Here is a 144,179-nt window from a genome sequence, read left to right on the forward strand (position 1 = left end):
GGGTGAGAGAAGAGGGAGAAAAGGCGTTAGATAAGGTGAGGACATGCTTTCTTGCTTTTGGTAGAATGGCTTTGAGAGTAAGTATGAGCGGAAATAAGGAGCCGAGAGAGATATCTGTGTAATCTTTATCATCACAGTAATGCGAAACCGGGTTGGCAGCAGTAGTCATAGCTGCCTGGAAGAAGAGAAGATACATTTTAGTGAAACTTAGTGAAAACAGAAGAGAAACAAACAGTAACACTGGAAAATTAACATTTTACTTTCTTTGATATTTGTGAATCTACCCACATCAACACATTTTATCATTATGTCCTCGTCTCACGCGTGAGTTTCACTGCCTTGACAAGCACAATTTAAGATTTCCTCTTTGTTTGTTTGTTTCAAAGAGTTTCAGCTGTAAGACCAAATGTTAATTTGAGTTCAAACTTCGGGCGATTGCTGTTGTTTTGGTTCTCACGGTGGGGAGCTGAACAGAACTGAGATGATGAAGTGCTGTAGACTGAGATGGAAAGAGTCTACCACGGCATATTTTCAGCCTCTCTGAATTAATTACAAAGAGTATGGTTATGTTGTTTGATTAAGTACGGGAAGGAGATAATGAGATATTAACTTTAATTTTTCTTATGTGATTCACTCACATAATGATACCATGTGTTGTATTATTATGTATGATACACATATGTACACATCCTGTAAACTCATGGAAGAGACACTATCGAACAGGTAAAACAATGGAAAAGGTTGAATTAAGAAAAAGGCACAGAAGAGTTAGGAATCAATTTGGGCCGCTTACATCAGATTTGGTTCTCGGAGGAGTTGCATGGCATAGCCATGATCACTGAAGACATCTTTTAAATGCAGGCATATTGTCAAATCTAAAACAATTCTTTTTTTTTTTTTTTTCTTCTCTCCTTCCCCTTTAAAAGAAAAAAAGCCCCAAAAGATCTTATTTTCTTAAAAAGGCTTAATCTTGTGGCCTGAAATACTTTGTCCTGTTAGTCTTCAAGGTTATTCATAATGCAAAACAATTTATTTGGTCTCAAGTTGAAATTTAGTGGTGCACTCAGTCTATATGAGATGAGAATTTTGCATTAGCTGAGATTTATGTGCATTTGTATTTATTTTGGGTTTGTTTCTAACTTGTGTCAGATATAACTAAAGTGCCAGGTCAGCAAACTTCTAATTGCCTCACGGAACCAAAGAATTAGGTTATAATATAATAATCATCATCCTTTGCAGATTAGTGAAGGAATATGAAAAGAGGAAGAAGGGACTTGAGAAGTTTGAAGTGGTGTAAAATCAAATCAAAACAAAGTCAAGAAGTCCCCTAAATCATGAACTGTGCTTCTGGACTTTGGGCGAAAGTCCTAGAAGCTAAGAGCACCATAACTCACTCTTAGGTGAGTTATGTTCATGTGTTTGGCTCAGCATCTGGCCACTAACGTTCCTTATCAGCAAAAACATGCTTTTCTTGAAGTTAAGGTAGTTTGGCAATCGTTTTCTATGGGGTCGGTGTCCCATCTTTTCACCTCAGAGATATTCATAGCTTGCATAATGTCTGACAGCAACTTTTCCTCCTTCAAGGTGTGGAGAAAAGAGGGTTAGTGATTATGGAAGATAAATATAGGCAGTAATGATGAGTGAAAATGACTGATAAATGGGGTGGGGAATGCGAACAAATTGGAGACACAAAAAGGCAGAAACAAATGTTTAAATTTAGAGTTCTGTCCTCAGAAAGTCCCTGCCTGTCAAATATGCGGAAATAAATTATGAAAATCTTGGCATTTGATATTTCACAACGACAGCTATGACATTCATGAGATGTATGCCGCTAAGTCATTGCCCACGGCAGGTTTATACAGCGTGTACGGCTTCTGCAGGAAACGGGCAGCACACTTGATATTTTAGAGACTACAGAATACCCCGATGGTCCCATCTGTTTTTGAGGACAGTCAGAAATCTTAGCTGGTCACACTGTGTAGCACAGAGGTACCCTTTTTGTAATGCACATGGTTCAAGTGCCAGTTGTGTCACTCGGGTACATCCGGACAAAATAGTTTTAGGTAGGTGAATATTTATCTCAGAAGGTCAACAGTTTAAATTCAGCAATTTACGTCGGGCACTCTCAAAAATTGGATCTGCCTCGTTTGACATCAGTGACAAAAGTCCTGTTGATTTCAGTAGAGCTGCGTTTCACCCGCATGCTCCTGGTACCTCACCATTCCCTTCTGTGTTTGAGCTGAGTTTTCAGAAAATGCATCAAATACTGCATTTTTTTCTCCTTTAAAGCTTTTCTTTTCATAATTAATATAAAAGCAGTATGAAGACAAGTTGGCTACTGATGGACTCACACCCTAACTCATCATGCTAATAATTTTCATTCATTATTTCCTGTATTTATTTGTCTATCTACCTCCTTTTTATTTTCTGTGTAGACTGAAAGCTTTGTTTGTTCTGTTTGTACAGCGTCTGGCACAATTGATTCCTTTCCCTAGAGAAGAGCTGCTAGATGCTGTGATAGTTAAAAAAAAAACCACAAACAAACCCGCAAAACCTTAGTTACCTTTTGCAGACAGAAGTAGAGAACACTATAATAAAAAAAAAAATACCTTTAACAAGATTAACATGTATGTGTGTATGATTTTTCATTAAGACCTTTGAATTTGGAAATAACCGATGAACTAAAATAGTATAATCCTTTGTTATAGGGATTTATTTTTTCTCATTAATTTATAGAAGAAAATAACTAAAAGGTGAGAGAAATTTCAAATGTCCTAAGACGATATTAGATGGATGCTGTATTTATTTTTTGTTACAATATTTAAATGTCAAGCATCCCCAGGAGAAATAAATTATTAATTATAATTAGAAAATATAATTTTTTAAAAATCATTTATTGGTGACCAAGCAGCATATTCAGTGAGAATGTTTCTTCTTTTGTACAATAGCTGTGTACTTTGAGATAATGTTCTAATTAACCTAATTGCAGCTACTGTATTGAACTGTAGGTTGAGATCCAAAGTGTCATGGCAACTAGCAGAAAAGCTCTGCAAGCCTCTGCTTTCCCAGTGTAGTCTCAAAAATAGCTCTTTATTATAGGAAATAAGGAGGTAAATCTTCTTAACAAGATAAAGCTTGAACCAAGAAAGAATTTTCCCCTTTGCACTTGATGGTAAAGCATAAATTAAGCATTTCTGCTTCAATTTAATTAGCATAAGCCATCATAATAATGTACCCCATAAGTGTTTGCTTTTCCTGTCTAGAGCAAACCTCCTTTGCTCAGGAGATTTACTGTAAATCATTGAATATTAATTTCTTGGATTTTATTGAAGAGCATTTTACACAGTCAGCTTAGGAGAGAGAACAATCATTTTCTTTCCCTTGCAGGAAAGATCTTATTTAATACTGTGATATTAACTAAAAGGAACTCTATGAAATGCTGCTTCAGTTTTATGATCTTGATAAACTCTGGAGACTGCTGGAAGTGGGAATTTCAGAAAATAGGAAGTGTATATTTTAAATATGTCTGACTCAAATGCCTGATAGTATTATGTCTCTCTGTTCACTGCAACTCATGTAATCTTTCATTTCATTAACAATTGTAATGGTAATTAGAAAATTGCTTCTCAGTTTAATTCATAGAAATATACGATTCCATACAGGCTGAGTAATGATTGCAAAACTGCCATCAATTCAGAAGAGAGCTTTGCTTGAATAAAGATCACAGGACGAGTCTAATAAATTATGTAAGTGTAAAACATAATGGATTGGAGTCTACTTACATCCTGGTGCTCTGGTAATATCATCAAAAAAAGTAAAGATTTTTACTGTATGTGCTATTTCCCATAAATTAGCAATCTTGTCTAATATATACAGCTTTTCTTCCACATTATTTTTTTTTTCCCTGAGAAGTAAAGTTCATCTATATTGGATTTCGTTTCAACTGACTACTTATGTCTGCGCTTTTTGGAGATCTCAAAATAATGTCGCAACAAATTATAATTTCATGAGCTTTTTATACTCTCTGTCATTAACTAACTGATTTTGGAAACAAATATTTACAAGTTCCATGTGGTTTTCATATGCTTGCCTGGGAAATGGGGCAGCTGGGAGCAGGCTGCTGCCAGGACCACTCGTGATGTCCAGGAACTGTCCCCTTCTGCTCCACACCACAGCCCTGATAGGATGTGGGGCTTGACCTTAACTAATTACCGGAATTTTCTGTTTCCAACCCTCACTTTCCCATGTATCCCACTTCCCAACGTATCTAACATTCTTCCTTTCACAGAGAAAAGCTTTCATAAAAATATGTCCCTAACCCATGAGTTTGTGTTGAGTAGCTGGAAAGTACAGACCTGAAAAAGACATGCTAAAATCTAGAATATTTTCTTGCCTCCCCTAAAATCCAGCCCAAATAGCAATTTATAAGAAAAGGAAAACAATAGTCTATAGTTAACACTGATATTGGCTTCCTAGGAAACACAGGATGGGATAAACCATAAGTGATTGTCCCTTGAATTCTGGAAATATCAATAGGTTCCTAACCAGAAGGAGGTAATTCCCGTTGTTGTGGCAGATTTTGGCAAAGTAAGGGGCAAATATTTATCTTGGTATTCCAACGGTTGTTCACGAAACACATATTTGCAAGGCTTTTGGTAATGGCATTTCATATCCAAGCATCTGATGTGCAGAAACAAGTACTTACGTAAATGAATTGGAATCGTAGATTTCCAGCTCTGCCATTCGTACGCACAAATGTAACTTGTCTGCATAATTTTGTAGTCATAAACATTTATATTTGCAAATTAAAGCTGGTCAGGAGGTAAATCCGACTGAAATACAAGTGCAGAAGTGGTGCCCAATGCAACACACTGTCTGGTCGACTGCACTTAATTTCCTTCGTGAGACTTTAGGCAGTTAAGGCAAATCCCACACTGAAAAGTCACTTCTGTGCTCTGACTGGTGGAAAGCCGGAACACTAGTTCCAGCTTTTATGAGGCCTGATATAAGTCTCAACGAATCCGCCATGAATGAAATGAATTGTGGTCTCCAAAGTTCTCTTATTTGGCTTTAAATTAAACCAGTACATATTGCTAAACTTTTTTTTTTTTCTTTTATACCTAAGCATAAATGTTTTCTCTAAACAGTTTTAAGTACTTAAAAGAATATGTAATTTTATACCTCCTAAACCCCTTTCTGTAAGGAAAAGAACATAAGAGGGCTACAGAGATTAAGGACTCAATTTAAAAGTAATCAAATACTCATTTTTCCATGAATATTTAGACTAGTGACTTGCCAAAAGTCACACCTGAATCCGACAGATTCCAGGCTTATTTTGCTTCAGCCAAAGACCATCATTTTCTGAGCTCCTGCACAGGATTTTTATTTTTTTTTTCCTGCGCTCTGACTGCCCAGTATAATCTAGAAACATGTCGGTTGCTGCTACTGCTCTGAGCATGAGCAGAAACAAAACTCTCCGATTCAAGAGCAGCAGGATAACTGACCACACCACTGAACTTATCTGCGTCGCTCCGCAGCCCTCAGGAGCAAACACGAATTCAGGGAGAGGGATTCACTGAAACAGCATTTTATATCTAGCAAAAGGCTGTAGAGTTTTGAAACTAAGTCGTATTGCAAAGCTGATTTTGCAGTTTGTCAAATACAATGTCCTTAAGCAATATTCAGCTTGTTCTAGTTTACAACTGGAGGTTTTCCTTCTTTTTATCCTAAGACACTGTTTTAAGGAACAATAGATCGCACAATGTAACTGGGTGAAATTTGAAATTTACATATTTTTTAATGCAATGAAAACTTCTTTTTAAAAAAAAAAAATACATTCTCGCCTTCTTTGCCAATGGGGGTTATTAGATCTTCATTTTCCGTGGAGTTCCTACATGTGTCGAAGTATTGCATTGTCTCCAGCTGCTGGGAGCTCTTTTCTTCCTAACGAATGTCAAGAGCTGCTTTGCTAATTCTTCTCCTACATGTCATCCTTCCTCATTTATTCTCCCAATGACAATAACATCTTTCCCAGAGACACTTCCCCCCAAGCTGTCACCTTATTTATTTCTTCCTCTGTCTTGCCTTGAGGAACACGATAAGCATGAGGAGAGTGCAGAGGGTTTCTCACATTTGTTTAATCCACTTGGAAAAGCTGTGTAGATCTCGCCAAAGCAGATATAAATCTCTCTATTTATTTGATTTTTTAAAAATAAAGCTATTTTTCCTAAACATACATGTAACATTATAATGATTGAATAAAATTATTTTGTGACTGTAGGGTCCTTTACAATGTTCCAGTCTGACCTCTAAATAGCACAACCAAAAGTTTTCACCAGTTCCACCACCATGTCCATCACGTCGTTGAGCTACACCTGGTCTTTGTTGAAAGAGCCTGACGTTGATTTAGGGAATTCAGGTAATGAGAAACCTTTAACATCCCCAAACAAATTAACAACTAACTAATGCTGCTGTTGAGATTGCATACCTTTAAATTCCCCTCTTGCAAAATGTTTTCAGCTTCTTGTAGAGTTTTCTAGAAATATAGGCTTTTGTCAGATTTTTCCACAAATTTTGTGTTAGGGTGAACGCCTATTCTCTTTCTAGATTTCTTCCTGTAATAATTTCTACTGTTATGAGAGTTTCTGCTGCTGATGTTTTTAATCTTTTTTATTCCTATGTTCTCTCTCAGGAGGAAACATCCTTGTTCTCTGGCCTGCTGCTCCCTTGCACGCTCACCTTTCTTTAAATAAACATTTGCTAATCACTTCTTCTCTCATTGGTGTCTGAGATGGCTATTATAAAAATAATGGATACCCTAAATGCAAGAAAATAAAAATTAATGCACACTTAGTTTTCGTCAAATGTCGTGAAGGATCCAGTGAAAGTTGATGGGAGACGGGTGTATAATTTAACTACCTTAAAAATCCTGGCCACAGGTAACATTATTATCTCTTAAGATACAGTAGCATGAGTCAGACTCTTTCAACCCCACAGGAAGATTTCTTTTTACTAACGGAAAGAACACACTAAAAAAAGCAACCATTAAAGGGGAAAAACAGAAGAAAGGATCTCAAATCTTATCTTGGTGTATATGAGCTCAGAGACAACAAAAGCTCTGAAGATATAATGATTTATACTAGATGAGAAATTACTCAGGTTAACGAAACATCAAAAAAAAAAAGGAAGAAGATATGGCCTTCACAATATTCAAATAGATGATGCTTTTACAAGAAATAAAATGTATCTAGTACAAGGAAAGGATATGAATACAATTAGGAGGACACGGCGGTTGGAGGAACAGAAAGAGAATGGCAAAAGGAAAATACGACGAAGGGTGAGAATAAATATCTGGATGTATTCTACGCTGATGTGCACAGGTTTATCGTATGTTCTTATCTCCTCCATTAGTACTAGAAATACTGCCAAATCTCCAAAAATGTAATTAAATAATTGTTCACTCAAAATGTTGCCTTCTAAGAAAGATGTCGTTTTGCACATGTTGGAAGCAGTTTTTTGTCATTAAGTTTTTAAATTTTTCACGTGCAAAATTTTTTTTTTCAAGAAGCGTTTGCCACTGTGTCATGCAATCAAAGATCATACCAGGCAACAAAGTGTTCCTTTAAACCCTTGGCGCGTGTTTTGTATGCTAAGTGATGATTCAGCTTGAACGTGCCGGTGATGCCGACATTGCAGCAGTGCCATTAACTGCCTCAGAGTGTCCCTCTGAAGTTTTTGTTTGGCTTCATCAGGTAAATGAGAGGGCTGAACTGTTTGGTATCAGCTTCACTGCACCTCTTCTTTTATGTTGCTGCCTCAAGAAGTCTCAAGACAGTAGAATGCCTTGAGATGCACATTATCTAAACTCGTTCCTCTGAAGCATTAATTCATATTTCTCACAGAGGTGCTGAACAGGTGGGCTTTTTCCCTGTAAAATAAATAGTGTGCCATGAAAAGGTATTTTCACGCTGCATGGAAAAATCACCTAATGTTGTGAAGTGCTACTGCAAGGACTGAGAAGGCATTACAAAGTCTATCTCACTTGTGAAAACATAAGGAAAATTAATCTGCTGAGTACTACAGATCAACCTTTAAAAGGGAATTCATGATGTTTCTGCTTACAGATCAAGTTGTCCTAAACAGAGATCCAAGATTCAAAACCTGTTCCCCAGCGTTGCATCCTACCTCCACATGCTGTCTAAGGTCTTAAATGGAGTTCTGGCTTATGGAAAAAAAAATAATCTAGATGTTTTCTATTTGTTTGAAAAACATTTTCCATGGCGACTGTGAAAAATATGTATTTGTAGTTATAATGGGTTTACATTTGTTATATACAGATAGTTTTATTTCTCTTATTCAAGGAAGCAAGATCTGTTTCAATTTGCAGGAAGAGTCTAACTGCTTGAATACATCTAGCAAAAACTTGAAAGAGAAGATCAGTATTTCATTCATTCTCCCCAAAATAGTACCCGAGTCCTGTCTAACCAGTCTAGAAGATAGGTTTCAAAGTCAAGGACCCTTCAAGGACATCCTGAAACTAACTTTATGTGATCGAAAGGGTTTACTTAGTTGCCCAGCTGGTTCACGATCACTGTCTTTCAAGGACTGTCATTCCATGAAGGTTCAGCAATAAAAGATTTCCTTCTCTAGGACTCCAAAATGTTTTGTTCTGGTCCACACCAAGAAAGAATCTGTGGACACCTAAGCTTTTTCTTAAAGAAAAAGAAAAAAAATTCCAACCACAAACCCACATGTACAGACACATAAACAAGCCACTCTCTATTTAATAAAAAACATAAATCCATTTTTCCTTTACAGTTAAGTTGAAAACAGTCAGTTACCTATATTCAGCTACAGAATTCAAACAGATTTGGGATTCCGCATCTGTTTTGCTTATCTATCCTTTTACCAATGTTTAACAATTGACATCTATTTGGAAAAAAAAAAAAAAGCCTTAAAATTGGGATGGTCTGTAAGTACTTCAGCAGAACAGTCAATGACATCATTATAGCAATATTTGAAACGTGCCCTTATCCATATAGGAATTTCCCCAAAACAACATTTTGTGGGGAAATTTCAAGTCACTGCTGCAATTTCCAGCAATGGGTGAATTACCCCGTACCTCGGGATAGAGGTTTGCCTTGCGCAGGTCGTCAGCCTGCAGATTTTGTGAGGGCAATTCTAATGTCACTTTTACAAAGTAAAGTCAACACAATCTTCACATTTTGAGGTAAGGAGAGGGATTTTTAGTGCCTTTTAAACAACTGGGGAAGGTGAGAAACGGCCGCAATCACAGGAATATGAAGTGCTGAAATACACAATTAGAAGAGGTGTCTAAAAACTTAATTGAACACTGACATGCTGTCACCAGCAGCTTAAATGCAATCCCGTAATGGCATTTGCTATAAACCATGTCAAAATGAAAAATAGGTGTAAGCTGACGTGTGGAATGTCTGAGATTTCTGTGCTGCTGATGGATATTCCTACAGAAGCAAAACAACTGACAGGAACATAAACTTCAGCGGTGATTACTCTGTAATTAAATGGAAGCAATAAAAGATCAAGGTAGTAAAACGTGGAACAGGACCTATGAAATATGAACAAATGTTGACTCAGTAATTCTGCTGAAAGAGTCCAAGGTTTAGGCATAACAATAATAGTCGGCTGGTTGTCTCTGGTGCCGGATTAGTGTGCATTCTGTAAAACAAAGCAGTCAATTCCTATTTCCCCCATTTTTTTCCCCCCTTACTGTGTCTCATCACATACAGGTTTATAGCTCCTTGGTAATGGTGAAGGACCTTGGTAGTGCTTTTCCTAACATCACACAACGGATCTCACCATCCCCACTGTACTTTCCTGGACTTTCTCTGATTGTCACTGGGAACAGATATGTGCTTTTCCCCCGGCTGTCAGACTCCAGCCTAATTTTCAGTTTAATAGACCGCACATTATTTTAGGAGAGCACTCTTGGGTCTATTTCAGTGCAATCAACACGGTCGACCAAATGCTGAGTTCTTAGCTCAGGAGCCCAGGACAAAAAGTATTTCTTCTCTCCCACACCCTTTGTGTTGCATGAGTTTTCTTTCAAACCGATCTGAATGGAGATATAAAAAAATTTGATGACGAAACCCAAAATACGATCCCGTCTGGTTCAAATGCTTCAAGGTTTGAACATGAGCTATTGAATGTTTCCTCCTGTTTATTAATAGATAATAGTAAATGGAATTTGTTAAATAACTTCAAGTAACAGTCTTAGAAAAAAATTAGCATTTCTTTCCTCAAACACATTTTCTATTATTTACCAGCTTGTAGAGTTAATTTTAATAAGCTGAAAGCAAGTAATACTAACAGTAAATAATTTGCCCTAAATTCTGTATTGAAGGCAGCAGACCCTTACTAATCCATATTTTGCTAATCCTCACACTTTACAACTCACACAAAAGAGTCTCTCCCTTCACCCCCTGTCTCTTTGCAAAGATTTAATATAACGTTTTGGTGACTTCTCAGACTGTTAGAATCTCATTATTTATACAGCATAAATAATTAAACTAGACCCTCTTTTTGAAATTAAATGAGCCGTGTATTTCTGAACTAGTTACCTTAGTTATAAACTGCGCCAAAAGCTGATCGTCTCTTACATGCAATTAAAGCGGTCGCTGACCTCTTGCAGTGAGGCTCCAAAATTAGGAAAGTCGCCCGGGCAAGGACAGACTGTATGAGGTGCAACATGGACAGCTTATCTGTCAGCAGTATGGTGCTTAGACTTTTTTCCCCCCTGTTTTCTTGGAAGCTAAAAGTCACCGTTTTTGGTGCCTATGTGTCCAGGTAGTTCTGATGCTCACTCAGCCCCTCACCGTCACACACATTGGGACCACTGTCACATGCCTGCACCCACTGGTACTTGTGGAAACCTCAAATTTATTAGTAAGAAAATACTTTTCCCCTTCCTCTTACTCCCCAGTTGCGAGCCCACAAACGAACAGTGGGTTGAGCCAAAGCTGACGTGGAGATTGGTCCCTCCTCGCGTGGCCCAGGAGACACAAACCCCTTTTCAAGGGCTGGCTGCTATGAAGACATCTCAGAAAGAGGAGTCTCCCTGTGATCGCCAGTCTCTCAGGCAATTCGCTAAAATAATAGTTTTAATTTATCAGTAACGCCATTTCCATGTATATTTTTAAAAGGTTAAAAAGATGAGGATATAATATAATGAAGCCCTTTGGCCAAAAGGGCAGTACACGTGGCACTACACAAGCAGAGTGTTTTGTTATGCAGGGAAAGTTCGATAATTTAGATGCATGACTTGTTTTAAACCTCATAGGGTAATATTTGTTCTGAGTTACCTGAATAAATCTCTGTTTAATCCCTTGGTGATGACAGTCAGAATTTCTCAACTCTAAGCTTTATGCGTTAACACTTAACATTTGGAAATCCTGATTAGCAACACAGACAGTTGGAGGGGCAGAACCAAACCCTAGACCGGGCTTGCGGAAAGCTGTTTGTAGCAAAGACAGCTAAATAAATAAAACATGCTTCCTTCACCACTCTTAGTGCAGCCACTTGGGCTGGGTATTTGGTGCCAAAAAATGCTTATAAAATAAAAATATCTGTCCTAAAGGTGTTTAATGTCTCACAGCCAACACTCATCAGTATACAGGATTGGGCTTTAGCTGTGAATATTGAAGGTAGGAATATGCTTTACTTGTGCGGACAAAACTCTAAATGAATTCAGTTTGTGTTACGTGCATGTAATTACAACGGCTTGGTCTCTTTATGTATGTGTTAGCTGAAGACAAATGAGATTTGTTTGATGTTTCCCATTGCACCATGGATAAAAGATCTGTAGCAAATAGGAAACCTATTGCTTTGATCCTGTGTTGAAACACAGGAATGTGGACGAAGGTCTCAATCCGATTCTCAGACGCAAGAAAACACTTCTGATCATAGCACTGGCTGAAGGAGGGGTATATATCTTGGGTTTTTAATTAAAAAAAAAAAAAGACTGAGAAGAATCCGTTTTTTCTTGTCTTAAGTAATTACTTTCTTGCATCATGATCAGCAGGGCACATTCTGCTGTCAAGAAAGCAACCCTATAAACAACCACACAAAACTCAAACTCAGAATAACACAGCACAGTGGCTGCTCCATGTAGAGGCTAGGGAAAAAAAAACACCCCACCTGTCCTCTGTTGTGGATGAGGCATTGCAATTAATCAGATAAACAGTGATACATTTCAGATTCAACAGAACCAAAATATAGATTGAGGTTTTAATTAACCATTTGGATGGAATCCTTGGTCTTTGCAGTAATAGCTGCACACCTTAGAAAGCAGAGACTGTAACAAAAATCAGTTTATAAAAAGTGTAGAAACTTTAGCACAGTGAAGAGTATAGATAGAAAAAAAAACCCAAACAAACAAATGCAAAAGTCCTGGTAACTTTTTTTTTCAGTTAAAACAGGATTAAGCTTGAGAGTGCTTAAATTGTCACTTATCGAGAAGTGGGAAAAACATGCTAAAGAGCAAAAAGGAGATCAGAAAAAGATTGCCGGACTACTACAATATAGCTTTAGAAATAATATCTCAGTTAAATGTATAAAGCAATTAGCAAATAAATGTTTTCATTACCTTCAATTTATTTCAGCACTCATATAAGATACCAAAATACATCCAAGATAGAATAATCCAATTATTCTGGGAGATCGATGGAAACTTTCTCCACGAGAGAGCTCATTGTTTTAGCCACCTTTGCCTTCTGGATACTCAAATTAAGTCCAAGAAATTTAACACCAAAATAGATGTTTTTGATTTTAAAGATCCCTGGTGAAAGGGAGAAAGTTTTAGAGAAATTAACAGACTGTATTAATCTTTAAGTTCAAATGAGACTGCTAGTCATAAGGGCTGGAAATCAGACTCCTATGGAGGTGTGTCATGAATAACATCTACAGAGATTTCAATTTATCTTCATTTAGCTTCTCTTTTGTCTTACTCCATTCCTAAGGAAGTACGCTTCGTATTACCTGAAGAAGCAAGAAGTATCAATATAGTGAAACAATAATATTTTTTCTTGGCTGGACTAGTTATGTATGTGAAAATATGACATTTAACTGTTAGAACAATTGTCATGTTCAGGACAGTACCGTACAAATGAAGATTACAGTTATTCAAAAGTGTATTTCGAGACTAATGGCAGAGGAGAGTGTTTATACATGAGCATCACATAATGCTGAAACAAATGCCGAATTTTCTTCAGGAAGGTCTGGGACTGTGGTTCCAAATTCATACTGAAATGAGCAAAACCTTCAGTTCACTCAGAGGGGACTTGAGGAAGCTCTTCAGCTTTCCTTCTCGGTGTGTACTTTTGTGCACCTTCGGTTTCCTGAAAAGTGCTTCATTCTGTTATTCTCTACCTCTATATATAGCCAATGAATAGCAATTAAAAAGAGTGTGAGACTGTGAGGGTCTGATTGTCTTTTAAAATGAGCACAATCATTTTTATATCGATATTGTCTTCTGAGTCTCATACTTATACCTATCTGCCTCATAAACTAAGAAATAAATTCACATGAGCAAATACTTCCCGATCTATCATGAAGTCACAGAGTACAGGATTATGGAGAACAATATAAAAAATATAAAAAAGAAAATATGAGCATTTATATAAGCACATTCCAGCACTTTGGGATCTCCAATACACTGTATTTTGCCTTTCCTTGATAACGTCTCTGTGCAGTGTTTCAACAGATCCATTCTCCAATGGAACAGGCCAAGTCATCAGGCAGTGTGAAAAAGTACGAATTCCAATTTTACTGAAATGAAAATGCAACATACACCATATGCAAAGGCTGCTTTAGGATCGAGTGCATCTGGAGTAGAAACATTTGTTCAGGATTCTCCAGGAATACTTTATAACAGCAAAGGATCAACTTATTCTTTATGACAGAATTTACTCAGCTGTTCCATCGGTCATTTATAGGCACATTTTTTTCAATTATTTGGTCACTGAAAACATAGAAATATTTTCTCTTTGCAGTGCCGTGCTGGTTCATGTTTATTCCTTCTGATATTTTATTTTCAAAAAAAACCCTTCAAAGCTCTCATTAAAAAAGTCAAAATGCTTGATTAATTACAAATCAAGAGTATTTTGAAAGCAGGAAACAAAGTAAACAGCTCTGGTAAAGTGAACAGATGGGATTACAAACTAAATTGCCATCATTAGCATTATGAGTCCTATAATTAGTTATTAGAATAACAATACATATCTAATATTAATATGAGATAACACAAGTGTTATTACAGGGACAGGAAAAGAAAGGAAACTTGGAAAAGTTGTAGTTAAGGATAATTGAAGTCTGGCTTCCTGCTAATATCTAGGTTTGACTTGCAAGACTCCTGTGGAGACAAATTCTGAATTTTGTGGACGTAATTCCGATTTACCAGGTTTTGAAGCAGAAACGGATGTCAGCGATGTCTCCATGTTACAGCGCTCTGTATTATGAAGAGGATCTTCCACTTCCATAGTTACCTTTCGCACAGTCTTAAGAGTGTTGCTGATGCTGAAGTATTCTGTGCCTGATCTAATTCCCATTGAAACCAACAGAAGGCTTACGAGGCTTATTTGCTCACTTTGCTTTAATTAACTGAAATTAATGAGGATGAATCATCTGTATCTTATTGCCTATGACAACTGATAGCTTCTGCATGCCATTTTCCCTGTGCTGGCTGTGCTGTAGAGACGTACTAATGTCAGATCTCTCAACAGGATTCTGCCACCAAAGAACAGTCCTAACTCATCAGCACACCTACAGCTACCAGAAAACAGGTGTACAGAAGACCCCAAGAGAAATTTTGGATGCGTTGAAGCCTTCTAACGCAGCTGCCCCTGTACAATTTCAGATACCTTGTGTTTTCTGTGTTCACAGAGTGAGAAATCTCTCCTGTCTCACAACACATGATTTTCTGGTTTATCTGATGAGTCCAAACCAGGCTTTATGGTGGGATTTGGGCTCGAAAATCTTCCTGCATATAAAGAGAAGAAGATTTTTAGAATGATGTGTGTACTGAAGACTGGCATAACTGTCTCTGAATAAGACTATGAGCAAGTGGAATGGCCATTTATTATTGAAAATGGCATTGATCTCCTTAATTCCCAGTAAGTATAATGCAGGTGGGTGCTCAAGTGATAAATAAACCTGTATACAAGGTAAAACAGTGCTTTTCCACAGTTCTTCTAATAAGTTATGGCTTATACAAGCATAAGATCTGTTACCACACACACGCTACATAGGACTCAGCAACTGTAAGTCAAATCATGAAATTATGGTGAACTGTTAGGTTACACAAAGCCAAAACTAAGCCCGAAAAAGAAACATTGATATAACTAATAGAAAACCAAATTCCCTAGTAAGAACTGTTGGTTTTTTCCCCTCTTAACTGTAAGAGTTAACTCTAAAATGTAATTGAAACAATTGTATGGTTATTTCCATTTAAATGGCAGTTATACAGTCAAATATACATTAAGAAGAAAAATGTTAATTGCTGTTGTGCTGAATATACTGTGTGGGTAACATTTAATTGCAAAAAGATATAATTTTGAATGATTGCTATTTTTCTACCTTCCTAAAACGAGTCTACCAACAGAATAATAGATGGTGTAAGCAAAACTGGAGTTCAAAGACCTAATTTCTAATGCAGGGAGGCATTAAGCATATGCTTAACTTTGACCAAATGTGTAAAGCTATTAACTTCTAGGACCATAAAGAAGTGCTTAAAGTTAAATGGGTGCTTAGGTTATTATTCACACAGGGTTGCCTTCTTGAATCTTACTCCCCTACCAGTATTAGCACTCCCTTTAGCAGCCAGTCCCATTGAGATCAGTGGTACTGATCACCAAAAAAAACCCCCAAAACTGTTATTACACATATTCTGATGTGTATCTATGGGTTTGTTATTGCAGTGAACCTTTTTTTTTTAGCCACTAATAAAAGTAAGCAGTGAAAAACAAGGGTTAGCTATGTATTTACTGTGCCATATAGTTAAAGGCAGGCAGGCAGCTAGCTGAATATTTGTGCCTGTAATTAATTGTGAATGCAAATGAGAAGCTGCCTTTAAAAAATCAGGACTCATGTTTCTGGGGGCTCCCAGAAAGTGAGTAGCCTGGGCAGTAAGCTGATGTAAAATGGCTTTATTTTTTTCACAAGAGTAAACATATGGGAAATCCAGCCTGAAAAGAATAATTTTCAGCATAAAAACTTCTCTATCGACATGGTGAGAACACTAGAAAATCTCCATGTCATATGCAACAGACATAGCGCAGCTACTCATGATGGTTTATAAACGGGCTACTCCTCTAAACCAGCTTTGAAAGAATAATGAAGAAAATATGCTTGTTATTTTCACTTATTCTTTACTCATTGAAGGAGGTGGTTTATTTGTGTTAATTATGTACTGTCTAAGCATCTCAAAATCAGCCCTTGAATTTTGTGTTATGCCATACTTTGATTACCCCTACACCGCAGACCAAAGTCTTCCCATCGACTTTCACTTGTTTTGCACAAGGCCAGAATCAATTCCAGCTTATCAGTATCAGACAAACCACGTCTTGTCGGGCGAACTAACAGATCAAGATAAAGCGTAACAACTTCAGCAAGTTTTGAGACATGTAGTGATTTTAATCAATACACTGTATTGATATTAAATTATTCTTTAGCACTTTTGAATTTTAGTGAAAAATTCCCCGTAGAGGTACTAATTATGTAGGGTTCCCCTTCTTTGTTTTCAAAACCAAACCATACTACAGCCATAGGACTTCCTAACACCAAAGACTCCTCTTTAAAAATATGCGCCCTCCCTCCCCGCCTCCATGCAAAATAAGGACGTTGCCTGGATTTCATGCATTTCGTGTTCTCTGTAATTGTTTCAGTGATTGCTTCAGTCTGTGCTTGGAGAATGGGTAAACAGCTCAAAAGATGAAAAGAAGGAGTACAACTGTAAAATGCTATCTTAAATTTTGCATTACATACATCACCCTACTTGGATTTATTGCTAACTACTTAAGTACACAACCACAAAATCTCCAACCCCGTATTAAAAGTCAGTAGAGATGCGATTGCCCTGATTCTCCCCTCTCTCTCTCTCGAGCTCAGTCTCATTTGCCAGCTGGCCAGCCTTCCCTTCCTCCTTGTTTTTCCAATGAACAAAGTGTTTAAAAACCCCAAACCAAACAAACCAAAGAGGCATTGACATAAAAATGACAAACACTCGGGATCATAGCAAGAGCGATGCGAAGCAACAGCTGTCCTGCTCAGCCTGGCTCTCCCACGTCCATCTGCGACCTCAACCATCTGCAGAGGGGAAAGACACCGCAGAAAACAAAACTGCAGAAGCAAGGGCTGCGCTGCTGTTTGTAAAGGAGAAACGCCCCAATTTCCCAGCATAAAAACCAGGTTTTGAAAGTCATCACCCACCGAGAGGAGGAGTATTTCCCTTTCAGACCACTCTTGTGCCATAGGGTGTTTTCTATATACTGTAGGGTGAGCAAACTTCTAGCGAGGACTGAGCCGCCTCATCCTAGGTCAACACACCAGGCACTAATGTAACCCGGGGATTACCAAAATCAATTAAAAGATTCTATAGGGTGAAAGTCCTTTAAAACAAGTTCTCTTGAAGGGAAAACTAACCCTGAAACCCTCAGCAAATTGGGCAAGTTCGGAAATTGAATTTTTAGGTGATGGCATGCAAATAATCTTCCCTGGCCTTTTGCATTTCCAAACTCCTATGAAATGTGTAGCCAAGGCTGCAACCTGATATAATATAGAACTTTTTTTTCAAGAATAAATATTTGCTTGGAGTCCAGGAAAACCTGCATAATCGAGCTCAGGATAATTTGCTTGGGCGCCTGGCAAACCAGCCTGAATTCAAGTCTCTCATCCATTTTGGGAAGGGCTTCTGAAAAGAACAGGAAAAAACCACATTTTGCCTCAAACAAATCTTCATATAGATTGTCTAGTTATCTGGAAATATACTTAGCACTTGAACCCTCCTGTGAAGTATTTGGTACTATTCGTTTTCACTGAAGTCTTTATTATAGCAGACATTCACGGTTTTAACAGAATTGACTTTAACTGAGATTTATTGGCCATTCTTCCTCTACACAAACACTTTTTAATTTAAAAGAACATGTTTCTTACAGTTAGGTTTCAATTCAACTGCTCTTACTTAGCGAAAACCCCTTGAAATGCAGTTGTACTACTCACTTAAGGAGAAGTTATTCATGTGAGTAATGGCAGTAGGTCTAAGTCCATAATCCTAAATAAAAGGTTAACTCTTGCAACGAATTACAGAGTGGCTGTTTGGCTAGTTTTGTTTTTCTAAAGCAATTTCCCGGGATATATTTACTTTGAATATGCATTACTCCCCAGGATATAACTTTTCTTTTATTGGAAGTTTTATTTAAATAAGAGTGAGACGTGAATACTTGGAAGGCACATGTTTCTGAGATATTTCTCTTGCAGGTTGGAGATGATTCACCGGAAAGAAATTTTTTGATGTCTTGCCAGAATACAAAATGCTAGGTCCTTACATGGTGCAAATGAAAGGAGCTCCATTTTCTTCTGTACACGTTTATAGCAGCGGTCTGGCTTCCATTTGCTTTTGTAGATATCTCTCACCCAGCTGTCTTCGTTTTGAACAGTCTTTGCACAAAGAACAAAAATAGCAGCTGTAACACCTGACACTGGACAGAGAAAATTTTTGAATTACGGAAATGTAGGTGGGAAAAAATGCTGATGATGTTTGAACTAATTGCGTGACTGAGGTCTTTATATAAATGGACCATAATGTGAATACTTTAGATACGGCCTTGGGTTCAAAATGGTTTTTCTTCAGCGAAGTTTACTTTTAAACACCATTTTGGGGAGATAGACTATTTTGTTGGCTTGCATTGTAACACTTTTGTGATATACATTTTATGTGATCCAGGTGCTACAAACATGATTTAAATATTATGACATTTATTATTAAAACATACTGTCATTTGCTACCTAATAAAGTGATGCTAACTCATGAATAAAGTATCCTGGCGAGCTATGGAAAAGACATCACCAAAATGATAACTAATTCCTATGCAATGAGCTCTTAAAAAGTAGTACTAAATAGTAACATGTTATTAAGCATATATTTTATTCCTTACAGATGGCATTAAATGTTTATTTCCCAACTAAAACATAAGGCAAATAAGTATTCCAATTACAGATGAAAAGCGAAGGCATGCATCCCTTCGCATCTCTACAGCAACGGGTTTGCCCATGCTTATAACAAACAAATGGTTTTTATCTCAAGGAATTGAAGATTAAATCTGATATATAACGGTGAAATAAATAATACAAGCATCTTATGACTGCCTTCAGGATAAGGTCTTAACTGTTGTCTGCATAGGATTAATAGCAAGGAGTTATTTAGACTATCAGTGGATAAGAAGAGAAGATTATACATTCAAACTGTAAAACTGCAATTTAGCATTATTTTTTTTTCAGTAGCAAAACTTCAGCAAGCACAATGGAATATATCTGTATTTTCACTTTAATCTTAAGGAAAGATATGTTCAAATGTATCTGGGTATGTATGTATCTTCCATGCATCTTCTTAATGTATTCTCTTCAGTGGTAAAAAGTATATGGAGTATTCAGCCTCAACAGCACGTATTCTTCCAGAAATGATTCTACTGAGATTAGGTTCCTCCATCTCCATGTTTATCTACATATTTTGTTATTGAGTATTTTCTTTTTCCCCTTTGTGACTTTTTGTCTGAAAGTAATTACTGAATTTTCTCATCAGAAATGTGTATGTCCCTCTAAAAGGAATCAAGTGCCTTTCTACCGTACACCAAGGCCATTGACAGTCTTATCTGTAATCTGAAATGGTTTGGTTTACTTCTTTGTCACTGGATATCTTGTTTTACAGCCTGAATTTCTCTTTTTGAATAAATTCTCAGATACAGAAGGAAGACAAGATCGTCCTGTTGTACGTGGCAACAAATGCCTTAAAATTTTTCCATTGTGAGAACAAATAATCAATTTAGGATTTGCCTAGAATATTAATTCAATCCAGGAAGCATGTCATATCCATCCCACTGCTGAACAACAGCCATATTTATTTATGGTAGTTTGTTAGATATGGATTCAGGCTTGCAGGTTAACATTCAAAGAATAGAACAATTCTTATTTCTACAGCTCGAATTTTTAAAATTAGACTAGTCCTGTGAGTGATGTACGACAAGAACTCAATTGTCAGGAGTGCACAAGAGAATAACTTTGCGTCATTATCAGTTATTTTTACACCACTTGATTTCTTTACATAAAGTATAAAAATTTGGTACTTCGTGCATTCATGTTTCTATATTTAGTGCTAGAAAGGGTAAAAGAGGAAAAAAAAAAGAAAAAGAAAAACCGACAGAGTACTGAGCAGTGGGCTGTTTCACTCCCAACTAAATGGCCATTTCCATAGAAAGATTAATTTAGGAGATATTTCGTAATTTCTGCCAAGTGTGCTCTTGGCATTGGTTTGTCTAAGGCCCAGAAGCTCACCTCCCAAGTTCTTTGGAAAGACTCAAAGAACCAGTGCTCTTTGCTGGTTTAAAACAAACCCCCAAACCAACACGAGCCTCCTTGTACCTCTTGAGCTGTGTTTCCTGCCTATATCCTAATACCAAAATTAGCGTTATTATTGCCTATTTATGCTTATAGGCATATAAGCTTAGACAATACGTACCCAGAGATAAATTTGGCTGCGTATTGCCTAATGCTGTAAGACCTGCAATATGGAGGCTGAAGAATAATTGAAGATAAAATCCTCAGGGGTGAAATACCTTATGATGTTGCAGGTGCACCGAGTATAATAATATGGTCTGGAGAGGAATTTACAGTATGGGAAATTAGATGCCACCTGAATTTTGACTGCATACCTGTGTGTAGTAAATAATCGTGAATGCTGAAATATTGGGTACGCTTTGTGAATACATAAATATGCATTAGCACTTGGTATGCAGGAAGGGTATGTGTCAATGGAGGAAGGCTTACTCAGAGATGGGCTATGAATATGCAGCAGCTGAACTTTACTCCTTTACTGAAGTTTGTAGTTCAGCATTTTTATTTTTATTTTTACATTTTCTGTTGTGAAAAAGCAGCTGGCGACAGTATCAGCAGTTACCTTCAAAGCCTCTTGCCCTAGATTTCATAGCAGGGCATAGATGAGGCTGGATCTTTTCCCTACTTAACAGACCAGGGCTGAGAGACTTTGGTGTATCACAGTGCTGCTGGTGTGACATGCTGTGCACTGCGCTCCTTCCTTAGTGGCCTGGAGCTCTTCTCTATGCCAGAATTTACTATATGAGAAGCATTTTATAGTCCCTTCTTTTGCTGTCCCTGCCGGCACAGCTGCCTGTACTCCTCTACCCTGCATCACGCAGCAGGGGTCATAAATATTTCATTCTACACAAAATAGCCACTTGCTACTACCAACTACTACCATTGGGGCCATCCCAAGCACAAACACAGGTTGGGTGGCGAATGGATTGAGAGAAGCACTGAGGAGGACTCGGGGGTGTTGGTGGCTGAGAAGCTCAACATGAGCCAGCAACGTGCGCTCACAGCCCAGAAAGCCAACTGCGTCCTGGGCTGCATCCCCAGCAGCGTGACCAGCAGGGCGAGGGAGGGGATCCTGCCCCTCTGCTCCGCTCTGGTGAGACCCCCCTGCAGTGCTGCCTCCAGCTCTGTGGCACCAACATCAGAAGGACCTGTTGGAGCAAGTCCAGAGGAGGGACACGATGATCCGAGGGCTGGAGCCCCTCTGCTGTGAGGACAGGCTGAGAGACCTGGGGGTGTTCAGCCTGGAGAAGAGAAGGCTCCGGGGAGACCTTAGAACCCCTTCCAGTCCCTAAAGGGGCTACAGGAGGGATGGGGAGGGACTCTGGATCAGGGAGGGGAGCGATAGAATGAGGGGTAACGATTTCAAACCTAAAGAGGGGAGATTTAGATCAGATATTAGGAAGAAATTCTTGACTGTGAGGGTGGTGAGCCCCTGGCCCAGGTTGCCCAGAGAAGCTGTGGCTGCCCCATCCCTGGAGGTGTTCAAGGCCAGGCTGGATGGGGCTTGGAGCAGCCTGGTCTGGTGGGAGGTGTCCCTGCCCAGGGCAGGGGGGTGGAACTGGACGGTCTTTAAGGTCCCTTCCAACTGTAACCATTCTATGATTCTACGATCTATATAAAAAGCATGGCTATATTGCATGATCATACAAAGATAAGCAGAAGGAAAACAAATTAGGAAAGGAGACATCCATAACTATGGATTTACTTTGGGGATTTCATTTCAGTGATTTTTTCAGGGGTTGGAACTGCAGCCATCAGGAGCCTGACAGCATCCATCCAGCTCCGGTGCGGGGACGGGGATTCTGCCATTGACTGTGACGGGAGCAGATCAGGGCTTGGCTTTGCAGTTATTGCTGGGTAAGTGACAGAATCCAGTGGAGAGTCCCAATATTTTCTCTTTATTTCTCAACTGTGTGTGAATAAGAAAACCGGAATCTGCATGACAGAAATTGATGGAAGAGAAAGATCATGGTTTATAGGGTACTAATTGTTCAAGGTTTACAGAAGCCCAGTTCTTACACTATCTCAGGAGTGAATTTCTACTCACAGAGATACAAATCACGCCATCTTCACATCCCTTTCCTATCAGTAGGGGCAAGGGAACTTCATTTTCATTGTCTTTGGTGTGACACCACCACTTAATCTCTCTCCTGCTAGCCAAGAAGAGACATGCACTTGTAACGTTCAAAATAAATCAGTGCTTACTTAAAAAAAATCCAATTGAAAAAAGTATTTAAATGCTAAGTAGACACCTAATGGCACATAAACAGCATTATTTTACGTTGTAGACATTACTTTTATCTGGTGTGCACATCATCAGAGAATTTAATATAATATAAATAATGCAATTATTTGGTAAGCAGCTGAGAGAAAAAAAAATAGTGTTAAGTTGCACCAAGAGCTTTCTATGTATTCTGGCTCAACAAAAATGTGAAAAATACTTTTTGCCTTATGTTTTCTTCAAGATGACTTTTTAATCAGCATCATTCATAATTGTAAGATTTAAATAGGTGAAGTTTTTGTCATGTTTTTTTTCTGTGGCTTATACAAATAAACACTTTACAATGTGTAAAAAGTAAAGGGCCATATGCTCAAATAAATATTTCTTTGCCAGGCAACAGTCATATCTGGAGTAGATGTCCCGTTTTGCCTCACTGTCACTTATGCAGGTGTCTTATAAGTGCCATTTAAAATGAAATACAAAATGGATATTTGCTCCCATGTGCTCCATTGTCTGAGAAAACAACTAAGTAAAATCATTAAAACTTTTTAAAGGTATTTATGAACTCACTATTATTGAGAACTTTGTGTTACACTGTAGAAATTCTAATGGCATGCTATGCTTAAATCACTTTAATTTACCATTTTAAAAATTATAAAAGATACTGGCCATAAACTAAAGTCATTTTAGATATACAAAGGAGTGTATAAAATTTTGTTCTCTCCTTCTGCATAACTAATGAAAATTTATTTTCTGATTTGGGGTTTCGAATAAATAGTTATAAAATAAAAGCCTATAAAGTATAGGCATATAACTTAATTTAGGAAAGACAATGAAGTTCAGTCTTGCTCCTTTACACGAGCAATGATAGAATATAAACCACTTGGGTTTACAATTAGATATTTATTTTAATATAAACATATTAATATCAACAGAAAGAATTGCAAAGCCTTAAATTACAGAAACAGCACAAGATTTCCATTTCTCACATACGTGTGGTCTTTCGTATTTGAGATGCCGAAGTTTAGTAAACCTTCAAAAAGAACAAGGCTTTTCATTAAAGATCTGTCCCAACGTCTCCCTGTATATGCTATTTCTAAGAAGAACTTTTCTAAGGAGGAGAGCCTTTGAGCTGGCTGTAGACCGCTGGTCGTGCTACACCGGGAGATGGGAGATGACTATCTGATTGATTGATTTAAATGGTGAAGAGTGACTAAAAAAGGAGTGACCTGAAAGAACCGATGGGTTGAACGAGCTCATTAAACTGAGCCAGTTGGACAAGTCGCTTCATCTAAAAGTTTTAAACATGTGTGTGTGAATCTTTGTTTAGCCACATAAGTCAAATGTTCTCATTTCCAAACCTGTTTCAAGGGAAATTAAGCATTCAGTATTTCTCACAATTTTGTCAATCTGGAGACAGATATGAATTACCTAATATCCTTACATTTTAATAGGCTTTGAAAATAGCCTTTCGTTTTAATATAAACCTAACTCAAATTTCATTCTGGGGATTAATTAAATCAGCATGAAGATTTAAAAAAAAAAATCATAAGTGATTATATTTAATAAATTGCAACTACTATAGAAATAAGGTATAAAATAAGTAATCCTATGCTTTACACTTGCTTAATTTATATGAAATAGTGGCCTAAATTTACCTAAAATAACCAGGATTTAGGAAATGTTAATATTATTTTGATTTAGCTTTTCTATTTGCTTCTTTTGTTAGCAATTTTTCCTCACTTTAACAACCGCCTCGACACAGAAAAAAGTCTGTTAGTCATCAAATAGGAAAAATACGAGGAACCTTGATCTCCTGGAATAAATTGTGGCTATGTGTGACATTTAGATATTTTTATTATTGAAATTACCTCCAAAAATACCTATTGCAGATAGCAACAATTAGTGATAATGATTATGCAGTTTGAATCTCAGCATTTCTTTCTATCCCCAACTTTTTTTTTTTCTCGGTGAACACTCATTACTGGATAAGTAGCCCATTTCTGTTGCTGGGACTTTTTATATAAGGAATTGCAGGTGATGACTCAGAATTACCTGTTAGCATTAATTCTATTAGGAATATATTTCTTGATTTATTCTAAAGTAGTAATTTATCACATTTGAGTATAATATATCGACAATTCTCCAAGTAATGACAAAACAGCTTTCTGAGATACATTTACGTGTGTTTGAACAGACCAATTTATATTTCCTGCATATTCTGGGATTCAGAGAAATAATGGTCTGGCTGATGTAGGAAGGCAGACACCGAAGTCTGAAAAAGCTTGCTGTATAATTAAGTGATAATAGTACTATCGCGCTGTTTTATGAGGCAGTAACACAGTCCCCAAGTGAATAAACCATGAAGCCGCGGGCTGCACAGTTTATTCCAACGAGGGAACTGGATCATTGCCAAGAGCGTTGCTACAACAGCACCGTTAAATTAGAATGCTATAAATGTTTAATTAAATAGAATTTGGTGTGGATTCTTGCACATGGTAGGGAAAATAATGTTGTAGTTTGAGAATTAAGAGAAAGAGCGAGCAGGGACATTTGTGGGGTCACTGCTTTTGAGGCATGCCCGGTGATGCCGTCAGGTGAAATGGTCTCCTATGCAATACACCATCCTGTGAAATCAGGGGGGATTTTCGAGGTGCAAAGGGTACTAAAATGAGAAACACCGTATACAGTGTCAGTGCAGTGGGATACCGACGTTATCCTCACTGCTACTATCTCATCCGAATTTTAAAGCTACGGGATTAAGGCTCAAAAAAGCCAAATGAGTTGTACAGCAAGAAGTTGATGCTTTGGTCCCTGGCCCAGCGTGAGGGCTGTGATCATTATCATACCTTTATCTGTAAAAGACAGATGGAAACATTTTTGGAAGATGTGCAGCCCACATCTTAGAAATCCTTGGAAAAGTTATCCATGAAGCCCACCAAGACCTAACAGGGCACTGGCATGGTTCCTGAGACGAATCTCCATGACATTCAAACCTGACAGCCCTGCTGAGACTTCCAGATAAAGGTACTAATTTAATCTGAATATTTGGATGCAGTTGCCTACTTGCACTAGCAACTGGATGGAGGCCACCAATTCAGTTGGTATAAATGACCAAACAGCTGTCAAACTGTCATGGGTTTTGTCAAAAGCCAGCTTTCGAACAACGATCTAGAGATGCAAGTCGGCGGGTGGGGGTTATTGATCCCCTCAGACCTCTTGCTGTACCTCACCTCCATTGAAACACACTCAGGGAATAAGTGTGGCATAATGACACCTACTTCTTTGGCAGATTAAATAAACTAATAAAAATGCAACTCCTGCCACAGAAACCAGTTTGGACTTTCATTTCCAATGCAAGTGCCAATAAGCACTTGCAAGCTAGTTGCATCAAATGTCTTGCATCGCATCGGCCAGAAATGCTGCAGAAACGAAAGATTAAGGTATGAAACGAAATCAATAACGTCCAATAAAAAAGTGTGGAAAATAAAATTTAAATAAAAGTAGAAACATAGGTGCTTGAGAATTAAACAAGAATAACCTTTCACTTCTGTGTTCCTTTAACCGTGTTCTTCAGAAGACCAGGCTACCTGTTCTGCTAGGAAGCTCCAAGGCTGCGAAAGATTTGCAAGGGGAACACAAAATTAGCAATCAACGCAACTGATTAAGATGATTGGTTGGAATATTTCAGTATAAAACCCAGCATTTTTTACCTGGAGAGTTAATGTGAAGCTACTGTTTTAAGATGTTAATTGAAAACAGAACAAACTATTTCTTAACTTGTCCTATTAACAACTTCTCTCATTGGGCTCCAGTAAACTTAATGAAGAAATGCCCTTAACATCTTTTGAATTTATATATGCAGTAGACACTTTTTGATAAAGCTGGTCTGAAACTGGTACTCGGGAAGGTCTAATCCACAAAAGGGTGAGATTAAGATCAAGATTTGGTCAAGTTCTTGGAGTAAAATTGAAAATAATTATAGGTTTCCCTGCAAAGAACACTTTGTTCAGTGGGTAAACAGTGACAGAAAGGAGCTAGATATTGCTGTCGTGATAGTATATGTATCTGCTTATAACTTATTTTTATGCTTGTTTTTGTTTGTTTTTTTTTTTTTATTGCACACACTGTGATACAACATACCGTGGCTGAACGCTAACCCATATTCCCAAATTGTCAATAAGAAAAAAAAAAAAAGATCGATACAAAAACAAACTGCAAAAAGCAAGCACAGAGAGGGATCAGCTTTTTCAATGGCAGTCCTCTTTTAGTTCCTTTAGGCAGGATATTTGCACTAAATCCAATTTCCATAGTAGGTAACAGGAGTGTAATATTCATGGCAGCTGGATGAGGATCATCTTGAAATAGCACTAGCTAATTCCTAACAAAATGTGGGATTTTTCAGATGTGCTCTAGAGAGCCTGATTGATAGATCCTGCTAGATGTTCCTTCACTTTTGTTTCCCTTTTTCCTTCAAAAGGCCCATTGAGGCTAAAGGAGCAGCGAGACCACATCTTGAGTCACATCTTCTCTTCCTGGAGGCCTCGTGCCACTTTCCGTTGGGTAATAACTGCATCAATGAAGTGAAGAGCAAACAAAAAAGACATTCAGTACTGAAGAGGATTAGGCTGTTCTAACATGACAGAATATCTTGGGTGGCTATTGCCAGACTTCTTCAGCAAGATACTCAGAGGGATTTGTAATACAGGCCAATTTCCTCATTTACACTGCATTTTAACTTGCGGTTCCATCGCTCTCTTGGCACAGTGAATCAGCTCATACAATGAAGGCATAAAAGAACACTTGCTCCATCTTATAAAATGATTATATAGTTTCTCAATGGAGAAAATGAGAGATCGAAGGCCAAGGTTGGGGTTTTTTTTTGTGTTTTGGGGTTTTTTTCCTATAAAGGGACTAAATAATTGACAAGTAAAATGGAACCTCTAGCTGGTAATCTTTCCTAGACTTCACAATCAAAACATTTTAAGTTAAGATAGAACAGTGAAAACCAAAATAAACATAACCACCTCTTATTTTATTCCATAGTTCTTGTGATTTCCAAATATAGGTTCAACTTTCAATTCTGCCCTTGTGTAGTTGAGCCTTTTCATCCTGGCGTTTTTAGTTGAGCTAATCAGCATTTTTTGTCAATGTTTTTTTGTCCAATTTTCTACATTTTTTCTTTTGCTTAATTGGAACCAAAATAGTTTGGATTGCTGAACTGAATGGAAATAATTTTTGTCAATTCAGCATTATGCTATTGCCGTGCTGCCACACTGAGAGATGTTAGAGTTCAAGCATCTCAATCTTCCAGTTTTCTCTCTTAGCCAAGAAAATCTTTATCATTTTGTAGCTTCCCAAAAGATTTTTGCTTAGTTGTTGTTTTGAGATGATATGTGTAATCTAGAAGCTGATAGAATAAGCTGATAGAACAAGCAAAGATGTAAACATTTTCCCGTTGGCTGATTCATTGAAATGGAAATTATTTATGCAAGAGCTTTGCATTTTTACCATTATTTGTGTCAGGAACGAGGAGCAAAAGTAATTTAAAAGCAGGTACTATATGTTTATTTGTTTTACAATGTCTTTTTATCATTAGGCTTATTTATATTCTGTATAACATTTCTGTCAAACAGAATATAAAAGTGCAATACAACAGATAACACCTCCCCCCCGCTAACTTTAAACATATCAGCTCCACAGAACTAAAATAATCCCCTCCATGGGGAGGGGGATGGGAATTGAAATTCACTCTTCTAAGCCTGTTTAGCACAGAAAAAAACCCAAAAGTCATTTTGATACTTCAGGTCCGAAAACTTTAAATATCTAGCAAGTTCTATATCTCATACCCTAAAATTGGGTTGCTCCCACGCTGAGCTTTCACGTCTCAGCAGCCACACAATGCAACGAGGGCTACAGGATCCAGGTGCTGCATCCCAGCTGCACCAGGGTTCCTGTGCATCCTCACCCCTGGTGTCTCCACATGACCTGGACATTTTGGAGTCTACCACCTCCTTCTCGAGCATCTGCATTTCCCTATGGGCAAACATGGCTGAGCCTGGACAAAACGTGTGGATAATGGAGAAACGAGGATAATTTTTGCCTGTGTTAGATACGGTAACAAAAATATATATTACTGTGTTGAGAGGAAGACGATGGACAGAAGTCAGGAGCGTATGTGGGTAGTCTTAACTTTTAGCTATTAAGATACAGCACAGAAATTCCAAGCAGTGATTGAAAAAAAACAAAAAAAAAACCAAAAAAAAACCCCCTGTAAGAACTAGTCCTGTTGTGCTGGTACTGAGTCATGGGAGCGGAGAGAGTTTTGCGCTCTCGAGTGGTCCTTTTGCAGAGGAGCGATCATACGCCGCATTTTGCCGTGTTGAGGGCCTGAATTCGCACTGCAGTGCTGCGCGGCGTAGCCTGATCCTCGGCAGAGAGGCATTCAGCTGAACCTGTTACAAATCACTCGAGTGGCTTTTCCAGCACGCGCACGAGAGATGCAGCGGAGTGAGCAAGTGCTGTACAAGGTAACACGCGGCTGTAAACAAAAACTTCATCTCAGCGGGAAGCCGAGCCAAGGCAGCATCCTTCTGGAGTCAGGCGTATTTCAGTCGGTGGGTTGTGTGAAGTGGAATTCGGACCAAAATAAGAATAGCTGAAGAGATGTAGGTAGAAGATTGTGAAAAAGCACTTAAAGCTGTTGTCACAGCACTGTCATCTGTTGGAAAACTTCAGCCTGGAACAAGCATTTTCAGCGCAAAAGGGGCCAAACATTAACGCAGTCGCTTTTTGGGGACACGAACACAATTTTTCATAATAGTAACATTATTTCAATGTATTACAAGAAAGTATAATGTTTTTTACAATTTAGAAGCTTCAGTACCACTATACTGCAGGTAACAAAACCAGTCGCGCGATTCCTTATATTTTAGAGCAACTCTGCCTTAAAGTGTAGTTATTCATCCAGGCTTCTGGTTTTAAATAAGAAAAATATATGTACCCTTAAATTACGGTGGTAAAATAAATTGAAGATACTTCTTGTCTTGCAGGTTTTAAAGTGAAGTTGTGAAGTAATAGGAGCGATGCTCCTTCCCAAAATTGTTCATAGAGTGTGCATTTTTAATTCCCAGAGCGTATCTCTAGATGCTGCTGTAGCTATATAGAGATATACGTACAGCGATGTCTAACTAGAAGAGATGCTGTGTTTGAGTAGGATTGAGAAAGAGATGGATGGCGGAGATTAAAAAGCCTGAACGTCTCTTTGGCATTACCATACGAGACGCTCAAAGTTATGTGCGGGGCAGGCGTCAGTTCAGAAATGGCAGATGGCATTTTCGGTGCATCAGCATCATTAGTTTAGCAGGAGAGCTTCAAAAGTAGAAATTTGGGGATGGGAGGCGCCCTGCGAAATCAGCTCTCCTTCGAAATAACTGTGCCAGGAACACGTACACTTCTGCGACTGAGGGACCCACAGGACAGAAACGATGCAAGAAAATATGGCTGTTACCTTCTGCAGGTGCTACTTTGCAAGGCTCCTTTTTGAACTCCTCTGACAGGTCACCTTGGCCTGAATATTTGTTGAGGTTAATTGGTATGGAGCTGGAGCTACCGCGCTGTCAATACATCGCTGCAGAGCGAGGAGCCAGCTCTGCCTTCTCTGCGCTTCTGCCCAAGTAACAAAAGAGAGACAGAAATGTTTAGCTACTTCAGTGGAATTAAGAACAACATGTGCAAAATGCTTTGAAAATGAATAATATTATTAACGATTATTGTTGCGGTAGAAGCATATACTTCAGTTAATTCAGAGAAACCCGTGAAGAGGCAGAAGGGCTAATCTCGTTTCATATTCTTTTTCTATTAGAGGTGTGGAAAAACTGTGCTCCAGGTACTTGGTCTCAGCCTCTCGGGTCTCTTTGTTGTAAGTGTGATCTCTTTAGAGCATGGAGGATAAGATTCAGCTGGAGATGAAAACATACGTACCACCATGCTGCAGCTTACCCTTTGGCCGTTTTGCTCCTTCGCCCCTCACCCCACACAACAAAGTAAAGAGAGATCTTAAAAACTGGAAAAAAAAAAAAGCTGATTTTGTTTACATTAAAATTCATGAACACATGGCTTGGCCTTTAATCTCAAAAAGTCACAGTGTTTGCTTGAAAGGACACACAGACCAGGCCGGTTTAAAAAATTCATCAATTACGAAGGCAACAAAGCCCTTTTTTGGAGCAAGTAAGAGGCACTGGGGAGGTATGTTTGTACAGCTCTGAGTCCCCATCTTTTCTTCTCTTCCCGTCTCCTCGGCAGCTTTTTATTTCTTTCCCCGTCACTATAAGTCAGTCTTCCAAAAAAATATTAACAAGAACATATCCGGGCAATGATGCTGATGACATTTTCGTGTTCATCTTCGTACATTACTGCCATCATACAGTATATTCTCAGCTTTGTCTACAGGCTTATTTCCTAATTTATCTTTGGGAACAGAAAACCTACAAGTATTAAAGCTAAAATTAAAAAAAAAAAAAAAAATGACAACTAGGCTGGAAGATGCTATATTTGACTTGATGGTGATGGTAGATAGACAAGACAAAATGCCAGATGAATAATTCTATACTTCAAAGGAAGCGATGTCCGGTTCTTTCTCATACTTTGTGGGAAAAATATCAGATTTACTGGGATTACGTGTAGCATTTTTCCACGTTGCCTGGGGAACAGACACCCGCAGAGGGCATTGCTCCATGCAGCCACGGGTCCAAGGCATTCTGCAGAGGTCTGGTTTTAAAGGGAGATAACAACACACTTTAGGTGTTACGAAATAAAAGGCTCAATTGCAGCCAGGAGCGGGTGGTCAACACCTCTCAAAATAGCACCACTTCAGTGTCGAGTTTCACGTCCGAAACAACTGGCTCACTGTGCTAATAAATGGATAAACTGGTGTGATTGCAAAAGCTGCATCCCCAGGACACATTTAGTACGAGGCCAAGGCCTTTTATTTTCATTGCGGCAGCACAGCATTTTAGTTACTAGTCCTAATGGGGAAAGACTGGCAGCATTAATGATCAAACAACATTCCAAACTGAGCTCATGACTTGCAATAACTGAATACCATTCATGGGATAGCTCTGGGAATCGTCACTGTGAACAGAAGAAGTCCTGCAGTTTTCTCATTTAATTAAATTTAAATCTATGGGGACTGACAGTGCGTGTCTTGGGCTTATGGGTTGTTTTTTTTTTTTTTTTGACTTGTTCTTTGCAGCTTAATGTCATTGTAAAGTAGTCTTTAATCAACAGAGTGTCTTAACTGGAAATGAAGCTGACACCTCGTTACCTTTATATAAGGATTTTTATTAATTGCAACGCTAAGTACAGGAAAAATATCTAAGGCGACACGCAGTAATAAACCACCGGATGGTAGCACAGAGTTCAAAAGCATTTTATCATTTTCCCCCATGGGTCACTTGCAGTTGTGGTTGCCTGGAATTTTTTACTGGAAAGGGCTCACTGTCATCTGGTTTTAATGTTGCAAACCAAATCATTAAGGGGGATTTTCTAAGTGAGGTTGAAACTTGGAGGTCAGGGTGGGAGCATCTTGTTTCTAAAATACCTCAAACATTTTTTGAGTTTAAAGGGGAAACTGTTTCCAGTGCTGTTTTATGAAGAAACACCACTTTTATGCATTGGAATGAGTTGTAAATATAGATATGGATACAGATACAAGTATATAGATAAAAAGATACCCACACCACGTGATTCAGTACTTCTTAGAGCCAATTTCAGCTGAGCTACGTTCCTGACCAGATGCAATGTAGCAGTACGATGCAGGAAACCAAATTAGTCACGTTGCATTAATGCAACATTAGTCAGGAATGGTGCCAACTGCTAATTCTAGGACCTTTTAAGTTAGTATTCCCAGGCACGGGAAGATAAGATGGGATTCTTTAATGTAATACTGTTCCTTTTTAATGTAAGAAAACCCCTCAGAAAAATATCTCCCAAATCCAAATTTTGCTCCATAACAAGCTTCAAAAGTCCCCGTGTGCACACAGATGCTTGTCCGTAACCTAGACAAGACGCTAATGCATCTGACAGTTCATTTCCACTCTCCATGCTGTCCCCTCTCTCACCTCCTATTTACTAATTACACTGCTCAGGATCCAAACGAGCACTCTACTGCAGCACTCGATCGGGATTTTTCCTGCAACAGTAATTTCTTGTTGGCAGGCCCACTGCCCTAAGAGGCACGAAACAAAACAAGGGGCTCTCCCCGGCCCTCCCGCTCACCTGAGAAGCGTGGGAAATTCCTGATGGGAGTTAAAGGGAGATACAGGAATAGCAAAACTGGGAGGGATTGGGGATAAAGGTGGTGAACAGGAACAGAGAGCGGCAAAAACTGGGAAGAGCAGGAGTAAATGGAACGGAGAAGTGGAAGTTAGCAGCTGTTGAAAGGAGGGAAGGGTGGTGGAGGTAAAGACAGAAAGGAGAGCGGGAGCAGGGAGGCAGCAACCCTGTGCTTCGCAGAGGTATTACTACCAAAACTTCAGAGACACTAAAAAAAAAACACAGAAGAAAAATATCCGTAGAGATACAAGGTGAAACAAACCTTTGCAAAGTGACAGAAAGGGCTAATTAGGGGCAACTGGAGTAGAGAACTAGAAGATATTTAGCCACTGCAACAAGCATCTCTACGAAAACTACAACCAGGCAACTTATTCCTGAGTTTTAGCGCTCTTATTTGTTTAGCAAATAGCAGAGATCCGTCTGCCACTTCACGTCACCCATCACAGCAGGTTCACAGGCAAGATAACAGTTTTCCACTTCGGTTTTCTAATGTTAACTTGTCAGCAAAGCACACATCCTTCCCTCTTTCCAGCCTCCCGTCAAGTCACGCATTACTTTGTTCTTTCCACCCCCCTCCATCTCCTGCAAGTTATAGGCTGGTAGCTGAGTATTAAACAGGGAAAAAGGTATCTGGTTATAAACAAGATAAAGGGAAGGATGAGTTTTATTTTTTTTTCCTTATCCCAGGTGCTTCTTTAAATTGTAAAGGAGACATTGAACTCCCCGTTTCCTTGTCCGTGTTCTGCACGGAGCCTTATCCAGTAGAGACCCTACGGCTGCTTGCGAGGTTATATTGCTTGCGGGCTGAGACACAGAAACATCCAATTTGTAGTTCCTCCTATGTCTAGCCACCCCAAGCTGGCTGTGTTCGGGCAGCTCTGCACGTACCACTAAGGAGGTGCGCAAGTGCCCCAGGTTAGTAAACTGTTCTCTGTGTCTGTGTGTCTATATGTGCACACGTGTGTGAAAGAGCACGTATTTTATGCTGACAAAAAAACCTCTCAAAGATGTTTCTCTTTTGCCTGAGGGACAAACTTAAATTTGCGTTGTGGATGCTCACACAGGCGTGCTACAAGCCAACAGAGCTCTTTTTTGGGCAACGGATGGGCCATGACACCTCAAGCGCAGCAACTAGTGTTAGCTCATGTAATGACTAATTCCTTTCCCCCCCCCCCCCATCTACTTAGGAATAACCACCTCATTTTGAAGAATATGCATCAAATAATGGTAATTTATGCACTAAAAATCAAGAATGAGATGCAATATTTAATGCCTATTTCTTAGAGAGCCGTGAGAACCGTATCAATTGAAGGTGTCAGGATATGGGGGAAAAAAATAGTAAGTTATATCGTAATGAAAGGTAACGTCAAAGAGCAAAAAAAAAAAAAAAATCATGTGAGGCAATTTAAAATCCCATGAGTAACTTTACAAGCTAAGGAATGCTTGAACTGAGTGGTTTTGTGTGCAATGTTGCACACAACAGACTTTCTATTTTTGGCATAATATATAAATCAATGTCACAACAGAAAGATGAAATGATGCACGCCTAAAGTAAAACATAAAATTACCTCTTTATGGACCAACTGCTTCTTAGATATTATTTAGAAAGCAACAAATAAAACAGCACAGGAATTTTATAGCTGCTTACAACATAGAAGTGAAGGAGACAAACTTCACAGGGATTCACCACCTCTCTGCACTCCCATTTGATTAACAGCCAGGTGTAAACTCAGCATCACCTGTGTACCTTCTGCTACCATGGAAATGTAGAATTCTCCTTCCTGGGGACTATGGAGGCCAAATCTACTTCAGCATTTACCTCCCATTGTGCAGAGAGATCAGAAAATACTTTGCCTCGAGCTGAAGTCCAGAAAGAGGGAAAATTCTGATTTTCCCACAGTCCACCTTCCAATCTAGGGTCATCCAAAACTTGGAAATTAACTTCCGATAGCTCAAGAATGAGCTTTAATATAGTATCTGAATCTCTAGGAATTCCTGTTGTGTTAGGGACAAATAGATAGGAATCATCATTTTACAAACAGAGATTCCCACATTTGTTATATTCATTTAATCTCTCGTGAAATCTACATCTGAATAATACTCCTAAGTATAATCTTATTCTCCCTCACACAAGCTTTGCGAAAAATGCCTGTCTTGTGGCAAGCGTGGGATGATACAGCATTGCCTAGCCAGGTTTTTTTCTGCAAGTAAAACCTTACTTCCCCTGCATTCTGTCCATTTCATCCAGCCAAGATTAGATAACAACATATATTTGATACCTGATTATCACAAAGATATGAGGACATCTATCTAGTGAAATTCCCAACAAAGACAAAAGGTCAGACTAACAATATATTCCACCCTGTTGTTGTCATCTTCTAGACGAGTGGAGTGTGCAAACAGTTTGTTCTGTGGGAACACGTTTTTCTACAATGCATCCAGTATCAAGGAAAAATCATTCCAATATTGAAAAAAAAAAATAAATCACAAAACCAGGTGGTATATTTAGAGTCTGATCTTTAGGTATCTTACCTCCTCACCCTTTCTCTCCTGTATCCCTTGTCTTTTGCAAGGTTGATAAAAGCTGCACCTGCCACAGCAACTTCCACTTCAGATCCAGCCTTGGGGTTCAAAGCATTGTAGGTCTACTTCCTCCGTCTTTTCTAGAGGAGAGTCCAAGAGAGAATCCGGTTATTAATAGTATCTCAAGATTTTCAGTCTTGTTGGGAATAATTTTTTGAACAGTATTAATATCAGGGACAACCAAGTTTTCTTTGCAGAGCAAATTATAGTTTTAAAAGTGTAGATTAAAAAAACCCATCAGGCCCTGCTTAGAAATCAGCTGATTGCATTCAGCAGCCTTGACTGCCTTCTCATTTCTATCGTATAGGCCACTTCAGAAAACGGCAAACGTTGGAGCTGACAAAAACAAAAGTAAATACCCAGGAAGAATGGCTGGAGATTCCTTGGAAAAATACACAAAGTGATACGTAATACTATGAATAATGTACATACCTAATTCCACCCACTGGGTTCAAATTGCAGTTGATTTCAAAGGACTGAAGTGCAGTTGCTTAAAAATCCGGATAGTAATCTGAACATTTTATTGTAAATTTAACATTGACTTTAAAACTAGCTACTAGTCTGGATATATGGAAATTATGTTTGCTACCACAAAAAAATATAATAAGTTTCGACTGCATCCAGATTTCGCTGTGTTTTCTGAACTGAACAGGATGATAGACATGTTTGTCAGTTTTTTTCTAAGGCAAGAAAACAGCAATAAAGAAAACCACCATTTTTCCCATTATAACAAATCCAAAGTTTCATAACATCAGTTGGAACTAAGATAAATAGAAATCTAGTACCCAAACACTACAATCAAATAAGAACATGCTATGTTACTTTCAAAATTATTCTCTTTATAAACCACTGCCAATTAAACCTCAATATATTTGCTAATTTCACAAACAAGACGAAGTGGTTTGACATTGCATCTTACCTCCAAATTGCTATAAAACTCCCAATAATTACAAATTAACTTTTAAGAGAAGAAATGTGTACACGCACAAATAAGCAGAGGCAGCTTTGTACATCTTGTAAATACCTTTTTTCAGCCGCAGCATCTGTCGCTGTAGCTAAGCTCTAAATACATAACTATTTTCTTTCAGGTAGTGTTTTCTCATCCATAGCAAGTCTTAATTCGTTTTCATGTTTCAGATCTCTCATATTATTTGAAATATCAGATGATTGCATTGCTAATCTTGCAGTTAACAACTGGCCTTCCTACCCTTTGTGAATGCCAAGGCTAATGGGTACATTGCTATTCTTGCAAATAGCCTCCCGCTAACCTCACCCAAACTTCTCAAAGATAATGCTGTAGAAGTTGTGCTGTTCATCTTGCTCTCACACACTGCATATCTTAAAATAAATATAAAAAAAAAGTAATAGGACCTTACAATCTGATCATTAACACTTAATAGCCTCAAAATGTTTTGGTTTTTTTTTTTTTTTCCTTCCTACATACAATGTAGGAGTCTATTTTGTAATGAACAAAGGAAGCGTAATGAAGGTACAAGCAAGGAAGGAGTTTCCAGAGACAGTTGGTATCTACATCAGAGGTCTACTCGATTCGATATCTAATTGCCAATTCAATGTCTAATTGCTCAGTATCACATTATGTACTTGCCTGCGAAATACAGCAGTTGGTTCAAATGGCTTTCGCAAGGGCTTCTTAATGGCACAGTTGCCTTCCTAGCCATCTCAGTAAATGTAATTATTACAGCTGCCATCTGGAATATTGAACAGATACGAGCAGCCTCCCACCACCTGCAAAGCGTTCAGCTGCTTTCCGAGCAGTCCCGGGACCTTTCTCCAGACACTGCCACAGCTCCCGCTGGGTGTCTGTGAGGCCACCACACCTCCAGCATGCCAAATATATCAACCTCTTATTACCTGTCCAAGACTGTATGAAGCAAGGCCACCCTTTAGTCCCTCCTTTGCGGCGTCTGGAGAGCACATCACCTCTGTGACACGGTACATGACCCACCGCTGCTCTCAAATGAAAGTTTAATAAGTACTATTTTCTCCCCATTATTGTGGGTAGAACATTATGTCCTCATAAAAAATTGCAGTGTAAGATCCAGGTTCACGCTGGTCAGCCAATTTATAATATAAATTAGTTATGCTAAAACATTTTAAAACTTTAGGACAGCCCAGATAGATAGTTTTGATTCTGTTTCGAGGAGAATTATGCAACCCTCTACAAGTAGGAAACGTTTTCAAGGTGCACGTTATACCTTCCAAACATTAGAAAGCACTTAAAAGAAGCACAAACTATAAGCATTGCAGGTAAAGCAAGGCAAAAAAATGTTCACAATTTGCTGAGCATCAGTATGTTTAGATATATCTGGTAGTCTCTGTGTGGCAATTTATGCTACAGCAGCTGCAGCGTAGAAACTGCTTTTGTATCCAATTTAAAAACATGAATGTTCCATCCTTACCCTAGAGCTTCAAGACAATTTACAGAAGTAGGGCAGTATGAAGTATTGCTACAATAAACTGTTGTTTTACTTCCCTTTTATAGCAAAAATTAGGGGAACGCTGCAACTATTGTCAAGTCTTAAAATATGTTTGCAATAAAATAAAAGCCATTGGGTTTCTTTAATTTCAATGGTTTTCCTCATTATTCAAAGGCCTCTTTAAATCTTTCATAGATTCGGATGTGATTTTTTTTAAAAAGAAACATATAATCCTTCAGCAATTAATCTAAGTCTCTGGCTACCACAAAATTGGGCATTGATGGTCCTTCTATATTTTTCCCATGGAAGGAGAAGGCATTGTCATCTTTCAAAAGCTTGCTTATTGGTTCTGCTACATTGGCAGAAGTCTGACTAGATTATAAAATGGGTTTTTTGGTAATATTCTTCTAAAATCAGGAACAAACACCTTACAATTAGTCACTGCGAATTCATTTGAAAACCATCCTAGTGGATGGAGATTTACTTTTACTGGTGGCTTAGGTATGAATGACACGTTCTGGTTCGTAGAAAGCTGACGGATCTTTCATCACATGCAGCTTCCTCTGTAATGAGTGAGGATCCAGGATACAGTGAGTTAATATAGCCAAGAACAATTACTTTCATGACCGTTTTCAGTGAATGAAAGGAATTAACTAAATGTTAAATAATATGTAAATACATCTTTTCCTTACTTCCCCTCAATGACAGAAACACAGAGGAGGTCTAAAGTGTCCAGGCTAGACTTTTTTCAATTAACAACGAGCAGCTCTTCACTGCATGATTAGTCCCTCTGAAAGCAATAGAAATACCAGCGGATTAACGTACAGGAATGACGTTGTCAAAATTCAAATCCTTAGACACTTTGGGGATCACCCTGGATTTAAGGAGCCCGCATTTGCTGGCTTCGGCAGACCGTGGACACCAAATGATGACTGTAGGCGGATAGAAATTTCCCTCATTGGTATAAAAATCAGTGAATGCAATTACAAGTTTATTTGCTGCTTTCTGTATGATAAGGAAGGGACAGAAGATATTTTCAAGGTGTATAAACTAAAATCATGGAGGGACTGATGAGTCTGAGGATGGATTTAGTTAGAACAACCCTGTAACACCTTCAGCTTACACCAGAGTCACCCTGCAAAGAGCCAAGGAGAGAGACGTCTTTTCCATGGTCTGCAAACCCTGAGCCAAATGGTCTTTAGACAGATTCAGGTCTACGCGTTGGCAAGCACATTTGTAACAGCTCCACCATGGAACAGCTGTTGATGTCCTTGTGTGAAGCACTTGAAGGAATGAGTTTTAAACAGAAGGGGCAGAGGGAAGAAAAAACAATTCAGTAAAGGCATTGACAGATATTTGGATTTCAGTGAAGCATTTGACACTGTCTCATGAAATCTGAATTGAAAAATTAATTCAAGTCAGCTTGGATGAAGACAATTGTGTGTGGATTGAATATTGGCTAAAAGACAATTGAAAAAAATTGCAATAAACAGCTGTGTAACAAGATGGTAGGAAGTGCCCAGTGGGGTAACCTGTACTGATTGTTAGTCTGAGTTTGCTTTCTATCTTCATTAATGATTTAGAAAAAAGTAATATCTTAATGAAACGCACAGATTATGCTCATTCTAGAAGATTTGAAATGTCAGTTAGGAGAGCGAATAAAAAGGGACTGATACGAAGCACGGCCAAAATAGATTCAAAGGAGTAAAAATATTTTACTGAATCCAACATAAAACATATAGCCAACTGGAAGATGAACGATTAGAATAAGCACTGTAGGAAATGCAACAGCAGTAACGAATAAGAGAGTTGGAGGATATTACAAGAATTATAAAGAGTAAAATGCCAGTTTAGAATCCAGTGCCCTTTGCACCCAGTGGAAGTTCAGCCACAGACTTCAAAGGATTTTGGACACAGATGGCAGTCACAAAGCAAGGATTTTCTGCAACCTTGTCGTGGCTATTGCATGCATTATAAGAAACGCCCTCTCAGAAAGATGTGAAGTTGGAAGGAAATCAGAGAAGAGAGAGAATAAAGAATCAGAGGTTTTTGTGAGGAATGAAGTGGCAAGAAAAATGAAGAGAATTAAGTGGTTATAATTTTGCCAAATAAAGAACAAGCAAGAACACAATAACAGCTTTCAAGTGTCTGAGGACATAAGCTTATAGAAAGGGTAATAATTATTCACTTCATTACATGGAAGTACAATTTTAACAGGGAAGGGGAATATATTTTAAGGGGTGAAAGACATCTGATGTAAATATCAGGAAATGCAGCATATTAAACTGTTGAATAATAGAAGAGATGGAAGTTGTATGGTTTGGGACTTCTAAAAATCGGATTGAATGCTAGCTATTGAAATGCAGAGAGTAATCTTTTCTATTCCCCACGACGCTATGAAATATATCTATCTTAAGAAGACTAGTATCTTCTTTCCAGCCTCTTGCTGTGCAAGTTCCGTATGTTTTAAAGCCTGCATCAGGAGACGCGGAAATAGCATAGGATAAATTGCTCTTAAAAATGAATAAACACTCTTCGTATCTTTTGATAATGTAATCTTCTCTCCACTGTCACCCCTCTCTGATTAAGATTACAGCCCTTTCTCAAATCTAGTATTCATGTCAACGTCTTCAAACTGTTTTGCTCTGCTTAGAGGCAAACAAGGTTTTACTGTAATGGAAATGGGAATATTTGTAACAGTAACCCAAAGATTTGTTAGCAGAGGAATTTTTTTTACCATGATTTGTTTTAGGTTACTCTTTCTTCTGCTAGAAATACTATCTATAGGTGATATAAGGCTTCTTTTCAGAGGTTTTTCTGCTGTGACCTACATTCTTTTCTTAAGGCTTTAGTTTCTAAAACTACTGATGATACCAAAGACCATTAATAAATTTTATTTGCATGGGCCCACTCATTCACATGCGAAGAGTTCAACTCAAAAATATTAAGCAAACAGAAAGTGTAAAAGGCTGACTTTTATTCCATAACAGTTCATGGTAGGGGAGGCAGCTATTTCTATTGAGCAACTTCTGCCATTTCCCACCCTCTCTATTTTGGTTCCAAGCTCTCTATCAAACCTAGGAAGCAAGGAGAAATTTCACACTACAAATAAGGAAGTTTTTTCTTTCAGTGTGAGAGAGGCAATTTAAAATACAGATAAATATTTGTAAACTTAGGGAATACTGATTCTTACTTGACATAATGATCACAAGTTCGTTCATTTTGATGTCAGCATGATTATTAACACCAGTGGAGGTTCTATACCATGTCAGATCTCAGTATGCGTTAAAGTATAGGACTTCACTCACCATTTTTCCGTTTTTCATGATCAGCAGTAGACTTAGGCAACATTAAACCGCTATTTTTAGACTTTACACACTACTACAGTCTATGGTAAAACACACCGAAACCTAGTTTCTGGCTGTTTCTGACAGGAGTCCGTCTTGATTTGATAACAACGCAAAATGAATCATGGGTTAAAGAAATACTGGGGAAGGCTTGCCATGTCTAGGTGTAAATCAGGTATATTTTAACATAGACAAACATGTTTTCTACATCTGCAATGTTATATATATATATGCTTAGAAAAATCAACATATGCTGCACTGCAGAAACAAGGATCATAGATAACAAGCTGAATATAAAGTATTAGCATAACACTGCAAGAAAGAGCAAGGACACAACACCTGAAGGCATAAACAGGTCAGGGAGAAGGAAAAACAGGGAAGTGGTGGCATGTGTCCATGCAGCATTGGCAAGAATTATTGGAACAATCTGTTTAATCCTGCAGTCTGATTTCCAAACTGATAATGAAAGTTGGAAGTGTTCAGAAAAAGGATGGTAGGATGTCAGGAAAACCTTTCTTATAGAGAGAAAGTTAAGAAACTGAATGTGTTTGCTTTATTCAGGTGTAGTTTAGGAGATGACTTTCTCGACTTGAAGTCAAGGAAGCACTGACGTGAAAAATCATCTAATAGTAAGTTATTAAAACCACTAAATTTTCTGATCCTTACACAAACTATGATAGTATCATTGATATAAATGGAGTCTTGCTATTACGCAAGTCAGATTAAGTTAGTAGTGGGGTGTTTCTGTGCTTTTAGGTTATCCTGGGGTAAATTCAGTCAGCAACTGCTCTGATTTGCACTTGTCTGAAAAGGCATTCAGAGTCAGTCCCAACTCAGACTCAAATAAAATTCAGGCTTGCATACATGCACAGATTATAAATCCCTAAAATTAACCTGATTAAGCCTGGTTAAAATGAAGAATTAACTCAAAATGAAAGGGAAAAATACATAAACTGTAGACTGTAAAGTGTTCTGACACTCTTCAAAACTGAAATTCTGTGTTTCTGCACGCTTGTATTATGCGCTTAAAAGCATGAGTATGTTTTATTTCTTGCCAGGTTTGTTCTTCTACTTGGAAAACATTTATTCTATTTCTTGTTTACACTGAATTTAGAGTTAATATTGCTGTTTTGGTTGAGCGAAAACAACCTTGACTTGTTATAGGCATCGTTTTATCCTGCCAAAATAGCTTGTGTAAAAACGTAATGTGAACACAGTTCTCAGAATTAAGCTAGTTAATAATTACTATATAAACAGGTCAAGGATCAAGACTGCCAATAAAGTCTTCTGAAGTGTGTGTAGATTATACTTCCAAATTAAAATACTGAAAGCCAGGCTATCTTAATGTATATAAAATAAGTCTAATATGCATAGGTGAAATATTATGGTCTCAGTGTCCACAGAGTAATAATTGGAATAAGTGACCCCAGCAGCCTGCTTCTAAAAAAAATAATACACTCTTGACATCAGTGAAGCATTTCCTAGGTGCAAGAATATTTATTTACAAATTGCATAAGCCAAGCCATATTTTCTTAAGTACTGTAGAAATGAACAGAAACCCCAACTCTGAGAGCGTGTTCATCTCTCTGCTTGGCAGTCACACGCCTGCTGCACTCGTCAGCTTCACCCAGCACTCTGCTCACGGGAGACTCCTTTGGCGTCCCTTTAGCTCTTTTCACCGCTGTATCACCGAAAGCTAAAAACGCATCTGTATTTTTACATCTTAAATATACATACCTTTAAATAAAAAGTCCTGATGGGATGTGCTGGTACTGAACTGGATCATTCTTGAGGAGAAAAATACCGTGGGTGCACCCAGTCAGAGTCTGAGCAGAGAAACACCACGTTTAGGACGCCCCTCTGCTTGCTACAGCAAGGCACCAGCTTGCAATTGGGGGGAAAGACCTGTCTGCTTGAAAGGTCCCAGGAACAACAGTCATCAACAAAGACCTGCCAACACAGATCTAAAACTGGAAAACCAGCTGGTAGCACCTAGAAGACCCACCTAGGCTCTAGCCCCCTCCTGCAAAAGGCTTATAGTCTGTGCCACCCACGATTTCTGGTGTTACTGGTTAATCAGCGTTAGCCTAATTAGCTAAACATGGTGCTGGTGTGGCTGTGCCTACGTCTGCTGCAAACACCCATTTGTAATTTGCCATTGAAGGAAGCGTGGCTCCAGCCTCCCTCTGCAGCTTCAGACGTGGTCACATTTGAACTCTTTAAGATGTTTATGTTTCACTTAATGGAATCATGACCATGGTAGCAACATGCTCTTTAACCGTAGAATGATCATGTGAGCAGCTGGAGTGAGTCAAATGTTATCTCCAGCTTAACTTCCTTGTGTTGTTTGTGCCAAAACTCAGGATGAAAACGGCTCAAACTTAAGAGTTTATAATGCAGATGGCAAATATATCCAGGACTGAGGATACAATCAAGTGACAACGTGATGAGTGACCACGTTGCAGATTCACTGAGAACTGAACAGTGGAGTCCCTTCAACTTGAATTATTTTTCAGACATTCTATTTCCGGAGTAAAATTTGGGGATTCTTATTCAATTAAAATACTCACTTAAAATACTAATTTAAAAACAAAACAAAACAAAACAAAAAACCAACCAACCAACCAAAAAAAAAAATAAAACAAACACACCAAAACCAAATAATTGTTTTCTTTTTCATCGGAAAACGGGAAGTGGAAAGGAACGTAGTTCAATGCCACAACAGCGAGCTGACCAGAAGGCAGAGCCTCGACCCTTTCTCAGTCCCGAGCACGGAATTGACACCCCGCGCTCCTTCAGCCGTGCAATACCGGAGATGAAAATTGAATAAATGAGTTGGATGGCTACCCCAGCATTACGTTAGGTTTTAATGCTTCTTTATCTCTAATAAAAGCAATGTGGAATCTAGCACATTCCACTCAAATGACAAATCGACCCTGTGAATTAAAACTGCAGAAAGTTAAAAAGAATTAAATCTACGTATACTTGTTTTGGTTCTTGGGAAGAACTTCAAAACAAATAAAAAACTCCCGTCCTATCAGCAGCTATAAAAATACGCTATAATAGGCAAAGGTCTCAGCAAAGTGGGAAATGCACAGAAGTGTAAACAAAGCTGCGCAGAAATGTGTGCGTTTCCTTCAGTTGTTTGCCAAACTGTCATTACTTCAGTACATTATTTACATATAAAAAGTAGCATATCTTTTGAGTCATGTGATGTTCCTGGCTCCTTAACCTGATACTTATCTGACAGCAGGTAAACCAGCAATTGCGGATATAAGTAGTTTGGCTACTTGGTAGTCGTGTTCTTGGCCTAAGAAAGCTCTTTTATTCAAAGAAAGAAGCAGCAAGACGGGAAAAGCAGCTTTTGAGGTTGGTCTTTTCTGTTTCCTTTTCAGGTAAAAGAGTAGTAAAAGCGGGAGAGGTGGAAGTGTTGATTTGGTCAGACAGGGAGATTAGAGTAAATAAACAAATACGTGCTATTTCCCTCCTCCTCCCCCCGCTCCATTTCTGGGGTAATTTGTTTCTAATGCCACGAGTCTAATATTTTAATGGGCAAAGGATGAGAGCAGCGCCAGCCGGACCCGTCGGCTCCAGGGCGGGGGGCTCCGGATGCTTTGGTGTCCTCTACCCCTGAACTCTGGACCGTCCCCTCCCTCGGCAGCTGCCGGTCCTGCAGAGATTGCCGCTGGCACCGGAGCCAAAGAGCTGCCGGGTGTTCAGGGCTGCAGTCAGCCATGCTCGTCCCAAAGCACCCGGCTGGGCAAACGAACTGAATTGCAGCCAAAGGCTGGCAGAGGCTGCTAGACCTATCTTGCCCTGTGCTTTGTGCTGCGCACAGAGGACGGGCAAACGATGTTAAGCAGGAAACTGGGGGTCTTGCTCGGTGGGAACCCCAAAAGAGTATTAGCTAATTGCTGATGCCTAAAAATGGCACGTTGCTCATCCTTTCTATGTTCTTTACTGTTGAAAATGCAGAATGTGCTGTAGGAGAATGAACAGGCAGTTAAATGTATTGCAATACTTTACTATTATATTTTGCTACTAAATAATCTCGCCTTGGACAACCACAAAAGGTGCCTATAGACACGTCTGTGTCACAGGGTGGGGGGGAGGGCACCGAGTGGCTCTGCAACACCTACAGACACGTGGAAAGGCAAAAGCAAGGAGGTGGTTCGTACCCAGCTTATGTGGGGTCACCCCTGTGCAAAGGGGACTGGTGTAGGAATTAGCAGCGCTGCAGAGGAGGAAAAGACATCATCTAAATCTATCGCGGTCAAAGACATAAATGTCAGCCTTAAAATTGCACAGTAATATTGGAGGGACAATTAGCATTAGGTTGAGTAAACTGAATGAGATAAAATTATGCATCCGTGTGGAATGAAACCGCATGTATTTTTTTCTCTTTAGAATGTTAGCGGGACATCAAGGTGGAATTAAAATGCTTTAAATGTCAGTTTCTTGCATCTCCTAGATGCCACCGGGAATTTCCCAATCACCAAAAATCCAGCCATAATAAATGCACATAAAATTATTCCGCAGTTTGCTGCTATTTCTCTCTAGCTGATAGTGCTGTCGGATGTCTTTTGTGCGACGCGTGTTATGAACAGAAGAAATAGAGTAAACACTTCTCAGCCGATTTCCTGCTACTCCACGGGCACGTAACTGTTGGCAATACGGCTGACACTTCAACCGTATTTTCCTTTGCACTGCAGCCGTGCCACAAGATTAGCAAAACTCAGAGGCTGAAGTTTACCATCGCTTGATGGTGCCTCTCTAAAGTGCTGCTCGCTTTTGCTGGGGAGGCTGTGTGCTTCCTGGGCTGGGGAAGCTCCTCCTGCGCGAGGAGGCTGTTGGCAGCTAATCCTTGGTCACAGCTCATCAAGGCACTGCTGATATCCCGGAGGTTTCGCAGTTACAAATTACAGTTATTAATGTAACGTGCCTGACAGCTCGCTGCTTGAAGCCGAGCACTGAGGAGTGGCTCTTCCTTCTTCTTCAGCTTCCTCGTGACGCATGAGTTGAGCGCAGCTCCTTCCCTTCTCCCCTCCCTTTTCTGCCAGCTGACCCCAAGGCCATCTGCAGCAGCAGGAGACGGGCCGCGGCACTGGGGAAGTTAATCATTAGCTGGTACAGCAGTGAGGTCGATGCTGTAGGTAACTAATCTGATTAACACGTGTGATCCTGCAGTGGTGGTTAGTTAAATCTTTGCATTCTTCCTCCTGGGATTAATCTCATTATATACATTTGCTTTTGGAGAGTCCGTGTTTGTGTGGAGGTCTTTGGATCCTGGAGAAGTCAGACCGGTCTGGCAGACTGCTCCAGCCTCCTGGGGCTCCTCGTCTTTCCAATCTTTGCATAAACATCTCTGCACTTCTACCATAACCAACATTCTTGTTTTAGTGAGCAATAGCAGTAAATCATTGCATTTCTAAGAATTCTGAAAAACAACGTTCCCGGGCTTTCCCAGTTGTAAAACTCTTAGAAAGGCTTTTCTTCCCTTTCTACGCCTGTTTTTCCCTGGCAGAAGTATGACTGTTATACAGCAGTTTTCCTTCCATGTTTTTAAAATGACTGATTTTAATTTGGATGTATTTTCCCCTGAAAATCCTTTCAGTCGATACGTAATTGCACAAAGCACCTTTCTGAAGAGAAAAAATACCTGAAGAGGTTTCCATTGCAGGGTGTGTGTGTATTTGTGCGTGTGTGCTGTGGGCAGGGAACACAGTTGCCTCCCACCTCGAGCCAACGCAGTTTGCCTCATACCTAGCGGAGGGGAATACCGGTGCAAAGCTGCAGGGAGAAGGAAATCAGACAGAAGTGTGGAAAAAAGGTCTGGGTACCCAATTCCTCCTGTCTCAGTGCCATGCAAAGAGGCTGCATTAGTAGACCACCTGGTGATGGTGCTGAATTACCACTTCACTTAAAAAAATGGACAAATTAGATCTTAGAATCACAGAATCACAGAATCATTTAGGTTGGAAGAGACCTTAAAGATCATCAAGTCCACCCATTAACCCAGCACTGACAAGTTACCATTAAACCATGTCCCTCAGCACTACATCTACATGTCTTTTAAATACCTCCAGGGATGGTGACTTAACCACTTCCCTGGGCAACCTGTTCCAATGCTTGACGACCCTTTCAGTGAAGAAATTTTTTCTAATATCCAATCTAAACCTCTCTTGGCACAACTTGAGGCCATTGCCTCTTGTCCTGTCGCCTGTTACTTGGGAGAAGAGACCGACCCCCACCTTGCTTGATACTCACTCAAGTCAATACTCTCTCCAGGTCATCCCAACCCTACTTTGCACCACCTGCCCTGTTTTTATTTCCTTTGCTTGTTTATCCTTGTTCCCAGAGTTCCTCTGGTTAAGAAATGGTCTTCCCTCATGTCTCTCACCCGAAACAGGGCTGTATCGATGAGCCCAGAGGGAAGAAAAGGCACTGGGGTTCCTGTAAACCAAGTGAGGTAGGCAGAAGGAATGACTCTGGACAGTCCAGTGGCCCATCGTTTCTGTGTAGAATAATTACTTTTCAAAAAGTATTTGAAGAGCTCTATCATTTTTGATATACTGCTTTCTAGTAGCTTGACCTCAAAGAAACAAGATGAAGTTTTAGAATGGCTGATAGGCTGGGGAAGAAAAAGTATGGATTCTATTTTCAAATAAGTACATCATTCTGTAGTGCTGAAAACATTGTGGATTCGGTTTCTTTTTCAAGTGAGACTATAATAACACAGTTACCAGCACACAGCTTGCTGCTGTTGTTGATGGCTTCCAAACCCGAGATAGTGAGCCCTGTACCCATTCAGAGCAGCCAAGGAAATGTGGCAGAGAAGTCAGAAAGCAGAACTTACGTCTCAGAGGGCTTCCCGGTATTCCTACTTTTTTGTTCATCTCAAACTATCATGCGAGCTTATTCGGTTTTGTAATGTCAAATCAAACCAAGTCATGCATTCAGGGACAAAGAATAGAATTTGACAGCTCTGGTTAATCTAGAATAGTTTAATTGGAATAGCTGTATAGAAATTAGACATGAAGCATAAGATATTGACGTACTTTCCAATAATGGTGGACGTATTTCTGATCCCTCTGTGTCAAGAGTGATGCTTTCAAACAGGGACAGGGTGGATAAGGTTTCCTTGGATGACGAGGGGAAAGTAAATTCTTTCTATCCCCCAAAATTCTGATAGACTGAAGCAGGTTGGAGTAGCTTAGAAAAATGATGCAGCTGTTGCAGATGTTTCCTTACAAATTTAACCACAAAGAAATATCCAAGAGGGGAAAACGTAATAGGAAGTTTTAACGCTCATAATAAAAATAGTTTTGTATGTATTTATTCTGGAAATGGGAGTAAGATTTCTAATCCCAAGTGAGTGAGATTGTCAAATGCTCTTCCATTAGGAGTCAAGTGGGCAAGAAACTACAAGATTATGCTTAATCAAGCAATGAGTGAAAGAACACAATGATTTCTTGTAGCAGTAGAAGTCTGGACATGATGAGCAGGAAGTCTTAAGGAATTTTGCTGTGAAAAAAAAATCAATTTTTTTTTAAAAAGCACGTTCAGAAGCAAAAAAAAAAAAGTGAGCGGAAGCTGCCAGCCGGCCCCAGCAATCAGATGCTTTTGAGATTATTATGGTTAGTAGGCCTTCTAGCTTAATTAAACTGTGTTCTTATCAGCTAAGTGACACTGAGCAAACTGCGATGCTATGTTTCTAACAAAACAAACCAGTAATGTCAGCCTTACCTTAATCCATGTATTTGAGAACAAGAGAAAGGAAAAGGAGATACTGAAAAATACATATTTTTAACATATTGTGGACATATTTTTTTAAATTTCATAGATACTCTTACCAATACCAATAAAGAAAAAGGATACTTACCGAATTCCTCTCTAGGTGGATATCAACTCTTGATTTCCATCAGTTCCTCTACAGGGACCATCAAGGCTTCCCAACTGCTAATCTTGCATTGTGGATAAAAGGTGAATGTTTGCATGTGCTACACATAACTTGAAATAAAGTACAATTATTGACTTCCATTCTACATTATTCTCAAAAGGGCAAATGTACCGTGCAAGCTGGGAAGGCTTCCAATCACATTTTTAGAAAAATGAGATTTTTTAGGTGGTCTACACTAGGCAGCATTATTCATAACACAAATGAAAATATTCCATAGTCACATATATCAAAACCCATTGGCATAAGGCAACTGATTTTCTGAGATCATTGTTTCATCAGCTGACAATAGAAATTAAATGTTCAACTTTAGTTTCTGCCAATTCCCCCTGCCATGATGCCTAACTGTGAAATACACCACGAAGACAACTTTTTGGCTGAACTGGCTGTTAATCAATTTATGTTCTGAATCATGACTTTTCATTGTACTCAGTATTTTTATCTTGATATATATGTGCACTGGATAATTGAGTCAGATTTCTCTAATCAGTGTGACCATGGCAGCTTTTTCAGCTTTTGAGACACTGCACAGTTGAAAGACTTTTGCTGGGTTTGCTGGTCAAAAGAGGAGCAGAACCGTGTGTAAAACTGCTTTTCCACTTTTCAGAGCTCTTGTTGCCTAGAAGACATTTCTGTTGTGCTTCTTCTGAATGTTTTCTGTGATGTGATTGAAACTGAATTCAAAATCAAGACGATGTGAAATAACAGCAGACTTTTTAATTGGACTTTATGTTTTTGCTATCAGTCGCTTGCAACACATTAACCAGCAGACATTTTTACTGAGTTGTTTTGATTATTTTTATCTTTTTTTTTTTTTTGGAGAGTGAACAGCCACCTCTGAATCCATTAGTATCCCTATTGGTAGATTCACGAATCTTCATCTGCGTGAAACTTCCTCTACTATTTTCTCCAGTTGGTGACGTTTACTGAAAAATGAATTGTATACCATTTACTACCATGCTAAATATCTGCATACATGCATGATATTTCTTAAACCTTTAGGACGGAGTTTACTTGCGATTTAAGGAATCTTTTTGATGCTGCATGCCGTTCATTCAGACGTAATAGCAATGTTTTCCACAGTAGCAGCATGGTTGCCACATTTTTTCAATATACAAGGGAAAAAATATGTTTTATCTGCCTTGCAGAGCTTCAGACTAACGGCATGGTTTAAAAGAAAAATTGTCTTTGTTCTGATTTATGAGCAATCGCAAGTAACACAGATTCTCCCCTTGGGACATTTCTACTGAAGTGTAACCACATCGAGATTAAGCTTCCTCTTTGTGTGCCCTGATAGTCTTGTGGGTGCTATCACAAGTTAAGGCATACAGACCCAGGAGCCTGATCTAAAGCAAGCAAGCACAAGTATTTATTGCCAACAGAGAAGCGCAGAATATTTGCTGAGTAAGCTAGTACTTTTTGCATTATGCTGGTGATTTAAAGTGACAAAAATCAGTCCCAGCAGCAAGTCTTGGGGCACTCCATATTAACCTCTCTGTGTGTCAAAAATTAGATCTTTTTTCTTCTCCTTTGTTTTCTCTATCTCGTGAATACTTTTTAATTCATGGCAGAAATTTACCTTTTACCCTGTAGTTTTCAAATTTCCATAATAGGCTTTGGTGATGGATTGTGTCGTAAGCCTTCTAAAACTACAACTGAATGATTTCCTTAGGTTTGCTTCTGTTGTCGGTTAACGTTGTGTTGCTGGCATGGAACAGATCTGTTGGGCAAGATTTTTAACCTTTCCAAACAGGGGGATTTTTCCCTGTTGCGTGACTTTGTAAATGTTCTGGAGTTTTATATTCACATTTATCACCTCATCTAAAACACTGGACTTCACATAGTATTAGTTGCTTCTCAATGATTTAGACAGAAGGAAATCTGAAAATGTCCAACATACAATTACCTTCTTTCTGAAGGGACAGATTCATATCTCGGCTAAATAGATGCACAGAAGCAGGCTATAGTAGTACTACTGGGATTTTTGGTAGCTAAAAATCTGGTTGTATTCTTTGGGAGAGTAATTCAGCAGAGAAAGTAACTGTGCAGCATGACATCTGCAACGAAAGTATGATCCACAAGCCAGGACGGTGCCAGCTCCCCAGTGGGAGCGTTGCATTTCTTTGTGTTAGAACAATTCCTGATCTGGTACATTCCCACTGAGGTGCACGGAAGAAGAGGGGCCTTTTCCCCTCTTCTTTTTAAGCAGAGCTAAAAGCTGTTTTTCTTGGAGTACTTTGAGGGAAGATGAAAGACAGTATGTGTTGCATCAACAGAGGAGGAAAGCACACGGAGTGAAAAAGCTACTCCAGCACCAAGCAAAAAGTTGAAGGGTAGCAGAGGAATTGTCCTGAAAAGTTCAGGAATAGTGAGAAGAGAATACATAGTCAAACTTTTAGTGGTGTGAAAAATAAAATTCAACTTAATCATCTCCAAATGTAACTCTGAGTTATTTTGTCTGGGTTGAAAGATTTGGGGTCCTGATTTTGGTTTTGTGTTGTGGGGTGGTCTTGTCTCTGGTGTCACAAACACCTAAAACCGATCTTATCTAATTATCTAGTTTTATGAGGGAAAGTATGAGGACCCAGCCTTGAATCTAAGCCCAGTTTTCTTTGTACTACCCTGTGTACAACTAGCAGGTGGTGCGTTCAAAAGCAATCTGAAAGGAACAGTTTTTCATGGCTCATGTACTCATGCAATGGATCTTGTTGCCAGATGCACCAGATACCAAATATTTACAACAAGGTCTCAAAAAGTGCTTGGACAAATTCAAGGAAGAAAAATCTCTGGGTGGAAATAAGACAAAAAAAATTCACTTCTTATTAAGACTCAATTTTTTGCTGGCTGGGAAGTTTTACTTGTAACATTACATGTTTAGCCTGCTATTCTACTTTACTTTTGCAAACTTCACTGGCATTTGTTGATTTACCTTTGGTCAGAGTCAGCATGGCCATTCTTACGTATTCTTCTTATATAAAATTTCCGTTATTTAATGGAGGAAGTTATTATTTCTCTGCAGTTAATATTTCTTTAGTCATACATCATGGAAAAGTAATTTTGAGTCACACCGCTGTCTGAGGTGATTAGTCCTGTAGGAAAAAAAAAATCTGCTCAGTTTAGTGGTTGCTTACTTAGAAGCTGTGTAATGGTGAACCTGAAAGAATTAAATTTATTTGGAGCTTAGCAAGAGAAGAAAAATCTCAGGTATAAACTATCAAAAAGGGAAATCTGGCCAGGTGGTCAAGGGAGGTGATTCTGCCCCTCTACTCCGCTCTGGTGAGACCCCACCCGGAGTACTGCGTCCAGCTCTGGAGTCCTCAGCACAGGAAAGACCACAGAGGAGGTCCACAAAAACGATCAGAGGTTGGATCACCTCTCCCATGAGGACAGGCTGAGAGAGTTGGAGTTGTTCGGCCTGGAGAAGAGAAGGCTCCAGCAAGACCTTATCGCGGTCTTTCAGTACTTAAAGGGGGCTTATAAGAAAGATGGGGACAAACCTTTTAGCAGGCCCTGTTGGATAGGACAAGGGAAAATGACTTTAAACTAAAAGAGGGTAGATTTAGACTAGATATAAAGAAGACATTTCTTACAATGAGGGTGGTGAAACCCTGGCCCAGGTTGCCCAGAGAGGTGGTCAATGTCCCATCCCTGAAGACATTCCAGGTCAGGTTGGATGAGGCTCTGAGCAACCTGATCTAGTTGAAGATGTCCCTGCTCACTGCAGGGGGGCTGTACCAGGTGACATTTAAAGGTCTCTTCCAACCCAAACTATTCTATGAAAGATATTCTGAAAAAATTATGGGTTAGTCCAGCCTGCCAGAGGCACTTGTAAGACTTAGAGGGTTAGTCAAGTGCAAGCAGCATTTGGTTCCAGCTGCAAATGGACATGGTGTCCAGCATTTTGCCCAATCTCTGCTCTCTCAATGTGTCCTCCGAGCTCTCTCCACAGTACACTCCTAATTTTTGAAATAGTCTATAGTTTTGAAAAACTGAAATAGTCTGTGTGGGTCGGGGGGGGAATGCAGCAGCGAAAGTAAGCTGCAGGGATGAGCATTATGGATGGTTTGTTGGAAATTGCACCGAGTGTAACATCAATTCTCAGATCAGCTTTGCAGTGTTTGCATCCTAAGCCTGTGCAGATGGAGTATTTATTTTGGTACCTGAATTTCATCACTGGCAAACACTGCCAGTGGTTTACAAAGTGAGCCAAAAGTCCTATGAAAAATACTGAGCTGTATAATCAAGAGGAAAATGAGTCTGAGGGACCTTTTTTTTTTTTTTTCTGGTTTTCTAGGATTTTAGGGTCTTCCCAGATGAATAACAGCCATCCGATGAGCACAGTAGCATAGCTCTGTGGTGATGCATATTGCTTAAGGGCAACAGCACAACCTGGTGGTTTATGGTTGTTCTAATGCATCGGATCAAGTAGCTGCACAAGAAAACACAGGACTTTCCCTTCCCCAGAAACCGACTCATTGCCTGTACAGAACGGAAGCTGGTTTTCATTAATTCGTTTGTAAGATACCATTTTACCGGAGGTTTTCAGAATAAATAGAAAAAAACCCTAGGCTGCAAGGGCATATGCAAAAAGATAAATTAATAGGTCTCTTTCTTCCCAACATCTATGATTCTGAAACCTCGAGGCGCCGTTGTGACGAGCCATTTCATGTGGTTTTGTGCTGGATATGTCTGAATTTTTCTTCCAAGATAATAGCTAGAGGCGTATAACTAAAAAGAAAAGCTTGCAATATGCACTATGCAAAATTTGAAAAAAAAAAGACAAAAGGAAAATGTGTGCAGAAAAAAATACAAGTTTGCCTTGCTTGCTTTTTCTATTACGATGAAGCCAAGCAAAGTATATAATACGTTTACATAGACTGAATATTCAAACACCAATAATAATATTTATTCTCTTTCTTCTGTGTCTTCAGGGTATGTGACATTGGTCAGAGTGTATCTACTGATGTGGCAGAGAAATGAAGTGGGTGCCCAATGTCCTCAGACAGAATTTTCAAATAAAATTAATTACATTTTCTGTTTTGCTTTATTCGGAAGAACGGGCTATGTTATTACTAGCAGTGCAGCTGGCACTGCTGTGGTTGCTGAACAAAATTCTTGCAAACTACGCATTCAGTTCATTTACTGATCACGTAGAATGGGACAAAAGCCACTAGCTGTAACTAGAAAGGCGATGGCAGTCCAATGGTGGGGCTGGTCCTGAGACCGCGCAAACCATTTTCATCTTCAGGTTGTGTCCAAAACAGAGACTCCTCAGTCCTGCCTAACTTGATAGGAAGAACCTTTGATTTCAGCCTGTGTGGGTTTGGACCTGAGGGAAAAGGTATGTTAAGAGAGACTTATCAAGACTCTGAAAGACTCCATAGCCATAAAGTAGCATTATTTTCATGCAGTGAAAATTCCTATACGACTGTCACCACAAGTAAATGCTAAGGTTTCTCATTGCTTCATATTTGTACTTTAGTCCTGTTGGTGGCTAAAGTATGACTTACAATCTTGGTCCACGAAAGTACTTTAGCCACATGGAAGTATGAATAATGCATTCAAACTTACACTTAAGCTCACACTTGAATTTCATTTATTGGATTATAATTGAATATACATGAAATGTAAAGTGTGCTGAAATTTATGAAAATGCTTATTATTCTGCTTTAGTTTCTTATAGAGGAAATACTTTATTACATAAATAGCACAAAATACTCTGAAGACCTGTGGAGATATTTTTGAGAAACTCTACAAAGAGCTTTGGAAAAGGGTAGAATGGAAAAAAAAATAAAAAGAAAGAAGAGAGATAATTATTTTCTTTTCCTTGAGTGCTGAACTGGAGGACAAGATGGTCAAAGAACAAATCCTGTTGTTCACAACCTTTCCCTAAAGTTCACTGAAGCACAGGGAGTTGACGTGGTTCCTGCGTCCCTGCATCCCGCTGGAGCAGATGCTGGAAGCATGTTCAGTTCTGCCGCAGCTAGCCATAACTGTGAACAGAAAACAAACATATCTGAGATGAAATGTCTTTGTGCCAGCTTCCCACACAGGCTGCTTCACAGTGGAGAAGCTCCAGAATATTTTTCATCTTGCTAAAAATTATTGGTGAGCACAGGGATGGCAGGTCTACCTGCTTAATATGTTTTCGTCACCAACTAATTATTACCCATCAGTTCAGACATTGTTTTTTGCTTTGCTCATGAAGGAGGTGACAGCACTGATTACTGGATGGAAAGTCTCAAAGCTCTCCATCAAAGCTTGAGGTGACATGTCTCCATCAGCCCCTCCTGCCATAACTGCTGTGTAGTGCTTGGGGCAACATGGACACACACCACTGCTGATAGGCTCAGTCCTCCGCTCTCCTTCCCCTACTATTTGTTAAAGCTATTCCATATTTTCATGTTAGGAAAAAGAATTTGTCACCAACAGCTTAATATACTGCTTGGGGACATCTGACAATCCTGACAATTGAGTATCAAACACCCACTCAGAGAATAAGCACGTACCCATTTTTCATGCTTGGGTAAGGGAAAGCTCTGCTTTTCCCATGTTACATGGAGGGGACATAGAGAGGGTCTCTATTGTTTTCACGATTCCACAATGCCATTCGTGCCACCAAAGTGAATGCTGTATCAGCATTTACAGTACATTTAGAGGGTGAATCGTCTTTTACCCAGAGGAGTAACAATTCTGCAGTACAAATTCAATGTGTTCCCATATGTGTCCACCAAATTCTGTTCTCATTGCTACAAATTTTGCATTAAATTATTTAGGTCAGCTTAAATTTGGAAAGCAACAAAACAAACACAATTTTTGGCTCATTTACATGTCTGTGATTATTGTAAAATGGTTTGCTTCCTAAATTAAAGTGATGCAAGCAGACTGCCAGGAAGATGAGCAGCAATATTTTTTTTGTTATATTTTTGAAAACTGGTTGTAACATGCAGTCATTAACCCAAGAATAGGTGGACACCTGGAAAATAAAAATTCAGATTACTTTTAGCATACGCTGGACCTGTGGAGGCTCCGGTTTGAAAATTCGTAATTTTCCTTTGAACTAAATAATGTTTGGAGTCTTTGCCTAATAGTTTTACTATATACTGTTGCAGATGCGGGTAGCACACTTTGGCACCGTACATCTTTAGAGCTGTTTGGGTTGGTATATCAATATCCGTGGTCCGGTGATTAAGGACCGCCTAATAGCATGCATTGTCAGGATACAGAGTATCGCATTGAAAGTCATTAATAGCTCTATCCTGTGCACTGACATGATGTAATATAGCAGCTGTCCCATGGAGAAGCTCTTAAGGCATCCTGTCAAAGGTAGACAGGCTAATAACTGCAGTAGGCACTGGCATATTGCATCGTGACGGTGCCAGAGTCCTTCCTACTAACAGCGCTACAGTAATGCCAGACAGATCGTATAGAGCGCTAAAAATCCATGCGTTAACAGCTCCATTTTTACTGACATTCTCTTGCATGCCATGCCAAAGATTTATAGTAAATGAGTTAATGTGAGCCAAGACCAGGCTTATTTCATGCAACTTTGAGGCAACATGGGGACAACAGGAGCTAGCAGGCAGATGCTTGACCTCCAAGTCCGAACAACTTGTCCTCACTGCCTGCCCTCAACCCACCTCTTGCTTTTACAGCTGATGAGATGCCAGATACTGCCAAAACCTCCAGATTTCATTTCTGGCTGACCCTATCTCAGACAAACACCTCTGTTCTTCAGTGCATGGGAAGGAGCTTCCCATAAGCACTTCCCCACAACTTTGTCACCTTCTATCGCCTTACGTTTGTGTGGGTATATAGTGTATGTGCTGACAAATGTTGCGTTGTGGTTCTCAGTGTGTGTGTCCCATCTTTCTGCTTCCACCAGATGCCACTTATCCTAAATTGAAAGTTTTTTTTTCACTTAGACTGTTCTTAGCTGATCTCCTTGCACATCCCATTACCTGAAACTCCAGTCATGGAGTGAAGACCCAGTACAGCTTTCTGTCTGAGAGAAAGCTTTGCTCTGTATAAACGTACACTAAAATTTCCCTACAATAAATTCAAAGAGGTCTTAGTAAAGATCTTTAGCCCAGTAATGAGGCAGAGGGAACACCGTTTCTAAAGTGCTACCAATCAGTAAATAAAAGTTGCTCTTTGCACGTTTGCTGTGTCAAATGCTGGTTATCATCGCTGGATTGGGCATTCCCTCCAGTGTCACTACCATCTCCGGCAGATATTTGCAGTTTACTGTGCTTGGAGAATCTCACACCCATTATTCAAGTGAGGTTTTTGAATTTAGCAGAGTGTGTTACTCCCCCTCAAGATCTTTGGGTGAGGAGGAGGAGGGAATATGTCTGTCTTTCAGTCACTTAATTGATTAAATGTCCATTGGGACCCAGGAAGCACTTCTGTAGCCTCTTCTGCTGAATCTGCATATGGAATGGAAATGTCTAAACTGGAAAATCTCCACTTAATACCCATAAGCCCTTGGGTTCCTGGCTCATATTTTGGCTCAAACGTAGCATACTAGACGGACAGTAACACTCCTGTTGAACAGCCCTTTGATAGCTCATCCCATCGCTATCCCATATCCAGGATTCCGGAGATACTGAAGGAAGAGCTTGAAAATCCCTCCAACTGCTTAAGGCATGGGCCGTCTTCCCTTAACGCCGCATTGCTCAGTGGTAAAAAGCTCTTAGTCCACAGAACAGACTCCAAAGCCCACGGAACCAGAGCCTGGAGCTGCTGATATGTATTGATCCTATTGACCCTTTATCTGATCAACCAAAATACGTGCTTATTGATATTCACCCTGGCTCAGTTCTGAAGGCTGTTAGGTACTGGCTGTGCACGGTCCCGTTTTCTGCTGGCTGACCAGACGGTTTGTTTGCAGGGATGAGTTGGACATGTCTGGGTGCTCTTGTTGGGACAGGGGGGTACCCACGGGGACACTGTGGCTGCAACAGCAGGTAAGGCAGCCTGGCGAGAGCAACGGAAGAGCTGGTTCTGAGGATCTGATCACGTGCATGCTGCAGGGCTTCTTATTTCTTTTTTTTTCCTTTTTTCTCCCCTCTCCCTTCCCCCAGTTTGGATAAGCTCTGGACTGATCCCATAGATTGAATCAGGTGCTTAGCACGAGCTAAATCCCTGCTGCCCAGGGCCCCATCGCTGAAACATCTGTCTCAGCATTCGCTTAAAATCATTTGCGTGGTGACACACTGGGATCACTCTAAGCCCAAAAGGACAATGATTTGGGAAGCACAGAAAAGAGCTGGACCCACTCACTTACATTCCCTTTGGTCAAACATCTTGTTTCCTGTCTGTTCTGGTATAATTATCTCAGAAACGTTTGATAAATTTTATTCCTTGCCCATCTTCTCTTGAAATAGGTTTCTCTATAAAGGACTCTGATCCAGACCCTTTTCCTGTTTCGTGCACCAATGCTTAATTCTTGTACAGATTTTTATTGACTGTGTTCCTTACTGTTGTTTTATTTTGCTGTTTTACGGCTGCTGTTAACGTTTATTAGAAAAGCTATTTTTTACATTCCGCGTGCAAGAACATCACTGCACAATTTTAGGCAACACTGAGAATAGCTGACTAAAAATTGGGGGAGGGGGTGGGAATAAAAGGAGGAGGAGAGAAAAGGCAGCATAGGAGCCTTATCAAATTGCCTTTCACTTTTCACATGGTTAAATCCTAAACACTGGTAAATGCCCTTTCACTGAGGAGGACAGTTCATATTTGATATAAGTGTGCTTAATCAGAAAGGGAACACCGCAGACACTCGCATTTCTTTGTGCGACATTCAAAACCTTCGCTGTTTTCGTCGGCTGGTGATGGGAATTTTTTTTTGCATGAGCACGAAAATTAAAATCGCTTGAATGTTTTCACTGAGCACGTCTTAGCCATTGCACTTTATTCCTCCAGCGGCGCTGGGAAATAGATTGACATTTGATTAAAGCTGTGCTCCTGCAGGATAGGCAATGAAAGGCAAACCAGGTAAAACTCACCTAGTGGCACCTGCCTGCCTACCTGTGGGTTTTCTTCAAAGCAAAGGAGTCGCTGCTTTGGCAAAAATGAAGGCACGTGGTTTTGTGCCATGATATTCCATCTGCGGCTTCTGAATCCGTTTCCAGACAAAATCTTCACTACGACCTTTATTATGATTAATTATTACAGAATCACAGAATCACAGAATGGTAGGGGTTGGAAGGGACCTCTGGAGATCATCTCGTCCAACCCCCTGCCAGAGCAGGGTCACCCAGAGCAGGTGGCACAGGAACGCGTCCAGGCGGGTTTGGAATGTCTCCAGAGATGGAGACTCCACCACCCCTCTGGGCAGCCTGTGCCAGGGCTCTGCCACCCTCACAGGAAAGAAGTTCCTCCTCATGTTTAGGTGGAACTTCCTATGCTCAAGTTTGTGCCCGTTACCTCTTGTCCTGTTGCGCACAAAAGATTCACAGCTGTGGTTGTGGCTCCAACAAGAGGCACTGGCAGCTCCTGGGCAGATTGCTCTGCAGTGGCTTTCCTTCCCCACTGTTTGTCTACCAGCTCAGGAGCCCAAGGGTATTCTGCAGTAACTTCTTCTGAATATTGCCTGTGGTGACTTACAGCAAATGCAACCCCTGAATCCCAAGGGCTGACTTCTGTTCACTGTGGAAAATGGATGGAAATGCTGCTTTTATGCAAGATTACCATCAAAAACATCTTCAGTTTTTAGTAATATATTGAGAGAAAACCTACCACTGCAGCTATAAAACTGAGGGATTTAAAACAAACCAAGAAGGATTGTGTTTTACAGTTCTGGGTGTCTGAATGCAATTCAGTCTTTCTTATGATCTCGGGCACATCTTTTAATTTCCCAGTATCCTTGGTCTGATAACTTAAATAGGAAGTCTTCCAGGTTGCAGACTGTCTTTGTGCATTTTGTACTGAACCTGCCTTCAGGCAAAAGTGAGAGAATGAGCAAAGAATCGTAACGTTCCTGCAACTGCTAAAAATGCCTCTTCTCCCCAGCCGAGGACCGCAAGGTCTGCCCGTGGTGCCATGTTCTTTGTCGGTGCACTGATGTTTTCCTCTCCTGCTTCAACCTGCTGCAACCCCTGCTAAGGGAAAATACAATTAACGGATTGTTTTCGGTGTTAAAATGCTGCTACATGGTAGGGGGAACAGGACTGGGAAAAGTCAGTGTTGTTTCAGTCTTGTATGATCTCCTTGGTGCAAACAAAGATGAGAGGAAGAAAAGATAAATTTATTGGATGGGTTGATCCATCAGGAATCTGCACAGGACAGGATAATGATGAGCTGAATGTAGTGTTAATAAGCTAATGAAGGTTACTGCTGAAGAATTCTTCTAACTCTTTTATAAAATAATCTTTCCTAATAGTTATACATGATTAATGTTTCAAGGACACTGTTGGAATCAAAATACCCGTAATATTTTCACTTCTATCCTTGAACTTCATGTTGAGCATCGTACTTTGAACATCATATTACCTTTAAGTTAATGTTATGTACTTAATATATAGACATATAGCGAGACCTGAGGGAGTCTACTGTACTTTACCACTAAGCCACCTGTTCTGACAACTCTGTTTTTCAAGCAAATGGCACTGTGATAAATCACCCGATATTCCCCAGTCATGGCATCTTCCTGAAAAATTTGCACAGATGTTTCTAATGAGACTTTCATGATTACACAACACTTGCGCATCCCCAAAACAAAGGGGCCTTCTGTTTTAAAGTCACTCAGCCTGAGAAGTTTGCTGCTCTGCTGGGACAGCAAGAGTGCTCAGCAGTGCCTGAGCTTTCATAAGCATGATGGTCTTCGGGCATGACCCTGTGGCAGAGGTCAGTGTGCGCCTGCGTCTGTCGTGCTGCAGTGGTAACAAAATAAGCACAACCTCTTCCAGGGTCGTCTGTTTTTCTCGAAGTTATATTTCTTTTATGAAACCCACAGGCAAAGAGATCAAATCAGCTCTGAATTATATAAAATAAAGGAAAAAATGGCTCTGGAATATGTTTAAGTTTTGCCCCGATGCAGTCATAGCGAGGAACTAACGTTGACCTGATGTTGACCAACATCAACGCTGCCTTCCTCCTGCTTGAGCAAAGCTTTCGGAAAGGTGCAGCCCAGCTGCCGTCATTGTACGTGGGCTGCAGTAACCTCTCAAACCTCCTCTCCCACAGGCTTCAGCCCCAACGCAGAGCAATGACGGGGCACCAGTGGGTCTGCAGTTTTATCTCATGACAAACACATAATTATCTCCACTAAAGTGCATAGTTGTGACATGTTCAGGTTCTGCGACCCGTTAATTGGAGAGTGGGCTGGGGCACGCTGAACTTGTTTCCCCTGTAGCTCCCCACCCGCAGGTCCCAGCAGGTCTCGACGTAAGGCTCAATTCTTTCATTCCTGTTTTCAACATGCTGGGTGAAATTGAAATCTGAAAACCGCAGCGGCTTAACCTAAACCTTTGAATGTCTCTATGGTGTTTTTCATTAGAGATGTGTATCTCTCTTGTGGATGCAGAAACTGAAAGATGGAGGATCAAATTGGTGATAAGACCTAAAATAAGGAGGGGGAATTGGGAACTGGGAATTGGGAAGAGTTCCCACCTTCCAGATACAAATTCTACTCAACAGATTCAAATGAGCTCATTTATCCATCAAACTTCTTAGTTATTCGCAGAGTTTGGGTATGAGAAAACATATTATCGTTGTGAACCTCACACTGCTGTCCATAGGTGATTACCAGCAACGAAGCTTGGTTGTTCGATTCAAATTATTTAAACAATTATTTATTTAATTATTTACATAATTTTAAACAATTAGAACTTTGCTATCCATTGAAAAGAAAAAGGAAACAGGAAGGGAAAACAGTCATATTGTCAATTAATTAATCTTCTCTGGAGATCTGTGAAATCTAACTTATAATTTAATTAGCTTTATCATGGTCACACAAGATTTCAGCTCTGCTGGCACTCCAATTTTGCCATTTTTTCTTATAAGCTAAACACCAGGCTATAATAATGTCATGCAAGACGCATTGTGTATACATTAATCATTTTTTATTTTCTTTATTGAATCTGATCCATATATGAGACAAAATGCTGAGTTATGTAAGAGTGCCATAAGGAATTAAGAGTAAGGGAACATTCAAAAGAAATAATAATAATCATAATACCTTTATATTTTAACTGTCTATGTTTTCTCATCGGCTCTGATTTCTCCAAGAATTTTATAAAAGTGCAGACCATAATTGTGCTAATAAAGAGGAAATTATACCAACCTATAATTAGAGTAATAAGGAAAAAGGTACAGAGGATCATAATTGAACCAATAAGAGGAAAATATAATTATGTTTAATGGCTTATATGAGTGTTAGTGTCTTCTGTATACTTAATAAATTGGTAACCATTTTCATGGTGTGTATCTAAGACACCTTTGCTAATATTATTAAATTACCCTTCAGATCTATTGTTGGGAACTTCTGGTAGTCCTGGCAGCTCCTCTGGAGTGAGGCTTCTTTGAATAACCAGAATAACGACAGAATTTCAGACAGGTCCAACCACCAGCTACAGTCACCTGTAGCGACACTTCAGCTCTCCCCAAGTTTATTTAGGGTGTCCCTGTTTTACATTCATGGGTACACACAGGTGTTGTGTGCAGTGCCAAGGATGAGATTTGCAAAAGAAATACAGAAAGGGTCACGGGCATGGAAAGGTGCTCTGCAAGCAGGGTATACTCAACTTAATAGTGAAGGCAATGATTTATTTCCTAATATGCACAGTAGAATAAAATGAATGCAAGCCCCAAAGCTGAGCATCAGTGGTTCCTTGCTCCCGCTGAGCTCCCGTCTTCTGTGGTTTTTACCTGAAGATTTCACAGCTGGCAGCTGTGGTGTTTTTCCCTCTGAGTCCTTGAGCTGCTAACTGTCCCCATCTCGGCAATCTTACCCCTGTCTGCAATTTCACCTTTCCTATCTTGTACAGCTTGAGTTTACTTGTTTTCCTCACAGCTATTTCTCACAACATAGCGGTTTTCTCAGAGGTTCGAGCCAAGGTCACACAGATGCTCAGCATGAAAACTCAGCCAGGGATCAGAGATGGCTGAGCCCCCCTGAGGGAGCTTACCAAGGCTGGAGTTTAAACAAAACCCCCCGCACATTTTCATACAAATCACATTTCATATAGTTTAGCTATAATTTGCCTTTTGATTTTCCTCTCAGCCATTAAAAAAATAAGAATGTTTCCTACTTTTACACGCTATTAGCACGCACATACTTCATATGTGATATCCTTTCCTTTGAAGCCACATTTGCAAAGCTTTTCAGCCCAGTTCTCCTTACAGGAGCCCAGGTGCTCTTTCTGAGGCTGTAGGTGGCTTGGAAGGGCAGGATCAAATCTGGCGAATGGAACTTTACACGTGCAAGTAGACCTTGAGAGCTCAGAGGACACCTTGAGAGAGGGGCATGTGTTTTCCACTAGAAATGTCTGGGACACATCTTTTTCCAAACAGTTTTATCTCTCATAGATTTCTCAGCTCTATTAGGTAAGTCCTGAAGATAACCCAGAATGTGCATAATTTAGGATATTTGTAAGTGCAAACATCTGCATATGCTTAAGTAATATCCTGAAGGGCAGTTTAACAATGAACTAAATCATAATAAAATTTTTTGCTATTTCTGTAATACATATTGTTTAAATTCTCTAAGCTTCTTAGCCTACTAAATGTCAATCTTTCCTAGAGCTGGCTTTTGCTTTCATTTCTTAAGAGACCTGGACATCTCTCATATCAAAATTCCTATGTCAGTGTGACATCTATTTCATATGTACATACTAAATAATGAAAAGACATTTTTATCTTTGGTAGTGATTTTTAAGAACCTTACCTTAAATAAAAATTTACAGAACCCCAGAAACCCATTATAGATAGGTAGAGAGATGGATAGAGATATTTAAAAGCATCGGTATATGTACACATATATATATACGTATGTATGTATTTATAAGAGCTTTTATATATATACACACACACGTATATACACAGTGTTCTATCTGCTGGTTTGTCCCTCTTCTTTCCTTTTGAGCTCCCAAAGCAAAACTGAGAAAATGACCACTCTACACAGAGTTACTAAAGGCATTAAATGTATTTAATCTCTAATTTTCGCGCAGGTATTTTTAGTAAGCTAAGTAATAACTAAAATAAGTGTTTCCTCTCACAGCACACAGCTGTGAAACTTTAATTTATATGTTAATTTTTTAATTAAAGGAAAAAATTCTAGCAGAGGGCTTAGTTTTCTTAAAAAGTACAGCGTAATAGTCTAACATTAGGCTAAAGTATAATAGTCGGGAAGTACAACAGTCTAAACAGTCTGTCCTAATAGCCCCTTTCCCTGAAGACATACAGGTAACCCCAAGGCTGAACTCAGGGTTTCCTACTGCCAGAGAAACAGCCTGCGACAGTTGATTCACTTGTCCCAGGGTCACCTTGTCAGAGTCCATAGAAGCGCTCCATGTTTTGCATTCAGTAACCGTGCCTGCCTCGGAGCAGGAGCCGGTTTCAGGTGCCTTGGGCACTGTAAAGAGGGGCAGAGAGGGGCGAGGAGAGGGGAAGGGAGCGGTGGTGACAGCAGGTGTAGCACCACATGGCCTATGATGGAAAATAGCTGAACCCAGAAACAGCATGTTTAGCGTTTGAGTCTCCTGCTGCTTCTCTGCTGCTCAAGGCAGTGGGGAGTGTTGAGAATACAATGGTTTGTCATAAGCATCGGAAATACCTTATTTAGAAGTGGCCTCTAACAAGATTTGGGGCTTATGATTCATTCCTCTGATGTCACGGAAATGAAGCAAACGTGTGTCACCTGGCCACGTTTCTAAATGGCTTGAAGCGGCATTAGAGAAAATCAGCGAACGTCAGAGAACCCTGAAAACTGCCTAAATTTTTCTCAGGAAACTGCACTTGAAAAGTTTTGATCAGCAAGAGTTGCCACTGCAGTTGATTCCAAATCAATCCTATTTTGTTATTAAATATCTCAGTTTACGTTACTGTAGGTAGTGTAAACAATCTCAGCTAAGAGTTCTGAATTCTGAACTAGCAACTGTGTTGGACACTTACATGCTGAAAGCTTAGGGCTTTATAACCTGCTTTATGTTTAGACTGAGACATATTCTCCCCAATGGGCATGTCCCTGCCATGTACCTATCGAACGTCTGATCCTAAAGCTAGACTGTAAAATTACTGGGAGAAATTAAATGACCGTGCTTTCTTGAGCTTTTCTCTATTAAAACACTATTTCACATGCTAGCTTGTAAAAATCATTTGTAGTCTCCATGTTAAGGTCTATAAACTTCATGCTTAACTTTTTATTTCTTCTTTATGCCTGTTCTATGCATTGCCAAATATTGCTTTTGTGTAATTGAAACAGGGCTGTAGTTTGATTATTAAACAGAGGGAAAGTAATTGTCTTCAGCTCAAACGGGGGAAGCAAAGGCTCCTGGTAGGAGAAAACCTAAAATTGTGGAAAAGTTTCTTTTTTCAGAGCAGAGCCGTAGAGCAGATGCTGCTGGGGTCCAGCAGCCCCACCACCTTCTGCTTGGCCTTCTGGTTTCGTGTGGTGGCTCGGGGATGTGGGTTTGAACAGACAGTTTGTAAGGGGGATGTATGTCATTTATTTATCTTCCCCAGCCCTCCTCTATTCTGCTTTCATTTGTACCCCAAAGTACGTGCAATTTAAATTTCCCCCTGCGCTGTGGGACGTGTTCCCAGCTGTGCTGCAACCCTGACAACTCTGACCTGTGCCTGAGGCTGGCTTTGTGCCTGCAGTGCTGAATTCTGGTGGAAACAATGATTAAGAGGTTCAGGCAAAAGGAGGGTGTCAGATGTACTAAGCAGCATGGGTGATAACCTATTTGAAGACTAAGAAGAGAGAGAAAACAGCGTGTGACACCACATAGGTACCATTTTTAACCCGAACATCAGAAGAGGACAACGCAGATTTCTGCCGTAGCCTACAGATGGCCATGAGTCAAGTGATACAACTGATGCTTGCCAGTTGTTGACATGTCTGTGCAGAGGACACTCCTTTTTTATCTGCCACAGTTGCTTAAAACCAAAAATAACTACTTATCTTACAGTGCAAAGAAAAGTTTGAGGTGCTTTAAAATGGCACTAATCTTGAGCTGTACAAGAGCAAAAAAGTACAGGTGCGATCGGTGCTCTAAGCAAGAGGAAGGAAAGAGAGGCAGGATTTTATTATATTTATAATGCTGTTTATCTTTCTAGATTATAAAATCGTTGCCCCGTGCTAAGAACAAATCACTGCGTCTCCCCTTTCCTCTGGAAGCTCACGCCTGATTTTCTCCAGAAAGGGGTTTCTCTCGGTAGCATTTCTACAACGATACCATGAGCCTTTGAGCAGATGTCAGAGTAAGGAACGGCTGCCTGCAGATCAAGTTGCTGCTGCCAACTCTCGCGAGCTTTGTGTCAGAAACAGTTGATTATAATGTCAGTACTGTCCAATTTACGGGCTTAAAGCAGCAGCTGCATACTGCATTTTCCCTGAAGTATTCAAAGATCCTGACTCTTTAAAACTTTGTAGTTCTTGTAATAGAAGTGGGGTAAGTGATTTTCTATTTACACGTCTCTGTCTGCCAGGATAATTTACAGTTCAGCTTGATTTGCACGGGGATTGTGATCTTTTAAAACGTTACGCTCTGCCCATTTGTTGCTCTCTTGGGAAAACTCACTCCGCTCTGCAAATGGAACGAGTAAGCAGGCGTGTGTATCAGACCTTGGTATTATTCAAGGGATCCTGGACTAAGCAAATTAAGCTGAGCTAGAAATCGCTTATTAATTCAACCATCTTTTCTATTTAAATAGTGATTATATAGTCTTGTGTATAGATTTTTTGGCTGAGTGAAGATTTGCAAGGAGAGGAAACAGTCATTGAAATAAGTTGTGCTCCCTTGCTGAATAAGAATACAGAAGTATAGTCTGTTTAACTTGTGCTGGAGGAAGCTACTACAGAAGCAGCTTTTTAAAGTATGTAAATACATTGTATGATACATCTCTGCTCGGTTAAGGTTGATGAGCTAAAGCAATCTTCTGACCCTTTTACTCTCACAGTAATAATCAGGCGATGTTTGTTTTGCTCAGTGTGCTCTACCTTGTTGAGTTTGTTTTAATGCAGCGTTAAAAACCTTATTAAATGTAATATTTGCCATACATTCAAGGTGTAATAATAATCCTCTGTCACTTGCTACGTTTGTTAATATTGGCAGAGTAACTTGGGACTAGACAAGCCCTCTCCTTCAGTAGTGCAAAACTTCTGCTGTTTTCAAGCTTGACCCATTTCAAACTTTTTCTTTAAAATGCTGCCTGTTCTTTTGCAGCTAATTAAATAGGTACAGAATTGAATTTTATGTCAGGTTTTTTTCTTCCTAAAATTCTTGTCTAAAACTTCTTAGGGTCAAAAGTTATGCCTCTGTGTTTTGCAATGCCACGGTATTTTCCTCCCATCCCATTCCTTTTTAATTAACAGAAAAGTGCAGAGGGGAATTAATTTTAATTACGATTTAGGTATTTAAAGCTTTAGGAACTTTAACATCTCTTGCTTTTCTTAATGTCATTTTCTCTTCTTCATAATGACGATGCTTGAAATCTCTTGTCATTTCCAGCTTGTTGTTGTGGTTCGGTCCTGGGTGGCATGTCAGAAGTCATTATGTGAAAAAAAGAGAATGTCAGTGAAACAACAGACTTCTAGAAATTACTTCCCCCATCTCACAACACTGTGCATTGGGTACATACATACCCAACTAGATCCTTACTGCTAACATTTCTCACAGCCACCCCAGTTGCCTTGGCTGACTGTGAGATAGGGTGGAAGAGTTTAGCCCCAAGCTAATCTCTTTTCTCACCCAGCTCTTAAAAGATTTTATTACAGGAATGAATGGGGAAAATAAATAAATTACTGGCACATAGAAAGGTGAACTAAATGCCAGTAAATATTGTGAGCCTCCTGTATGGGTACTGCGGGCTGCTGGAGCGAGTCTCTGCTTACCCAAACTCTTCAGGTCTGGTGGACCGCGTGTGTCGTCCAGATTGAGTACTCACATCTCTGAACTTTAGCATACATGGGACCGCCCACAGGTTTCTACAAGTCAAGCTGAAGGCTAGGCGGAGTGTTAGACCAGGTCTGAAGTCTATGGCCCCCATTCGTCCCCTTATCTTTTTTCTTTTAATAAAAGGACAAGAGCGTAAATGTTTACGTTTTTGAAAATTTATCTATTTTCTGTCTGTTTAGATGAAGGCTAAAAATGTTGTCACTAAAGACTCTTCCCAGCTCCTTTGATGCTACCTCAAAGTTAGGAACCTTTTTGTGCAAAATCATCTTTTTTCCCCCCCTGCATTTTCTTAGTTCATTCCCAAGAATACGCAAACAAGCAGGAGGAGCTCAGATTAGGCCGCAGCTGTACTTTCCATAGAAATTAGCCTCATTCCTTTTAAGGACACAAGTGCTTCTCATTAACAAAGAATGGCCTGTTTGAAGTGGCAGGACAGAGTACACTATGTACGACAGGGCAACAAGGGAAAAATAGAAGGAAGCTTTGTTGAGCATTTTCAAATATGTTAGCCGTAGAAATGGGGTTATGCAAAATAGTCTTTTTCTGACTTTTCACTTTCAAGGGGAAGATACTGAGGTTTTTATAGGATTTGAAAAGGTTAGGGTAAATAGGACTACTAGTATGCTTAAATGTGGTACATAATCAGCATCTATACCTTTAGCTTTAAGATAATATTAATGATGACTTTGAAAAGTTCTCAGGAAGCAAAGACCAGGCCATACTTAAATTATTAGGCACCACCTACATATATTAAGAAATTTTGGCTTTTTAGCATTTTAATGCTTATTCTAAGTAGTAGAAGTATGACTACTTGTTGTGGTTGTAAACTTGGTTAAGTTGCTTTAGAGAAAAAATGATCTTCAAAGAAATGTTTTATTCCCTGGCGTACCTCAGTGTGCAGTCGCCTGTGGGAGCTGACTGACTGACAGTAGGTTCCAAGGCACTTCATGTACTCCATTTGTTAAAACACCTTCAGATCTTATCACACAGAGCTTTGAGTTTATAGCAATGCCATCTCAATGGTTTGCTTCAGCCCAGGCGACTACTGTGACACAAGCATATAGTTCAAAACTTAAGCGGATCTGGAAATCCTTGGATTAAAACTTGGCTTCAAGCTCCTTCTTGGTGTTCATAGGGTGCGTGTTTATGTGTGGAAAAATCCATGCCTAGTGATGTCTGTTATCGCTTTTTATTGATTTGAGAATACGAATTGCTGAAGTAACCTCTAACAGAATTATGGATAGTCGGGCACGGCATTTTCCATCACATCACATAAAATGTCCAGTGGAAATACAAGTGGTTAAGGCTTCTGCTAACTGAAGTGGTCAGAGTCTGCTTATATGACTTTGCCTTCTCTGGTCTGGCTTCTTCAGTTCTATGCTTTTTAGCAACGGAATCTTTTTGACAAAAAAATACTAAATACTAAACACAGTCTGTGCGACACAACTAACAGGAACTTATAGTTAAAGACTGCTGAGCTTTGTGCAGCAGCACCGTCTTATTTTCAATGCCCTTGGGGTGACCTACACCCTTTTTGAATAAACCGTTTTGGCTCTGGTACTAATACGTTGGAATACTAATTCTGAATTTCTTTTTTCCTGTGTTTCAGGCATCATGATTTGGGCAAATGGTACAAGTCTCTACACCAGATTTCTTATGTGGCTGCTTCTCCTGTATATGTTCATCAGGAAGGTAGTGCCTGAAGATAACATCATTACAACCAAGAAAGGCAGAGTCAGAGGGACAAATCTGCAGGTACTGGGGGGAACTGTGACGGCCTTCCTTGGAATACCTTTTGGACAGCCACCCGTTGGTAGACTGAGATTTCAAAAACCAGAACCTCGTGAGAAGTGGTCAGAGGTTTGGGATGCCACAAAACATGCAAACTCTTGTTACCAGCTTATAGATACAACTTACCCAGGATTTCCTGGATCAGAGATGTGGAATCCAAAAACTAATCTAAGTGAAGACTGCTTATACCTTAACGTATGGGTTCCTTCTCCCAAACCCAAGAATGCAACTGTCATGGTGTGGATATATGGTGGTGGCTTTGAGACTGGGTCGACTTCCCTACCAGTCTATGATGGCAAGTTTCTGGCCAGGGTAGAAAGAGTCATTGTAGTTTCCATGAACTACAGGACTGGTGCCTTAGGATTTTTGGCTTTGCCAGGAAACCAGGAAGCTCCTGGAAATGCAGGTTTATTTGATCAAAGATTGGCACTTCAGTGGGTCCAGGAGAACATAGCAGCATTTGGAGGCAATCCAAAAAGTGTGACTATATTTGGAGAGAGCGCTGGCTCGGCTTCTGTCAGCTACCATATCCTTTCTCCTAAAAGCCATCCTTTATTCACAAGAGCCATCTTGCAAAGTGGATCTGCAAATGCCCCTTGGGCTGCAGTATCAGCATCTGAAGCCAGAAACAGAACAGTGGCTTTAGCTAAACAACTCCAGTGTCCCACCGGCAATGAGACAGAGCTAATTCTCTGCCTCCAAGACAAGGACCCACAGGACATACTGGAGAATGAAATTTTTGTTGGAACATATGACCCTCTTTTACGAGTATATTTTTGTCCGACTGTGGATGGCGATTTTCTCTCAGACATGCCAGAAACGTTGATTCAGAATGGCCTTTTCAAACAAACACAGATCTTAGTTGGTGTTAATAAAGATGAAGGATCAGCATTTCTAGCATATGGAGTCCCTGGCTTCAGCAAGGATGGGGATGGCTTGATCAATAAAACAGAATTTGAAACAGCTTTAACTCTGTCCTTCCCAGAAGCAAGCCAACTTGCAATAGAAGCGATCATTTTTCAATACACAGATTGGGAAAATGAGCAAAAGCCAGAATATTACCGTGATGCCATGGATGATGTTATTGGTGACTACAATATAATATGTCCTGCAATGGAATTCACCAAAAAATTTGCACAACTAGGACACAACGCGTTCTTTTATTTCTTTGAACATCGATCCTCAAAGCTCCCTTGGCCCGAGTGGATGGGAGTAATGCATGGTTATGAGATTGAGTTTGTGTTCGGATTGCCCCTAGAAAGAAGAGTGAATTACACCAAAGCTGAAGAAATCTTAAGCCGGTCCATGTTGAGATACTGGGCGAGTTTTGCGAAAACTGGGTAAGTTTACCGTGGAAGTTTGTTTGATTGGTCAGATGCTTGTTGTTTCATAGGCAGACAAAGCTTAAATGTTTTGGTGGTGATTCGAAGCCTGATGAGAATGATGAGGAAGAATTGATTTGTTCAGTTACCCAGAATTCCTATTTTAGTTCTGATAAAAACACCTTCTTAGTAAAATAAACGTTGATGCATAGCTCATTTATTGGGTGAGCTTAAGAAAACAAAGTGTATCCACCCATAAAAGAAAATGCAAAACTTTTTTTTTTTACCATGGCAGCAGTTGTTACAAAGGAAGGTAAAGGTTTCAAGTTTTAGAAACAAGTATTTCAAATTCTGGGAAAGACTTCCAACAGTCGAAATAGGAGAAAAAGCCCGATTTCCTTTAAGATGTAATTTGCTCAGAACATGCAGGTGTATAATATGGAGGTATATTACATTCACATGATGAAGTGATTGGAATTGCAGGATGTTCTTTTCAGAAAGCCTATCTTCCCATGTGTACTGTAAGTATAATCCTGGGTTTCACTGAAGCCGATGACAAATCACTTGCTATTTCCATTAGACTCGTCTTTAAGTGAAATATGTCCTAGCCTGTATAAGAAGCAAATAAGCATATTTCATTTAGAGGTTTGAAATGGCTTAAATACTACCCCTCGTTCAGTCTGTTTAGCTGGAGTCCAAGAGAGGTGAGACAGCCCTCGTTTCTGCATGGCAGGGCTGTGGGGCTCTCAATGCAATATTCAGTTTGAAATGAAACCATTTCAGTGCGGTAAGAAAAACAGCCGCTACCACAGTCATGTATGATTAGTCTCAAGGCTGCAAGCCCGATGGGATGGGGAGGTATCCTGTCTTCTCAGAAGCTTGGTTTGTGCTCTCTCATGAGAAGAATTATACGTATAAAAATCTGTACCTATGAAAACATACAATCAAACACTTAATTCACACTTTAAAAATGTTTAATTAACTTAAATTTTAAAATCCTGCATTAATTTTACTTCCATGTTGGAATTTTCTTTTGGTTTGTGAAGGATATGTGGATTTGTAAAGAGTGAAGTCAACTTTGGAAAAAGTTACAATTGTTTTTCTTAATTAGAAATTAGAGGAGACCACTGTGCTCATTTAATCCATATGACCTTGTACACAACACAAAACACAGGTAGGACTTAAACATTTCCAGTGATTAAAAATGGAGAACAAAAGTTGGTAGGTTGTTCTAAAACTTAATTCCACTTAAAAGGGTTGCAGTTATAAAAGGAAGTTTTGTGTTTGGTCTGAATTTCCCTATTCTACGTTTTCCAGGTACTATTTTTGTTTAACAATTTCTAAGCTTTATATTGTGATTTGTGTTCCATATAGACATATTTCGAGCCTCTATTCAAATAACCCTTAATCCTTTTTTTTTCTTTTTTGGTTAAATAAAACAGGTTATTCTCTTGAGGCTTTCCCTGTAATGCATTTTTTCAGGTCCTTAAATAATAACTATGCATCTTCTCTAACACTGTGATTCATCAACACCTTGTTGGAACTTTCCGTGTTGGAATTAAACACAGTTGTCCCCAAAGAGTCCTAATTACAGCTGTCAGCCATCCCCTCTGGTTCAACCTGATATTCCCCTGTTTACTCATCCAAGGAAAGTACTATTTGCTTTGACGGTGGTGTTATGCTAGGAGCTGCTGTGCCCAGTGGCTCCACCATCCGCCCCGATCCCGCGGTCCCCACCTTCTGCAGTGGCTCCGATCTCGGTGTCCGGCACCAGCCTGCTGCCCGAGCCCTGCGTAGTCCCTTCACATTACACTCCAAGGTCAACTAACAGCTTATTTTAATGCGCATCCTTTTTTTTTGACAGATTGGCTTGTCAATAGGCATGATTGATTGCCTTGATATGTAGGAATATAAATTACATTAACAAGTTCTATCCCCTTTATATGTTGGAGCCTGTAATATTCTTTTTACCATAAGTGATGAGCATATTAAAACTCAGAAAATGACTGTACAGATAGCTATACTCATCAATGCATAATGTTTTAATACAGGTTTTATTCTTGTAAAATTTAATCTAAAATTTAATCTATGAGCTCTTCCTCTTTACTCGGAGCCTGATGACACCACTCCAGATGAATTTGGTGTGAAAGAGCTCAGAGAAAAGCATTCAGCAGGGGTGTATTTTCTGGAATTGAGCTGTGCGCTTGATTTATCAATGCCAAAAATGCATCTGATAGATTCCCAAGATGAAGTCTGTACAATGAGGTCAGGTAAAGCTTGGTAACAATTCCTGCATCATGAAGACATGCCATGACAACATTGCTTTGAAGCCGGTGTCATTAGGCCCTTAGTGGAGAGCAAAGTGACTGAAGGCTCCTTATTATATACTGCAGCTTTACAACCTGCCCTACAGGAGCTTGCAATCAGATTCTTATATCAGAGATAGCAGATCTTTCCATTAAACAGAACTGTTTCTTAGTAGGAAAAGAGAAATTCAGGTCTCTATTAGATTTTGCAGAACAGTATTTACATTTCTGTGAACTATTGGTTTCCACTGGATTATATATATTTTTTTAAATTTTATGTATGTATGTATATAAAGTTATATATATATTTATGTATAAAAATGTCAATAACCTGCTGTGCAAAATAGAGTACACTGTCCCTGTCACTGTAGCTAGCTAAAATTAGACAACATAGGGTACATTCAGGTTTAAGTTTATAGAAGACAGTCCTGTCATCTATCTGATTATCATTTGCACTATAATTAGATTAGCCTACAGATTGAATTTCAAGTGGTTTCCACAGCAAATAGCAAATAACCCCTCCCTCTTCTTCCACCACAAGTATCAAAAACATCACTATTAGGGTAAACAATACAGTCATGCAATTTGTGTAATAGTAAAAGACCGGGTCAGCGTTAACCCTATATGTGACACTTTCCTCATCATCGAGAACACAGACCCCTGAGGCTCTGTAACACATTATTCATAGCGTACGACGAGTGGGGAAATAATAAAAATCGTTAATAATTCCAAAAGTAATAGGCGGTCCTTATTTTCCTGGCACCCTTGAGCGCACAGTAAACATTTATAAAGAACAGGGGAAGCCCCGTTTGACACAGTGTTTATAGTAAACTCTGGCATGATCAAAGGGTAAACATCTGAGGGGGAAATTACTTTACCACTGATGTCTCCAGTAGATGAGGAGAAGATCAGGCAAAAAAGATGAAAATCAGAAATATTGTGCAGCACAATTTTCAGTGAGGGCGTTTGACCTAATATTCTAATGTGCAGACATATAAAAGCACAAAGGAGAGAAGAGCAGCCTGCAGAGGAAAGGAGATAGGGTACAGTCAACAAAAGCTGAAAGAAATCGGTTTTCTACTGGTACTTTCTGGCTGGGAGGAACCAAGAGGGAGCTCAGCTCACCGCCTGTGGAGCGGTTTCTCATGGGGGGTCTTCAAGCCCGTACTTTGACCCTAATGATCTCTGTTTGTCACTCTCACATGAGCACTGGGAATTAATAAACGTTGAAATGAAAAGTCAAAGGTATGTTCTGTAGGAGCATTTTCTATTTCTTAGACATACCTAATGTCATGTAGGAACAAAAGGACAGATGCTAGGGGGAAGAAGAGAAGTAGCTCCTTCAAAGGATCCCGTGAGTGTATGGGAAATTCTTGATTTGATCATTTCTCAGTAAACAAAAGGAGACCGCCAGCCAGCCCAAGGGTTTCCCACTCAACCACCATCAATAGCTGGTGCAATTTTGCAAGTCTCTAGCCACTTCTTATTTCTCATCCTTGCTAAAAATAAATATCAGTGATAACTGACCATTTCTGCTGGAAAATTAACAGGGATAAGGTTTTCTACTTTTGAATATGAATGAGGAACGGGTAATGTAGATGGTTCAGCAGGAGAAGGGAACAGTCATTTTATATGTGAGGCTAGAAGTTAGATGCTGGCGTTATACACCAATATCTCTCTTCAGTACCCAAGGGAATAGTGTCAGTTTTAGGAATCTGACATATATTTACATGGTTTGTAACATTTGTGAAAACCCTGCTGAAATATTTTTCTATGACAACAAGCCACTGCTTCTCAGTCATGAGATTCCCTGCAGATTCATTATCCAGAACAGGACTCGGTGGCTTGGGAACCCATGGGAACTATGGATACTGTAACTACCTCTCTCCATGCAGGTAGGGACAGGCTGCTCATCACTGTCTGAGAATGAAAAAAAAGCAAATTACCTCAAGGGCTCTGGTTGTTCAGGCAGTTAACGTGGAGTGGCATGAAGAAAGGACAGACTGGGAGTCCCATAAGATTCCCGGTAGTGATGTTTAGGATCAGCCCTTTGGATTGTCTCTAGCTAATGCCAACCCTGATGCTCTAAGGCAGACCACAGGACACAGGCAAGCACCCACTGTGGAGCTGTGGCTAAGCAGACTGGCAGCGTGATTAACTTACCCTCCAGTTAAACGCTTGCAGCATCTCTTCCTCTCAGAAATATGCTTACGATTTATTTCAAGAGCAGATCTAAGCAATCAGGGGTACCGATTACCCATTAGACTCTTGCAAGGATGTGCTACACGGGGACAAGAATGCCATGCTCTGATTCACAGTGTTTAGAAGAGCATCACTCCAACAATCAATCTTTACTTCTGGGAGACGTGCAGCCAGTTCCTGCCCTTCCCAGTGTGGCTGAAGTGCCTCTGTCCTCCAGCCCTGGGCATTCCTTGTCTCCTTGGCATGCTGGTGTCTGAAGTCTACTGGCAGCCGAACACTTGTATCTTCCAATGGCCTTTTCACTTTAAAATTGGACCTGGTGTCCTGAGGGAGAAAGAGCAGAGGTAGGAATGTCCTGACTGAACAGCGTGAAGTCAGTCTTGAGGTGGATACTGATGCCCGTTAAAGTGAAGGGAAAGGTAACTATTACTAAACAGCCAATAAATGCCTGGGATTGGAAGACAAAAGTTTCCAGGTATGGTAATTCTTTTTCCATCGCTTGAACACTTCTGTTTTTTCATTATCGCTACAATTCGTAATGACTGAACTTTTGGTACCAAGTTAGGTTGACAAAGTATCCCAGCTGTTCCTAGTGCTATCAGCAGAATTTCATAAAATACTTTTTTTTCTTTTTGCAAGTATTTGAACCTTGAAAGAACAACATTGTCATCATACCCTTAAAAATCTGTTCTGTCAGCGAGGGAAGAAAGAGGGTTATTACTGATGCTGTCTGAATAAATCAAGTGCAATAAAATATTTGGGTTATGGGAAAGAACAGATTCAAAAAAATCGATTTTCGTGATTTACACTTTGATTTAAAATTCCTCTATTTACCTTGAGCTAGAGTCTCCTTAGCTAATTATTGTATTTAAGAATATTAGCACTTGAATATCAACTGGTAGCCTTAAAATCATTTGATAAAATTCCAGACATCATCAAAATTAGACAGGCAAGGACATGTGGCCTGAGCTGGATCAGGCTCAGTAGGATTATGTTTGTGTATAGGTAAAGCTCATATTAACAATATTAAGTTAGTTTTCAGTGGTTTTCTCCCGAATTCTTTACAGCACACTTTATTTAAGTGCATGTCCATGGTGAAAGAATTTAAATTTCTTTTTTTAAACACTTTTAAAATTCATTTCTCTTCTGCACTTTTGTTGTTCTTCAGAAAGCTTTTGAAAGTAAGCAAGTGACACTAACAGGTACTATCAATCATAAGCAACAGAATGCTCTGCTAACTCTAGTAAGAGGAAGTTTTATTTATCATGAAAAAATATATGGCATCCCAAATCAGTGGTTGCTAGGTTATGCCTTTTGCGTTACTTTATTCATTAGATTTGGTAACTGTATTTTTTAGACATGAGTGACGTGAAGTGACAAGGAGACAGACAAATCAGATGAGATGAAAACTCAAATAAGAATGCAGTGGAACATACAAAGATAATATTTTTAAGGCTTTGTGAAAAATGTTTTGGATGAAAGGAAACTGGCAAAACTTGTCTCACTGCCAGGTTTACAACTGCTGAAACAAATCTTTGCAGCTTTTTTCTATGAAGTGAAGCCTTTGAAATATTTCCTCCTATGTTTTAGGGGAATTTGTGAGGCTTTGATTGTCCCACTAAAGCTCTGAAGCACTTTGCCTGGTTATTATTGCCTTTCCCTGATGCTCCACTGGTAGACATATAATAAATTTCAGTGCTTTCCTTTACCAACTTATCACAACATGTTTATAGAGAGTAGTTTCGGAACAGTGAGAACAAAAACAACAGCCTCATATAGAGTCCAGACAGCAGATTGAACTGGGGACCTATATACTCTATGTATGGAAGGGAATGAATATACTGGGGGAAAAAAAAGAAAATAAAAACTCCAACCACTTTTAATTTTCTAATACTTCAGAAACTAGGAAGCTTTACATACCACTCAGCCATTTCAGGGTAAGAAATTTACTGTGGGCTGTATTTCTTTCTGAGATTAGCCCACCGTCACAGGGACAGAGGCAGGTGCTTGGGTTCGATCTCCTCAGCTGAGACCTGGTGATGGTCCTCACAGCATCTTCAAATGCACCGGAGCTGTAGCTCAGCGGGGCCAAGGGGAGCCTTTCCCCAAGGCTGCTGCTTCTGGCATCTCACGTTTGCCTAGAATAAGTCATTTGTCACCTTAACTGGTGATTTGACTGGATCAGGTCAAGAATCCAGAACAGAAGATTTCTGGGTGTGAGGTAAAAACTGAAGGAGTACAAACGAGGCATGAGGGAGGTTTCTAAAAATACAAAAAAGATACAGAAAAGAACATCTTCCCTTCCCCTGTTAGGGAAAAGTGAAGTTTTAATTTTGACCCAAAAGGGCACATGCATTGTCACACTCGCTGCCTGTCATTGGAGTCACCTCTGAGCCATGAAAAAGCACGTGGAAATCATAGTGACGAACAAAAAGGTCAAGATTTAGGAAACTTACTCCTATTTACTCACCTTTGCTTTTGGATTTTGGGTTCTTAAAAGTGGCTTATCACCTTTCCGGGGTCCATACATCTTGTTATATTCAGAAGCAGTAATGGAAACATCTTTTTAGCAATCTATTTGGAAATAGCGCATCATGGAAAAAATCAGTAACTAGAGACTCACATTTGGCAGTCATCTCTCTCTTTCTGGCTTGCAAGCTGACAAGCTGCCATTGAATTTCAGAATTGAAACCAGGAGTATTTGATTCCATCATCTTTAGAAAATAGGTCTGGGATACAAATTGTTTAGGTTGTCTTAATAGTATTACAAACATTGCAAAATTACAAGAAGATGTCTTGTTACTTTCCATATGTGCAGCAAATTCCGTCCATACAGATTTTGTTCACTACAACAGACGAGTCAAACTGTTATTTTCAAAAAGGAGATGAGAACACCTATTAAGGAAATGTTCAAATATTGTAGGAGCAATTGAATGAGACATAAAACTAAAAGCTGAAAGTGTAATGCAAAGGTTTGCCTTGGATATAACTCTGGCAGTGCTTTGTAGAAAAGGGTAAGCTCTAACAGGCCTGTCAAAATGACCAGTGGTAATCTGCAGCCCTGGGACTGGGCCAGGTGAACTCCCCGGGTCAGTGGTCGGAGACAGAGACACACAAACATGCACACACAGGCACAAGAAATGATAAAGTGGATCTCTTTGAAGTGTTTTTTTTTGTAGAGCTATGCTGCCTTTGGCTGACCCTGTAAAAGAATAGAGGGAAGTGTCTTGGACGTGGCTCTTCGTGTTCTCACAAAAGAGACAGGTGGAAGAGCCCCGACTGGACACGGTTCCCTGCTGTGCCCAGGACCTGGCATAGAGCCTACATGGATGTATTTTGGGGAGAGGAGAGGAATGCAGAGATACAACTGTTCCAAAGTTGAAATAAAATCATGGTATGATTGTTACCTCAAATTTGGCATTGGGAATAAGAAGCCTGGATGGAGATAATTTGGAATAACTGGGTGTGGCAAGCAGGTCAAGGGAGGTCATCCTCCCCCTCTGCTCTGCTTTGGTGAGGTCACACCTGGAGTGCTGTGTCCGGTTCTGGGCTCCCCGGTTCAAGAGGGACAGGGAACTGCTGGAGAGGGTGCAGCAAAGGGCTACCAAGATGTTTAGGGGACTGGAACACCTCTCTTATGAAGAAAGGCTGAGAGATTTGGGTCTCTTCAGTCTAGAAAAAAAGACGGCTGAGGGGGGATCTTATCAACTCTTGTAAATACTGAAAGGGTGGGTGTCAGGAGGATGGGGCCAGGCTCTTTTCAGTGGTGCCTGGCAACAGGACAAGAGGTAACGGGCACAAACTTGAGCATAGGAAGTTCCATCTCAACATGAGGAGGAACTTCTGTACTTTGAGGGTGGCAGAGCCCTGGCACAGGCTGCCCAGAGAGGTGGTGGAGTCTCCGTCTCTGGAGACATTCAAAACCCACCTGGACACGTTCCTGTGCAGCCTGCTCTGGGTGACCGTGCTGTGGCAGGGGGTTGGACTGGATGATCCCTTCCAACCCTACCATTCTGTGATTCTGTAATTTAGCGTTTGATGGAAAGTACATAAGTAAGGAAGATGAGAAAACAAGAGAGGGAAATGCTAACTAATGATGCAAGAGCCTAGGTGAACAAGGAGAGACATAAAGAAGAGAGAAAGAACAAAAAGAGATGGAAAGATAAGAAAATGTCCGAGAGACTTGCTAACCATTTTTTTTTGGGGGGTGGGGGTGTGAAAGTCTTTGTGAACAGTGAAATGAAGGAAATGCATGCATGAACTAATTATGTGTAAGGCAGGTTAACATATAAACACCAATACACTTCAGAGATAATCTGGGATTAGGGATTACTTTCCTTATATCATAACTTTTGCAGGCACGTAAACACATGGTTGCAAAAGTCACTGTGAAATTCTAATTAGTGTTCACCCGCAGTTAATTCGCTTTTTAAGGGCACTCTTCTTCCATGCTGCTTTTCTGCAGCTTAGTCTTTGTTTCATCATCAAAAGACAGAAATTGAAGTTTAAAAGGTCTGCAAACCCCATTTTTCCAGGTGGTTCTGGAACACTAATCTGAAGTCCTACTGAGAAATTTCACATGAAGAATGGAAACCTTTTGGTACACATTTTAATTTACTCCCTAACGCAAGAGATTGGCTTGTTTCAGGAAAGTGGTAAAGGGGTGAAAAGAGGAAATGAGGAGCAGCAGAGGTTACCTAACACCATATTTTTGAAAGTAGCTCAATATGGTGTTTAATTTTTTTTCAATCAGCCGCAATAGAAGCCAGTTGTGGGTAAACGTAGTTAGCAATTTAGTCGCAGGATTGGTGAGATTCTATCCCCACAAATCTAGAAGCTGCATAAGTGGAAATCAGGCATTTCATGCTTACAGTTAGTAATGTTACACAATTACACGCTGTTGCAGATGTAAAATTAAAAGCTGCCGTCCTCTGCTTTCCCAGACATCTCTGGCCACCATCTGTGTTCCTCTACCTCTCCTTGAGGGAACAGAAGGCAACTTCCTAATTTCATACAATACAAACTCTAAAGAGTGTTGCCGCATATTTACACCAGAGAGATCCTTTTTCTACTGGAGCTGCTGTTCAAATACTGTGATTTTTGTCTTAACTAATGAAGTTTTAAATACCTGCCTCTCATGAATGTTATTCACCGTGGTGTCCTCAAGGAGTAGCCTCCAAGTGAATTTTCTAGATAACTGGAAATGCTTAGAGTTTTAAAGAGTTGTTTTTTCCTAGCCATTAAGTAGTCTGCATACTATAATTTCCACAAAAATCTACACAGTTTTGAAAGAGAACTTTGAATAGGCTCAGATATTCTCCCTTCTTTACATATTATTTCTTCTCGAGAGCATGCCTTTCATGACTCTCAGTCCGAAAGTTTATATTTGGAGATCTCCCTCTTGGTGCCAGAATGTAGTTCAAACCAGATTCACAGGATGTTGTAATGCTGGGACATAACTTGAATGTGTTTATCGTAGAAAGACACACGATCACCACTTGTCCACGTCAAACCTACAATGAGTTTATAACAGAGACAAGAAAATAACTTAATCCTATATTTTTTAAATATCTTATCTGGGGGTTTATGAGCACTGTAGCTTCTGATTTACATTTCCTATCATGAAGTATCGGTGGTTCTATTTCAGGTGAAGCAATAACACATATACATGCTACTGAAAGCTACCTGATGGTTTCATTTATAGGACTGCTCAATCTGGCCTAGATTGCACAGTACTTGAAGTTTGTGACTCATGTTCTTCCTACCATTCACAGAGATAAAACAGTGCAGTAGTGGAAAACATCAAGAAAATGCTACTATGATGAAGTCCATCAGGACACAATGAATCTTGATGATTTTATGTGGTGCAGGGCTATGTGGAGCATCCGTCTTGAAAAGAAATCATGATTAGGGCAATTACAATTGAAAACAAATCTCAAATACTATATCCTAGTATACTGTCTACTACACAGTCTGTGTTGAAAATTTCGTCTCCAGAGATAAGGAAAGCATTGAATCCATTTATCTAACAATTTCTGGGTGTCTGGGAAGAGCTCTATTAATGGGAGAGGAAGCAAGAGATGGAAACAGCTATCATATACATATGAGTACAGTATTTACTCTTTCTCACAACCAACCAGGCTGACAAATTTTACCCAAGCCACTGGGAATTTAAAACACAATATTAACAGTTCCATGGCAACAAACCCATTTTTCTTTCCATTTACACACACTCCTTAGGCTTGTCCCAAGGAGCAATTCTGGTTAAGATGCCACATAAGTTTATGTTTTTCCAGGTTATGAGAAGAAGTGAGGTTGTAGAGGAGATAAGCCAGTTTCAGAGGATGAGTAAAAGAGGAGGTGTCATGTGCCTTCCTGACTATTTATTCTTTTACTTACCTCCTATGGAAGTTACTTCCTCTTCAAGGTCTTGATAAGGTTCAGCACCTTCTTCCATTTCCAAATAACCCTCTTCAACCTCTACAAGTAAGACTGAAAACTACAGTTTTGTCTGATTTCTGGCTGCGGTCAAGAGTGTAAAAAAATAACAGCTTTGAAAAGTGGTCCTTGAAAGCTAAAAGGGATACCACATGAAAGGGCATAAGGATCTTACAAAATACTTTATAGGAACATTAAAAAAAAAAAAAAGGCAAAAAATTTCCTTTAGAATAAAGAGAGATTAAGCCATAGTGTTACCTTTCTCATGTTTATTCAAAAGTGACATAAATACAAACTGTGGATATTCACACCAGAACCTGGACTCCTGGAGAAGGTGTAAAATCGTCATTGTGAATTCTGTCTAGGAAGAGAGAAGTTTAAGGATACAGGTATTTCTCCAGCTGGGACCTGATCCAAAGCTTCTGAAGTCAATAGGTCTGTTCCATTTTTTTGAATTTGGATCAGCCCCTAACTAGCAAGTTGATTCACCTCAAAAACTGCTGGACTGGTCTTTAAACACCATGCAAAAAACCACATCAGATGCAAGGCACGTTAAGCAGAAGGAATACAAGAAGTTTGAAAAATCTTTACTGCTTTATCCCAATACGTAATCTAAATGTGTAAATGACTATAACTATATGCTGTAGGTGTGTTATGTTAGACACTTGTCACATTCGGCTTAGTGTGACTTTGAGTATCACACTGAGTGAGTGATAAGTATTTCTTAAAACAAGACAGGATAAACCACATTTTGGCGGTTTGAAATTATCTCCGCAATGTCAAAATTTTATCCATTTCCCTGAACTCAATTTAACTTCACATCTTTTGTCTTCTACAAGTCATACCATTAGGTTGAAGGTCATTTGCTGAGTTTGGGTTGGGTTTTTTTGTGTTTTTTTTTTTTTTTCCCTTTCCTCTTGCCAACCACTCCAGTGTCACAGCGTCTTTCCATTTTCAGAGCTTGCTTTCTTTTCTTTGGCCAGAAACGCTGCTCCGTGATGAGAAAGCTGTCAGATTTGGTATGGTCTCACTCTCTCCTTTAGACTCTCTTCAAAACTGTGCAGAACACGCATGGATTTGGGATGTTCCGAGAGACTGGGGGATCTCTGAGTTTCAGGGCTTTAGGACTTGCTGAGAGGACAGGAGAGACAGGACTGATAGTGCTCACTCAGAGGGACCCAGAGGATATTGGGACATCGTTGCTGTAGTTTAAATCAATGTGGATCTTCATTATTGATTAGAGCTAAATTTAGAGAAAGGTCTGGTAACGTTTAACTTGACCAGTTGCTCAGGAAAGGACATTTTAACTTGTTTCCAGTTTCTAATGCTACTGACTCTTAGACAGAACGGTGGGACTGCTGTTCCAGACCTTGTATGATAATCATATCTCATCATATACTATAAAGATAGTGGAGTTTGGGGTAGGGGTTCCTGAAATAGCACCAAGCTTTGCTGGAACATTTTCGCCATGGAAGAGACCTACGTGCAAGAGTGCCAGCGTGGGCCCAGGAGGTTAGAGATACGCAGGCAGGGTCTGAAGGGCTCATTAGCTCTGGCTCGGCTGACCTGGCTCGTTATTACTCCTGACACCAGAGCAGACTGCAATCCGGGAGCCAGGGATTTGAGGCACTGAGCTCCTAAATGCACTGCAAGCATGCCCAAAGAGCTAAGGCAGAACATCCTGGATCTAAATTTCTCAAATACTGTATTATTTATAGCTAATATCTTAAGACCTACCTTACCAAATCCTTATATATAGCAGGAATTCACAAATAAGTACCAAGACATGCACAAGCAAGAATCATTTCAACTTGATGAGTGCTTCCTGAGGCCGCTTTGAGCGGCACACAATAAGACAAAAAAAGAAGCAACAGCTTGTTGCTTCATTTCCTGAAACTGATATTGGTTGTAATAGTGCATACCACGATAATTTATAGTTTAAGACATTTAAAAACACAACTGCTGTCACCAAGCTGGAATCTGGAAGGAATATCCTGAGCTTTATTTAGCCCGTGAAGGTGTGAGAAAGCCAAGCTGCAAAGGTCCTTCTCCAGTTTCTGTCAGTTAACAAGTATGCCAGCTGGATCCTACAGGTTTCTTCAAGGATCAGCAGAAGAAATAACATTTACCTACAATATAACTTGCAAAGCAGCTTCCTTTTGCCGTGGCTCAATATAACTTGCAAAGCAGCTTCCTTTTGCCGTGGCTCAGGGGCGCTTTATAGTCACTAGATTAGGAACTCAGTGCGTGATCTGTGAGCGAGAACTGAGCACAACAGAATACAATGAACTTCTCATGAACAGCTGCTTAAGAAAAGTACTTTGAAGGGTTCAAATCTGCAACCTCTCCCAGACTTGTAGTACTCGATCATATGAGCCCTTTCATTCATTACAGTGGGAATCTGAGTAAGGCCCAAACGCCGCGGAATCAGGACCAATGGTATTTGCATCTTAAGGAACAAGTAAAAGAGAAAGGTTTAATTACTACAAATTTTCAGAAACGGGTTACTATTTTCTCGCAAGAATTAAATTCTAATAAATAAAACAATGTTTTTAAACATGACCAATTTTAATTTTTTTTTTTTTTTTTTTTTCTAAATTCCCCAGTTCTTCATAGTGCCACAGGAGCACAGGCCTGATATCTTGAGGCTGCAAGGAAGCTTAGTGTATGAAACAGATAATCCTGGATGCTTTCCAATCACCCAGTATTGCACGGGCTGACAATACCCTCGTCTGAATTGTCATCTTTCAGTATGGTAGTTTTTAGAGCTTCGTTATTATAAATGGCACCGCTCACCCTATTCAGCTAATGGATTAGATGGCTGCTGTCTTTCCCATTCGGCTAAGAGGATAAAGGCCTTCAGAGAATATTTTAAAATAAAATATTAAGTGTGGCAGTGCATTTGTACAGAGGGCCCATCAGTTCAACAGATGGGGTGGTTAGTGATTATCTGATATAGAGGAATATTCTGAAGAGCTGTCTCAAATAAAAACTAGCAAGGTAACTTGTTATGTGGTATCATATGTAAAGAGCACCAACAGTAGCAACAGTGACATCAAAAGTAACATACGTATATATATATTTATATATTTGTGAAGTAACAGCGTGTCAGCTTTCCAATTCACCTATTTAGGGGTGGAGCTTCCCCTTGCTTGTTATTCCAAATGGGCCAATTCGTAACCATTGATAAGGGACAGAAAAGTGCCCCTGTCTTCTTGTCTTTGCATTTGCAGTTTCTAATAACAAAAAGCCCCAAAGTGTACAATTTAATGCAAAATATTTTGGCATAATGTAAAGGTTTTATACAGGGAGTCCATCAAATCATTTTAGTAGGCGATAGACAATTAGCCGACTTGGGAAAATGTTCTGGATAACTGTCTGAATTTCAAAAATCCCAAAATAAATTCATTATACTGAACCGTACATAGGTGGACCAAACTGATGGTGATATTGCACTAGATGCAATCTATATATTCACACAGTGAGAGCCTTTCAGATTTATACAGGCCTCAGTCTCTGAACGGAAAGCCTATACAGTAAACAGAGCTTCTGGAGATGCTTTTACAATTAATAATTCCATTTTTATTTTTTTTATAGGTGTTACAGATATTTCTCCATCCTTTCCCTTGTTAAGTTTTCTAAGGAAAGTTCCAGAACAGGTTGATTTCCTTTCTTCCAATATCTAGGACTGCTCCTCAGGTTAAGGACTTTGAGTCTCCAACCTCACGGCCCTCTCCAGTGCCTACTTAACAGTGAGTCACCTGAAACTAATAGCCTGGTATGAAGAAACCGGCATTAAGCCAAATTGTTTGAGGGTTTGAGAAGATTCAACCAGTAGTTAACAGTAAAATCCGCTCTTCTTTTTAATAGGGCTGGGCTGGAAAGTATCTGCTAAGCTCCCAGTCGTACCATCCAACCAAAGTACTGCGCAAACATGTGCTGTCGCTACACCACCATCCCCCTGGGGACCACGCCACTGCCCAAAATTGATATTAACCTGGCAAGTCGTCGTGTTGCGACGAGAAAATGAACATAGGTATAAATATCATATGTCGTGGCCTTTAGAAATTATGTGAGACATCTGGATACGTTTGCCTGACTAGTGCCGCAAACACTTCCCACCCCTCTGCAGCGAGCCGCGCTCCGGAGGGCTGGGGCAGCACAGGCGTGCCTGGTGCTCCTCATCAGCTCTCCTGCTAATTAGGAGTGCCTTTCTGCCCAAGTGGAAATGAGGGAAAACAATAAAATGTTTTCTTTCAGATTGAGGATGGGTAATAAAAAAAAAAAAAAAAAAGAAAAAAGATTCATCCTTTGGATAAGATAAATAAATATATTTTGATATTGTTTAGTACCACCATGGTTAACGGTGTTCTACATGACACAACCACTAATAAAGCAATTGTAAAACTGAGATAAGTTTTCTTTTAGATACAAACCTTGTGGTCTTTCCTCAAAGCCTACAATATCCCTGTTGTGGCTCCTAAGTCAAGGGGATCGCTCATTGGTTGAGGCATCAGCAGGAAGGTCTCAGGCTGTGGCCGTACTGCAGGAGGAAACCCAAAAGGCTGGCAGAGCCCGTCCCTTGGAGGAGCAAAGGGTTGGAGGCCAGAGCTTTGATGGGCATCCATCACATGATGACGTTCTCCAGGAGCCCTTACCATCCTATCATTTTTTTAAATCTACTTGTAGCTTCATTAAAGCGAGCGGCGTGTTTACTTGTGGTGCAGTAACAGCTTAGTCTGCGGTATCGGCTGTGAGTTTGGCATCTTTGTAAACCACATAACTCCTCTTCCAACTCCTGACTCACCAAGATCAGCTGTTGATACTATAGCCCAGTCCATGTCTTCTCATCCTTTTGTTCATTTTTCCTGAACCTTGGATTTCTCTGCCCTGTGGTATCTTCCTCCCTTTCACCTGGCAGAGAAAACGCATACAGGAGACAACACAACCAAAATTTACAATGCCACAGAGAAAGCAGTTCGTTATGTATTTCTATAAGCACAAAGACATTATTAATTCCTATCAGGTTTTATACCCATGCTGGGTTGCTGCACAAGTGTTTGCAGAGCTGGAGACTGTGCTGTGCTGCTGGTAGCCTTTGCATAGCTGCTCTCAAGCCACCTTGGGTACCACTGCACCAGCTTCAGCATCTCCCTTCGTTTGCAGTATAGACATGTGCAGAACCATCCCTCGCTCCTAGAGCTACCCCTGGGGCGAAACATTTACAGCATGGCTCTTATTTGATGATGAGCTGACTATTTCCGTAATTCTTGAAGGCTTTGTAATGCACCTGTAGAAAAAGTGCAAGCGATGGGTTTATTGTTGCTGTCGCGTTCGCTCTAAGGCTGTTCCCCCTCCCTGTTATCTCGTGCCCATGGTAACACACCGCAAAATGCCATCCCATGAAAAACAGCTGATTGCCAGTATTGCCCGATAGCTCCAAGGAATCATGAAAGCTAATAAAAATGATTCACATTCACTCTCTCCTCCCTTTAAACCAGCTGTTTAAAAGAAAAGGGGCCAAATTGAATATGAGCATCAGCGGTTACAAGCTGGGCGAAGTCAATAAAGCCGCAATGAGGAGGAACAGGTCTCTGTCTGATTTCAATTCGTGCTGCAGGGGGGGGAAGCAGAGGGTGCAGCGGCATTATCGTAACTTTTCGTTAACCTCAGTGGGCAACCCATTCAGCTAATGAGACCCATGCCAGCAGAACGCCAGCCTGGTGATAACCTGCAGAAGGCACCGAGGAAGAAATTGTCTTATCAAGTGTCTGGTGGGGTTGCTGCTACCCTGAGGAGAGCAGGAGGGAGGCAGGCTGGGCACGGACAGGCCACCCTCTGCATCTCCGCACAACGGGGGCAACGGGAAACCCTCTATGGGGAGAGCTGTAGGCAAAGGAGTTTGCTGGGCTCTCCTCAGAGAGGGTCGGAAGGAAGCCAAAGGCAACTGAAGAGACAATTAAAAGCAATAACACACTGCTCAGGTGAAATTAGTGCATGGTTCCTCTCAGGGAACGATATCTCTACGAACAGCTTCAGCCAGGCAGAACAAATATTTGTCTGTCTAGAGGAAGGGGGTACCGGGGAGAGGAGGTGAAATTGTGTTTCAGCCTGTGAATCTCTCAGTGAGTTCGGGTGGGTATAATTCATCCGAGTTAGACAGCTGAAATGATGTGGGTTTTGTTTTTCTTTCCCTCTAGAGAAACACACAATGTGTTAACCTGATCCATTTACAAATAGAGCAGCTAAATAGGAATGCAGTGAAAGCTTGGGACAATCTAAGCTGGCATGTGGTACAGTTAGTGTTTACAACACTCATTAGGAAGGTAAATGATGCCTAAAACTGTTTTCAAGAGACTTAGAGAAAATTTTTCATTGTGGATTGTATCAAAATATAACTTAAGATTACAAAAGAACCTCTCAGCTAAATGGTGGTACCATTCACTACCAATAGTGAAAACTATTTGGAGTTCACTCACAAAAATGAAGTGAAGACATTTCAGGTACTTATATATCACAAATGATTAAAAAAAAAAAGGTTAGATGATGAATTATTTTTTTTGTGCATGTGTGTGATAAACCATCTGTAGAAGTAATGCTATGTGAATATTAATAAATATGCAGTGAACTGGTATTGTATTTCAGGCTGTATTGATGATATTAATGAGAATGGTAACGTATGTGTGTTTATTATGATTAACAGAACCGTGTTCAGGTGGTTGCATTTTCCATCCGAACCAAATTAACTTTCCCTTTCTAAAGTTGTTGAAGATAAACATTAAATACACAGAAGCGATCAGTGAAAAAGCTCCTCCAAAACGCTCTTCATTCCTACGTCCTAGTATAAATGAGTCTTGAGAAGTGTTATTGACAATTATGGACATACAATACCCAAAGGGGAAAGAACCTGATCTTCGTAGCAGTGAGTTACAAGCAACTTCCACCAAGCCCAGGATTAAAAAAGAAAGACTCATGAACTTCAGTGAAAGCACATATACGTGTACAGGTAGAACATGAGAGCAGCTTTAGTGGAGATAGAGCTGACAAAGATACTCTGGTTTTCGAGTTAATGAGAAAATAAGTCAGGCTGCCTTAAAGACATATCTTAATGAAATAATTAACTATAAATGAGCTGCTGTACCACTAACAGAGAGTAGAGAGAGTCCAGCCTATAACTTCAGGGCATATGCAAGAAAAAAAAAATAGATGAAATAATGAAACAAATTCTGTTTATATCAAAGTTTAAACACAGGTGGTTTGGTTTTTTGGGCGCTTTTCTCTTTTGCATTTCTTCTCTGGGAGCAATTCAAATAATTGTATTTCTTAATTGCCATAAGACTTGCTCCTGCAAACATTAAAAAGCGTGTAGAAAAGGAGCTGGCTTCTTTCTAAAATATTCAATGAAGAAGCTCACATTTTCTCCAAACAAAATGAAGTTTTTCCCTGACTACAGCTTATAGATATGGACAGAGGTCTGAGAAAAGTGATTAGTGTTTGACGAGAAAGATGCACAAAACAGAGGTCCGTCCTGAAGATGCGTGGCCCAAGCCCTTTCAGGTGGGCAAACCTGGAAGGTACTAAGAAGAGATGATTGAGTGGTACCAGAAGAAGAAAGAGCAGAGGTTTGAGGAATTGGTAAAGATGATAGAATGGAGGTTCCCATGGAAATTTTGAGCTTTGTTTCAATAGAAGCAAGTTATTTCAATCTATCAGCAAAGATTGTCCATCCAAACACAGATGGAGAGAGTCAAGGTTGTGGAGCGTGTTGGGTTCCTTTCTGTTCAGTAAGGATATTCTCACAATACTTTCCATTTTCTACATGAATATTGTTAAACTTTGAGTTTAGTGCAAAGAACAGGGAATTTTGCAGCTTATTCTGGGCACTGCAATTCTCATCATGAAGTTATTAACAAGAAGGAACAAACAGTAATTGTGATAGAACAACGAGGTTATGATGATGACTTGTTCTTACACCAGCTAAAAATTATACTCCTGTGATCTCTCTGTTTTGCTGTAACTGGGAGCTACTTTTTAACTTGGGAAATTTTCAATAATAGAGCTAAGAAGGAAATTACTGGACATTTCTTTGAACAGTAAGCTTCCTTGAAATGCAGAGATAATGTCATTATCAGCAGGTTCATGTATTTCAAAACGCTACGTTCATCTGACAGTTCTTTCAATCTTTTTTAGTAAAATACATCTGTAGCCATTGTGTAATCCCCCCCCCACCTGTAAATTATAATGTGGAATGTCATGATTTATTTCATAGCATGAAAGCCATTAAATGAATACTGACAGCACCATTAGCGTTCTGATCTTGAACTGAAGTGCAAGTCAGCTCTGCTTAAGTCATCATTCCCATGAACCACAAATAAATGTTCAGTTAAAAAGGGTGCCATAGGTTAATCAGAGCTGAATTAGTAAAGAAAAATTAGTAAAGAAGTGTGCAATTCAGGAAATGACATGCTGGATCTCTTACTCTAACATCCTTTCTGTAAGCAGCCAATGCCAAAGACTCCAGAATACTGAAATATGGGCCGAAAACTTGATTCATTCTGAATGAACTAAGAGATATTGATATTATTTCGGCAGCTGAATCTTGTGCTCTGACTGCTCCCACCTAGACCTGGTACCTTGTTCCCACTCTTGGCAAGCAGAACTCAAGTGGGCTTCACACACCCCGGACTCCTCTCTGGCCGCTGCGTTCTGGGACGAGTCCTGGTGAAAAGTAAAGTAGAGATAACCAAATTAACTTAGCTAATAGCATTCTTAATTTATCCCACCCAAAATCATCAAATACTGTTGTTCTGCCCTAAACCCAAGATTCCTTGATACCAGCTTTCAGAAAAGGCGTCCTTCTGCTTGCACTGCAATAAGATGTTTAATTTTATTTTTAACCTCTTCTGAGCTAACACAGATTCATACTTTAAACAGTCACAAATCATCTGCTTTTCCTGAAGACCATACTCCATCTCATTTGTTCCCTATGCAATGCTCCCCATTTTGTTCTTTTTCTACACACTTAAACCAATTATTTTTTCTCTAGTCATACAGATACTACCTATTGTCCTTTTTGGAGGAGAAAAACTGGCTGTGTGTCCCTAGAACATTATGAATTCTGTTGTAGTATAAATATTTATCACAACGACTTAATACTAACAGCTGTGATCTTTTAACATGCGGAGCCTGTTTTATAAAGGGCCAAGTGCTCTGTATCTCTTCCCGATTTCCAAAAGATTTGAGATTGCTCATGTTTGGCATGCCACTGATGGGGCTTAGCATACTTCAAGGAGGAACTGTTCCTTCTTAACGAGGAATAATTGTTTTCTCTCCCAATATAGCTCTCATCCAAAGTTTAGACATTATTTGTACCTTTACTTGCATTTTTATCCGAGCTATTTAGTCCAATCTATTTGCCTATCTGAAGGGATCAGCAACATTCAAACTGAAACATAAACTATTCAACCTCCCAAACCTTTGTGTTTGTTCTTAAGTCACCCATAATAATTTACAGCTTCTGTGAGAACCTCCAAATTCAACAAGCGTAGTTTCTCTGTGGTCGTTTATTAACTTCCGCCCCCCCTCCCCGTCCCTTAGGTGAACCCAGAACACCCCAAAGAGGGATTACAAACTTTTTTTTTTAAATGAGGTTAAATGAAATTTACGTTCTTTCCCCCCACCCTGTGTTGCTTACAAAAGTATACTTCAGTAATTTCAAACTAACACACTTAAGCTGAAGTAACTGCCAAATCAAAAAGAAATAATACTTTAATTGATGCACTGAGGTAATTACTCATTCCAAATGAAATGTTTCTTTTCTCATTTAGAACTCCAAATGGGACGCTGGTTAATGGAACAAGATGGCCAGTCTTCACCAGTACTGAACAAAAATATTTGACATTAAATACCGACACTTCAGAGATACTGACAAAGTTACGTGCTCAGCAGTGTCGATTCTGGAATATTTTTTTTCCCAAAGTCCTGGAAATGACAGGTAAAAATGCTTTTATGGATGTCTTTATTTAAACTTTCATTTAGGATCATTTACTTGATGTTAACATGAGACTTGAGTTTAAATATTTACATTCCTATTTGTAACTGAATTTCCCCGTGAGATGTTGAGATGTTGGTCACCCCCATCCCTGCCGTGGTGAGGGTACACCCTGCAACGTGCCCTGTGCTTCTGGCCACGGGCTCACCGCCCTGTAGCACCCTCTTATGCACTAGGACAAAGCCTGGGGACAGGCCAGGGCTTGGGACTTGTGCAGTGTGGAGCTTCTCTGCCCCAAACTGGAGAAGCAGCCCCAAGGTGAGACATTTTAGAGCGCTGCAAATCTCTGTTCTCAAGTTACCCTCCAAATATAAGGCCGGCACTGCCTGGCTCCTGCTTCCTGGGGTACGGGAGAGAGCAGGGAAGATATTACTGAAGTGGAAGCTTGCACTGGGACTTCTGGAGACTGTAGATGTTCTGTATAAATTTCATGTATCTGAAGTACATTGTGGGATGTTATATTGGGATTATATTATCTGTTATTTATGGGATTGTATTGTTATGCAGCTAATCCACAGAGGATATGGAGTGTATTACTGCTGCTGCAAGGGGATTCTGTTCTACATCTCACATGAGAGCGCCGTGTGTTTTATTTCTAGAGTGTCAGTCATTGACAACAACCCAGAGACTTCCAGACTTGCCTATGCAAAATAGAACTGATTTGTGCCTGACTCTGTATACAATGAGTTTATGAAATCTCACTACCCAGAAAAATGTAACAGGCTGTTCTAAACTTTAAACTCAGTTCATACAATGGTTCAGGTTGGAAGGGACATTAAAGACCATCCAGTTGCACCCCCTGCCCTAGGCAGGGACACCTCCCACCAGACCAGGTTGCTCCAAGCCCCATCCAGCCTGGCCTTGAACACCTCCAGGGATGGGGCAGCCACAACTGCCCTGGGCAACCTGTTCCAGTGCCTCACCACCCTCACAGTAAAAAAATTCTTCCTAATATCCAATCTAAATCTACCCTCCTTCAGTTTGACACCATTACCCTTCATCCTATCATTACACTCGCTGATAAAGAGTCTCTCCCCATCCTTCCTGTGGGCCCCCTTTAGGTACTGGAAGGCTTCTATAAGGTCAGTTAAACACAAAGAACTCAGATTTTCATTGGAAACCCCATGCCACTGTTTTTGCAAAGCCCAAACAGACCAAGCCTCTGTGCTTCTGAACTTTGAAAGGAATTGATTTTATAAAGTGATTTTGCAGCTCTGGAACTGCATTCTGCACTTCTACTGGAGAGAAAAGAAAAAAAAAAGAAAGAAAAAAGTCTCATTTCAAAATAAGATACACTTTTTAAATGTTAATGAGTAATTTACAGGCTTTTCTGTAGATTCAGTTTGAATGTTAGTCTTAAAAATATGTAAACTTTTATGGTGCACAGATGATTCTTTCTGAAATAATTTATTCCTTCCTCATTTGAGCCTATAACTGTATTATGGCTCAACTTTTATCCCCTCTCAGTTCAATAGATGCTTTTCAATTAAATCAAGAGAAGCAAAATCTGTAGGTAAAATGAATAATTTATAAAGCATACCCTGTGATTTTAAAATCACGGTATACCAAATTACGGGTGGATTTAAAGGAGGTTTCTCAAATTCTGACAAGCCCTTTATGCTGAGCCAGGAGAACTGAACTATTTTACATATTTCTTTAACCTGGCTGTGAACCCCTATTGAGTCGTGTGCATCTTAACAAATGGACTGCGCGTAACCACAGGCTCTGTGGCGGAGCAGAAGAGAGCACATCACCAGACATAGTTCAACACACCTTGGCAGGACAGCAGAGTTGCTTTGCATGGTCCTGTGGTGTGAAGGATGACAAAGCAACACTCTGGATCTGCTAGGAGACAGGAATACACCCCTTTGCCGTATTCAGTGATTTACAACATAAATTTTCATAATTTAATTAAAAGACATTCCTGAGCATATTCTTAGCAAAAAGTAAAGAATCATCATGCCTGGACGCTGGTATAGAAATGAGACAAGAATATTGTCAGGAAGAACTGCTGCTTTGTCATGTATCTACATCTATTAGTCCTTGAAACATTGCAACAGAAATACGATGGTTTTGTATTTACGTTCCCTATACAGTCTTATACAATTCTGACAAAGAAACCTTTAACATTCTTCTTACAAACATGATATAATACTTTATAATGTAATAACTCTTTTCACTGAAATATTATTTTGCATTTTCTATCTCCTTTTATGCCCAAAGGAGAGCGCATGCCGTAAATACATATATTTCCTCATTTTCTGAGAGTCTGTCTTTTCTATTGCTTGTTCGGTTGAAATATTCTTAGAAAAAGAAGGTTACTTTAGCATGATATAAGACGACACAGAACAAGAAGTAAGGAGATTTTATGTTATCATTATTGCAAGTTATAGTTCAAGTAGCGTTCAGATAGACAAAGTGGAATTCTATCAGGTAGAACCTGAAGAGAACAATCAAACCAACTTATTCTGCAGAAATGGCAAGGGGATTTCTCATTGTGCCAGGCGGTCAGAATTTGACATGGATGTGTTTGGTAACGAAGCACGTGTTTAGTTACTGATCCACTCCCAGCACAAGCCTTGCTACCCCCTTGGTGTCTTTTCGGCATGTAACGGCTGGCTCCAGATGTGTTCAGCAACTGAGAAAGCGTGTTCCCACGGCAGGCTGGGTATGACAAGTTCCTTGAGGCAGTGAAATACATGAGAGAGGAAAATATTTAGTCCCTGTCATCTTTAAGGTTAACTGTTTCCCATTTTCCTCAAGAAACAAAATCAGATAGTTCCAAAAAAGTTGTCATGGGTATGGATTGAGAAAAATAACGAGAAAAAAAAAATAGAAGTCTTACCACTAACACAACTGTAACAGATATGTATAAGATACCGGCCTTTATATCTCTAGAGTACTTTGTATCACTTTGGAAGATTTCTCAATGTCTTCTCCTTCAATTCAATATATAGAAGTATAATCGAAGACATGAGTCAAAACTTGTAGTTTTGTGTCCAGCTTGATAATAATCACTGGACAGGTAAACTGGACCTAGACATGCCTAATGTGGGCTTTCAGTTCCAACTAGACCCAATTTCTACACAGATGCCAACCCTATTGAAAAGGCACCAAGACAACCCTCCGTCCCTGCTCACCCCAAGACAAGCTGGGACCATTTGGCATTTAACGTTTCATTCAAGGGCGTGACCTCTGGGACAATCACCAGAACTTTTTCTGATGACTGTTTCTAAAAGAAACCCACTGGAGGGATAGTAAACAGTAAGTGACTCTTAAGTGGCTTTTAGAGCAATCATATGTTAATTATAAAAGCATCTATGTTAGACTCTGCCTCCTTAACACAAACTTTAATGCATCTAGAGCCCTAACTATTTATATATGCTGTTTCCTTTGATTATAGAGAGCTGCAGGCAGCCAAGCTTTCCATTTATTGCTCCATTACTATTTTGGTATGCCTATTACATATCATACCTATTTTTCTATTTTATTTTATATTACTGCATCATATTATCTATAGAGAAATCAAACAAAGTAGGTAATGTAAATAAATAGTATTTTAAAACAACCCTAAAATATTTTGAATGTGGAGGCTGAGAAAAGTTCAGCCTCTTGACCGGTGAATAACAAAAACAATTGTATTTGCTATGATCCTTCAAACAGCATCTGGATTCTATAGAGCCAAATACTCAGGGTAGTAAGAATATTAAAAGTGAGACTAATTAGAAAATTCGCCATCAGAATTAGTTTTCACTTTCCACAGAGCCAGATGCTGCACTCATTATGTGTGCAGAGAAGTGAACTAGTCAAAAGTACCCTCACCAGTAGTACTGCACCTACCGACAAAGTAAGATTCTACTCAGTGCACCTATGGGCAGCAACGATGCGCCTTAACAATCTCATTTCTTTCTAACTCTGGTTCCTTGCATCCCAGGTCATAGGAGAGATAACAGCCCATACAACATTTCACGTCCCAGAGAGCTCTATTGACTTTTGGAAGAAGAAAATTAAAAAATAAAAAAAAAAATTAAAAAAAATTCTGAAGTCCTTAAAAATACGTATGAAAACAAATACACTGTTGTGGTTAGATAACCATCGATATTCAGAGCGTGTGACTAAAGAACATTGAATAGAGAAACTGAAGTATAGTTACTATTTTTTTTCTCCTTTCTGAACATTTGTGTAGAAACTATCACCATAGGAATCTACAGCATAGATAAACTTGTAGCATTTATCATCCTAATGAATCAAGAAGTTTGCAGATACCCATATTTTTGAGCTATTGAGGACAGAAAAAATTAATTCCAACTTGTCATCCCTTATTAATTATACTGTATAACAACAGCTATATGGCCTTTGTCCCAATCTTAATGTTAATACACAAAAATACATTTAAGATTAGCACTTTATTGGCACATCTATCAGTTCAACAAGTGAGGGTATAGAGATAAATTTAGCTTTGCTATAATGCCATTAAAGTAAGGGCTGTATGCCTGCGTGGAAAGAAAAGAAATGCCAGCTGTCAGTGCTGACACTGCCAAAGAATCAAAAAACCCAAAACCTTTCATTTTTTTTGGTCTGATAAACTGGGACCTTTCTGAGCACCGAGGTATGATTCATTGCCTACTGAAACCTCCCCTTTTCTCCTTGTAAACTTCACTGGGCTTTGCATTAGGATAATTGGTATTACTATGAAGTTTGGGATTGCCTAAATGACTACATATAGCAAAACAACCTCACCGTATTATTAACTGACTTCCCTAGTACTGCAGCACACTGTAGCATCCCGGTGCTCTGAGCTTTTGAGCTGTAATTATCGGTCAAGTAGAATCCTCTAATCTTTTTTTTTTTTTTCTTTGCCTTCGCCTTCTAGCTGTCAGCTCATCTAAGTCATGGGTGGTTGCTTCAAAGAGATTGATGATGTTGGTGATAATGGGATGCATTGACTTGTGACTTCAATTTGGATCTTATCACTGCGAAAAAGCAAACAAATGGGAATCCGAGTTCTTATTTCAGTGTTTTCCTTCCCCCTTTTGTCTTTTAGATTCATAATGGTGGCTCCTCCGAATTTCTCGTTGTCTGCTTTCTCTAGCAGACTCACTTCTTCACCGGGATCCTTAAGAGGCACTGAAATGCTTCATTAATTTATACTCTAGAATAGTGACTTTTAATTGAAGGTGTATGTGTGGTAGAGGTATTCCAGTTTCTAGGGTCTTTGGGCAGACTTCAAACACATTTAACCTGAATAATTAAAGAAGAAACAGTTGTGTTTTTTTAAATTTATAAGTGTAGACTTTGCCTGGATAAGTAAAACTGGATACCTATAATCAAGAATATGACAAGAAATACAATTAGGGCATTTTTCTCCAAATACTACTACTACTGGTTGATACACTAAATTACCAATCCATTTGACATTTATAGAAAATTTGGCTTTACCTGAGACCCTGGCTACATCTTTAATTAAGAAACATGCAAAGATGAGTTCTTAGTGAGGGAAGTTAAATGTTGTGCATGTCTTCTCCCCATAGTTCTGAGGGTCATATCTGCATAGCCTAGTGATTAAAAGGTGGGTTTATTGTTACTAGCATTTACAAATCCTCTTTGAGTTAATGACAAACGAGGCCTGCAGAAAAAAATTTGAAAGTGACCTGAACTTTTCTTTGATCACCAATATAACTGAGCTTATTTACATCTTTGAACTGAGGGAGAGGACTGTAGTTAATTTTTTAAATAATTATTCCTATATTTCTTCTTCACAATTTCCCTTTTGACTACAAGCAGAAGTACAGAACCTCCCCAAGAAAGAGTATCTTGTTTTTATTTCCAGTCTCACTGAAACCACGAAGTAATGTAAACCTCATTTCAAAGTCTCATTAAATTGCCATCTGGATTTCCACACCAAAAAGGTTTGGAAATGTTGAGCGAAACTGCAGATAAGCAACCGAATTACTGGATGCTTCTCCAAACTAAATCTCTGAATCTGTTAACTCTCTTTCCAGAATGTTTTCTCTACTGATGTGTGAAACACAAAAGTATTTCATTTTCACATAACCAGTTAAAGTTGCAGTGCTGGCAGATCATAAAAAAAGGGGAAAAGGGTGTATTTATGGAGGGAAAGGGCCTATGCTCTACTGCAGCAGAAGAACATAAAGTCAAAAGAGCATAAAGGAACCATGGAACCGTTATCTCATGAACACAATTACCAAATTTTTTTGGAAGCAGGCTATGTCAATATGGACACTGAGATAATTAGATCCAGAATGAATAAAGGCATTCATAGTTCATAAATGGTTTCTAAGCTTTAAGAAAAAGTCTACAACTGATCCAAAATAATAAGCCACAGTATGCAATACAGTCTACATACATTATCTTTCCTTTACTTGTTGTATGGGTTGTTCCTGCAAGGTCACTGCATTTCTCCCTAGCATTAATTACTTTTGGGGACCAGAGGAAGTGATCCCTGTCTGTAAAATACTCTGAGAACCTTATAAAATTATATATTTTTATTACTCTTCTCATCCTCGCCCTCTGCTCTGATGCCTATAACAAATTTGGCAATAAATATTGCCTTGGGACACAGGATTAGTCGGCAAATGCTTTATGGGCTAGAACAAAAAAGAAGAGTCAAGATGGTTTCATGTTGACATAGTGCACATTTTACGGTATCCTCCTGCAAACTTGTGTCCTGTATGCTTTAAACTTGCAGATTTATTTCACAGTGCAGTGAAGTCCTGTCCATCCATTGAAATCCATTAAAACTAATGGCAATACTGTTGTTGCCTTGAACAAAGCTGTGATTTCACTGTATCTTTACAAGCACCTATCTCAGTTTGCATATCATAGTCTTTGGGGTACGTAGGGTTCACTGTAGAGTATACTGAGTAAAAATAATATTTTTGAGGATTTTTTTTTTTTAAAAAAAAGGTGGCTTTAAAGTTACTCATTTGATGGACAGAAGTATTATCCAAAAGCAACAAGCCCATGCATAAGTATATTTATTACCCTGCAGTATGCTAGAATGATATCTTTGCAGTCTTTCCTTCCTGATGTAAAGATAAAGTGTTAATCACTAAATTTTCAATCATCCCAGGTTTAAGAAAAGAAGCAAAAGACCATCCTATAATGTATTTGGAGCAAATGACATTGATAATCAAAATTATTTTTCAATTAGCATACAAAGAGATTCAAATTTAGATTAATGTAACCCATTTCATGTTTTACAGGAAATATTGATGAAGCAGAACGAGAGTGGAAAGCAGGATTCCATCGCTGGAACAATTACATGTCAGACTGGAAAAATCAATTTAATGATTACACTAGCAAGAAGGAGAGATGTGCAGGCTCTAATTAATATGTTTACCCTTTCCAGTATGTCCGTATTACTGTTCATCAGGCAAATACGCAGGTAGCTTTCTAACACGTCTAGCATTAAATATGTTATGCAGATTAAAAAATGTTATGGATATAATTTTGATTTCCCAGACCTTTCATTTATATTTTACCTCATATCTCAATAAACAATATAAGGCATCTGTACTCTTTGAAGCTTCACTGTGTTAAATAGGACTATAGAGATTAAAGTCAGAAGATTAATGAGGTACATATTATAAACACTAGCTGCTTAAAAGCACACTTCAAAGAAACAATGTAATCTGTTATAGAAAAGTGGATTTTTTTTTTTAATAGAAATAGCAGCGTTTTACAGTATTGCCATGCAAAACACAATCGGTTTTGATCTGTAACTGCAATGCCACCGCGCTTAAACCTTGCTTCAGACATAATTTAGTTGACATAAACATAAAGAGATAATAACTTTGCTGGACGCACCAAATGATATTTGCTTGTTAGACCAAAAAGTTTTAAGACCACCATTAAAGCCTGAATCATTGCTGCTTTATGGCCAAATCTGTAGGACAAAACCATAGTAGGAGAGTATTCAAATATGTACTGAAGGCCTAAATCATCAGCACTCTGTGTGTGAGTCCAGTGGTGAAACAAGCCAGAAAAACTGATGCCTCTGCTATTCTCATTTTTCAAGGAGTAAAGACCCACAGACTCACAAAGTAGTGAACTCACAGCTTTCCCCTCTCAGGCACCCACTGCCTTCAACTGGCAAAAGTCTCTGCTATGGAGGTAAGCTCCAATTGTGGGTTTTTTTAATTTTTTTTTTTGTGCACCGCGTTGCCTCCTAGTCGAGGGACAGCCCCACATTTACTGGGCCACGACAGACAAACCTGCAGAAGACCATCGAACTGTGCGTCAGCAGGGTCATCAGAAATCAGCCGTGAAAGCCCTGCTCAGCCAGCCAGCTCTCAGGAGGAGAGTGGGACCCGGCCACAAAGCCCTCGCTCCTCCTGGGGAAGGATATCTCTGCAAAGGGACACGGGGACCTCAGCAGGAAAGACCCAGCTCTTTGACGTGGTCAAGTGAGCTCTAGTTGCCATGCAAGCAGGCATCTCCTGGACCCCTTTCTACCTGCTTGAGCTCAATCTATTAGAAGCTTCTAAAAATGCCCTTGAATAATTCTTGTTACTTCTCCACTTCTGGAGGGGGTTGGAAGTTGTATGCCTAAAAAACACCTTAATTGGCTGCTTTTTACTGGCCCAACTGGGAAGAATAAATGCCAAAAATTTGATAAACATAAGGAGTATGTAAAAGCAACAACCCATCTCATAAATAATTTATCCTGAAGCTTTCTGTAAATGTAATAGCATTTCAGTGCATCTATTTTCTGTTCTAGCGATTCTGATCTCTTGCAAAATTCCTTCTTGAATTGAGACTGAAGACATCTAGATAATGAACTGAGAGTGCTCTCTCTCTGGCAATCAGTTTGACCACACTGGATCCCTACACTGAAAGGATTTATTTTTGCAAAAAGTCCAAGTTCTGCCAGAGATGATGGCTTATCATCTTTTCAGGCATTTCTAAGAGAATACAATTATTTCACAACTAAATTACGGAAAACCACTTTTTAAAACAGTATTTCCAAAGAGTACAATCAAACCTGTGCAATCAAAAAACCTGGTCATTTTTGAGCAAGCTGATTAAAATTTGAAATTATCCGGGATTAAAAAGTCCTCTTTATGCGGCACTTCATGTTTATATCACAGGCAGTTAGCTCATTACATACATTAGCATAGTTACGGCCATTAATAGTTGCATGGAGAGCTGTGTCAGTCTACAGTGTTTTGGGTATTTATTGGATATTCATCGGATATTCCTCATGCCAGTGATGAGCTACCAAAAAAAAAAAACCCCAAACCACCACACCACCAGAAAAACCCACAGAAGGATGAACTTTCTGCCCATCCTTGAGCCAGTTCTGGCACTCCCCGCTGCATTTCTGTGGGGTACGTAGACATGTTGGGTACTGACCTGCCAGTGAGCTTTGACAGCACCAACACCACCTAAGCATGAGTAAAACCAGCATTTGTCTCTTTTGATATCGTCGTCTTAGCTATATTTCACTATCCATCTGTCTAATCAGCCTTATCAACGGAGGGAAAAAAAATCTCAGCTAATGAGAATGCACAAATAACCTTTGGGAAGGGCAGGTTGCAAAGCAGTTTATAAAATATTTTTTCTGGAAAGGTGTCCTTTGTATGTGCTGTGAGCCGGGCTGGATAAGGTCTATTTGAAGACTAATATCCTTTCCACAGCGCGCATACCATGCCTGTGACATTCTTAAGGAATTGGAGAGAAGAGGAAAGGAAAGCAGAATAAAATAAAGGTTAAGCCACTTTTTGAAATGTGGTTTTACTGATTATCTTGGTGTGAATAAATTGCTAGCTTTGTCTTTTTCATATGCTAGCAAATAATATCTCCATTTATCATCCATATGAAATCAATACATCACGTAGTCATGATTCATATCCCACACTTATGCAAAAATAAGAAAGCCTTAAGTACTTGGATGTAAGTGACTAAGGTAATGAAGAGTGAAAAAAGACCAGTCCCCATTGTGGGTAGTTTCAAACTAAAGGTCAAACAAACTTCTGATGGAAATAGTTTAAGGATACTGTGTCATTGCTTAAAATGATGATTAGAGGGATATCTCACCCAGACCTCACTGAAGATGTAATGTTGTTAATTAATGTTTTCTCTTGGCTCAAAAGAGGCAAGAAACCAAGGTTTCTCTGTGAAACCAGAGAAAATGTGTTGATTCTTTCTTGCCGTTCTTGATATCTGAAGCAAGAATTCTGAATTTAGTCCCAGAGTTGCTGAAAGATTATAATAAAATGAACTGCAGTGCCAACAAAAATGCTGGCATTAAACCAGTCGTCATTAGGTTTATAAGCTAACAGCACGCTGATTAAATTACAGACATTTCACACGTGTTTTAGAGACAGTCATGAGAGGACTGAAGTCAGAAATTTCCCAGCAAAACTCTGTTTAATTAAAGCCACCGTTTTTTGCATTTTAAGTGTTTTGTCTAAAGGAATTTGGGTTAGATAAGCTTTCAGTGAAGTTAAACATTATTTGAGTGAAATCCCATCTGCGCTCCTGCTGGAGTATCAAAACCCACAGGAGTTGGGATGTTCAGGGCACCTGGTCTCAGGCACCCTGGATAAGGGCTAGGGCTGCTCTGCATAGCTGGATCAACCAAGGTTGAAGCTTTCTGGCTTTAAATAGGGGCCCTCAAACCCCGAAAATTCTCTCTAGCAGAGCTAACACCCCCACAGGGTTTCCAGGCTTCCTCCCAAGCGCAGGTTTTACACCCAGAGCTCAGATTTTTGGGACGTGTCCTCAGCCCTTGCTGTCCTAAGCCCTGGCCATCGCGCTAGGTTTATCATACTGATAAAGCCAAATTTCTGTTTAAGTGGAAGCCTGAGGTTTTGGCCCTCTTTGGTCACTAGAGGCTCAGGCTATTTATAGAGCAGAGATTACTGCTCTATAAACACACAGATGCATGCGCAGAATTTAGATCTTTGTGAACAGACAGCTTGTACGTGTCTCTTCATAGCAAGAAGCAGAGGCAAATCTCTATCAGCTTATAGTTGTAAAGGTATCTTTGCAACATAAGGAATATAAGTCCTCTTTTTTTATTAATATTTTGAGCGTTGGAGAGAAAATTATTTCAGATTATGTGACACTGATGGAACTGTCAGAAAAATGGATATATATTTCATGACGTACAAGCTTAATATGACCTCTGTAGGCCTCCCTAATGTTCCTATCACAACGGATCATCAGCAAGCGATTTGGCCCATTGTCACGTGCAGATATATCACATAGATTAACCCGAACGTAACATTAACAGCGGAGAGATACGTATTAGTCTCTGTCGACATCGTAATGTCGTCTTCTCAGGCTTGATTATGGTTCATGCATTTCTACTGGCTCAGCACCAGTTCTGCAACATCAGCAGCAGCTATTTAGAGGGACATAATAAACGTCACCGTAATCCAGTTACACCTGCAGCGTGTCCAGCTAATAAAGAGCAGCTGGTGCTGCCACTGCCAAGTGCCAACCTGTCCGCAGAGGGCTCTTGCCCTTACGTCCCCTGTTGGGGGAAGAAGGAAAAAAAAAAAAACCAAACAAAAAGGAAAACAAAACAAAAAAAAGGAGGAAAAAAAACCACGGAAAAGAAACCACAAACCACCTGGGGGGTGGGAAGCAAGAAAAAAAAAAAAAAAAAAAATCACAACCCAACAAGGGGGGGGAGAGCAGGGACAAAGGAAAAAAAGACCATAAAACCCCCACACAAGCACTTTTGCCCCAGAACGGCAAACAAATGGAGGGCTTAATACTGTACACAGAGGTACTAAGTATCCCAGTGTCCCTGTTCCAATAACTCCAGCCAAAAAATCCTCCCACTGAATTGCAAAATAAGTTTAGGAATTTGACAGCGATTCAGAATACAGGGTGAGGAATGAGACCGGCAGGTTTGGCTCAGGCTCGGGGGCTGCTGTGGAAAGCGCTAGTGCCAGCTGACTACTTTCTCACTGGCTTTTCTCTTCCAATCCGTGGAACTACGGGCATTTGCCAAAAACTCCGACTGCTCTTGGCTAGCCAGCCAGTCTGAAACCAAGCACCTGTATAACAGATATGTGCAGCTGTATATGTTTACCGGGGCTGATCCATCTGTAGTACATGCCACATGCCCGTTGATTTACTCTGGGTGGATTAGGAAGCAAGAATCCACTAGAAAAAGAGGGGAAAAAAAAAAAAAAAAAAAAAAAGAAAAGGTTCATGGCTGAATTACAACTATTTCTCTTTCTCATTGCTCTGTTTTTATTTGTCCTCATCTGTCCGAGGTTCTAGACGAGTTTTCAACTGCTAAGTGATTGCTACTGTATAAGGGTGAAGAAACCTCCTTTAAAAAAAAAAAATAATAGCAAAATAGAAAATTTTAAACTATTTGAATACTGTGTCTTTGGGATCTACAAAAGGTATTTGGAAACTGTGCGCACATGGTTGATATTTAACAACCTTGACTGGGTTCTGTGAGCCGAGAGGACCACTGCTTTAAAATCACGTGTCTCTTGGAGACCATGCATCTGTGCACACCTACGTACATAGAAACAGGTTCATCAGCAATTGCCTCTCAGCAATACATTTCCAACCTTTGGAAGCAACACAGAGATCATGGAGATGGAGGGTTAGACGTTATTGGGTTTTTTTATTTTCAAAGTGTATCTTCTTGGTCCTTACTGAAGAAATAAAGAAACGATCACAGGACTTTGCGATATAAATCAACACCTCAGCCAAATTAGTCATTCACACTTAAAAGTTCAAAAGCTTTTACCCTGATTTCAATTGTTTTAGGACCAAGTTTTATGAACAAACATAATTAGCCATTTTGAAATGCTTCATAAGACAAGATAATTCCTTCCTGACCCCTGCTGAAATCTTGAAGCATGAATACTGATTATCTTCTTGTAGCGCGTAAACCTTCCAGCATTTTGTTGATAAACTAGATTAGTTGCACTCATAAAAACGTTAACTCATAGACTTAATGACTACAAAGCAGTGATGTGAATCTACAATTAGCGCAGGTGTGAGTTTTTGAGAGGCTTTTAATTGGATTGCAGGTGAGATTAAATAAGGCTTCTAGGCATATTGCAAGCAGAAGTGCTGGGCTGGGGGGTGAGGGGAGGGTTTAGTCGCATAACGATTTCAGTTAGTTTGGGGACACTTAGGAGGAAAAAATGAAGCTTTGTTCCTGCACAGGGACTGTGACACGGAAGTGACTGATGAAAAGTTTTCCTTCCTGATAGCATCACAGCGGCTTGAGGACACTTACAGAGGCTGGGGTGGGGGTGTCTGGCTCTTGGGATTTACCAAATCTGGTCATTACGTATATTATCATCTTTTTAAAAATACTGTCATTCTGGTCAGGGATCTGGAGATAGCCAGGAAATTATTGTTATTTTAAAACTGAGAAGTACCTAGTCCCTCCAAATCCACGGATTTGCCTGGAAAAGAACACTGGCTTCTGATCTTTTCAGTTCTGCTCCATTTTAATATATGCGACGGTTGCAGGAGCTAATGTTCTAGCCACTATTAATAGAGCAACGCACAAATGGTGTAGGTGGTTCTCGCAGTTTGGGAGTGCTGTGGTTAATTTCTTTAATTTATGAAGTATTTATAAGTCCTCAGTTGTACTGAGTAGTGGTGGTAAAAGTGTGTAGGCAGAAAGCAGTTATATCCACACCTCTCAGTCTTCCAAATTAAATTCACTCTTGCAGCATGTCTAATCACTTCAGGGTACCTCATCATCCTCTCCCTATTACAGGCTGCGCAGCAGAAGAGATACATTTCAACTGAGGGTTTTTTTGATTTATCCTATTTTGTTATCTCATATGTGAGACAATTAGGGTATTAACCCAGAAGAAGCAGCAAGAGATGTGACTGACCATTTATCAAGAATTGTTTAGAAAGTAATTCACATGGACCTTATTCAGGACCGTGAGAACCAGCTGGAATTACACATCCAGCGTGATACTTCTGAAATATTAAGCTTTTCCCACTCACTAATTACAGAGCTACGGATTTTATAGATACTGCTAGCTGAAGTTACATCAGTCATGAAATAACATTAACAACATGTCATTTTTCCTGATTTAAAACAAATATATTTAACTTTTTTTTTCTTAATTAGGAGTTAGAATTGCAGAAAAATATTGCTTTTTTATCTTTCAGCATGTTTTGTTTTTTTTTTTTAACTAGACCTTCATCCCATTCCGTGTTTTGTTTTCAGTGCTGCAATGATTTGGATAGTTATAGTCTTCCCCATCTCTGCTTTTTAAAGGAGCTTGATATTGTAGCTCAATGCAGGCCTTATTCTGGTTCCAGGAATGATTATTACAAACCAAAACTGCAAGTATTACGTACTGTTGTGGTTTGGGCTGGGCTGGCCACTAAAATGAATGACAGATGCTCTCTTTACACGGTTGCCTGTGTTCAAATAGCCTTTTGTGTTTCATCTCTCTTTGGGAATGATCTCAGCACTCCCAGTTTTACACCATTGGGTGACTTTCAGTTAATTAAAGTTCTGTCATTGCCTTCATCAGAAGCACAACAGCTCTTTTGACTGACATTTTCAATCTTCTCTATCACTTAGTAATCTGGGAGGTGTTTGCTATTTAAGGAAAAAAAAAAAAAATCCACATCACTTTTTTCACAGGTTTCTCTTAACGATGAGCTAAATGGAAGAGTAAAGCTGGGGACAAACTGCATTTATGTACTCCTCTTTGCAGAGGAAAATCCATTGGCTCCTAACTAAAAATACCACCAACTAATTTACTTTACATTTTATGTGTTTTATTATTTTGTTAAAGAATAGACTCTGAAAAATGAAACCAAAATTTTCCTCTGCCAATCCCTGGCAAAACTGTCAGCGTACCTTCAGCTCACCTGAGGGTCCTCTGGTCCCACATCAAGGCTCTCAACAGATCAGTTTAATTGTACCATAAATCTGGCCCACTGTAGCGGTTCCCTTCCTTATCCACGCTCAGACAGCATATCTATTATTAAAAATATTAAGATCAGTATATTCAAGAATTCCTTTCTAGAGAGGGGTGTTGACAACCAACCACTCCAGGAGCTCCGAAGCCTGTGACTATCCCCTGTCAGTCCAGAACGGCAAAGAAGGATCTTAGTCAAAACTCAGCAAACAGGTCTCTTACTTCCAAGAAACAGCTGGATTGGGTTTGAGCAATGCAATTTGACAACACTTCGTCGCAAGGAAAGCAATAAAGAAAATGATATTGAGTTTTCTTCCCTACCCCTGGGCACAAAAATGGCAGGTTAACAGCTTTAGCTACCTTCAACAATAGTAACACAGCAATGGTATGAGGTTTCTTACAGCGCTTTATGCTGAAGTCAGTAAGTAGAGACTATAAACAGGATCTTACCTGCTCTTTCCACTTAGTTAACCTCTGGCTAGCTGTGTCCCGTGGTGTCAGCCATAGCAGGACCCAATGCCTGTAGCCTGATGGGCTGATGAAAAGAAGACTGAAATCTCCACTTAGGCAGAGGTCTCGCCCTTTTGGCAAGGCAGTACTTCAGGGGGCAATTGGAAACCCCTGGATCCCCATTAGCTTCTCACACATTCAATCTAGCCTCATTACAGGTGAGGCAGCTGAGCTGTAGCATGAAAATAGATGGTCTTCTGTTGGCAGACTTTTGAACTCTTTTGAATAATGGAGGGAACAAAACTCACTCAGAGCAACAGAGAGGATTCACGGAGGCTTTATCCCAGGACGTCACCCACTCCAGAATAAACTATGCAATTTATGTCGGTATAAGAACAAGCCTTATGCCAAATCTCTAAAAATCACGTTCTATGTTATTTCTCTGTTCAAAGGAAGCTCCCTTGAAGACATGACCAGCCACTGCAGCCTGAATTCCTTCTCTTGCCCTTTGCTATTACAGTTACAAACTCCTAAAAACTGGGTTACTGCACCAGAGCACTGTGGCTCTACAATGAATTCATGGCATTTGACATTCATAACTCCACACTTATAAAAATAGACTAGTCCATTAAAAACCTTGTTAATAATGGTTCTAGCAAAGCATACATTGCCTAAAGCAATACAATTATTGGTCAATAACTCCTCTTTAGCTGTCTGTATCACTACCACTTCATTTCAACACTTGGCTTCTTACCCTTTGATCTGCTAATTATCTTTTTACCCTCTGATCCTCTTTGAAATTCCTTGGCAATTTGATCCCTTAATTACAGTACCCATATTCCCTGTTTTCTATAGAATGGGCATTTTTTCTGACCCTCTTCACCTTTCTTCATACAAATACTTGCCATCTTTCTGTAGGGTATATCTGCTTCTGTAAATATATATTGATAGAAAATTCTGTAATTAAAAGTATCTTTACTTTCTTTGCAATCCTTTGGACTTCATGAAAATATCTTAATAGTTTGTCATTGACTTAAATTTTGATGGAAATGGGCACTCACCTCTGGCAAATTCTTTGGCACTGCATCTTCAATTACCATAAATTTTTAGATCTTTTTTGAATGTTAATAAAAGTTGGTTGCATTTCCATCCCAGAGACTCTATTAAAAACACAGTTTCTGCCATGTTTTGAATATATAATATTAAAAACCATATTTTCTGATATAAGGCTTTTCTCGCTTTATGAGCACATGACTCATGAATTACTGAATTTTCTGCATTGCCAATTTCCGAGTCCCTTCTAAGACAGATGTAGACTTTCAGTGCAACCTAAATATGTTTTAGTGTGGCAGAATTTTAGCAAGATAAACTCAGGCCGTTAACTTGTACTGTGCAGAAATGGTGGTGCTGTGGAAGGGGGACATTTCTGAGGCTGGGAAGCCAAGCTGGAACACAGCCTCAATGTTTGAAAGCCATATTTCATTCATTTACTGCGATCAGAGTATCCTATAAGAATTAACACCGGTCACTTATTCTACCAGGCATTCTCTGACACTGCACTAAAGGCAGCTATATAGAATCATAGAATCGTAGAATGGTTTGCTTTGAAGGAGACCTTAAAGACCATCCAGTTCCACCCCCCTGCCCTGGGCAGGGACACCTCCCACCAGACCAGGCTGCTCCAAGCCCCATCCAGCCTGGCCTTGAACCCCTCCAGGGATGGGGCAGCCACAGCTTCTCTGGGCAACCTGGGCCAGGCGTTCACCACATGGACAGTGAAGTTGCTTCTCCACCCAACTCCCCACTTTAAATTAACCATTTTGCAAACTTTGCAAGCTCAGAATGGACGGCAGTGGTTCTTCTTGCCTGCTTCATACAGGAAAGAAACCAAGCGCAAGCTGAGTCTCTTCAAAGTTTGTGCAGAAGAAGGACACGCTCATGCAAACCTCTTGTGTCTCAGTTTTCCTGTCGGCACTGAGGGAATTCATCTGTTAATATTTACCTACCTTTATAACCGAGAGTGAGCAGATTTAGTTCAGTACTGAGGGCTTGGGAAATCTTAATCAATAAAGCACAGCAAAACACAGGCTCTAGGATTCTAAGTTTTATTCATTTTCTATGTGGCACTGAGTTGCAAATGCTCACTTAGTCCTTTGGCCAAAGTTACCAGCTGTTTAAAATAATGGGTTTGTGGTGTGTCATGTGTGTCTACTCAAATGAACTCAACAGCCTCTCATTCCAGAGAAATCTCTGCAGAATCGACAAATAGCTATCATTAATGCAACATTTTCTTGTTGGCCTCGTTTCTGCTTTAAAAATGATTGATTGAACACCTCTTTTCTTGTATAAATAATCTTTGCAATTTTTAATATGGAGGATTCATTTTAGCTTCTCCAGTATAAAAAAATTCTCACTTCTGTGCATCCAATTCTTTTCAATCAGATTACTCTTACAAACCATGGAGACTGCAAGGACAAAATACGTGTTACAGAATAGAGGTATCTTCCTCTACAATCCGAAAGAAAATCTTCTAAGAAATAACATTCTTCTCTCACAATTTCAAAACAAAAGTGTGCTCGTTTAATACAGTCATGTCTAATCATATTGAGTTATTCTTCCTTTTTTCCCTTTTAGACCTACCTGATAGTCTATAAGTTGCCATTTTTCACATTAGTTCTTAAATAGCTCTCAGTTCCTTGCATCGCAAGGCACTTAACAGTTTTTCAGTAATCTGATTGTTCAATTGTCTGAATATTTCTTGACACAGAAAAGCGAACTACAAGATCAGCTTGAAATACCTTGAAATACAGTAGGCCATTTCATCGTAACTGAAGCAAGTAATGGAGAATTTGTAAAATAAAATGTAAAGAAATGAATTGTGGTTTGCAATAAATACATGTACTGCTACAAGGGTATTTCTGTTTGAATTATAGAACTTCTCGTTCATTGTTTGGGAATCAGGACTTATTTGCTTGACTTCATTTTATAGTCCCCTAGCCAGTTATCTTAGCTGCTTCTGAGACACACTATAATTCAATAGTATATGGGGAAGTTCAGTTCATGGATTGATTGTAGATCTCAGATTTGCCAAATATAACGAGAAAGGTGGTCAGAACTGCTGACAATGGAGTTTTTCTTCACTCGTTGCGAAGAAAATGAAGGAATCATTTATGAATGATTGGAGGAAGGAATGAAGGAAATTTTTGCTGCTTCCTTCCATGGGCCTTAGTCTCATCAAGTGTTCCAACCTGAGAAGCAACATTGCCAACAACCAGATTAAACTCTACTGAACTTCAGACCTGGATTTGTGACTAACCCGAAATGTACAATAGTAAAAGAAGAAACTCATTAATCAAGAAAATCTTCAAAGAGAAGGACCATTTCCACTAGTCAAATAGCCTCTCTTTTGTGTGTGTGTATAATACTTATCCCAGTCAATATTTAGATTGTTAAAATCCAGCAAGCTACATAATGTGAACACGTGCATTTTTTTCTACACCAGAATCCAGAGTTCACCTGCTTGTGATACTCTTTATTCTCTGGTTTCAACCCAAATTCTCATAACCAAGATACTTAGGACATTTTCTGTTGTTGTTAATTACTATCTCTCACTAATAACTAAGTAATCTCTCTATTTTCCATTTGTATCCCTCTAGAAAATTGCACGAGGTAGTTTTCAATTACCCAGATATTTTTTTCCCCTTTCCTATATATTTCTTGCTTTTTCTCTCCGTGCTGCCTGGACTGTTATTCAGTGTTATGAAGCTCTAAGAAATCTGCAGGATTCCTCCGTATTGTTCTGCTTTATCATAAATAAAGGTGACAAGGTGATTCTCCATAATGTTGGCCAACCAGGGTGTTCCCATACACGGAATTCAGCTGCAGTTCATTTCTTAACAAATATCATTTTGCCCTTCCTATCACTCCAGGTTGTTTATAACTATTAAAGCTTCTGGCTAGCTGAGCTTACCTCCGCTCTTGTGTTTGAACTTTTAGCTCTGAGCAGCAATTAAAACCCCAGATTTCAAGAAAACTTTGTGATTTTATTTTCTATCATCTTTTGATTTCATTCCCTCTTTTTTTTTTTTTTTTTTTTTGCTGCAAATAGTTTCAATATTTTTGCACTAGAAACTTCATCTAAAGGTGATTGAAGTCAATGAAAGTCTTTCAGTTGAAGCTTGTAGGCTTTAAAGTTAACCCTGAGCCAGCCCCCACTCTTTTAACAGATGTCAATAAGTCTTTCAACAGAAGTCAATGCACAGGTCGTGCTTTGACACACACACACCCTCACACCCAAAAACTCCAAAACAATTAAGCATGTATTTATAACTAAAACGAATGTGTGAGTAATAGCACGTCACACATGCCCAGAAATTGCAGTGCTTTGTTGACTGTAACCTTCAACACAGGGAGATTTAGGAGAGAGTGAGATGCCAGCTTTGCTTTTGTAGCGTAGAGGATTGCCTCTCTGGTTACTGCTGCGAGGGGCACAGACTTTAAATATTGTTTACCACTGAAATGTTTAGATATCCTTCCTCTCTTCTTGTCTTCCTGTGCTATTTAAGCCAGAAGCTTTATTTGATCAAGAGCTCTTTAACTTCATCACAGTGGGGGTTTTTTCTCATTTCAACCTTCATATTCATTAATATAAAATCCAGCGATCTTGCTGCCCCTGCCTTGAGATTAGCTGACATTTTGCCTTTTGGAGAAGATAGCTAAAGGAGAAGCATTCTCCAAACAGAGCTGGGACTGTTCAGCCTAGAGAAGAGAAGGCTGAAGTGGGATCTTATTAATCTATATAAATACCTGAAGAGGGGGTGCAAAGAAGAGGGAGCCAGGCTTTTTCCAGAGGTGCCCAGTTACAGGACAAGAGGCAATGGGCAAAACAGAAACACGGGAACATCTGGAAACAAACACGTTTTTACCGTGAAGGTGACTGAGCACTGGAACCAGTTGCCTGGGAAGATTGTGGAGTCTTCATCCTCGGACATATTCAAAAGCCGTCTGGACACGGGTCTCGGCAACTGGCTCTAGGTGGCCCTGCTTGAGCAGGGGGTTGGACCAGAAGATCTCCAGAAGTTTCTTCCAACCTCAACCATTCTGTGGTTCTGTGAAACATGTCCATTAGTTCAGTGAAGCAGATCAGACCTGAAACGTGAGATGCTGAGTGCTTCTGGAGCCACACTAGAATGAATATGTGTTGCCAAGAACTATTAAAAAAAAAAGGCATAAGTAATATTAGATTAGGTTCCTCATACCCAATGGAGTTCCCAAACTGTGTAGTACCCCAAATATAGTAAGATTTTGACCAATTTTTGAAATGTCTTTGCTCTCTTATCAAGCCTTTTGTCTCATTCTTCTTTGCTTTCCTATTTCTATAATAAGAAATAAATGTACCTTTGCCTGGCCAATTTCTTTGAACTGAAAAATAAACCTGTAACTTGGGGCATACTTGGAAATGTTTGTAGATGCTCAGTAACCCCGTGAAGACTCTCATGTCCCTTTGAATTTAATGGAAGTTGACACCGAATTCAATGAAGTGCGAATTTCCCTCTCAATTTCCCTAGCACTTTCTCTGGATTTATTATGCCTGTGATTTCACAGAGTGTCTGTAAATAGTGTTATAATACAGCCACCAACTCAGCCACAGTATTTCAATTGAGAAGTTAGAGACCGGTGTCTTTTGCCATTAGCTGCCTCCGGTTCACATCTGCGATGGAGAATCTGGATTCAACACTCTTGAGGTCTGTCATTTATTACTAATTGGTTTCATTTATTTTCTAGCAGCTTCTTATAATTAGAAAGGGCGAATCCCCCTCCTTTAGGGAAATACCAATAATACACTATAAGACAAGATTAACTGCTGCACAAGGGCCTTATAAACCAGAAAGATCTCAGCAGCTGCAGCTTGCTCCTGCAGGGCCTGTGTTACCAAATCTCATCGTGGGATGATACATCCCCTCCTCCGTACTGCTTCCCTTCTCACCAATAGTGATGTCTAGCACCGCGAAGTCCAGTGGAGATCTCCAGGCTGGAGATCCTATAGAGGTTACCTGCTTTGCAGCAGCTTCAACGCTGTGATGAATAATAAGATGGTAAATCATAGCTGTGTAACAGCAGGCTTAGGAATGTGGAATTTACTTTTTTCTTCTTTTTTCATCTTTTTTCTTCTTTATTTTTTATTATTTTTCATGTTTTTAATTTTGTTTTATTTTATTTTTTCTCCTTCTTTTTTGTCTTTGTGCATTTAAGGAAATTGCCATCAAAAGGATTACTGCAATCCTGGGTCATACGTAGTACAGTCTTTTTGGAATTTAAGTCCCCCTAGTTCCTTCGTAACCTTGATTCTTGCAGGTCTGGCAGGGTAAGGTTTTAGCTTGTTATCCTCCTAATCCTATCGCAGTGCTTGCTGCCCTTGATAGCTTTCCAGCAAGCAGGTGCCTGGAAGGAAACGGAGTCAGGTATCTGATTGAGGTCCCTGCCGTGCTCGGAGGAGTGATGAGAAGAGTTATGCTGGGGTAGAAGCAAGTGGGAAATGGAAGGGAATAGCAGAGATGCCGTTGCCCTCGGTCACATACCAGAGTGAAGCTGCTCTGCTAGAAGCATCTCCTCCCCAGCCCGGCACAGTGACAGACCCGTCCCTCGGCCAGCAAACCAGCCAAGGGTTTGGGGAAAGGCAAAGGTGAGAGAGGGAAGCTAGTGAAAGAGCTAATAGCTCCTGGCCTCTGCCAGGAAAACTGGATGGCCCTGGCTAAACAGTTTTTCTGGGTTTAGTTTCAACAAGCTGCGTCTATGCAGCAAAGCCCTATTAAAATCAACTGGCTTATGTTGGTGCTTAAAGCCACCCACGAAAATAAGTGCTTTGCTGAAAAAGGATGGACTTAAACTGAAGCACTTTGCTGCATAAAGTTCTGAGTCAATATTTTAACGGGGCTGTGCAATTTCCCAGCGTTTAATGTGAGGCACCTCCTTGTGCCTTCAGTTCAGAACAGCCTTACACATATCATCGGGAAGACTGTGCTCATCCCATGCCTCACTACATCTTATTATGAAATTATAATGCCACTCTATAACCTTGCTGGAGGGAAAGTTCCAAGCTAATGCAAGAAAGCTGGCCTCCCATACTGATGAACAAATATTTTTAAGTAGGTATCTCTGAATATCCATCCAGTACGTCGTGCAGCCAGCCTCGGTGGATTTCTGTTGTTTATCTTAAGAGTGCTGGAGTTTATATATTTAACTATTACCACCCAGTCCCAAAGTCTGCTTGCAATTTTAGAAACTCAGTTCTTGCAGTTTTATCTTATATGGCAATTGTCATGTTGCCTAATCATGTTGTTTACACATTTCAAACATGAAATTATACAGGATTATGGACTGTAGAGCAATCTTTGAGAAACATTTTGCATGTTTGTTTGCTTCTGATAAAAATTTGCAGAAAGTTCAGACCCACGCCTAGTCAAAAAGTATTAAAATACAAAATTAAGGAGTCGGTGCTTTTTAAAAGCCTGATCTGGACCGAGCTCTTCAGAGCAAGAGAACTTCAACAGTGCAATAAACAGTCAGACGTTCCCTCTGAGCCTGATAAAACCTACTGACGTCTGCGGGGAACTATGCTACTGTAGGAATATTGTCCCCACTCCATCACTGCTAGCATTGCATATACAGTCCTGGAGCCAGCTTGAAAACGTTCGGGAAGATATTACCAGTCTCTTTGACAATAACCACTTGTCTCACGTAAAATGTCTATGTAGACTGCACTATGTGCTCATAATAGATATAGGCGCAGCAGTTTCTTTTCCTGCGCTGTGATAGTTGGGATGTCTTATTGTCTGAGTGACTATCAAATATGTGCAAGTATAGGGGGAAGGAAAATCTATGGAAAGCTGTAAAAAACAGTATGTGCAGTCTCCAAAGTAACTGAAATAATTCTGTGGAAATTATTCTACCTTTCTTCATGCAGTCCCAACCTTTGTATTTCAGTACCAAAAAAAGTATATTTGGAAAGCAGACTGGCATAACTACGGTACAGAGGAACCTGTAAGAAACAGCGAAACGGCACTAAAAAGACAGGCACTGGGAATAACACAAGCAAAGGTAAAAAAGAAAATAATGTTATTTGTACAGAGAAATGTTTGTGTAAAACAAATGCAGAAAGGAGAAGTCTGCTAATTAAATTCACAGCAGTATCGCTGTGCTGACCTGTGCTGTATATTAGAAGGAGTTTAGCTGGGACACTCACAATGTGATCCATGGTATTTACTCTGTAACAGCTCTCTGGGTATGTAGAATTTATGAAAGACTTTAGATTTTGCTTAGAACTTTGCTAAAAAATCTGCGTTATTTTAAAGCATGACCGCGATGACAATGTTAGGTTTTGCCTTTGCAGAGAAGGTTTGAAGGGTGCTCTCCAGAGCAAGCGAGGATAAGCAAACGGGCTCGTAAAGTGCAGAAACATGCTTGGAGTTTGTGTAGCTCCGACTCTCATTGCATGCGTCCTCTTACTCAGGCAATAGGAAACACCTCAGAAGAGGAGGAGAAGAAACATTTTCTGAGAAAAGACCCCTGGTGTCGATGGTGTGTGTACCCAGGTGACGGCCCGTCACGTTTTCCGGAGCGCTTGCCTTGTGCCGGCACAGACATGAGGGGCAGCTCTCCTCCCTCTCACCCGCTGCTCCCGGGAAATTAAGCAGTTGCATGTTTTCTTAAAGTCCTTTCAAGTGGAGATCAGTTATCTCCACTCCTCATTTCTGGAGGGGTTTCTGCTCCCTCCACGTGCCGGTGGGAAGCAGCTGCAGCATTCCTGCTCCGCTCCGTCTCTCCCGAGGACTCCTTCGCTGCCCTCCCTCCTTCCTCCCACATTTTACAAGGGACACCGAGACACAGGAATGGCACGTCTCAAAGGCAGGAGGAAATCCAGGGATCCTGAGGTTCCCGTCTGAACTGTCACACCATCCCCACTGACGTTACCCCTACTTTGGAGAGGACCGGAAGAAATAAAAATATTATTTAGCGTGCCTGCAGGGAGGAGTACTGTACGCACAGCTTGAATCCAGCAGGTTCAGGCCAGCCCAAGCCTCCTGAATATTAAAATCAAAGAGAACAGCGAGTTGAACAAGTGCTTTATTTAAGATATTGTAAGTTGGGCTTTTCTGCTAATTTTCCCTTGCTTTCACTCGAGCCCCAGCTTACTTGACCTGTGTTACTCTGCCCATTTTCTGACAGAAACACCACAGATAAGCCTCTCGCCGACAGTGGCCTTGGTTACCTGGGTCTGTTTGGGAACAGCAATGTGCTATCGGTATCTGAATAAAAGGTCTGCTTAATGTCAGGGAGTATGCCAAGTTATGTCAGAAGGAAAGAAGAAAATCTCTTGATACAATTTTCTTTTTTGAATAAGCTAAAGCAGGAGATATAAAAAGCTATTTATCAAGGACAAATACAGAAATTAGATTTTGCTAGCCACGAAGACACATCACTCTGCGCCGAACAGGTAGATTATTTTCAGAATTTTTAGTTTAGCTATTTGTTCTGTGGTCAGTGTTTATCACCAGCCCTGCATCACTCCTGTTGGCTCCAACGGGGCCTTAAACGGTTTGGGACAAAGAGTCGGAGCCTCTCTTTTCGACTTTGTGCAAGGTTGTTTTAAAAGCGTAAATATTTACCAAGCTGCAGAGAGAGGATAACAGAAGCAAGGAAGGCTTTGCCTCTCAGACAATGCATCAAATTGAACTTTTCATAAAATTTTCCAGGTGGGCACAATCTTCGTCATTCACAAATTATCTGTGTGTGTTCTGGGCCCAGTTCCCCGATGAATTCCCGTTTCTATGCGTCCCGATAGATTTGTTTCTATCTACCCTTCATTTTCTATAACATTTTTAAATTATATATAAGAAATCCATAGTCTGCAAAGGGATAGCTAGATCAAGAAAGGAACAAGATCATTCTCTTTGCTCATCAAAACAAAAAGAAACAGCATTTCACTTTTTTAGCTTGTGGACTTACAATGTATGGTAGAAACAGAAAGTATATTCGCTTTTCTGTCTCTTAAAGCTAGATACGGTTCTTATGAAAAGTTCTCAGTGCCTTCTAGCTGGTGGAACAGTTTGGTCTAAAATATATTAGAGACACTTGTAACTATTAAAGGGAAAAAAAAGAAAAAGCAATGTCAGCAATAAAAATGCTGACAATAATATAGCGTCTTAGTCCACTGAGATTTGGCAATAATCAATACGTGATGCCCTCTCTAAAAATACTTTGGCTTTTCGTAGCTTTAAAAATTTTACTTCCCATCTCTTCCCATGTCTAAGGATTGGGCAAGTTGAAAAACTCCGAGAAACTTTGAGAAATTACTGAAAGAACAATAAATATTTAAATTTCAGAAATTCACAGAACACCTCCAGCTGGGCAGGAGAAGACAATATTCCAGATCTGCAATAGCACAGAAAATCAATAAGGTGGAGGCCATCGTTATTCCTGCTGCAAATGTTATTCTGGTTGCTCTATCTTTAGGCAAGAAGCAAAGTTTATTGCAAACTCTATTGACCTTCCTTTTTCACAGCTATATGAACAAGGACTCACTCCACTGAGACCTAGAAAATCATCTCAGTTAGTGGAAAATCAACTCCTGTTTTTGCAGAAATGAGGTGTCTCTCATTGTGTGTGTGTTAAACTTCACTAACCCTACTGAAGCACAACATCGCAACATCTTTTTTTTTTTCCTTCATGTTTGGTACAAAGGGTCAGAGAGCTTCATCATAGCTGTCTAATGTCCTCTATTAAGAAAAACTAACTAGCAGGAGAAATCAAACAGTATTGGTTTAAATTCCTTTCTATAATTTAACCATTGCTTATAAACCAGGGATATTTGAAGCGTTTAGACTAATTTATCAATTCTGGTACAAACACTTCTCTTCATCCTTTTGACCTCAACATAATCTTCACTTTTGGAGCACCAAAATCTTTTCCTCGTGATATTTTTCCCATGATTCTTCACTTCAGACTTCCAGCCTGCACCAGAAATAGAAATTACTAACTAGCACAGCGAGAACTGCCATCATAACACTCCCAATCCATCTAAGATCAAGTCCGATGGTCCACCAGTTGAAGTCCAAGTCTGAGTCCCAGCCCACTTGGGGCTCATTTTCTTCAGAAACAGTATCCCCAGAATACCTTGGCCATTAATACATGGATTAACTACAGACATGACGTCACCCTGACGCTTTAACCGTCTCACATGAAACATATACTTTGGCTCATGGAACCATCAAACCTTTGGGATCTTTCTTCCTTTTAAGAATACTTAATGAGTATTTTTAGGAGTTCCCCTTATACCCTTAAAGAGCTCCCTCGTAGATGTGAAGAGAAGCCTAATTTTGCAGGAGAGTTGCAAAGTGTGTATAAGAATGTTGTGCTACACAGCCCCAACAGGGCTCCAGGTGAGCTCAGGAATTACCCAAAAATAGAGTTTACTGCAGGGATCACGAGTAGAAAGATGGCTTCTTGTTTTCCTGTGTGTTAGTGCCAAATATCAAGTACATGAAAATGATGACGATGATAAAAATTTATCTGACAAATGCAGAGTAGGAAACTTACATGAATATTTCTTAGAGTGACATTGACTTTTAGATTCCAAAAAAAGGATTATAGGGAGAATGATGTGATTATTTGTGCCTATAAAATATGTCATTCTTTTTCATACTTAGATGAAACACAAAAGTTTTTAATATTCAGCAGTTCACTTGATGGCTGTAGAGCATTCATGACAAATCAAAAGTTCCTAAATGAAGCATTTGCGTACAGTTCTTTACCGCATGGTTAGTCACAAAGATACGAAATATGACGGGAAAACAGGGTATGTTAGGAATAACTGCAATATATTTGATGTAAATCATTCAATTGTGTGCCAGGCTACCAGCACTTTTGCTTCAGATCATGTTTTTTTACATTTATAGCAAGTATTTGTTTTCATCAGATAAAAGTAAGTAACATATTCATGAGGCAATGAAGGCAGTGGATTGGTACTTTCCATATTTTTTTAATGCGGATATTTTTTACCCTTTTTTGCTGTCTAAGAGAATCCACTTGGGAATTCTGACTGTGAAGGATTATTCTTTTTTCCTGACTAGTGGTACTAGTGGTTAATAAAGAAAAGATCTGAAAAGCTTTTATTAATGAAATATATTTTATTTTATCGCTTAGCCTTTTTTTCATTTTTCACACACACGTAAAAGAGAGCAAAGAGGGAAAAAGCCACCAAAACATACATGCACACAGAAATACCTGTAAAATCTTCAAAAAAGATTGTTGAGCTAATAGAGATAACATTTTTAGATTGTAAGGGTGGTAGGTGAAGAAACATAGAGCCTTTGGGAAAGAAAAGTTTCCTTTAAACCTTTTCCTACCGCTTCCTGTACCACAATGATCTTCTTTTGGTTGTAACATTATTTAGCTGTAACATAACTTATTCTGGCAGTAACGCCGGTTCAGTTGTCTCAAGGGCCATATATTTCCTAAGACACTACGTACAATAAATACTTCGGTCCAGGTATAGGTTGTACCAAGCACAGAAGAGCTACCATACGTACACCCTGCAATCACCTCTAGCTGGTAGAGGTCTAAGAAAGCAGGTCCTTGTTCATATCTTGATATGTCACCTATTTCTAACGTTGACCTGACAACACTAGGAAATAATACAAAACCTGGAGGATAATGCGCAGTACATTAAAGGCAATATAGTTGAGCTTCTCTTTCAAACACGAGTGCATTGCAAGAATTCATCTTCATGGCTCAATCCCAGTGCATTTAGAAGAATATTTGGATTGCATCCTCGTATCCACAGACCACCTCTTCTAGACAGCTTTGGAGATTTACAGCTATAGCGGGTATCTAAAATGCCTGCAGCTCCTTTGGGGAAGAAAATGAGAAGGGGAAGCAAACAAGTATTAGTCTGTTGGGGATTGTGTGTTTCTGCGTAGGTAAGTTTGTTTAACAGAAATTAATTGGCATGCAGTTACGCAAAACAAAATGAATAATAACAGGGTTTATGAGGCCAAAAACCACCAAGCGGCAAACACCGTGCGTTGATATTTCCTAAAAACTTCTAAAATCAGGTGTTTTATTGCAAGAGAAAGTACAGGAGATACCATAATTGCTACTTTTAGAAGAGATATGGGAAGCACTTTGCTGCCAATTTGTCAGAAATGTGAGCTATATAACTATATAGCTACAGTTACCATGGTTGCCATCTTTATAGTGGATGCTCTCGTGGTGTGGCAAGTAGAAGAGGGACGAGCTGCCCGTGGTAATAAGTTCCCTCCCCATCAGGAAACCTAATGGGTGGTTGCCTGTCTCTAAGCACCCATGATGGAGTAGGCACATCTTCATCCGTGGGCGTGCAGGTGGTGGGGAAAGGGGCGAAGGGACAATGCCGGTGGGTCACAGTGCCCGTAGTCATTTGGGAAGGTGCAGTGTGGGGACTGCGTATGGACTGATGGGCTGGGCATCTCATGCAGGTCACTTAGAGAGGAATTCACTCTACTGTTTCCACAATCTGGATAATCATGTCCATTTAACCCCTTTCTATGTTTTCGCCTATAAACTCAGTGAGTTTTTTAGGTCTCGTTGGATTCTACTCAGTGTTTTGAATATTATTTACATCTTTATTATATTGCTTGTGAATATCCTAGGTAAAAAATAACCCCTGCCCTTGAGATGCTATAAAATGTAGTTGTTGTACACATGTTGACAACATTGTTTGGCTTCTCTTGTTCCTGAATTTGTCTGTACGTGTGCACCCGTCTATCTGGTCCAGTATGAAACACATTTTAAAAAACACAATATATATCACAAAGGACTGCCATAAATATATCCTTTTTATCCTACCTCCTTTTGAAAAAGTGGTGAGAGTGAGAAGAGTGGGGAAAAAAGGCTCTGCAAGCAACCTGGAGCAAAAGGAAATAAATTAGGGGATAATCTCATCCTGAATTTGAATATTCAACAAGAGGAACTAGTACAAGATGTAGAAAAGAACAAGGAGGAGTAGAAGTAGGTCTCATTTAAAAGTACATTGTAGTCAAAAAACCTCCCAAGTCTAATGTCAGCCTTGTAGTTTTCCTCTAAAAACAGAAATCAAGCGAGCAATAGTTATTTAATAACGAAGAGTGACCTATTTTGGAAATAAAATTAATATGGAAGCGTTCTTCTGAGAATAGGAGTTTAATGAACATTTCCCCACCATTTCATGGACCAATTCTATGATGCATGTTTAATAATTCCTATTTTGACTCTCTCTGCATATTTCACAGAATCCAATCTGAATTTCTGGCGCTTGGGCTTCTTCTAGGGTTGAAACCTGCTTGGTTATGTACTAAATATTAAATTCCTATTTAAAATATTTACATTTCCATATTACATGTGTCATTTTTACAACAAATTTCCGCACACTCTTCCTTTTAAACAAGACGTAGTCTCAGAACTTCAGAAATGTTTGGATCAAATAAAACATGGTGCAATTCCAGTGGAGCTAATGAGGTAAACCTAGGAGAGATCCTGACTTAGTACGCTCAGATTTTAAATGGTGACATCGAAGAAACTCTTCAGTGAAAAACGGTAAAAAAAAGTATCATACCTGACTTTTAGAAAAGAATGGCCTTATGAAATCTGCTAAGAGATTAATAAGACTGATTGGCTTTGTCATATATTTATCTGTTATACCAAATTATTTGTGAGCTTTGAGGACGATACGCTAGCACCAAATGTTATTCTAATAGATCACTGGAGAGAGGCTGTTTTCCAAAATAGAAGTGCAATTAATCATTATTAGCATAAAGAAGCTGCTGATATTGTGCATTAATAATATGATGTTAATGTTAATAAAATAATCACTGTAATGTTGATCTATTGAATGCAATGTGGTGGGTATATTGTGCGTTGTGTAAGCAATGAGCATGATTTACCAATTCATGCATACAGCACACTGTTTGGGGATAAAACTAACATGATTAGAGAAAGGAAAATGTTTTCCCAAAACGAGATTTTCAATATTGTTCTTTACCTTCTTTCAAAAAAACAAGAGAGAGGCTTTGTGTACAAGGAAGAAAGAGTCAGCTTTGGTAGAAATATTAATGGATGATTAGCAATAGGAGATAATGCAACTGTATCATGTGTCTTTACTGTACGATAATGCAATATTTTTCATAATAACTTTAAGAATTTACCTAGGACCGTTTATAAGGAAGATTCTGAATAAAATTACTATTTGAGTTTGTTTACCTTTATCTCTGCCTTTCTCTAGGAGCTACCTCCTTCTCCCTGACTAGCCTGAGTATACAAGTACTTCTAGTACCTGGACAATCACTCTTTTTATCTACAGACATGTTTCCTGAACACTGATAATTTCAAAATTGTTTCCACGGATGTTAGTTGCAGTAAAATATTACTAAAACACTAATAGGCACAGACCTAAAAAATGAGTGCTGAGGCATAAGCAATACCAAAGCGAGTTTATTTAAATACAACACTTAGCAGAACATTTGCCATTCATTTAACACTGTTTTCAAGGGTCCTGGTTCCAGGACACTGCCGTGACTCATCATTATTACCTGCATGATTAAATGATATTAAATGATGGTGAAGCCTTAGTTTAAGCGTGGGCCCTTAATCAAATCCACAGGTTCAAGAAGAGCCACGGATGGGGCTGAGAGATAAGAGAAGGAAGGCGGAAATAGCAGAGACATTGAACTTTATAATCAGCCACTTCTAAGGGATTGGGGTTTTTTTACCGAACGGTTTCTTTAAACTTCATACTTAAAATTGCTCCTTTCCTTTTTTCTCCCCAGACACAGTTATGATTTATTTTCAGATAAATATAGATATACTGCATATTCTAAAAACTCAGAGCAAGAGTAAAGAAAAAAAAAAAGGGTGTGTCTTGTTTTAGCAGTTTATCCTTTGGTAATAAGGTTGAGAAATAGGATTTATTAGATAAGCTGTTGTAGGCTCATCTTTGATTGCTGGGTTGCACGTGACATGGAAAGATTTGACAGTTTTTTTAGTAATCAGGTTTGTCAGAATTTTGTGGAAGGATTTTCAGTCTCTGGCCGCGATGCTGATGAGTGCTACAGATGCCAAAGGGCTCTGGCTTTGCATCTATTACACACAGAGACAATGTTTGGTTTTGAAATAATTTCTGTGCTTCATGCATAATCTCATGACATGGAGGGGATTGGAAGTTCAAAAGCCTGTATTCTCTTTCATCACTTTTATTACAGGCCATAAATTTTGTTTAGCCAAAAGATTCCTTAAATAAAGCACAGTAGAATCTGTGGATAAAAACCCCGTGACAAATTCATCAATATTCTCTTCTAAAAAAAAAAAAATAAAGACAGAAAATTAATTAGCTGATGGGCAAGATCAGGAATACCACATAAATATGTCTGTTTAAATCTCAGTACTTGGACAGCAGTGGTTTCTGCTGCAAAATACAATAATATGTCATTCAGTGACATTTTGAGAAGTGCCGGATGGAAAGCAGTCTCTCTGCTTTTGCCAGATTTTATTTTATGTAGGCCTATTTCTGATTTTGCTGACTATATATCAAGCAATGTTGACAGATAAATACTGATGTTTTATTTTCGTGGAGATTATATAGGGTGGCACACTCTAAAGTCTGGTGAAGTAGATTACTTACACCACTATTACTTCTAGTGGATTTTTATTATTATTTGGATTTTCCAGAATCATCATCTTGTGTCCTTTCCCTTCTGTCAACTCTGGCGAAAACTGATAGCCAGGTAACTTGGCTGAATAAAATAAGTTTTTCACTTCCCAGGCTACCATTTCACTCCAACTTCATGCTTATGAAAAACGGAGGAGTTTGGGTCATGCCTTTGGGCCCATTGACACCGTTCTGCGACCACTGCACAGCAACACAACGGAAAGATTATTTCTTGATGTATTTTCATGAACAACTGAATGAAATTGCAACGTGGCTTGACTCCCACTCCTTATCAAGTCATCCTGTATATAAAAAAAATAATTAGTTGCTACAAACTAGTGTTAGTTGCCCTTTTAGAGGCAGGTCAGGTGCCATAATCCATTTATCTACAGACATTTTTTGAAAATTTGCATACCTAGGCAGAGACAGACCCCCTTTGAGAAAGCTAGTCTTGCAAGTAGCATCATTATTGCCTTTTGTTTGTGTTTGTCCTTTCTGATTCCACCCAAGAAGGGAAACAATCACGCCAAAATACTATGATAACACTTTTTCCTATCTTCTCTTTGGTGGAAATGTTAGCACTCTGATTAAATCCTTCAGCTAAGGAAATAGCTTTCAACCAAATGGATAAACGTTTGAAACGTTTTTATCTGGTTAAGGAAGCTTTGACATAAATTCCAATAAGGAAAAGATAAAGCTCAAAATCTGTGCTTGTGTCTTTGTTGTCATCACAAAAACAATTTCCCTTCCAACTCCCCAGTAGCCAAGATTGTGCAGCCACCTTCTCTGTCTGTAGCAGGCCCACGATCTCACGGGTGGCTGTGGAGGTGTTTTGTTATTTTAATGGTGCTTTTTCTGAGCTCAGATAAATTGATGGCTTATGACCATACAGTCCCTTCCATCAAAGTCTTGGTATTCAAGGACTATGCTGAAGGACTTGCCTCCAAAACCAGGGAATTATATAGAGCCAAAAAAACGGTAAATACAATAGCAGATGGTTTATATCAGCTTGACGGCAGTGTTTTTGGCAGCATCCAAAATCACAGACTTCTGAGTTGGAAGTTTGAGCTGTTGTTTGAAGTTAGGAAGCTGTAATGCTCTGTAGCTGATCCATGTGTGCGTGGCAGGGACACCTAACATGAGGTTAGAGCAGTGCTGCAGGCAGGTCGGTGTCAAAATAAGGTGAAGAATGACCTAAGAAAGCAGCAAGGATTCAGCTAAGGAGATGGGAATGATATTTTAAAAGAAATACCAGTATGGAAAATAAGAGGAGTAGTCTGATCATGTAGAAATGCCTAGCTTCATTTACACAGGCCTTTTGAGGAAAGACTGGTTAGAGACTTCAGCTATAATCACATTTTTACAGAAATTATTTTCCCTTACTACCAAAGGATTGAAATATTTTAAGCACGCAATGTGCACGAGTTGTTTGGGTTAAAAGTTTTTACAAGCATACCCATGAGCATCTTAGATCATTATAACTTATTGATGTCCTGTCTGATAGAGACTTTCTGGAATTTCAGTTTGCCACAAATATAAAAACTAAAACCAGCATGTTCAAAAAGAACATATGAAAAGAAGAAAAGCAATCCCCTTTTCCAGCTATCTGTAAGAGCAGGTCTTGTACAGGCATTAAAATCTTCCGAATCAGGCCAAGTCAGCAATTCAAAATTAGAGGTTGCAAATTTACCAGTAATTATTACTGCATCAAATACATCTTGGTTTTACTATCTTTCATCATTTGTCCTCCACAGGCTGAAAAATGCCCCTGAAATGTCTCAGCTGACACAGAAGCACCACCATCTATCCCCTCCCTTCAGGAGGACGAGACTATTAGAAACTAATAGGCTCCTTCAGGAATTGGAGATTTCCCCCCGTCTCAGATGTGTTCCTTCAGCCCCCGAAAGGAGGTTGGGTTTTTTTTCTGTTCTGCAAATATGTACTGTCCTTGTAAAAGACATTTTTGTGTACAGCTGAAGCGAACTACCTCAAGGAAAAATGGAGAAAAAAAAAAAGTGGCTTAATTTTCTTTTCCTTGTGCAAGTCCAGCACAGTAGTTGGAGTCATATCGGGATGGTCCAGCAGACAGCCTGGAAAATGAAGACTGGTCAAGCTCCCCACACAGGAGCAACCATGAACGTACCTTTAAAGTTTCTTTCTGTGTATTCCACGTTGCAGCCATGGGCTGAATGAGATCTTTACTTGATCTAAAAGTACATGGGAACAACGGTCCCATGGGTGGTGTGATTGAAAGACAAAGAGATTTGGTGCTACCCACATAATCTCATAGTATGCTTTTGATTTATAAACTGATGGGCTTTAATCATAGTGGCTTGGAGTGCTGCTTATTTCAAGGTGCACCTTCGGCCTTTTTTTGACTGTTACATAAAGCAAATACTGAATCTTGAATAAAGGCATTCTCTGAGGATGCCTTGACATCTTATTGCCCAAAGGAGGATTCAGTTTTGAGATCCTTGTGTGGGATATAGCTAGCCACATCCTCTGAAGAGAAGGGAATTTCCTCCTCTGCCAGATTTGATCTTTATCCTCAGCAAGTGCTTGGGACCAGAGAGGAAGAATACCTTTTGCTTGAGTTCTCCACCAGAACCATGTTACCCGGCTAGATAATAAAACCAGTAGATAAGAAACCCAGGTTCAAGTGAAATATATGCAGAAGGGAATGGGCAGTCTCAAGTTTATGAGCGAAGCTGCTTTTTCAGCGGAAATTTAGGACTTTGTCTTCAATTCTGAGGCATTCCGTTGCCGAGTTTCCTCATACACGCAACACCAATATTGTACCAAAAATGAGGTCTATGCTGAAGCCTCACTGAAGGTGGAGGGACCAACAAATGCTTGAATTGTAATTCTGAAGTAGTATCTCTGCATCCTTAAATCACAGTGTTTAGATTCTCATTACAGAATGTCGGGTTTCTACATTTTTGTGAAAAGCCCAAATTTCCACATGTACAAATCTCTTCCAAAAATCTTTTCCATTGCTGTTTGGATTTCACCTACTTTTAATTTTGTGAAAATGTCTTATAGTATAAATAAGTACCAAGCTATGTGGGATTTTAAAATTCTCCTATCTTCTATTTCAGGTATTGCTGTTTTGCTCCCAAAGGAAATGGGAAATTCTATCCTCTCTGCAGCACTTGAGGGTGTTTGTACAGAAGACAGCCAAATACAATTATCTTCTTTTTTCTTTTGTCTTCTTTTTTTTTTTTTCTTTTTTTTTTTTTTTTTAGGAGGCCAGGATGTCAGGGAATTTTCGGACATACACCTTCTTGAACTTATCACATATGCAGTTAAGCATGGATTGAGCAGAGTTTCATCCTCCCAGGTTTGGAGCAGCACGTGCTCCACACTGCAGTGAAATCAATTGCTTTCCCAGGGAAGCAAAGTGGTATTAAAGTTTCTAACTGGGCACAATATCACCTTTCAGCAAGATAATCTCCAGCCTTTCTCAGAAGTCCATTCTATAATATGATTTGTACTTTACTCCTCTCTTGTGAACAGTGCTCCAAGCTAAAGCTAATTGGATCCGGCTTTTATTTTCTATTTCTGCCACTGAGCAGGTGACACCACCCCTTTGCCCACTTCCCCTTCTATTCGTTCTCTACTTTGCCTGTTTTAACTGCCGGCTCTTCAATGCATCTACACAATTCACAGCATAACAGGACCATGGTCTCAAATGTAATTATGAGGTATGGCCATCAGGATAGCAAAGAACGAAAAATGAATTGAGCTTTTCCAAGCAATAATTTTTTCTTGGGTGAAGCAGAAGAAGCTGAACTTGTCTTCCAGTGCCCAATAAGAGACGCCCTAAAACTCAAAGAGACAAACCAGAAAAGCTAACATTTACAGTTCCACAGCATAAATGTAACAGTGTTGTTTTCAATTGCATATGTAAATAAAGAACAAATTAGCACTTACTGTTTGAAATAGGAATGTGCCTGGTATTGTTGCCATTACCGGAGTTTATTGTCCTCTACTCTGGAGTTGGAGTGGGAAATGACAGTTTGTTAAGGCTGTTAGAATATGTACTACACTACTGGATTTGTGAATTCATTGTGTTACAGTTAATTCCATCTCTTTTCTTGTTTGCTTTATTTTTTTCTTTTTCTTTTCTTCTTTTTTTTTTTAATAGTTAGCCAGCAATTAATTTTTTAGTTGAGATTCAGATACAGCGTCATTACTGGTTAAGGTCTAATAATGAGCATTATATGACTACCAGGGAAAGTGGGTGTTTGCTTGCCTTTTTGTTCTTTCCCATTCACACTTGCCAGGTTAATATTGTGTATGCAAATTTTCATTTGGACCGTATTAGTGTACAATCTTAAAGTTAAAAAGCCAGAATGTTTTGAATTCCAGTAATCCTGAACTGTACCAAATACAATAGGCTTTCTCTTTATACATTAACTAATTATCTCCGTGCAGCACTCTAGGTGAATTTCAGCACAAGCACTCTAATAATGCAATTAAAAATGTATAAAGGAATTAAAAATGAATTAAAAGGAGATCATACAAAAACTTTCAAATTTGGACTAAATTAAATGACTAGATTTAAGCCCCTCAGTTTTAACGGACCTGCAATCAGTAGATTAAGAATGTTGGGATGCCACTAAAACCTCATGCAAAATAACATAAGCTTCAAATCAAGGAGAAAAAAAAAAATCTCCAAATCTCCTGGGGTCTCATTTCCTTAAAGGTCACCTTTAACTTGCAAACAGAAAGACTGATTTTGCCACCAATATCGATCATCCATACTTAACAGGCCTCTGAAGGTGGTAAGAGAGAAGCCAAGGTGAGTATCTCGAAGCTGAGATTGAGTCCGGGGGCAGGCGGGGACTCAGCTGTTGATTTGCCCCGGTTCTGGGTGGGTTTGGGTGTCCACACTCATCAAGGACCCGTTGACTCTGGCTCTCGCTCATGCGGCCAGGCTGATGCGGAGCTCCGTGAACGGCAGCACCCAGCAAAGCTGTCCTTCTCCTTTTTTTTTTTTGTTCTCCTCGACGTTTTATTTAATGCAGAGTTCACAGCACAAACTGAATGCTAATATTTTCAGCAGGAAAAAGAAAGCATCAAGAAAATATGCTCAAAACATGCTTTGGGCAAGAATTTTAAGAGGCTCTAAGTGCTTAGAGACAACAGAAACTAATGGAGCTGTACAGGGTGATTAGTTACTCTCAACTGTGTCTGGACCCCAGAGTCATCAGGACCCAGATGGGATCAGACCCTGCGCCCTCCTTGTGTTCCTCCTCTCACCTCTAACGTGCCTGGTGTGTGCAGGCTGAAAGAGTCTCACGCTGGAGCCTTTCTCTGGTTTTGGTCTTGGGATGTACTTAGTTGGGATTGGGAACATTGCAATACAATTAGTAATCTCCTTTGAAGAAAGAGGATTAAGAAAAATATATAGACACCAGCTCCAAAATACTTACTGCAAGTCAATGCCTCTCTAGCAGATCTCTTTCTGGGGAGTGACCCCGCTGTGGACCCATCGCCAGCTCTCCCTCAGCAGCGTTTCTGGCCTGGACCTTGGTAACCAACCCTTCACACGCAACTTTTCCTGCTTGTGTTCCCTTTGTAGACTCCACATCCTCTTTTATACGTTATTTGGACGAATATACGGTATATGGGTATACGAAATAGAAGTCATTTAATAGACAGCAGATAGGCTCCTAACCTTTGAGGATCTATCCCAGCTACACAAGACAATCCATTCCTTATGTTAAATCCACCCTGAGGAGAAAAGTCCCACAAGTGCTCCTGGACCTCTCCCTAATCCGATAAAATGATCCTGTCTCAGATTTGATTTTGCATCTCAGCTAGTAAAGAGTGCTCCAGATGGGAAAGCATCACTAAATTGGCGCACTTAGAATAATGATAGTGATAATGAGACCTTGCCTCACCTGGAGGAGAATGCTCCACTGCAAAGTTGTCAGAGAAACAGGCAGTGAGATCTTGGAGCAATTTTACGTTATATACACACACACGGTGACCTTTAAAGACTTTGCCCACCAGGGAGAAGTTATGTAGCTAAGCAAGCAGGGAAAACATGAACCTGAAGCATTATTTCCTCTGGAAATAGCTAATATATTACTGGCAAAATAGACCCACCACGTTTCAGCAAATTATTCTGACCATGTTCACAGTTCCGAGCTAAGTTAAAAATCAGCCTGCCATAAGTTAAAAATGAAGAGAAAACTGTGAGACAATTCTCCATCAGGAAAAGAGTGTGTTACTGTGCAGGCAAAATTGAATCTGCTTTGGAGATGATAACAGGGGCTGACACACACACAGAGGGGTCTGATGAACCTTACATACCCCTCTGTCTAAGCGTCAGACCCAGGATAAAACTTGAAAGAAGAAAAGGGAGTTCCACACAAAGGGTTTTTTCTGCAAAGCCTATGGGGTATCCCACTACATTTGCAATCTCTCTTCCTATTTGGGGACAGGAATAGCAATCTTTGTCTGTTTTGGTACAGAATTCTGCCGGAAAGCCAAGGACAAATGCTTATTAGCACAAATTCAGTGGATGAGCTGAAAAGAGGCAAAATCTTAAGACTGGAATCCCACTGAGTAAGGCTCTGTCTCACCAAACTTTATACCTTGACAGCGCAGAGAACTGCATTTGAACTAGTCACTGAAATTAATGACTATTAAGCGGTGTCACTCTTAAAATTCTTTGACCTATTTTGAATGCCTGGTTTAGGATGACTGGACTGATCCTGAAAAATACGCTCCTTTCTGTCAAGTCCGAAGGTGCTTATCACTTGCCGTGATATGGCACGTGCCAAAGCTTTACGACCGTGTTGCACTGCTTGCCAGTCATAGACCGTTCAAGGTGAGGATTTTCCCAGGCTGTCTGCAGGTTTCTTTTGTTGGGGTGGTTTGAATGTACCTGTTCTTCACTAATATGCATTTGCATTCTGAATCCGGGTGCTACAGGTCATTTCGTTCCCATAAAAACCCTACCTGCCCAAACACTGCTGTGTATGTTAAGTACGAAAATCGGTTATTATGAAGCTGTGCAGAATACTTCTGCACCTAAAAAATAATTGGATCTGCAAAAGGATGTAAAGTGGTGTAAGAATTATGAGTAAAATTTTAAAATAAGTGAAGATGTTGTTTGGAAGTTCTGGAGATGTTTGGATGAGGAAAGAATAAGTTCTTGCATTACCAGAAAACAAAAGAATTCCAAGCATGAAATAATCAGAGGCACATGTAGATATCAGACAGTGCAGACTTGAAAAACTGATGTAGATGGAGACTTGAGAGTGGTCAGAAGCAGAAATGTAAGTGGGCTCCCTGTTGTTAGCTGTGATCTAAGCTGGACAATAAGTCTGGGCAAAAGAGCAACAGACAAAAAGCTAAATCTTCACGAGCCAGCTCAAGCAAACAAGGAGGAAGGGAAAAGAAAAAAAACCAAACAACCAGAGATGGAAGAAATCAGAGTAAAGTAGAATGTCTAGGAAAAGTCTTTAGAATAGTTGCAAATATTTGTAATTTTTTTTTTTTTTTAATGTGCATTTTTAATTAGAAGGTATGGTTGCCAGGTGACTTTACAGGCTGAACACACTGCCCTTTCCATGGTGGGACTCTCCGTCTCCCTCTGATGCTAGGTTACATATACATGAGTTTGTGATGGGCATGCTCCCAGCACGGAGAACTTCTTCCGTTCTCTCATGAAGTAGCATTTCACGGCCTCACATCCTGCGTTCTCTGCTGGCAGATATCTCAGCTAGATGAGTCACGATTATGCAAAGATATTGAACCTGCTGCTTACAACTTTTATTTGTACACCAGGCATCATTTCAACTTTATTGCTCCCATTTTTTTTCTATCTCTAATAACAGGCCTGCCTACCAAACCCACAGAATCCTTTAAAACACACAGTTCATTAGTTCTGTTTTGAAAAGCATTGTAAACACTGAAAATACATCTCAGACATAGATGTCTGGAATTGATAATGAAATTATGGTTCATTCTAGGGCAGGGGGAATCATAAAAGAGATATTAATGTGGAACTTGGGTCCCTGGATCGTGCAATATTAAGAAAACTCTTGGATAAAGTTCTATTAATTAGGTGTGGCTTCTGTTTTACTTTCTCTGTAGAAGACTCTCAGACGCAATACTGTTTATCCCGGTATTAGTGTGCTTTTTCCTCTTTTCAGCTTTAAACGCCGTGCAGTTTGTATTAGATTACAACCACTTCAGTGTAACATAAGGAATTAATTTCTACTGCTTGCTGCATAGTTTTTTATAGGTTTCTACATACTACTGTGTCTTTGATGCATATGCTTGGGATACAAGAGAGGTATATAACTAATTTAAGCCACGATAGAGTTAAAAAATCTAGAGGGAGTTTATTCATTACTTAAACATATAATTCCAAACTGTTGGCAGTTCACCTGTACAAAATGCAGTCTTTGTGCTTTGTCATTTTGGAGAATAAATCTAAGACAAAATTAGCTTTAACTGTATTTTCTCCTAGTAAGCCTTTTTCTTTCTAATATTACTGAAGAAGTAGGAAAAGATTGCTAACATGACCAAGGAGAAATTTATTTTTATGTATGTATGAGCTACATATATAAGCTATATATATAAACTTGCATGCTCATGTGTCTGTTTACCTGCCCAGCTATCTGTACTAATGCCTTTTTAAGCCATTAAGTATTTATAATGAAATTTAACAGAGAGATGAAGCTCATGGAGATATTAAATTCCTTCCGATTTCATAAAAGCCAGAAGGAGAGGGAGGATATTAGTGAGAACAAAGATAACTTCACCTTTTATTAGACATCAGAGAATCCAGATGGGTGTAAAAAAACCCCCCTCATGAGCTCAGCTGCTCCTCATGCACTCCTCACCGGCGCCAGGAAGTGCACATTTTAGCCTGACCTTGTTACAGTCGAATTAATATTCGATGAGGGGAATAAATCTCTGGCTTTAGCGAATTCAGCACTTGTACACCTGCGAGGCGACGCGCAGAGCCAGCACGCCGCTCGCCCTCGCCCAGGACGAAGCGGGAGACCCCCTGGGCGGTTGCTGCAGACCTTGGGCTTTCTCCCCAGAGAGATTTCCACTCAGGAGGGATGTCGAACGTGACTCAGAGTGGCTTTGGTTTACTGAGGAATTTGTTTAAATTGAAGTATCTGAAAGCAACTTTAAAGCTCTTCTACACACTTCATCGTGTTTGGATATTTACTGCCTTCATGTGAACAGTCTTAAGCAAACTGACTAAGTTAATGTCATTTCAGCACTAAAATGGTGTAAAAAATCTGGCTTGAACACTTTTGAGGCTGTTGGTTGCTTTTCGATGTGCCTTTACAGTGAAGAATATAGACTCTGTCTGTATTTCAGTACAAAGTGTTTAATGCCTCTTTTTACATGAACTCATTCATGATATAGGGCTGCCACAGAAATAAGCAGCCAGTCTCTACCTATGGTATTTAGAGCTATATTTCCAAATACCTTGTCCCCAGCAAGTTAATGTGTCTTACAACAGTCTCAAAACAGCCAAACTGAAGTGCCTGGCTTTCTGGGATGAGCCATAAGGGTCCATGAGCCTGGACTCGCAGTAACTAACCAGGATTGCGCAAGTGTTCCTGCAGAATAACCAGTCATGTTAAATGGGGAAACAATTATCCTTGTTTGATCACTTGGTTATTATCTCACTAACTATCTGTATGGAGTAATTGATTGTAAGGTACGGTACAAATAAATACGTCTCATCAAGCCTTCTGGAAAAACAGTATCATTAGAAAAATGAGTTTGATTGTCTCAGCTCATATGGTATTGATCAACACTCTTCCTAGTAAAATAAATACAACTTGGTAAAAGTTGCTATCAATCTATGCCTAGAAAAGACAAATGAACAGTCAGCAGGGAGAGCAAATTGCAAGCACATTTAAGTAATAAGACACAGCAGGACGTGCTATTGTTAGGGTAGACACCCTGAAGTGTCTTAATGTGATTATAATGTGGCTTCCTGAAACAAAACAATTATAACTATCTTAGATAAAATATTATTATCAATATTCTGCAGGGTTAACTGAAAGCCAAGCAATTACATTTTTATTATTCAACCTACACCTACAATTTTAAATGGCAAAAACACTGTTGCTTTTGGTAGTGATATTCAACGTGTTACAGGCCCATTGAAAAGTAGAGCTAGTCCCTAGGTTTGGCATAGACACAGAGGTCAACGCAACTAAGATTTAATTTCAAAACACATTGTTAAAAATTTATGTGTAAATTCTTTTGTGCTTGGTTAGTTGGCTAACAAATTGAATGTTCTTTCATGATACAGCCATAAAGTTTTAAAAGGGATTGAATGCATTCTGAAAGATGTTTAGAGTTTGTTTTCAAGATGCAAAAAACCTTATTTGAATATATTAATTTTGTTCCCCAAGGTGCACTTGTGTTCTACTCTGTACTGCTAGTGAGGGGGGGAAATGGAAAAAAAATGTACGCACCATTTTCTTTCAATGAACATTTATCTTATGAAGAAATTTAATTTATTACTGTTGAGGGTATAGCGTTTACCTCCCTTGGTACAGATACTGTTTAACCTTTCATTAATGACCTCGGATGGGACAGAGTGAACCCTTCTGCAAGTTTGCAGACGACACAAAACTGGAAGGAGTGGGTGACACACTAGAGGGTCACGCTGCCACCCCTAGGGACCTGGACATGCTGGAGAAACGGGCTGACAGGAACCCCAAGAAGTTCATCGAGGGGAAGTGCAAAGTCCTTCACCTGGGGAGGAGCAACCCCATGCACCAGTACACATTGGGACCAACCAGCTGGAAAGCTGCTTGGCAGACAAAGCCCTGAGAATCCTGGTGGACACCGAGATGACTATAAAGCAGCAATGTGCCTTTGCAGCAAAGGTGGACAATGATGTTCTGGTCTGTATTAGGCAGAGTGTTGCCAGCAAGTGGAGAGAGGTGATCTTTCCCCTCTTCTCAGCACTCGGGAGACCAGCTGGAGAGAAGTAAAAGAAGGTGGTCAAGTACAGGATCAGGTTGTCCAGAGAGGTTGTGGACCCTCCGTCCTTGGAGATATTCAAAGCCCAGCCTGCTCTTGCTGTCCCTGCTCAAGAAAGGGTTGGGTGAGATGGTCTTCATAGGTGCCTCCAAATTCAACCCCTCTGTGCCTCTGATGTGACAAAGAACATGAACCCCGATTTCCAGGTGAGTGGATGGAAAAATGTTTTTTGGTGAAGTCTGCCTTGGGGCATGGTGCTTTTTACCTGCAAGTCTAATGGCATTTCTCATAGTCTTCGCAATGAAGCAATGGCATTGTGACTTAGTCTTCTGAGTTTCCACTGGTAGTATGTCTAGCTTTGCCTTTTTCATCCTTCCAGGTTAATTTGGCCTATTTAAGATCTTGTGTATTTTGCAAGACTTTTCTGTGGGTGGATCTCTGTTACTGAACGTAACGTATATTCCTAAAAGAATAACAAAGCCAAGAATTCTACATCCACAAGCTTTATTCTGGCAATTTTGTTTAAACTTTATATTAAAATCTGTCACGGAAGCTTTAAAAATGCATCTGTGAATCATTTTTAGTTGAATATTTACTTTATGTGTTTATATATTTAAACATCTTTTCATTAAAGAAACACAAGATGACTAAACTTGCTGGATCATTTTTTAGTGATAAATATTTAAAGCCTACATTCCACGGAATTGCTGGGAGCATTAACTCCTCCATTACCACCAACAGGGCCTAACTGGGCATTCATTTTCAAAACCTTACCAGATAAATTAAACTCATACGTGGTATTTCAGGTATTAATATCTGGGCAAGGATGTTCTTGAAGCTGGCGGGCACGCAGCAGCGAAATGAAGCTGACGTGAGTTGAAAACGACCAATGATTTATAATTTAGAGAAAATAATAAGACAACTCATTTGCAGAGACAGTCTATGCTACTGTTAGATTTTTCACAGGTTACTTATCAACCTGATAGAAATGCTGACATGCACAACCTTAACTCCTGTATCACCCAGTCACTGCCCTAATCTAATTGATTTGTGGTTGTTTCCTTGGATGAAGATACAAAGTGGATGTGCTTTCCAAAATATCTCCAGTTCTTCTTTAGGACAAAGATGCTGTCCCAGAGGTACCTGTGATTACATGATTCAAACAGTTTTTTATGATTTTTGGGGGCCTGTTGACAGTGCATCGTATTTTGCACCAGCTGACCGGCAGCCCTATGAGTAATGACAGTATTTTCAGCTGGCAGCACCCTTCCCTGACCTCTGAGAGCAAGGAGGTATTCCTGCATTTACTCACTTTTTAAGTTAACGCTGCTGTAGCGGCCGTTTTTATGAACTATGTCAGATAATGATGTTGCCTCGCATTTTTCAATTATCTAAATTAGCATACAGCGTGTGCAGCAATGGGTATGTCATCCTGCATTTTCTCCTCAAGTTCTTGTTTTCCAAACTACAAAAAAAATAGTAACAGCTATGAATTTCCTGCCTTTTCATTCAGCTTCGTTATGTTGAGAAAAACAATCCATTAGATTGCAGGGAGAAAGGAAATAAAAACAAAACAACAGAGCAAACCTAACAATAAACAACTTTACTAAAATATGCATGTTTTTGCCACAGCTGAGACTTGATCATCAATGTAAATACAATTTTGGTCACGGCCTGTCAGTCTTTCCTTCATTCAAGCTCTGTTTCACCCGGGGAAGAAGAGGAGTAGCACTGCATTAGCATGCTATTCCAATCACCCCGAGAGATTTTAGCTGTAGAATGTGGCCCTATAGACCACTTTTTTAGCAGATAATGTTAAAACACAGACTTTTAAGATCTATCTTTCATTAGGAGCTCCTCGAACTTTGCTAACCTGGGCTGTATTAACCAGGAATATGAAGGACCATCTCTCTGCACTGATCCTGCACCACTCATCTTACACGACCGCGGCAGGATTATTCTTCTTCTTCTTGTCTACCGAGGAAGGGTGGGATGGGGAATTGCCAGCAAACCTACAGGGACTGCTTGTGGCAGACGCTAGCACTCGCAAGCTGCTGGTGTTCATACCATCTTTTGGGCCAAGTCCTAGCAGGATACGCGATTTCAAGATCTGAAAAACACAGAGAATGGCATGGATGGATTTAGCAATTGCTATGTAAATGTGGACATGGCAGTGAGGGTCATGTAGTTATTTCAATGTCACGATGGGGGACTTACTACGCGAGTAGTAATGTCTTGCTTATGCATTTTAGTTCATTCTGCCATTTTGGGTTTCCCGAATTAAACGTATGATTTGAAGCCAAAAGATATTTTGTAGTCAGTGTTACTTTCTATAGCAAAAAGATACTTTATAGTCAGTGTTACTTTCCGTAGCAAACATTTATGAAAGTCTGAAACTTGATACACAAATATTTGAACATTTTCCCACATCCGTATGGTGAATCACTTATATAAATATATTCTGCAGTCTTAGCAAGTAAGGATCCATTTCAACAAATCCCCCTTTTAGAAAATCTCTGTCATTCTCTAATCAACTTTCTCTTTTTATTTTTTATGCATATGTACATGACAAAGTTCAGTGAATAACTAATTCAGGAATGTAACTAGAAAAATAGTTTCCAAAATAATTTCAAAACATTCTTAATCAAAACCAAGCAAGAATCATAATCAATTTGTCTTATGGAATTTTTTCATTAAACTGATTTTTATTTGTAAAATACATTCTTGTTTGCTTCCCCTTTGAAAATGTTTGAAATGAGATGCTTAAGGGCAATCAATAATTTAAGCCACAAAAAATGGTTCCACTCATCACTTTTCTAGGAATAAGGTTATTAATTTTGTATTTTTTTCAAGTAAAGGTTGTTAAAAGTGATAGGCTTTGACCGAATACAGCTGAGAGATGTTTCTATTTGACAGTATCTGTGCTGAGGAAAGGAACGGCATTTCAAATGTTTGGGGATCAAAGGAAGTGAATGCCATCATGTAAGTTCCAAATTGGATTGTTACGGCTTGTTTTATTTATGTAAACATTGGTAAAGGAATCAAATCACTACAATTGAAATACCTTATCCAAAGGACTATCTTGCAGAAATAACAGCAGATTATAGGGAGGGACAAGGATAAAATTCTACACCTGCTAGTGTAGAGCTTAGTGGCAGTGAAGGAAGGAAACAAGTAATATTCTAGGCTGAAAAGCAATGCTACAAAGATAGAAGTCATCAGTCTAAAGAAATGTACGTCTCGATTATAATGATCAAGTATGATTTGCTCTGGGAGAGTACAGAGGTTTAATATGATCCCCTTGTCAAAATAATCACAATCTCCCGTGGCCATTGCTCTGTCACAGTTCCTTAATGACAAGGTGAAGAGATCCAGCCTCTAATTTAGACCTATAGTACTTGTAGAAATGACAGCAAGTGACAGTAGATCTGATTAAATAGATTGGCAGCTGAAGCCCAAGGATGCTGTATTAGTCTACAGCAGCTTCACAGTAACGGGATGCTCAATGGTGCTAACTCCCGTTGCAACCAGGGTGTAATTTCTGTTGCACGCTTACGGCAGTTTCGCATCAAATTAGATGGGAGCCATCATAAACAGCTTAAAAAATACAAAGTTTGCGATTGTTTTATTTAATGATAAATTCAAAACGCTGCAAGGAAAGATGCTTTCTCCCTACCCTTGAGAGCAATTTTTTTTTCTCAGCAGTCGCTTTTTGAGTCTCTGGGAACACTGCGGAGCACAGGTCACCTGGAAGCAGATGCTCTCCATGTTGACTGTCAGGACAGACTGTGTCAGCGAAGCCGATCTCAGGATCATCTCAGTTTCTCCAGCATTCAATTTTATTTTTTTCTTGTTTATCTGTTTGCTGCAGTGTGTTTGAGTAACTACACCTAAGTATAGTGACCATCAGTGCTGTCTGCTCTATCGAAATAAAAGTAAATAGAGTTTAATTTTGCTTTTATAACATTGCAATAGTACATTTTGCTTTTTCATTGATGGCAGATCTATTTTTTCAGCAGAGAGAAAGAGCCATCTCTGTCCTAGGTGTGGTCAATACCTTCACTTAGTCCACGAATTTCCAGATGCCTTCTTTAATCTCTGATGTTTTTTGGACTGCGGTCTGGAAGATTTTCAATGACGGCCAATTTATTACTCATATCTGTATCAGAAAGTTGTGTATGGACTGGCTCTATTTAAAGAACAGGTGGGGCAAGGGGTAAGCAGATCTTGGCTCAGTGCCCCGAACGTATGTACCTCAAAGGCAAGCTTTCCAATATTTCATGCTATTCCTCACTATATCACAAATTATCCATAGCATCTGTAGGAGCTCTTTGCCAGTTAAAGGTCTTTAGATTCCAGTCGTGCCAGTGAATCTGTCGCAAGACTGGCTGTCCTCGGTGGATTTGTTTTTCAACAGGATGGTCTCTCTGACAATTTGGGTCTTGCCTAGATACGATATCTGTTTCCCTTTTTATTAGTGTTGGCCTGTGGTATAACAAATACCTGCTGGGGACAGGACAAACAGCTTCATGTGGGATAGGATTCCTCTTTACTTTTCCCTATCTACCACACATAGAGGAAAAGCACTAAAAATGTACTAAAATATTTATGGCAGAGGGCTGGGACAGTATTTCAGCATTACAATAGTCTGTGCCACTTGGGCAGGGCAGGAGGGAGGCATCGCCCGGTGCCTTGCGACAGCGACAGGTAGACGGTAGCGAGACACCATCAGAGAGATTAGGCTCTGGCTCTGACCCCTCTTGACAGCACTGTAATCTGCTGAGGAATTTTCCCCTGGAATCTAAGCACCAATTTGTTTTAAAATCTATCACTGTCACTAAGAAATTGCAAAGTAGCAGGAGCCACCGTTACCGCCTGACCCTGCAGTATTTTGTTCTTGCTGCTGGCGGAGGCAGACGTCTGACCCACAGAACACACAGCAGCTGGCAAGCAACGGCCTCGTCTTCAGAAACACTGTCTTAAAATCCCTGTAATATTTCCCAAATTCTGTGTTTAGTTTTATTAAACTGTTTAACATATTCATAGAGAATTAATGAGCCGTGGGTTGGGCAGTCATTGGTGTCTCCAGTCATCATTACTGTCCCAAATCCATCGCCCTACCTGCCAAAAGACAGAAGAAATGAGATACCAAAAACCGAGACTAAGGTTCCTTAGTCTTCTCTGCTTAATTTGCCGGTATTTGAGCTGAGGATCTGCATCCCCAGGCACATGTCCGGTGCTTTTAACTCCTAGAGCACCTTTAACTTCCGAATGTGACAGCACTACATCTTCCAGGGCACCACAGAAACGCTGTTTTGAATAGATGCCATCTGTAAAGTGTTGCTTTATTTATATTCATATCCAAACATCTCCACAGGCTTTCAGGTCTTTTTGAAGGTTTGCTATGAAGCAAAGGGCAGGCATTGTGGTGCTGGTCTGGCTGCTGCGGCTGCGGGCATACCCGTGGGTGAGGGCTTACAAGTGCCTTCAGGACCTGAGGACCAGAGGCTGCTGTGTAGAAATCCTGAAAAAAGAAAAACAAAGGATGGTTTGGAGGTTTTTCTGTCATAATCAAAAGCAAGGAGCAAAACGATTGGTTTTGTCAACAATAAGTCCTGTTTCTCAAGAGATTTTTGGACTATTTTTGCAGACTCAAGTGTTTGATGGTTCAAATAAGCTTTTGATAAACAACAAGGAGGCATTTTCCAGAAGAGATTGTAACCAGGCTGACTTTCCTCTGACGAAGTCAATGAGAGCATCTGCCACTGACTTTCAAGGCACAGCTTCCTGGCTGAACGTGCTCTTTTAAAAACTTTCCTTGTGTTTCCATTGACTGTCAAAATCCCACCTGCCTATTCCACGTTCCTGACAGTTATTGATGTTTAAGAAAAGCAGCCTCAAAAAAAAAAAACCACTTAAAATTATATCTGGGATCTTTACCTATGAATAAAAGGCGACTGACATCTTCTGCTACAAAGTGAAATATGTGCATTTTAATGGTTCAAGAACCAGCTGAGGACCTCTGATTTCTTTTAGGACATGCTTACTAGAAAATATAATTCTATCTCACCTTTATTAATTACCCATTCTCCTTCACACCCAAATTAGTAATTTAACTTAAATGTTCTAGATTAACTCCATAAAATGCTTCTGAATATGTGTAACTTTCCTGCGTGTTTAATATTTTTATTGCTAACAGTAATGCAGCCTCAAGTATTTAACCACTCCAGGAGCAACTTCTGACAGTGACTAATACCAGAACTTTTATTAACAGTTATCTTTTAATAAAATTGGATCCATTAATATTGCCTTTAGCGAGAACAATACGGCCAATTATAATAACATTTTGTGTGGCTTGCGAGTACATATTTGATATTGCTCTGTTTTCTGATCTTTTTTGAAAGCCAAGCTTGCAAAACCATGAGTAATCTTTTCATACTATGGTGAAAAATATTCTATCATTTAATCTCACTGAAAATAACCCAATAAAGGCAATTGATTATTACTGCTGATATTGCGGTCAAGCAGAGGGTTATAGTTTCACAGAGTACCACAACAACCCAGCTCACCCCAGCCAAAGGTATTCACCTGCTAGTCTTCAGACCTGCTGAAGATACAGGAGAGTTTTCTAGATTTTAGGGCAACACCCACAAAATAAATTTCCCACGCTAAAATACTCTTTCTTTATGTCAACAGTATGGATATATAGCCTAAAATAAAGGAGATCTATATAGAACTGTGGACTGATAATCGTATTCAAACAATTTGTACATGCCCATCCATCCGCCCATCCATCCATCAGTCTGTTAACTCATTTTCCTCTCTACCGTACATCTGTTATCAGTGGCTAAGAGAAATAAAATTCTCAGTTATTGCCAAGTATTTCAAGAAGGGTGGTCAGCACATCTGAAACACAGTTACCATCTAGTGACTTTTTTCGTGTTGAAAAGATAACAGAGGGGGTAATCTGGAGTGATCCTAGTGCTTGAAATTAAGAAAAAGCTATGAAAATTATTATTTTTTGGCCACAGGAGTTAAAGTAAAAGCGTTGACTTGGGAACAAATCACTAGTGTGAACCTTGTTATGGGGCATTTTATAGTTTACACTGAGGGCTGATGCTGAAAAGCACGGGTTTAGTGATTCATGTATACCTGCCAGGTGTAAAACAGTGAACCCAGAAAAATGATAATGAGAGCAAATGTTGTTTTATGGTCAATCTCCTGCCAGATGCCTGAGGCTGGTATTAGCAGTGAAATGTAGCACCAGACCTCATCTCCAAGCTCCCAGGCACATGCATGTCACCTACTCTTTGTTCTTACCCAAACCCATGGCCACTCTGCCCACCACTGAGTAACAAAACCGACCAAACAAAACCCCCTCAATATTTAATGTATAACGTTAGGTTGAAACAAGAAAAAACAAAGGGCTTTCCCATCTAATTGCACCAAAAAGCAGGAGCTCCGTGTGGTTCAATCTAGGACAGAAACACAGACCAGGTCTTCAGGGTTTTATTTGGTCTGTTTAAGAAATGCACAATCCCTTCTTTCTCTCTCCTGCTCAGATTTCTTTCTCCTTTGAGGCAAGGAGGGCTGGCAGTTTGGAGACCACATTTCCTGTATTAGGTGGTCTCAGATCCCCCACCTTCATCCCTCAGGGCTTGAGAGCCAGATGGCTGGCTGGTCCCCGTGATCAGCATCCCCTCACTCACTCCCATGCCTTCTCTCCATCTGCATTCGTCCACCTTGTCTCATTATACATAAAAGAGACCAAGCCTTTCTCATCTTACAGTGCAATACGGCATTTCTCATTTTGAAAGGTTTTCCCTTAAACCTAGGATTTACAGGATTTTATAAATTAGCAGGAAGGAGGCAACTGTTTCTGTACATCTTCTCTGAAGCTGAACTTTTTAAGAGTCTTTTTCCATATGTCAAAAAGATTCCAGAAAAGTCTAACTTAATGCAAGCAATTTCTAATTAATGCGCAGTGGGTTAACTTCAAGTAATTCCTGGTCTAACAGTGCTATGAGCGCTGCTGAGAAATTACAGTGAATTTTTTTCCGTAGAGATGGGAAATAATAGCTGCTCTATAAAACCCCATCATATCCACCACTTCCCACCTCATTTGTTTAAAACCTGGAATTTTTATGGCTTGTCTGCATCTCTCCTGAAATGGGACTAATAAGGGGAAATGATATGACTTGTCCATTGCTTCGGCATAAAAAAAACCTCTTATCTCTGCTACAGCCACCTACAACCACCACAAGCCTTTAAAAGATACAACAGCAAATTAATCAAGAGCAAACGCCAGCCTCTTCTGCCTAACGGTTCTGTGGAAAAGGGTAAATAATCAAAA

The 144,179-nt window shown here is 39.6% G+C and overlaps 1 protein-coding gene across 2 annotated transcripts; it reads left to right on the top strand.

The window, feature by feature from the left end:
• The first annotated feature begins 44,778 nt into the window (after positions 1 to 44,778).
• BCHE (butyrylcholinesterase) lies at positions 44,779 to 103,071 on the top strand. 2 transcript variants are annotated; one of them, XM_054206836.1, is made up of 4 exons: positions 44,779 to 44,930; positions 70,255 to 71,776; positions 92,532 to 92,698; positions 99,982 to 103,071. In XM_054206836.1, the coding sequence occupies exons 2-4, from the start codon at positions 70,260 to 70,262 to the stop codon at positions 100,107 to 100,109; spliced, it is 1,812 nt and encodes a 603-aa protein (XP_054062811.1). In that variant the 5' UTR covers positions 44,779 to 44,930; positions 70,255 to 70,259; the 3' UTR covers positions 100,110 to 103,071. The 2 variants fall into 2 exon arrangements, with proteins under 2 accessions (XP_054062811.1, XP_054062810.1); XM_054206835.1 differs by lacking the exon at positions 44,779 to 44,930 and adding an exon at positions 66,881 to 67,139 and having other exon boundaries at positions 99,982 to 103,069.
• Positions 103,072 to 144,179: the final 41,108 nt, after the last annotated feature.

This window comes from Rissa tridactyla, chromosome 6, assembly GCF_028500815.1.
Source record: "Rissa tridactyla isolate bRisTri1 chromosome 6, bRisTri1.patW.cur.20221130, whole genome shotgun sequence".
Classification (NCBI taxonomy): domain Eukaryota; kingdom Metazoa; phylum Chordata; class Aves; order Charadriiformes; family Laridae; genus Rissa; species Rissa tridactyla.

Bases quoted from the DNA above. Each gene is read 5' to 3' on its own strand.
- BCHE (XM_054206836.1), top strand. From the start codon at position 70,260: ATGATTTGGGCAAATGGTACAAGTCTCTACACCAGATTTCTTATGTGG. The intron at 71,777-92,531 runs GTAAGTTTACCG...TTTCTCATTTAG, and splicing joins GCGAGTTTTGCGAAAACTGG to AACTCCAAATGGGACGCTGG. The intron at 92,699-99,981 runs GTAAAAATGCTT...CATGTTTTACAG, and splicing joins CAAAGTCCTGGAAATGACAG to GAAATATTGATGAAGCAGAA.